This window comes from Corvus hawaiiensis, chromosome 9, assembly GCF_020740725.1.
Source record: "Corvus hawaiiensis isolate bCorHaw1 chromosome 9, bCorHaw1.pri.cur, whole genome shotgun sequence".
In the NCBI taxonomy this organism is placed as follows: Eukaryota; Metazoa; Chordata; class Aves; order Passeriformes; family Corvidae; genus Corvus; species Corvus hawaiiensis.
In genome coordinates, this window is record NC_063221.1 from 7,480,701 (window position 1) to 7,623,031 (window position 142,331).

Genomic DNA, 142,331 nt, shown 5'->3' on the forward strand with positions numbered 1-142,331 from the left:
TCCCCACAATGGGGGTACATAAATACAGCGCGGAAGCTACCCTACTCTCAAAATAAAATGAAAGATCCAGATTTATGCCCACCCAAAGATAAGTAAATTAGGAGTGCAGTTGCTCTATACCCTCTAGAGTTAAAGACAGACAAACGTTTATCTAATTTATATCCAGAATTATGCTAGTAAGACTTCATACCATTACATTCCCCATCCATCATCTTCATTCTGATTTTTTTTTAGGAGCTGCAATCCCAACACCATGACAAAGGAAGGACATTGTTTCCCTGCTGAGTGCCTCCAGCCCTAAATCCACCAATCAAAACCCCCTCATATCTCTACTCCATGAATGCAAATTTGTGAGCTCATCTTGAAGAAAAGCAGTTGAAAGGCCCTTCTATTCAGAATGTCACATATCCTGCATAAATGAACTCTGATCAATTAAACAGCTCATTCACACTGTTTGTCTCTGCAGACCACAACGGAACAGCTGGGCCTCGGGAATCATCACCTGCACACTGCTTCCATCATGCCCCCAACATATGGTGCAAGGCACGGACACCAAGAGCAAGGAAGGACAACCAAAGGACAGTAGAGCCCTGGTAACAAACCTGGAGAGCTGTTTCATTGAATAAGGGGAATCCGGGCATGTTCAGTGTTCTCTCACTTCAAACATTAACAATCCTGTGACAGGCAGGTGGTATTTATGGTCATTCAGAAGGAGAGCCAGGAGAATGACACCTCCTGGTAGGAAACTCTAGGCTTTTAAAAGGATAGATACATGCCATGAAGTCCCTTCTAAAGAAATACCTCTCCAGGAGCCTATTAGAAATTTGTGTTTAAACCTGGGGAAGAAGAAGCAGCTAGGAAGGCTCAGAAAAGTAAAGAAGGTGCTCAGAAAAGTAGGAAGGTACTCAGAAGTTTTCTGTATATAAACAGATACAGCTGGTACAAAAAACCCAGATGGATAAAAAAAACCACCTCTGAGTAAATGTAGACCAGAAATTAGAGGGTGTTTTTAGCCAGAAGAGCAATGGGGTTATAAAATTGCTTCCTATGTGGAGCAAAACAGAACTTGGTTTTCCTCAGATCTTGTTCAATTTCTGAAAGGGATCATAGGGGACCATTATTCATGAAAGCAAGGTACGAAGGGCCCAGAAGAGGCCCTTCACAATCCAGCATGCTGGAGGTTGGCCTGGATTCCTAAACTTTGGTGCACAAACCAAGCCTCTGGATCCTGGACTGACTATATACATACACAGATCCCAAAGATGTTGATCCCAAGAGAGATAATGTTATTACCCTGCATTTGTTCTGGCTTCTTTGCTAACCTGAGGAACTGCTAATCAACAGTTGAAGAAGAAGAATCTTTATTAAATCCTATTAAATTGGGTGGGCCAAGCAGCAAAGAAGAACCTGTGATCTTTGATGCCCATGACAGAATTTACAACAGTGCATTTCCTTTGCACAAGTGTATTAGGCATTCTCCTGCTCAACTCTGGGGTAACTCCCACTCTGGAATAAAAAAAAATTTGCAAGTACAGCTAAAAATTAGCCTTCATTTTACTTTCTCTGTTGTGTGAGGGTTACACACAATGGAAAGCACCTACTTCAAAATCCTTTCCTTAATATTTTCCTGTAATACAAGCACGGGCTAAATGTATCCTTACATCTTGTGCTCTCTGTCAGAGAGCTCAATAAAAGGAGAAATTTATACACCTGGACAGCAAAATGATTGCTTCCCTTTCCTGACTCTAGTAGCCTGGATTGATCCAATGGCTTGAGCGAATCTAATGTTGAGTTTCACTGCAGCACCATGTATAACTTAACATATTTGCATAATAATAACATGCCTTTTCTAGTCACTTGCCATTCAGAGGTTAAATAAGAAAATAAATGTAGATGTTTTGACATTAAGATACTCCTCACAGGATCTGATGATAGGAAGGACATAAACAAAACAATTTTTAGTCATTTGGGTGCAGTCCAAATCCTGCAAACCATAATGCAAAACAAGACCCAAATAATGTTTTTTAAGACTCCACTGCAAAGCGACAAGATGTCACTTGACCAAATAAATAAAAACCCCTTTAATTTTTCAGAAAATAGCGCCAAGCTTACTGCCTCAGTTAGCCATGAGTAAGCCCATGACAAAAGGAAAGTCCCTCCATGCAGTTTTGTTGGAGACAGGCTGTGCCTGGTTAAAGACCCCTGTCACCCCATGCCATTCTCTCTGTACCCCTGAGGCCCACAAAGTGACGCACGAACAATTCCCACCAACAGCGGGGAATTTTTGTCTGCAGCCTAACAGCCAACAGGAAGCTCCTATACCTGGGCATGGCATGGGAAACTACTCTTGGATAAGATGGATGCTGGGGAAGAGAAAAACATTAAAGAAAACAGGACAAAGCTCTGCTCTATTACTAAGTCACAAATTTATCTGCTCAAATTCATGTTGGGTGAAGCCTGATGCCTGCCCTCCTTGTTGAGTGCAAATTCCTTTCAAGTTTAGCTTCTAAGGTATACCACAAGTATTTCCTTTGCCATCCTTACAACTATTGTTTGTTGCTAGTTCCTTCCGCGCATCATAACTGAAAGGGGGCAATAAAGGTTTCCACAGGCACACAACAGGCTGTTGTGCTTAAGGAAATGAAGCAGCTCATTCCAGTGAAAAAGACGGAGTTCATGCAAACAAACAACTTCCATAACACTTTCTTAATACAGGATAAACAAAAACATGAGATATTAGGGTAGATTGGTAAACAAAGTAATCAAGGAATAAGCTAAATACACAACACCAACCAAAATAAAAAAAGACCTTGCTAGATTAGTAAAGGCAAACTTAAAGGACGAATCCTACCAGCCTTTACCACTAGATAAAGCAAGCTTACACAACCACCTCAACTCCACAAGACTCTCCAAACTATATTATCATAACTAGGCACAGATTTTATCACTTTCTCTGCCTGCCTTGAAAATCCTGAGCAGCTGAGGTAGGAAGCTTGGTTTCTACTTAAAGCCCTTCACACCTCTTTACCCCTTAAAATTTAGTTAGTAAGGATTCAGCTTCCTAGGTCTCTGGGTTTGTTTTTTTTTTTTCCCCCAGTATGACTGCTACTCTGTGTACAGACAAGGTAACTAACAAGAGTCTCTGAAATAACAAAATGCTTGCATTTGCTAATTAAGGTTTGTTAGAGTTAAAAACGTAGCTTAGGAAACAACTTTTGTTTTAAAGTAACAAGTCTCAAAATAGTCTAACCAAGCCCCAATTTACATCTATCTCTGTAGTATCTCTAAATACTGTATTTAGGTTATATGTACTCTTCCTCTGTTTTACTGACATTTTCCATTAATTTTATCTTAATTTTTATAGCATATTGTTTGTGTATTCAGGTGAAGTATTTAATGCTAGTTTTAGGTTATAAAACTATTACTGATGGAGAAATTCATGTCAACAACAGCTTAATATTTGTATGCATAAAAAGAATAAAATAGTTCAGTTAAAAGTGATCTACAAAATAACTTTAAAATGTAGTTATGTTGAAGTTTATTTATGCAAATGTTCTGAAGTTTTTTGAAATATTTTTAGTCTTTAATATATGAAAATTCCCTGATTTTGGAGTAAACATTTGAAACAAGACTATGCTCTTATTTCAGCACTGCATGAAAACAATTATTTTTCCTTTGGTAAATATTATAGATTTAGTCTTCAGTGAAGTGGTAACAAGGGGGGATGGCTTTAAACAGAAAGAAAATAGGTTTAGATTGGATATGGGGAAGAAGTTCTTCACTGTGAATGTGGTGAGGCTCTGGCACGTGTTGCCCAGAGAAGCTGTGGATGCCCCATCCCTGGAAGTGTTCAAGGCTGGGCTGGACGGGGCTTGCAGCAACCTGAGATAGTGGAAAGCGTCCCTGCCCATAGCAGGGGTTAGGAATAAATGGTCTTTAAAGTCCCTTCCAACCAAAACCATTCTGTGATTCTAAAAATTATTCATTCTAACATCTGTGACTGTATGATCAATTTCTGTGGGGCTTGCCTAAATCATCAAGTGCACCTATAAAATAAGGCAACCATGAGTTAAATTTGTATTTCTTATTCAGCATCAGTGAAATGTAACCTACAGAATACTGGCTATCAAAGCTACCAGGCTCTCCATGACTCTCTTCCCTGGCACAAACACCTTGTTTTGCAAGGTGCTCTCTACAAAGTCCCAGCTTGAGGACAAGTGGAGAGGAGGCCACAGTTGCAAAGGGAGGGATGCAGGATAAGAGCTCTCGAAAGGGCATTTTAGTGTTAGAGGCAGTGGTTAACTCCTGCTCTTGTAGTCTATGCAAAATACCTTGTTTCTCTGCTTTTGGTACCTTGACGCTCAGAGAGGAGCATCAAGTAAAAGCAGACCTTTATTGCCATGAGGGCTTCTGTCAGGCGGAGATCTCGAGGCTCAGATGACCTCAGTCCAAGTCAGAAGTTAATATATTAATTACATTGGTTTAATACTTCTCTTGACTTGGGGATTTGTTGTCAGACTCCTTAACAGTACTACCTTGGTGTTTTATTGAAACCAGAGAAATAGTCATTGACTTCTTTTCAAGTAGACGCTGCGCTGCTACTTTCAAAGCTGGATGTGGTTACCAAGGCAAGAGTGATCCGTAGATGTGTTGCTTTGCAACTGACATAGCGATATAAGTTGGCATGTTTTTATCGGCGGGCACCTTGAAGGAGCCGCGCAGCCGATCCCGCTCGTCCCCTCACGGTGAGCTGCCGCCCACAGCCCGTCCCGCCTCACGGCCGCTATGGCGCCCGCCCCGCCCCCACTGCCTTGCGGCTTCCGCGCCGGCAGAGCCATGGCGGCCGTGCGGGACGTGGCGATCGACCCCGAGGGCACCTTCAAGTACATCCTGGTGCGCCTGCAGCGCCCGGGCGGCGGCGAGCAGCGGGACATCGTCCGCGGCACCAAGGCGGCCGAGTTCCACAGTGCGTGACAGCGCGCGGGGGCGAGCGGACAGCGGTCGGAGCGGGGCCCCTCGGGTGCGGGACGCGGCCGCCGGGCCCCGGCGGGTCTGAGACGGAGCGGGAGCCCCGGCCTGAGTAGCTCAAAAGTCCCCTTTTCCCCACTTTCTACGTCCCCCGTGTGATATGAAAACTGGGCCAATATATTTCAGGTGCCATTTCTGAACCCAGTCAACCTCATTTTGGAGAACGGTATGTTCTAGCTAAGTAAAAAACCAAAGGACTTTAACTGCAGCTTTTCTATGCCTCTGAAGAGAAACCTCCCTCTCTTGTAGCTGAAAGAAGGGATCTGCGGGAAAATAGAAAGTAGTTAAAAGCGAGTTCTAGACTATGTAATGCCTAGTGCCTGTTCTAATGGCTCTCACCATTCTTCTTGTGCAGATCATATATTTGAAAAAGTAAATCCGGAGATGGAAAAGCTGGGATATGAGTGCAAGTGCCTTGGAGGAGGGAAAATTGAACATAATAGCAAAGACAAGAAAATTAGGGTATTTGGGCTCTCAACAGTAAGTGCATCTCTCAAGCAACCTTTCAAATGCTTCTGTCTCTGATGCTCTGGGATTTTTGGTTAATAGCATGGTGGCTTTTGGCAATTTGCATCATATTGTAAACATTAACTGGAAAACTCGCCTGGCTCTCTTGTGAGATAGATTAGAAAAACAATAGTTTTAGGGCAGGAGACCAATAAGATAACATTGGTGTTACTCAGCATTAGGTTAAGTTAGAATTAAGACTAAAAATGGAAGTTGGCATCTCTTGACTCAGAATCTTTTAGTCTTACTGCTAGAGCAGGAATAGCCCATTTGTAGCAACAGGGGCTTGATCCAGCTAGTGTGTGATCTTTATCTGCCAATAAAAATGTTGGTTGGTAGTGACCAGCTAAATTGTGAATGTCATTCTGTGTATGTGTTGGGTGAGAAGAGTAGATACAGTTTAGGTGTGGTAAATTTTTAGTGGGTGAAGATATAGTAATGCATTTTGTGGGAATAAAAGTAGCATTTTTGTTACCTCTTATTGTTCTGTTTAAATTCAGTTCCTTTAGGTAAGACTCAGTAAATGGTCAGAATTTCTCTCATTTAGGGAATGTGCTATAGTCTATTTCTGGTATTGCTTAGTGATGAAGCTTAGCTGTTTCTGTGGTAACAACTGAGTAAAGATTCTAAGCTTCTAAAGGAGACAAGAAGAAAATAGTTCAATTAAGTTAATGTAATTTTCTATAGAAAGTGATGGTTGCTTCAAATCTGCCTACTTTTGATGAGGAGTGAAGATTGGGCCTTGAATGTCTTAAGCAGTTTCAAATGTTAGTGCTGCTTTTCTTCCAGGATGACTTGTGCCACCTGGAATTGTAAGGAGGAAAAAAACCAAAGCCAAACCCCTTAACATCTGTGTGGGATGGGAAGGCAGTGTATAATGCTTATTATACTAAATTCTCCTGATGGTTGGTTTGCATTGTGATTGCATTTTTAGGTGAGACTTGATACCTGTATTATTAATCTAGCTGCCAAATTAAGTGTTAGAGGCAGTGGTCAACTCTTGCAGTCTGAGAAATACACTTTGTTTCTCTGCTTTTGGTGCCTTGATGCTCACAGAGGAGCAGCAGGTAAAAGCAGACTTTTATTGCCATGAGGGCTTCTCTCAGGAAGAGGTCCCAAGGCTCAGATGACCTCAGTCCCAGGTCAGAAGTTAAAATATTAATTGCATTGGTTTAATGCTTCTTTTGACTTGAAGGTTTGTTGACAGAGAACTACCTTGGGGTTTTATGGAAACCAGAGAAATAGTCATTGACTTCTTTTGAAGCTGTGCTGCTATTTACAAGGCTGGATGGGGTCTTCAAAGTGCTTGCCAAGGCAAGAGTGAGCTGTGGAAATGTTGCTTTCCAACTGATATAACTATATTATCTGTTATTTTTGAAAAGCTTGCATTTTATAATGCATCAACTTTAACCTTTTCAGTTTAAATGCTTGTTTATCTAAGCTCTTCTTCTTTGGGGCTGGGTTACTGATGAAGAGTATGTTTTGTTTGATAGTACAACCTTGGGCTCTTTTTTCAGTCTAAGTAAACTTTCATGTGAAATATTATGGGAAAAAAACAACTGGTAAATCACAGATTTCTATCAGTACACTGCACTGTTGTGCAGTAAAGGCTTTTTCAGGGAGAAAGTTGTGTAGTTCTGAAATAAGAAATCAAGATAACTCTGATCATGTAAGACAATAATGGAAAGGCCACTTCGACCACAACTGCCACAGTTTCAGTGGAAGAGTAACATTGTGATCAGTGATTTTTTTTAAAATGAGGGTTAAAAATCACATGGGTCATCTGACCTTCCCTTAGCTTGGAGTTGTAATGGCTGAAGAGCACAGATACTTAAAATTGTGCTATTATCAACTAAGGCAAGATTGAAAATAAATAAGACATGAAGACTGTGATTTCTTTAGTGGCCAGAATAGCGCTCAAATGATCACACTTGTTTGCTTATTCCCTTTTCCTTCAGCTGAGCCACATCAGCTGTTTGTATGCTCACACATTAAATAATGGTGGCTGAGGAGTTGGGAACATTGTAAAACAAGCTTTCTGCTGGAGAAATTATGTGGAAAATGCATTCTCTATTATTTGAGATTGCTTGACCCCATCTCATTTATTTTCTAGAACTTGAATTTGGGTAGCAGGGGGGAGTTGGAGAGGATAAAAGAAAAATAAAACATGATACTGCAAGAATAACTTTTTTAGAACTTTTATTTGATTTGCATGTGAACAACTTGTGTTGATAAGAACTGAATGGTTCTGAAGACTTACTGTCCATGTTCAGTAAGCTTTTTTTTTAATTATTTTTTTTGTCTTGCAGGGCTATGGAAAAGCAGATCACTCAGTGACTGTAGAGATACTAAAGAAAGAGTATACAGATTATGAAATTACATGGTCAGATGACAAGAAATAAACTTGTGAACACAACAAGCAGTTCAAACCTGGTAACTGTGAGCAGTACTTTGATAAATAAAATTTAATGTGTTCTATGTATGTAACCATAAATCTTGAGTAACTGGACTCTGCTGTAATTTATAATATGGTTGGTAATCCCACTCCTTCATGCAAGCCTTTTTACTCTCCTTTTGATGTGCCATTTAATTAAACACTTCCACACCGTCTTACCTCTAGTTTATTTCATCCAGTCCAATTGTACTGATCTATTGTAGGATACCTAAGGATTTACCATCAACTTCAAACATCATTGGACCAAACCTGTTCACTGGTCTTTTGACCACAGTGTTTCCAGGTTTTTTTTTTAATTGCTTTTTAGACTTTTCATCTTTCTTCTCCACATCTAAAAAAATTGGTGTGGAGGGTGGGGTTGACAGTTACAGTTCTTCACCAATGATCCAAATCTTTGATTTACTCCATGGTTTTGAAAATTTAGTATTTTACAGAAGTAACGATCAAAATATTTGATGTTCCTCTAAGATCCTTCCCTATGACTGATGGCAATGTCAAATTCTGCGAATGTTGCTTTCATTCTGATTCCCCTGCACTACTTTTATTTGTGTGAATTTAATAATGCTTTTTTTCTTTTTGTTTTCCTGGCAATAATTATATTATAGTAAAGTACCTCCTCAGTACACCTAGGCAGTGTCTGAATTAACTAACATCACCATCCTGTTGTGGCAGGATGTTGCTTTTTGTTTGTTGTGAAATTACTTGCTACAATTTTCACTTCTTTGGTTTCATGATAGTTTTCCTTTAATTCATTTGTGGATTTATTGACTTGCTGTCTTGAAGGCTTGCTGACTTCAAGAGGTATTTGTATACAAATTCTAGTTTTTCCCTTTCCTACTGGTTCCTACTGCACTTATCCACCAGTATCTGGTGGTATAGAGAAGCTTTTTCTTTTCAACGTGCAAGTGACTCTTAGAGTACAAACCAGGAAATCTGAGAGACTTTAGGCCAGTTTCTATCTGCTGTTACTGTCTTCTTACAGCTGCGATCCATCTTAAGCCACCTTTCTGTGACTTTGTTTTGGTTGGGTGGAGAGGAATTTTCTTTTCTCATCCTCAAACCTTTCAGTCCAGTCCTCATTAGAAGAGTTCCAGGGGTCTCCATCCCAATAATCTCCAGGGAGACGGATCTCCTGAACCTGGTGCAGCAGGTCTCTTGGTTGGCACCTGCTTCCCCCCGCTTGCAGCCTGGATTTTCCCCTCCAGCACCCTTGCCTGCTTTTGCATGTGCTCTTTGTGCTTCTGAGTTCTTGTGCAATGGTTGTCTGGCTGCACTGCTTCAACTACCATGGTAATGACTGCAGGCTTGATTTCAGAACACGATTTAATGCTTGTGTGCCTAATAACCCAGAATAGCATACAAGTCAGTAACCTGCAAATTTGGCACTTCCCAGTTCCATTATCATGGGCTTTTTTTCCCCTAAGCTTTAGTAAAATAACTGTAATTGCCAGTATACAAACCTGGATTTTAAATAGCCTCATTTCCCAAAACTGGCAAATAGTCTTCAAATGGAAGTCATCAGTTAGGGATAGCTCTGTTAAAACAAACAAGCCTTTGAATTTCGTTTCCTGGGGTATTTAATGAGTGATTTTAATCTTTGTCTCCACAATACTTACAGGAAAGACATAATTTAGACCGGATTTCTTATTGTAATGACTCATTCAAAATGTGAGGTGATGGCATGAGGGGAGAAAAAAAGTGATGATTTGGAGTGAGCTGATCAAAATTGAGTTACCAGCTTATCTCTACCTTATACTTCTTCATAGAAGGATTTTAATGTGTCATCAAAAAAATACTCTGAGGGACCTCCCAATTCAGTTACTTAGTGCAATGTCATTTGGGACAATTTAATTTCCCTGGTCATTAACTAATATGTACAAGTGTTAGAAAGGAGTGAAAAATTTATTCTCTTCCAGTTTGTGAAGAGAAGCAGGACACTGGTCACTAGGGTGGTGAGGATTTCTCAGTTCGAGAAAGTCTTAACATAGATTAGGGAAATTAGTATTATCTGAAGTTTTTGAAACACCAATAGCCTAAGTATTGAATTCTCTTTCCTCTCAGCATGTATCTGCTGAATTCTAAGAACAGAACTCATAGAATACAGAAATCCCAATGCTAATTTTGCTGATTTCACCTGAGAAAAAAGTATCCTTCATCTTCTCATCATATTCTGAAATGGGAGGCTAATTATACTGTGTGGGGTTACCTGTTTTGCAGGTGTGCAAACACTGAGATCGTGGCTCTGCCATTCTTCCCTTGAAGTCATAAATATTCTGATTTGGTATTTGCACAAATTCAGCTATGTTTGAGCAAAATACTGAGTGAAGACATAGTAATTAAACCAAAGACAGTGAGTTTAATAGTGGAATATTATCAAGAGGAAATATTATAGTTGAATATTGTAAGCACCTTCATTTATTCATCAAAAAGTAAATTAGATTCTTGTTCTTAACCATATTCTTTGTCATAGTGGCCAGTGTTTCTTATTACTTCAGGTATGGTTCTCTGAAACTGCACTAGACCTAGCAGGTGTAGAACAACCTATTCTGTGCAAACCATAATTTGTCTTATGACTGAGTTTGAAAAATGACAAATGGTAATCCATTTGTTTCCAGCTTTTCTGCTTTGACAAAAAAAAACCCCCAGCTGTTAACAGTACCTTCTTGATCTGCCAAAGCAAAAACTTTTTTTGTTCCTCAGGCTGTAGTCAGCAGTTATTGTCAATAAGTTTCAGAGTTGGTGCAGAAAAATTCCAAAGCACAGTGACGGTCATGGCAAAACTGACTTTTTTCCTCCCTCTCCTGCCCTATGAAAGGGCAAGTTCAGTAGTTTCCAAAGCATCCCTTTAAAATAGTCTGAAACAGTAGTTAAGGCTCTCCTGTAAAGTACAGGAAATCCTTTACAACTCTGTCTTAATAGCAGCAGGATTAAAATAGGAACCTTGGGGTTTCAGCATCTTCAGTGATGGAAACTTGATGCCATAATTAAAGTGATTTAGATCACTGCTGTAATAAGTTTCTTTCCATCCCATCAGATTGCTGTTCCTTCTGCTCTGCACTGAGTATCCTTGCATCCAATTTACTGCAGTGGCCGCTGTCTCCAAGTTTCTATTTCTGCAGGGGTACCTGATAAAGCAGTGCATGATGACATAAGCTGTGTAATAGCTTCTTGTCTGGTTTTGGCTAAGACAAAACATGCAGTGGATTTTCTTTCTTTCATTGAATTGCTGGTGACAGCACTCAAGACCAGGTTTTGTAGTTCTTCAGGTTTGTTTGCGTTTTTGGTAAGGCAATTTCTTCAGCAACATCACTATCTTCAGCTGATGAAAGTGCCTTGTATGCAGGCTTTTCTGAGTGCTTTCTGTCCTGCCAAACTGCTGTGAAAAGACTGAAGAGGTGTGGATGTTCAGTAGTACCCCCAGCAAGTTTTGAAAATGGGGCAGTTAATTTCTGGAAAAATCTTGTTAAAACAGTACAGCAATCTAATTAAAGTCCTATTTAATAGCACAGTTTATCTCCTTTTCCAGTTGTCTCCTAAAGCTCAGTTCTATCATCCTCCAGTATTTCATTTGTAGGCTTGTTGGTTAGTTGGCATAAGGAGCCTATTTTTGGGTAGAATATTCTTTGAAGTTAGCTTTTAAACCAGTGTGGCTTTTTCTAATTCCTTGGCAAAATTTTCTTAGCCTCTGTCAGAATCTGAATGTGAAAATTCACAGACCACAGTAGTAAGTATTGTGTTACACTTTTAAAAAGGCTTGAAAAAGTCATGTGTGCGTTACACATGGAAGTATTACATGGACTTCTGAGATCCCCAGCAGGGTAGAACACAAGTGATAACTACAATCACATCCCCCTCTGCTGGCAAAGCAGCAGAGCTCAGAGGTGTGTGCTCCCTGCCTGAATCCGGCTGCAGTTAAACCACCCAACCCTTGAGAAAAGCCTCTTGCACTAATTTTGGATGCTAACTGTATCTAATTCAGTTACAATACATCATGGTCACTGCTGTGTCATCCCCATGTGATGTATGTCATTCCTGTGCTGTACAGTTCTGGTCTTGACAAAGAATGTGAAAGTCTGGCTGGAGACAACTACTTGCTTAACCTTTAAACACAAATAAATTACAATTAGTTATCATCAAAAGGTGCTGCTTTAAGCAGATCTCTATGCAAAGTTGACATCAGAAAAGTCCCTCACTTCTAGTCAGACACCAGAATTTGTCAAACATTTCAACAACCAACATCCTTAACTTGTCAAACCAGAATAACAAGAGGAAAAAGCAAAGAGATATGAGGATTAAAACACTTTTGAGTTATTTTTGAAGGATTAGTTTAATTTTAACAGGAATCTCTAAAAGCAATTTCCATAATGCATCGCTGCAGACCCTGATTAATTGTTTTAACCATATTGGTTCTAAACACATTTTTCTTTTCAATGAATTTCTCAAAAAGATAGATACCACCACCAACTCCAAAATAATGCACTTTGCTTGCCAAATACACACAGCCATTTTTATCCAAGAGCTCAGCTAGTGTATCATGCAGAGCACTGTAGTAGTCAGGATTATAGATGGTCTCAGAGGTGAGAATGATGTCATACTTTGAAAAGGGTTTGTTGCTGCTTAACAGGAGCTGGCTGACTTGAGACCACTCTCCAGAAAAAAATCTGCATCTGTTGAGCACGTTAGGTGAGCCCTCTGCTTTTCTGGCTCTCTTTGAAGGAGTCTTGCTGGCTTTTCTGTCCTTCCCACTGCCCATCCTCCTGCCTTCATTAATACAGTTGGCCACCACATTAGGCAAGGTTATTTCATCAATCACTGTGCTGTTGTAGTCCTGAAAATGGACTCTGTCAGCTTTACCCCTTAAAGCAACAATTCCCAGCAATCCAGCCCCACAGCCAAGATCCAATACAGTCTTGTTGGTAAATTCTATTTCAGCCTCAGAAAAGTACTCCATGAGATCAAAGGTACATTCCCAGATTTTCAGTCCTCCTTCATAGACTCCTGGGATGAGATCAGAGTGAGAAGAAACACTTTTGGACACGATGCCTTCTCTGTCGGTGTCACCCGAACACATAATTTCCAATACAGACAACTTTACGTAAGACAGGTCCAATACTGTTTCCATGACTTTATTTTCCAATACTTTGTTGAGATCTTCGGGAATACTATGCTCCTTGGCAGCTTTCACACAGAGCTTTTTCTTTGAAGTTGTCTCATTCTGGTGCTTATCAGTACCCAGCTTAGGGCTGGAGTCTGCTGCAGGATCAGCCGTTTTCCTGCTCTTTTCTGTGGATTCCTGCTTGTGTTGTGGAGAGCACAGCACCAAGAAGTGAGCATCTGCCTCACTGTTCTCATGTTCATCAACAGCAAAATTAAATCGAAAATCCATTTTCAGGAATAACACTTTTAAAAAAGCTTAATTTATTACAGCCAGATTTTATGGTATCGTTACAAGAAAGAGTATTTTCCTGGTGCAGTATCAGATGTCTTGCAAAGAGCCAGGTGAATTACTGCTGGAAATAGAGTAAATAGTTTTATGTATCATTAATATCAGCACAAACCGTCTAATTATAGCATCCTGATTTTCATTACCAGGCTTCCCCAGGAAGTCGTGGAATCTCCCTCTCTAGAAACATTCCAAACGCACCTGAACACGTCCTTGTGTCACCAGCTCTGGGTGACCCTGCCTTGGCAAGGGGGGTTGGACCGGATGATCTCCAGCGCTCCCTTCCAACCCTAACGATTCTGGGATTTTAAAAACCCGCTCTCTAACCATTTAAATTTATGAAAACACAGCGTTACCGGTGCCCGCCCCCCTCTCACATACCATAGGTATGGGAAGGCAAGGGAATTAGGACAGCTGCTAACTCCGCTAAAACTCGCATTTCAGACTCAGCCTTTCAATGGGCGCAAACCCAATGCGCGGGGTGGCCCCGCTGCCCCTTCTCCGCTCCTACGCAGGCCGGGCGAGGCGCTCCGGGCGCGTTTCCCACCCCGTTTTCCCTGCCCCGTGCCCGTACCCACCCGCGGCTGCCGGCGGAGCCGTCCTCCCCTTCTCCCACGTGGAGCCGCTTCCGCTTCCTCGGCCGCGGAGCCTTGTGGGAGCGCAGGGCGCCTTTCCCGCCGCTGCCCCGGCCTGAGGGGAGCGCGGCCGCCGCCATGTCCCAGACAGATCCCGAGCTGCTCCTGCGGGAGCTCGGCGGCTGGGACTGGGAGCTCTGCCGCCGGGAGCTGCCCGCTGTCCTGCCCCGGCTCCTTATATCCTTCCCAGCAGGGCTCTTGGGGGGCTGCGGGAAGGCACGGGAGTGGTGGGGGGGTGTGTGGGGGTTGTGTGCATCCTTCAGTGCTCCACGGTTCAGTCAAATCTGTGTGAGGGAAAGTGATGGAACCTTTGTGAGGGGCCGACACAGGATAGAAATGCCGGGTACAGGGAATTTTGCTGGACACGAGTACAGCCCTTCCCTGAAATAAAAGAGTCATAGAATCTAGAAAATCGTGTGTGGTTCATTTAGCACTGTAGATAATTCCCCAACGCAACCCTCGTCTACCCTTCCCCCCGGCCCCCCAAAAACCCCAACCCCCTAAAAAACCCACACACCACCAAAAAAAAAAACAAAAAACCAAAAAAAACAAAAAAAAAAACCCAACAACAAAAAAAACAAACCAAAACCAACCCTCAAGATTTACTCTCTAATACATTGCAGAAATGCTTTTCTCGTCCTGTGGGTACTCTGGCCTATCAGGCTGCTTTGGTTATGGAGCATCCCTGCCAATTTCATACATATATGAGACAGAGTGAAAGAAGCCACTGTGGCTTCTGCAGGTCCTTTAAAGATAACCTTTATAGCAGAACAAGTTTGATTTTCTTTAACGTTTTTACTCAATGTATCAAGAGTCTGAAGACTGGACTGAGCATATTCGTAAGTAATGGCTAAGAAGTGCCTCTTCCTGTGAAGCCCTGTATTGCAACTGCATTATAATCACTGCAGTGCTTAAAATACTTCTGATACAACTAGGGATTTTCAGAGTCTTCAGCAATCCTGCTGGACCTTGCAAATTCCACGAACTGCATGTTGAATAAGCTTTATAAAAGTCCCTATCGAAGCTCTGCGTGTAAGGCTGTTTTTTCCTTTCTGCTACTTCTGATCTTTAAACACATGAAAGAAGGGTGCTTTTTATCTTGTGTTTGATTGTCTTTTGGGCTGTTATCTTCCAGGTGACAAAGCTGATAGTTAAAAGAAAATGAGGCTCATATGTAACTGTTTAGAAGTGTTGCTAAAACTCACTGTTACATTGCATATTATTTACATTATAAAATGTGCAACTATTTGCAGTTTGGAATATGGCAAATACTAGATCTTTAGGCTGGCAGTTGTGCTCAGCCTTCAGCTAAGTTTAGTCAGGCGTGCTGCTATTTTTAATGGGTTTGTGCATGTTGGAGCTGTTACAGTTACTTGATTTTTCAGATAATGCATGTGTGTTGTCATGCATTTCAGATAAGGCAACTGTTGCCTCTCTCAAAATCAAGTACCTGATCTGTTTTTGCTTTCTGCAGTTCTTTGTTTCCAAGGTTGCTGTATATTTCTGATAATCACAAATTGTAAATGTTTTTCTTTGCAGGTGTTTTGAGGATCCTGACTGAAATGTTTTTGCCACATATCAGCCTTGAAGATTTGGAAGGAACTTTCTTCTCTAAAGTATTACCTAAGGTAGGACAGCTCCAGTTAACTGTGGAATTGTCAGTCAGTCCAGTGCTAGAACCTGCTTGAATGCAGTGATTCTTTTTTTGAAGTTGCACAATGTAATTATTCTGTGAGATACAAAAATTGAAACTGAAATTTTACCCTTTAAGAGTTTTCACAGTGTTGTGTTGAATTGTTTCTGTGATTGTTCTCATCCTTTACAGTAGGGAGAGAATCAAATATACAATTCTGCTTTCTATATTCAGCAATAGACTTGGGTTTTATTTATTTTTGAGAAGATTGGGCTTTTTGTAAAATGACCAAGGTGGAGAATTTTTATGAGAGGTAGCTTTTCAGGACAAGTAAACTGAAGAACTCAACATTCCTATACCATGAATAAATGTTGTGAAATTTGTGAAATAATATAGTGAATAAAGTTTTAGACTGTACTGACCTCACACATGTTTTCTTTTCTGATTAAATGATGGAGACTTTTGTGCTATAGTTGTATTCAAATCAGTACTTGTGTTTTAAGTGAAGTAAAGTGGTGCCAAGTTACTGATTTAAGTTTTGGGCCTCAGCTTGTCCATTTTAAGAAGCCAGTAAAAAGGGCCACTGGATTTCTCTTACTTTATCTCAAGTAACAAATTTTGGAGATTACAAGAAAATTATCTCCCAATAGGCATATCCTGAAAAAGAATCACTTTACCACATGTTTATCCTGCATGTGCCCAGAAGCACCTCACTGTCTTTGCAGTCTCAACAGTAACACTCATCAGATATCCAAAAAACCTCAATTAAAGTAGAAATAGATGTTGTTTGGACGTCATGGACTTATTTTTTTAATGTATTCAAAATGTAAATAATCATTCTCAACAAATAAATAATTTTTCTGAGACAAAATGAAAATATTTTTTTAAATGATACAGTTTTAACTAAGTAAAAAATCTTTGGTAGCATGAGGTATATATTTTTCAAGCAAATTAGCTAAGAATTTTGTTTTACTAACAGATTTCAGAAGAAATAAAAGCTATAATATCTTCTGTCTATAATATATATATGTAGAAGATTTTAGCTTCTTGTTATATCATGCTTTGTGACTGAAATGCTGGAAAGTGTTTTCTCCTGTAAGTTCTGTCTGTGCCTCCATGCCATGGTGTTACTATTTGCATGGGTACCTTTGTAAATACAATGTTTCAGTTTTGTTGTGTTCTGACAGACTCTACAGTTCTTTGATAACTTGATGTGTGAATTATCCAGCGAGGCCAAAGGATTGACCGGCCAGAGCACAGAGTTACGCAGTACTGTACGGAATCTGTTACAGGCAAGTCCCATCACATAAGCTGTCAAAATAATGTTTACATCACTCTTTGCTTTTATCTAAACTATTAAAGTGTTTTTAGAATGTTTTTGCCAGCTACTGGTGTTTAAAATGTAATTTAATCTTCCTTTGTAGTTCACTTAACATTTTGTGAATGATTTGATTACATCTAGCATGTGATGCTAATAATAATTTAAAAAATCATCTCAAATTCTGCTTAAGTTCCTATTGCAGATGGAATGTGAATCGCCATATTTAAAGAGTGAATCTGGCGCCTGTTTATACAGTCACTTCATTCTAAGTTTTAAAATTTTTGTAAGTGGAGAACAATAGTCAAAGAAGTAAGAAGTTTTCACAGAGGATATGGTATCGGAGAAAAGCTCTGGACCTTTATTATCTTTAACAAGTTACTTATTTATGCAAATAGCAGTGAACTTTAAATGCCAAAAAAATCTCGGTGCATTTCAGCTAAGAAAAGATGCTTTTGGAGGTATTGCAGGAGTGAGCAGCATAGCCTGATGTTGTTCATCCTTGCTCTCAGACCATGGTGCAGCTGCTGGAGACTCTGACGGGCTGTGTGCGCTACGTGTGCTCGCTGCAGGAGTGCGTGTCCCTGCAGAGCATCCGCTCCCTCCCTTCCTCCGTCCTCTATGTGATAAAGAGCACCTTCACACACTGCAAGGTAAGGTTCTGCTGGAAGCACAAAAATCCTTACGCTCCTTGGCTTTTAGGAAACACTTTATAAGAAGATGCTATTCTGAAATTATATTGTTGTCGAATTATTATTCTTTAAATTTTAGTTGTTAAATCGTTTGCAGAATGCACTTAGTGCACAAGTACAAAGATGATTTTTCAGTTGTCTGCCCAGCAAATCTGACCTGCTGGTGAGAGGCTCAGACTGGGCTATTTCCATATTTTGCATCAGTGTTATCTGAACATTCTGCTCATGAGCAGAGTGCTCTGAGAGATCTGTGCAGCCTTGATGGCTGCAGTATTTTCAGAGCTACAAATGGCTACAAACATGGTGTGACCTACCTTATTTTTCTGAAGTTCCAGAACATATTGAAAGTTGAGATTAGCAGATTTAGGTTGGTTACTCTGAGTAGCGTGTATCAGTTTCAGATATGGACTGATCTGGATTTTCAGACGCAACAGTAATCCCCTCTAAGCATTGAAAATAAAATAAGATTATTGTAAGAACACACTAACTTTTGGATGTCTTTCATTTTCACTTTTGTCTTTCTTATGGGAATATTTACATCAGTTTTCCAAGTCAGGACTCAAACTCAGGTGCCATACCTTTATCTAGCAATTCTAATATGAAAGTATTGGGAAGTATTTGGAATGCTACTTCCTTTATTGCTAACATTGTCCTGTTTGGTTCAGAAATATGATCTTAGGTTCATACATAGAGGTCTAATCCAGAGCCCCCTAAAACTCACAAGAGCCAGTCAGACCTCATTAGTTGTCCACGAGCTGCAGGTGAATGCAGTTTATATTGAGTGGTCAGGGGCTGTGTTATTGAGTTAAATTGAGTTAAAGTAGGTATATCTGTGCCTTGTTTTTTTTCCAGAGAAATGTACGGTGAAGCTCTTGGTGTTTTCAGCATGTGAAAAATCAGGCTGTGAGTCCTGAACTCTTTCATAAACCTCTCCCTCCCCATTTCAGGACAGTGAATCAGTGTACTGTGGGCACCTGCATTTAATTTCTGACCTCCTACAAGCCATGTTTAAGGAAACTTACTCCCTTCAGAAACAGCTGATGGAACTGGTTGATCTGATTTCCATAGGGTCTGCTTCCACTGAAGATGACATCACATATATGGTGTCAGGTATATTTGGATTTAATACTTTCTTAGTCTTGCTCAGTATTTTTTTCTATGGAGAGTATGTTTGAAATTTTAAAACAAGTTTCTGAGTGTGCTCAGTTCCTGCTGTCCTGACCAGCCTTTCAGAAAGGAGCATTTTGAAGCTTGAAATATTTCCATTTTTCTCCTGAAGCTTCCTCTGTGGCATGGGGCATGTTGTGTAGGTTTGTAGGAAAGGGGCAACACCTAAATGCTGAGCCATTTTCCCAATTCATGTCAATGTGCTGCTATTCTCTTAGTATTCTCTTGGGATTGCTGTGAACTCATAAACTGATTTAACTCTGTTGCTGCTGTTATTATTTCCTTAGTAATCCACACTGTGCTAGAGATCTGCTCTGTAATTTCCAATATGGACCACGCTCTTCATGCCAATACATGGAAGTTCATAATCAAGTATGTCATGGAACTCTTCGGATTTTAGTGTGCTATCATTTTAAATAATGAACATCTCAATTGCTTTGTGTTCAGAGTTTCTAATAAAATTAAAATTAGAGAATTCAATGTAGCTATTTAGTAAGTAAATTTAGAAACAATTGAGAAATTTAGCTAGGAGGTAATATTAAAGCACTTTCAGTGAAAGTAGGTAGGAATTGGTATGAAAAGTAATAGAAACTTGACTTTCTGTATTGCAATGCAGAAGAAAATTTAAAACACCATTGTCTGAATAAATAATATTAAGAGGTCTGACCTGCAATTTTGTAGACGTTTTTGGGTTGAGTTGTCTGTCTTGCACTTCCATCCTGCCTCTCCCCTGTGTTTCAGCCATGGCCATGGGGAGAGTTGTTCTCTCTGAGTTTCTGCTTTCAGTGTACATGGATATTGCACCAATCACTGCTGAATAAAAGCCTAAATAGAAGAATTAGTTGCTTGGATTTGTAGGAACTCATTGCACGATCACTTCTGACAATTAAATACCTGATTATATTCCTGTCTTTCAGGCAAAGCCTGAAGCATCACTCCCTGCTGCAGTGCCACCTGAAACACAGTGACATCCTTGGTGGCCTGTGCAAGGACACTCTTCTTTCTTTTGACTCCTGTTTGCAGCTGGCTGAGCAAATGAAGGTGTCAGAGATACAGGTGAATTAAAAAGCTTCCAAAGCTGCCAGTGAACTTGAGGAGGATAAATTCTTTGTGCTGTATTATCACTTGGAGTAATTTGGTTTGGGTTTTTTGGGGTTTTATTTCATGTGGTAGGCAAAACACCTGTGAAACCACATGAATGTGAGGCCCATAACTTTGTGTAGATTGAGAATGTTTTACTGAGACACTTAAGTTTTCACTTATGTAAGAATTATGTAAGAATTTTTTTTATTTCCTAAACTGACAATATCCCAAGGTCAATCAAATTCTTAATATTGCTCTAAAAATGTTGAAGCATACATACTGAATATTTTTAAAGTTTTTCCCCCTTAGCTGCAGAGTCTGTAGAGAATCAAATGTGAAATAGGTTTTGAACACTGTTAGCAATCTAACTTCCTGTTTTGATGTATTACTCTATATTAAGTTTTAGAACTGCTTCTTTTGGACAGGAGGGCACTGACATCAGGCTGTTCCAGAAGACAGTCAAATTGTGCAGGTTCTTTGCTAACTCCCTTGTACACTACACCAAGGTATGTTTTAATACTTGAATTCTATGTTAGTATTAAATTTAAGCCTCTGGTCTGCAAATGGAATAATTTTGTACTGCATAATATCTTAACAATTTACGGCTATCCCATATGGGCAGTGTAACTAACATCCATACATCACCTGCTCGTAGTTCTTCCACCAGTAAATACTCACAAGCCTGTGCAGGGTTACTGCTTGGACTTCCCAGGAAAATAAACTAAACCAGGTTGTTTCATGCAGTGGCGCTGAGTAGTTGGTAGGAGATGTCCAGTAATTAATATAATTAATCATGTATTTTATTTTAAAAGTATCACTCAAAATTGATGGCTTTTGCAGGAATTTCTTGCTTGCTTCTCTGACTCCTGTTCTCAGTTACATCAGCTCTTTCTTCAGATATACAGGTATGTGAAGTACAAATAATCTATTATTGATAGTGTCTTAATAACATTTCCATATTGTATTCTTAAATTACAAATATTTTGAGATGTAAAAATGCAGTTCTCATTCCAGAGTTGTTGCTGTCTTTTTTCATGTACAGAAAGCTAAAATATTTTTTAATAAATTATGCGGTTTTGTGTTACATGGTTACCTAAACCCCCTTCCTGATCAGTACTGTGCATGTCCCCTAATGACAAACCTTTAACTTTGTTGCAACTATTTATGGCAACATTTATTAACAAATTATCTGTAGAATATGCAGGAAAAAAAATTCTAGGACTAAATGCAGTTCTCAGCAGTGCCTTTTGACAGATTGTTTCTACTTTAAGACAAAGTATGGAAAAATTTGTCCTGGAGAAAGAGGGGATCAGAAAGAGAGTATCCTAAAATTTTTCATAGCTTTATTGTTGTGTTAATAATCTTGTGAAGTCTCACAGAAGGACTTTGGTTCTTCTGGAAGCAGATGGTCTTATAATAAATTATAAATGTCTGCAAGTGGTTTATCACTTTCCTTTCAAAAAATTTTGTTCTATTTGCTGCAGTGATGGGGAGGCATAAGGAAACACAGACTTTGTACTGGTAATTCTTTATATTATGAAATCAGAGGCTGATTTTGGCCTTTTTTTTTGGAATTCAAACCAGGTTCTGTGGTGAGATGTGCACCTGAGTTTACTGCATGTTCCACTGCAAGATTGGGTGGATGGATATTTTTTTATGAGTTTCTTCTTCTAAGTTTACTTACCTTGTAGGTCTTTCTCAAGTGGAAGGTTGAGGTAAACTTTTATTCACTCAGGGAAACCGAGTAGGATTTTTGAGTAGGAAGGTAGCGTTTTTACAGTTGACTTTATAAGCTGCAAGAGTAGAAGGTTTTCATTTCATGATCTCTTGCTTTTTTCTCATATTGCTTCTTTTTTTGTTTTATTGCCCAAGGTTTTTTTCTGCTCTTCAGAGAAATTGTGATACCCTTTTAGGGTCATGTGTTAAATTAGTGCCGTCACATTTATGACTGTCAAATTGTTTATAAAGGCATTTTTCTTGGCTTTTCCTTTCGCTCAACTCTTTGTGATTTGGTGTGTTTCTTCTAATAGATGTTATGTATTTTACATACATTTTCTGTGAGCTTGTAAGGTTTTCTTTAAATGTTTAGTAAAATGTGGATTATGATGCTTATTTTAAAGACTGAATGCCGAGTTGTAACTCTTGGGCTATAACAGATATTTTCAAATGGGGAGCCTTTTCTGTCTTTTATTTCACAGGAACAAGGAAATAATGAATTTGCCTTTTTGTAGCTCTTTTGGAGAAAAGTAGTGTTGCTGAAAATGCTACTGAGAAAATTAAACTTCTTTTTTTTTTATTCCCCCTCAGCAAATTTCCTCACAGTCTTTATGCTCCAGAGATCTTGGAAGTTCATCAAGATGAAATATCCCGGGTTTTTCTTGTGGCTCTGGACCCTCTGATCAACCAGCTTCTTCCCTTTAGTCCTTTCATGGAGCAAGTGTTAAGTGAAAAGTTAGGTGGGTTGAAAGTACCACTCTCAGTGCTGTCCGAGGGATCAGGATTGACATTTTGGCTTTTTGGACCATAAGCAATATTCTGTACTTGTTTGCTTGTCTTTGGTTCTTTTGTAAGTACTGTGATAGAACTGATTGCATGCTAACTTGGATGGATTTTATCATGGATAGTTCATGTTGTTGCTGAATTCATCTTTTCCAAAGTACTCATAACAACTGCAATATTAATCTGGTTAACACCAATCCTATCAATTCTGCTCTTTTGCATAATTTCAATCCACATTTGCCACAAACTTTCGAAGTAAGATGAAATTTTTCTGCTGTTCTGTTGTTGGGGGAAGACAGCTATTTTTTCCTAAATTAAGTATTTTCTGTGAAAAGTAGAATGCCTTCAAACTGAAAAATTATCAGCTTTTTGTTTCAATAAGCCCTTCTCCCTGATTTCTGCCCTGACCAACATATCACAATTCTGAGATAGCTCATCGGTTTGCCTATACACTTGCTTAAAAGCCAGTTTACACACACACTAAATATATCCATCCAACTTACTTCACATTTGAAACCCAAACTTCTACAGGTCTCCCTCCTGAGCAGCAGCTGCCCCAGTGTCTCCTCCTCCTTACCATAATGGACAAGCTGTCCTCTCAGCCTGAAGAAGTGCAAACTCTCTGGAACACAGGAAAAAGGTACTAAAAAGGTTTTGGTTGTACTTCACCACAGCAGTTGTTCCATACAGGCAAACAAAGGGGCTCAGCTGCTTGAGTTTCCTTTGCAACTGAACAGTAAAATTGTCACTACGGATTTATATCCTTATGCCAAGACAAATAGGATCTGGTGTTCATTGCCTCAGGAGTGAAGGCTACAGAGCCAGAGATGTCTTTGTTTTTGCAGGAAAGGAATGGTATTTCGAGTACTTGCAGGGTAGGAAGAAGGATATGTGTGTAATTCATTGATACTTCACTAAGTTAAAATCTCACACTTTTATGCCTGAACCCTCTAATAATCTGGTGTAAAAGCACAGAAGTTATTGCCATCTTTTCTGGCCAAAGACAAAGATTTTTTAATATAGATGCTGCTTGCAGGATATGGGACTTACATATCTGTAACCAGGCTGTTCTCTTTTTTGTTTTTTTTTCTTTCCCCCTTGCAGCCTGTCTTTGTTTTCAGCTCTCTTCTTCAGTTTCCAGCAATGTTGTGGGGAGCTTTCTCTCCCTGTCCATTTGCCAGAGGTGGTCAGTACCGGACAGCCAGCAGTTCCCATCACCCTCTATCACTATGTCTGTGTCCACCTGTGCTCCTTCATTGCTTCCACACTCCCATCATACTTCCCTCAGCTGGTAAGATTGGGTTTTGCTTATCAGTTCTTCAGCTGTTGTGATGCATAGGTGCTCCTTAAAAAGAATGGGTTCTTTCTAATGATGTAACTCTGGAGAGATGCTTGGGTAAGAAGTGGTTCTGTAGAAATCAGCTGTGACACAGTTACATGACTGGAGTTCAGTTATACAGCAAATGTTACTTGTGGGAAAGGGGAAAATAAAGCTTCCTACAAGTTCTTGAGGACCTAGTGGTTTTGGCAATTTTTGTGCTCTTTCGCAGGAGGGAAGGTCAAGTCGTTATAAAAGTTCAGTGCTTTCTTTTATGCAGTATTCAAATTGTGTTAATTTTCCCATTTCTCCTCAGGAGTGTGCCCTGCTGGATGCTGTGCTGGGTTCCAGTATGATCACATCTCTGCTAGCAATGGACTCGTGGTGCTTCCTTGCCCGGTAAGATGCTCCTATTACAAGTCAAGCAGGTTTTCCACACATCCAGTTCATTTTGTTGTTGTACTTAATTCCTTGAGAGAGATTTTTGTAAGACAGAATTGTCCCAGAATTGGATTATTTTCAGATACAGAGCATACTTTGAAAATTAGGAGTAGAAATGGCTTAGCCATTTTTACATTCTTGCAAGCAAGATGAACATAGCTTCTCTGTTATTTAGTAATTGGTTTTTGAAATGGTTGTCTCACGTAGATTGTGTCTGCAAATCAAGTTTAAATATGTTAGAGGAAATGGCAATTTCTCAGACAAGATTTATAATATTTAGTCTGTAAAAGAATTGGAAGTACAGATTCACAAACTGCTCTCGCTCATGTTTCAGGTATGGAACAGCTGAGCTGTGTGCTCACCACGTTAATGTGATCGCCCACTTGGTAAGAACCACAGTGATGTTTGCAGTTTGGCATCAGTTTAAATCTGAGTGCTACCAGCAAAGATTCTAAATGATCAAAGACAGGAATTCTTTTTATAAATCCAAATGGAGATTGTTTCAGTTCTTCAGATTGGATTAGTAATTAGCAGAAGCAGTACAGTGAAAATATAAAACAATATGCCCTGCTTGTTTTATTGACAGTGTTACTGCTGTGACTGCACATAGCAATTCTGAGAACATCCTGTATAGAATTTATTTGCTAAGTGGTGCTTTTTCCCTTAGTGTAATGAGGTGCATTACTTTTTTACCCTAATGCAGGTAAAGGCTTGGCCCAGTGACTGCTCCCAGGTCTCTGCCCTGGGTGTGCTGCTGAAGCGAATGCTGTTCTTGATGGCTCCAGAGCATCAGGCAAGTACAGCACCAGCATCTGCTGTTGTCAGTAGAAGAGATTTGAATCAGTGACCTGTGTTAAAATATCCCCTTTCAGTTCTGGAGAAGTGACAAGACATTGAGTGCTCACTTGCTGCACTTGTTATTGTACTTGTTATTACTTAGTCAAAGTCATTAAGTCACTAAGTTATTACTTATTGTGGATCCTACTTTTTGCAGAAGTGCTCTTTAAAATAAGAAAAGCACATTGACCTTTCTAAGAGTGTTATTGGGCATCAGTGAAGTCCTTTTTTTGACAAAATATGAAAACAGCATAACTCCCCAGATTTGCTGAAACTGTGTCCTGTCATTGCATCTGTGACTGGTGTTTGTGAGCATTCCCATGACATCAGGTATCAGGAGTAGTGTCCTGTCCTGTCAGTGCCTCTCTGTGTACTCTGGAGAGCCCTTTGTTCTACTCACTGGTGCCATTGCTTCAAGCAGCTGAAAGAATCAGTTGCCTAATCATTCTGATGTCCTATATGTGACAAGGGAGGTGGCAGTTTTTAAATGTTTTTTATATAAAAGGTTGGATTTTATTTAAAAAATGAAATATTTTACTCAACTTTTTTCACATAATGTATCTGAAGCTAACCAGCAGTGCATTTTGGTTTCTCATTTTTCAGACTATCAAATTGTTTTGTGGTCTGTTTAGTTTCTATTATCTTTTGTTTCCAGGTAGAATTTGCTCATAAGTTTCTTCCTGAAGAGGTGGAGAACTTGGCTGTGTGGCAGCACGTGTCTCTCAGAGCCCTGAATCCTGACCTTAGGATACAAGTGGCATCTCAGCTGTGCATGGCAGGGCTCGCACGGTGCTGGTGGTGGCTGAACGGCAGCCGTGCCTTGGGAGAGCTCCCACCTGTGGTAAGGAGATCTGCTTGTCTTTGGAAAAATGTTTGAACTCTACATTCTAGTTTGAAAACTACAAGGATTCTGTTGCTGTCACCTCAATTTTACTTTTCAGTCTGTTGCGCAGCTTTTTTCTCCACCTGGCTGGCATATGCATGAGCAAGAACTCTCATGTTGTTTTCTTGTAGTATGCAGCACCTTAGGACCTCTACTGTGACAGTGGAAGTCTTGTGATTCATTAGTTACTCTAGTTGTTCTTTGCTCTCTGGGTGAGCAGATGTATTTTTCTTCAGCATTTCTGATTTATACTATACCTTAGCATACAATTACTCTTCAGTTTTAAAGTCCTGACTGGTTTTATGCAGCATCATATCTGAAAGATGCTCACTGGTCTCCTTGGTGAGGGAATGTGAGAAATCAGAGGCTTCCACATGAAGTGTCTGCTGCCAGACTTCTCCAGCCAGTGCAGCAAATGACCTGCAGCGTGTGTGAAACTCACAGGAGTAATGGATGGTTTCCCTGCTCTGGAAGCTTTATTGGCTGGTGTCCTGCTGGATTAACTGTTCTGTACAGTTGACACAGCACTTTGGGCTTCTTGCCACCTTGTATCATTTTAGATGTTTCGTATGAGCCTGGGGTTTTGGGTTGGTTTATGTGTAGTTTGTTTTGGTTGGTCTTACACATTTTTTTCTCCTAGAACACTGCCCTTTCTGTCCTGCTGGCTGCCTGCAGTTCTGCTGATGACACTCTGGAGGCAGAACTTAAGGCATCTGTCTTGGGAGTGCTCAGTCAGTTCTGGTCTTTTTTCCAGGCTAAGCAGGTAAGAGAATTTGCTGCTCCACTGGTAAAAACATGTCTTGGAGAGGCAGGTGCTGTTTCCTCAAGTTGTTGTTACTCATTTGTTTTATTTGGATTGGACTGCTTCAGTAAAGTACAGTGTACAAGTGCTGTCCATCTGCTCTCATCTGGTTTATCTGTTGGGCAGGCATGAGCTCTGGGAAGCTTGAGTTTGAATTTCCTGAGTATTACATATTTCGTTCCTTGTTACTCCATCTGTTAGTGTCAGATTCAGACTTGCTCAAGGAGAAGCCTGCAATACATGATTTTGATTCATAGCAGTTACAAACTTAGTGTATTTTAATATTCATTAGAATGTGAACAAAACTCAGGGTGATTTGATTAGAACACAGCCCAGCACATGGGGAGGCACAGGGCTAATCACCCTCCTCCCAAGGGGGTCAGGCAATGTGTTTGTGACCACGTACCTGTTCATGGCTGCAGCTGCATAAAGGAAAGAAGAAAGGATTGTCAGGATTTTCATGCTCCAGATTAAAAAAGAAAGTTTGAGAGTGGGAGTGAAGAGCCAACAATGTGCCCCCTCAGAGGTCTTTTCCAACGTCAGCCATTCTGTTAGGACATTTGGCAACTGAAAGTGAAAAGAAATAGTTCAGATAGCCTTTAGGTGCTCATTTTAGTGAGTGGTGGAAGGAGATGAGGGTTAAGAAATATTCTCCATAAAAATCAAAGAAAATGGTCTTATACAATATGACTACCTGGAAATATCAATACGATTATTTTAATATTCTGCTGCTTACAATGCAGTGCTTACAATACATGTGTGAAGTCAGGCTAAGAAGTTTGGAACACTACTATAACTTGACATTTCCTAAGTTGTTATTTCATGAGCTAAAATGCAATGTTACTGATATCTTGTGTTCTCTTCAAGGTCTCAGATGAGCCATGTCTCCAGAAGACACTGTGTTTATTACTTCACCTTTCGGAATTTTTCATCCAAGCATTAGATGCTCAACTGATTACCCAGGTAAAAAAAAAAAAAAAAAATCATAAATCCCCAACACTACCTTATGAATAATTCACTACATGAAAACCAAGTTCTTTGTGATTTGTTGAAACCTCAGATGAGTTATTTCATGGTCTGGCTTTCTCTTAACAAGAAAATAATCTTCCTTGATTATTTCCCTGGCCTTTAAACCAAGCACATGGCATTTTGGTTAACACTGCTTTTGAGAATCCCTTTCCTTTGTAAGATAATTGAGATATATAGATGTGCTATAGAGAGCATGGTCATTTCTTTCTAAAATGCACCCTGCAGCTTTATCCTGGCCAGTTTTATTGGAGGTGCAGCATACCTCCTTCAGGTTTCTAAACTCCCTGTGTTTGGATTTAGAGATGAGCCTTAACAGTTTTCACCTGCAGTCTGTCTGATGGAGCTTTGCTGGGGTTTTGTCTCCCGCAGGTGTTTGCACTGCAGTCATTCTTGCTCCAGCTGCATCCTCCGGATCATGTCCGTCTAGCAATGGTGGATTTTCTGTCTTCCATGGGAAAGGTGTTTATACCACAAGAAGCACAGGTAAATGTAATTGTGGCCTTAGTGAAATTATCTTGTCTTTTGATAAAAAGATATGCCTATTATTTAAATATATTAAAAACTACAGTTAAAGGATCAAGTTCGTTACATACTTACAGGAGTGCCAGGATAATTGTCTTGGATTAATAGTCTGCAGCAGATTTATTTTTCATCAAGAGGTGCTGAGTGCATGCAAGATGCTTGGAGGTTCAAATGCCAGTCCTTTCTCACTGGTGAGAAGCAACAAGAAGTGAGAATGGAACACATCACCTCCCTCACAGTGGTTCTTTAGCTAGACAGGGCAGTAGCACTCATGCATTTCCCAAACCTGTCCCTCAGTCTTACAGTGATTCTTTAATAATAAATCATGATGGTGAGATATGCACAACTAACTCTTGGGAACTGATGGATGTTTGTTCTTGTTGCAGAGGCAGGTTGTGCCCCAGCTGTCCTGTCTGTTTGCCTCTCTGCTGGCTGACCAGACCTGGCTGATTCACCAGCACGCACTGGAGGCGTTCACACATTTTGCAGAGGTGAGAAGAGCACAACTCTGGGTGCAGGTAATGCCTTTTCCTGGTTTGAAAATCAAGAGTCGAACACGGTTAGAAGGGAAAAAGAGATTTTACCTTGGTATTTATTTTAAGGAGCCTTAGGTGCACACGTCCAGGTCGAATGCACCTCCATGCACACCCACAAAAGATCTGGTCTAACAGTATAGGTCTTAGTAATTAGCATATCTATCAAAAATTCCCCAATGAGAGGCTCGAATGAGCCCCCCCCCCCCCCCCAAGGAACCTTCGCCTGGATGATTCTATCTTAGTTTACAAAGTGTGTTCTGGAGAGGACCTTGGGGTCTGGGGCACACTGATCCCTAACTACGAAGCTTCTAAAATGTTTAGTCTCCTACCTGAACAAACAACTCCAAGAATGTAGGCAAAAAGCACAAAGAATACAGAAGTTATAAAAAGTTATAAAAGGGGTATAAAAGAAAAGGCAAAAAATCATCATGGCATCACAGGCACTTGACTCTGTTAACTTCTATTGTACAGAAATTCTCCTGTCTTAAATGTTTGCTGCTCCTCACTGCACAATCCGGATCTTAGTTACAGATGCTACTGCACATTAAAAGTACTGAGGGCTAGTGCAGTTGGAATTGATTTCAGGAGCTGGAAGTGAAGAAAGATTAGGCACTGGTTGCTTAGATTGGTTGCAAGACTGTCACAGAAACATCTATTTTGTTCCCTTGTTAGCATGAATGTACTAAACAATCAATAACATTTTTGACAGGAAACAAGACATGAAGATGTTGTTCCTTGGTGCCTTAATTCTGAAGAAGCTAAGAACAAAGTTGTTAATTTTCTGGCTAAGGTACATATATTGTTTAACCATTTTACTGCTTTCTTAGTTGATGCTGTACATCTGCTATAAGCGATACACAGCATGGGTCTACACTTGCATTATCTGCATGACCATTAAATAACTTTAAAATAAACTATCTGGTTGAACTTTTCTACTTTTTTTAATCAGCAGAATTAACAACTGCCATTCCTATGCACACTGCTTCTCCAGTACTTCCAACTTTAAAAACAAAGCATTTATCCTCCTTAAACAAAAAATACTTATTAAATTACACTCTTATTTTTGAAAGAAGTTACATATTAAAAAGACAGGATTTGTTGATTTGGTTTGATTTCCTTCCCCATTTCTCTTGGATCAGTTTCTGAAATCTAAATTATCATGTGTGAAACATCTTATTACCTTTTGCAAAACAGCAGAAATCCTCTTAAGAGCAGGTGGCTTTTGCTGCAGGACAGACACTGGGAAAGAGAGGCAGGGCTCTCTGGCTGAGCAGCTTTTGGCAAGGAGGTCATTTACAGAACTGATAGCTGCCAGTGATGCTAACCCAAAGTTGTAGATAACTTCAATCTTCTGATCAGAAGTGTGTGAGACATAATATTCTTTGAACTGCACATTAAAATCTCTCCCTCCCTCCCTTTTGTTCTGGCATATAAATTGAGCCTATGAAGGTTGGTAATGCTGCCTGGGTTTAGTTACCTCTCTTGGGGCTTTCTCCCTAGACAAGGCAGGTGGAAGAGACGAGAGAAGCACGAACAGAACGCCTGAAGCAAGAAAGGATTACCTGGCATGCACAGGCTTTAAAAGTGGATGGAGAATTGGAGTCAACAGGAGAGGTATGTGTGCTTCTTTAAGCTATCTGGGTCCTCCTGTTAATTTCTGTCAGTTCTGGGGAGTCTCTGAAAAGGCTAAGATGGGTAAAAGGCTGCCCTCCATGGTCTGAGAAAAATGGTCACACGTGCACTCCCAGCCCTTAGTAAGATATCCTAATGGTCTGTAGTGCCTGCCAGGCAGCAAGAACTCTCACAAGGACAAGGGAGTCTTGCAGCTCTGTTTCACCTAAGGGTTTCTTATATTTGGATAAAGACTGATACCTTAAGTACAGTATTAAAATGATGTTCCATGTTTACTTAAATCTGCAGCCTGTGGCCAAAAAAGCCTGTCACCCCCCCTCTGAGGAGCAGTACAAGGCAGCAGTAGGCACGATGGAGGGGGCAGTGGAGGCTGTGAAGCTGCTGCTCCAGAAAGGGTCCCCCCCAGCCTGGCTTGCAGTGAAGCTGGAGGCTCTGCACACAGCCATAGCCACCCTCAGGGACAGCTTGTGGTAGGTGCTCTACAGGGCTTGGGGACAACAAACCAGCTCAGCTCCCTGGTGGAAGAGGTGCCTTTGTGCCAGGAGTGCTGCAGAAGAAACATCTGTGATACGGGGCAATGCTCTGCAGTACTGCTGGGTCTTGGTTCATGTGCCAGAATGGATTGAGGGGTGCAGTGCCGGCCTGTCCTCCATAGCCAGTGGCTGGAAGGACTGATGGATTTGAGTGGACACTACTGGACATCGTGCTGTGGGTTTGTATATTGCTTGTTCTTCTACTGTGTGGAGATACAATGTCATGAAATGTGTATTCTGAATACTGAGAGGTTTGAATCTGTTGTAAAAGTAGCAGTTACCTTGTTCCTGTCACATACAGGTGACCAGGCAGTAGGTGTTTTTATCTTTATTTTAAAATACACTCAAGAATAACAATTTAAGGCTCTCTACTGTTCTCTGACCATACCTCTGCTGCTGGTTCCACTCCACTCTAGGGTGATCCTTTAAAAATAATCGTTATTGGTCACAGTTAAGAGCAGAAAAACACGGTGCTTAAGCAGTTTGTGGTCGTTCACTGTATGATTTCTAGCACCTCCTGTGCCACTGAGAACTATACAAACAGAAATAAATAAGCTGAATAAACTGTACATTCATCTTAAAATAATCTCTTAGCTGAAAAGTTAAAAGGAGCCTTTCTAAGGGCTTTACTTTTCTGGGGAAAAAAAACTCAAAAAAAAAACCCCAAACAAAAAAAACCAAAGGAAAAAGGCACATTTAACCAAGAAACTCAGTGTGACTTTCATTTATTGTCAGCAGTTTTTCAGGGCAGGGATGAGTTCTGGAACAATCTCCTACACCACTCTTCGCCTCCAGTGGCACGTCAGCACCATCACACCATCACCCTGTCCTCTCTCCGGGAGCAGTGGCAGCACCACAGCTGGGCATATTGCTCAAGTGCAGGCTCACCCCTGCAGCTTTTGGCACAGACTGGGAAGGAGCATCCATGGCAAGAGCTCAGGCCTCATGGGATCTAATGGCTGTGCAGCAAGTGCCTGCTTTGTGGCAAAAGCAGCGCTGAGGTACTTTATCCATTGTACTGGGGAAGCAGCAACTCCTGGCACAGGATCCAACACACCATAAATCGCCTTGGTCTCCTTCAGAACTGTTACCAGTTTGTATCATCTTCCCAGTTCAACTCCTCTTCTTCACCCCAGCCTGTAGCTTCAGCCTAGAATCACATAAAATTATCAACATTAAGGCATGTGGAATGTACTTGTGTGCTTAGCACAGCCCCAGGAGTCAGGCAGGAGCCTATGTGGCTTGTGATGGCAGAGCATTCATCCGCAATGCCAAAAGCCCAAAATTTAAGTGTCAGTATTTGCAGCTTATGGTCTTAAAGAACTTTGAACTACAAGAGGAATCACGTTAAAGACAAAAGCAGACTTAGGGAGTCTTTTCTTTTTACTGCTTGTATCAAACCCACTTTGCATTAAAAAAGAATAAAAATAAATTAGACTATTTCTTTCCCCCTAGGAAAGAGCTGTTTTCCTGCTGTATTCTAACACTGTAAGTTTGATCTCCCCCTCCCACTGACACAGTAGTGACTGCATTCCCCCCAAAATGGGGTTGGGGTCATGACAGTGCTTCTGTCACAGGACACCATGCCGTTTTCAAATGTCATAAACAACTTCAGTTTACAGCCCAGGCTCCTCTCCCTATACTCCCTGCTATTCATGGGGTAGCTCTCCTGAGGCTGAATGAGCAAAACAACTTGAAGTCAACACCTATTCACTAAGTGAGTTACGTGCTCAAGTGCGAATGCTGCCTCCCCTCCTAGGAAACAGCAATGGTCTTTGGCGTCTCTGTGGTTGGGCTACAGGGATTTATCTACTTAGAAAAACCCCAGTTTTGTAACCCCCCCCCTGTATCTCTGAAATAGAGAAATGTTTCAGCTATTCTTTCATGAAAACAACACACCCAAAAAGCTTTACTCTGTAATCCAGAAGTTCTGGTTTCCTGGACCTTAATTTACAATGGTATTAGGTTTTCCTAGAAGAGCCAGGAAAAACACTTCAGTCCTGAGCATTCTCTGGACCTGAAAGCCCCTTCTGTTTGAGAATGGGACCATGTCTGTTCAGCAGCCAGGATCCAGCCTTGTTTTACCTGTCTGACAAACCAAGATTCCCCTTAACAAAGCACAGGATTGCTGCATCCAGGATACAGCAGCACAGAGTAAAAGCTGGAGCTAAAACTCCTTAGTACTTCTAGTAGTGTACAAGTTGAGTCCATTCCCTCACTGTTTCCTAACAGAGCTCTCTTTGCTGTATCAAGTGCCCACTGAATTACCTGGTGCCTGCTAAGATGCGTCACTCAGAGCTCAGCACCTTTTATTCACAGGTGAAAGATGCGTCTGTGCTGCTGCTCCCTCCTCAGGTACCCATGCTCTGACTGAGGGGCCAGCTGTGCTACAGTGCTGTGTGTGCTGCTGTGTGCTGTGGAGCCTCTCAGGGCTACAGTCACCTACACCTCCCTACCTCGAGTCTCTCACCTCAATCACATCAGCTGCTGCAAATTTGGATGAAAACAGCACATTCTGGGAGGCACCTTCTCTGCTGGACACCCCACCCGAGTGAGTGGGAACAACTGCTTCTGTCCTTGCCTCAGGTAAAATCAAAAGAGCAGAAGAAGGTTTAATGTCTGGGATCATGTCAGCAAACCAGTCCAGCTCAGGGTCTTGCACTGGTTTCCTCTTCACTTTGATTGTGAATTCTTCTCCCAAGCCAGACTCTGATGAAGACTTCAACCTTTCCTGAAAGGTTTTTGGCAACACAGTTTCTCCCAGTTGTTCCTCGTGGTCCCACTTGTCATTGCTCCAGCTGTTCCCATGGCAAGACTTCGTGGGGGGACTCAGGCTTTTGAATTCTGTGCTCAGTTGATGGGTACTTGGCAGAGGCCTTGGCCTTTCAACTGCATCAGCGTGTGTCACAGTGAGGCAGTTTCCTGAGGACAATTTAGGACTGGGGCTCCTGGGCTCAAAGTCATCCCAAGGCTTCTCATCTACATCATGATCAGCAAAATAAGGTCCCGTGCTGCCCCGCAGCTCCTGGGGCTGAATTTGAATGTTCACAGTTTTCTCAGTGTCTGCCTCCTCTGGCTCACTCCAGTCTGGCCACTCCTCTGCTGGCTTTTCCGAGGTAGTCATAGAGCTCCTGCTGTTCCTCAATGTATTAATGCTTCCAGGAATTCCGTTCAGGGGGGGCTGAGCGCCTTGCTCACCTGTGGAAGACAAAAAGGTGTTACATACCTGTTTAAAGAGAGCAAGTGCAGGCAGAGATGGAGTTCTGTCTAAAACTTCTTGACATCACAGGGAACAACTGGCATGGAAACCAGCCAGTAATTGATTGGAAAGAAAGCTCCTCTTGGATTAGAAAGCAGGGACACCTTCCTGCTTGCAAAAGAGGGAATTTACCTCAGAGCCCTGGGGCAATACCTGTTGCGGTGACTCAGCCCACTGCGGGGCTGGGGCAGTGTGATGCCAATCAATCCCAGCCCATCCCCTGGATCGAGTTTCCCGAAGAGGCAGACTCAGAGGGTGGGTCGAGGGGCGGCTCAGAAGCCTAAGCTGCACCCCCCTGGGCGGTGCCCGGGTACAAGCCACCTCCCCCGGTTCGGGAAAATTCCCCGTTACTCGGTTGTTCACTGGTTCTCTTATGACTCCCGCCTCTCGGTTTACCCCAGTGGCTCTTGTTAAATTGCATCCTCCCCCTGGCTTGTAACTCATTGGTTGTTTTCCCCTTTTACCGCGGTTTTCAAATTGCCTATGAAACTGAGGACAAGCCTCGGGGAAGGATCCCGTCGTATTCCATCCCTTCTGAGCTTGTTCGGGTTGTGAAACTTCTAACAATAAACCTGTTAGGAGGCAGACCAGAACAGCCTCTCTCTTCCTTCGTCTCCGAGCTAACGTGAGCCGATCCCATCGGCTCCTGCTGTGTTCCCTCTGCAAAGCAGCCAGCTACCTAGCTCAGCCGGCAGCACTTTTCCTATGGCCGAAGTCGCTTTAACGACGCACAGAAGAACACAGTTGGACTCTCTCTGACCTGGGGCACGCCAGAGCTCATGCCTCGAGCACAAGAACTGCGTTAAATACCAGCTGATTGCTGATAAGCAACAGGTGAGTGGGAAAAGGCCATGGAAGGAAACAGAATCAGCTTTGACTGTCAGAATGAGCTGACATGTAAATCCAGAGTATCTGCTGAGCTGTGGGAGAGGTGAAAGCACAGCACAGAATCTGCTATAAGGAAACAACTTCAAGTCCAGGGACCCAGTCTGTGTATGTCAGCTTCCCAAATAGCTATTCCCTAGGATGTTAAGGATCACACTCCCCTTCCTTCACTGTTGCCTTCCTTGGTTCACTGAATCTTTCAGATCGGCACATGGGGGAAAATGCACATCTTTTCAAGCAACACTTCACTGGTAAACACTTGATTTCTGAAAGGAAGCACTAGGGTAGTTTTTACCTGTCTTTGAAGCCAGGGGATTGTCTTGTTGCATAGGAAGCTTCTTGACAGGTGCATTTGCAGAGCTGGGGAACAAGCTGGGACTGCTCTTCAGGGGCTGAGAGGTTTGGCTTCTCTGATTGCTCATGCCATGACTGGGGGAATCTGCCAGGATAAAGGAAAAGAAAGGACACAAGTCCACGAGGTGTGTTGTCAGTCTGAGCTGAACTGCCTGCAGCACTGGAATGTTCTTATTTGAACAATGCTGAGGCTTGGCACAGCAATCCAACAGCTGCACCTCCTGATCCATACATAACACAATGCTCCTTTGTTCCTGCTGCCTGCAGCTCCTGCCAGTACAAAGTTATGGCAACTGTACATGGTGAGTTTTTGCTGAGATGTTCTTTCAAGAAATACAAAATGAATAAATTGATTATGATCAGAGCAGATGCTTTAAAAATGCTGTTTGCCACCTGGCTGGATCCAAAATCCCAATTGCATCACAAAATCCCCTGGTACCTGCCTTATACAGAAGTACTGCACTTGCTCACAACAATTCCAAGCATAAGCAAACTCATGACACTACACCAACCCCCTCCCATACCTGGGCATGGGCACAGCAGCTTCCTGGAATGGGAGTCTGCTCTGAAGGCTGACTGACAGCTACCCTTATATCCCAGCCTGAGGTGAGGTGGGTGGTGGGCAGTCAAGGCCGTGTGTTGGAGCTGCCTAAGGCAGGCGTATTTCCCTGGCCCAACCAGCTTGGCAAGCACCTGGTTGCAGTTCATTTTTGGGAGCTGCAGGGTGTGATCAGCACTGGTTATGGTCTGCCAGCACCAGCCTCAGCTGTGTGGTACCCAGTTGCTACCACTTCAAGATTAGCACAGTTTGGGTCAATGCTGCATCTGCTTCCACAGGGCTCATCTGTATTCCCAGCCAGCTGTGCCTGCTTAGTCTAGGGATCATCAGTGCCCTCAGACACATGGCCCACTGGAAAGGACTGCACAGAACACACAGAACCCACCCCCTCCCCCAGCACCCTTCATAAAGGGCACATCCTTTGAGGGGCTTGAGCAAACAGCTTGTTAAACCTCGTGCTCAGCCTCTTGTGTTGCTTTTTGCAGGTCATCACTCACTGTTGAGGACAAAGGTGGGGTTTTTGTTGTTCATCAATAGTTAAATCAGGCCTAATTTTAAGTGTATTCTGAAAAATAAACCTGGTTTCAGTCTGCAATCCAAAGTGGTTTACTTACTACAGTCTACTAAAATAAATAATGTAAAGAAACTAATGCAATGAGACATCCACTGATTTTAATGAAGTGTGGTAGCTGCTGGTACACACATAAACAGGAAGCAAACACTTAAACTGATCTCTGTCATGTATTTCATTTGGTATCTGTTTGTCTAATGTTGCACAAATGCTGACTTTTCCCTTGTTACAAATATTCTTAGTTTCAATATCCAGACAAGCTTTCCCTTAGTACACTTGGTTCCAAGTTATCTAGCAGGTGCAGGGGCTACTGTCTTCATTTGCATTAGCTGAAAAGCCTCCAGAGAGCTGATAAAATAGGGAAGTTTGTATTCCTTTTCCAATCTATGAATAGAAATTGGGGGAAGAAGGTGAGATTTACTATTTTTAAAAACAGGAAGGACAGAGGAAATATTAAATAATTGCCTATATAAGTCCTTTAGAAAGGTAATATAGTTTTTCCACCAAACACACACACTCTATCTCCTTTACTTATAGGGATTCTTAAAGGAAGAAGAGGTTTCACTTTTCCCCCATATATTTCCTATATTTAAAATACTTTTATATAGCTCTTCTTCTGATATAAATTCTGTATCTGCAAATAGCACCTAACTTAAAATCCAAGTTTGGCTGCAAATTAGCTTTTTTTTCCATTAACCTGTCACCGGCAACAGATTAAGAAATCCAAGAAATTCTGCCTACACTTCTTGGACAGAGCATGCAAGCATCCCAAGAATATTCTGACTGTATCTTTTACCTTCTGGGGAGAGATCAGCAGTTTTCATGAAACTTGGTGCAGAGCTTTTGAAAATCTTTGATCTTTCTCCACCTACAACCACTTCAGGCCCAAGCAGGGAGACGAGGACGGCCAAGCTGTGCAGCGTTATCGCCACAATGGAGTCACTGGTGTCCCGCAGGCCCAGCAACACCTGCACCAACAACACACTGATGTTACCACAACAGAAAACTCTGCCTTTGCACTGCTTTCCTCTTTAAGTGTTAGCTTTGCAGCCCATTTCACTTCTAATCCCCTATAGCTCTCAGTAGAGACTGGATGGGATTCCATAAAATCAGCCTTCTACATTGTGCTACAAGCTAAAGAGGGTGGATTCTGTTGGCTGGATGGGTCTAGTGGAAGGTGTCCCTGCCCATGGCAGGGGGTTAGATTAGATGGTCCCTTAAAGTCCCTTCAAACCCAAACCGTTCTGTGATTCTGTGAAATCCCGTATTCCAGGATACACCACCCATTGGTCTGCTGTCCTTAACCTGTGGCAATATGATGTTCTTCAGCTCCTCCTGAGAGAACAGCTCTGCGTAGGCATGGATGTGAGACAGCAGCACCATCCGCACATGCTCCTCATGCACCTCAAACAGCTTCAGCAGCACTGGGATCACGTGGGCCTGGAACAGGGCTGGCGACAGCAGGCAGCTGGTCTGGCTCTCCCCACTTTGCTCTAGGGAACAGAGGTGAGAATGGGAAAAGGCTGCTTCAGCCATGAGAGACAGCTCACCCAGAAGCTACTGAGTGATGACACCAGGATCATTCCTAATTCTCCTCCCAGCATCAGCAGAGCAGTGCCAAGTACTGCAAAGGAGGAAGCACAGATAACTGTCCTTCCCAGTTCTGTATGTTACAGTATTTGTTCTGCTTAGAGAAACACCACCATTCCCTTGATTCAATGAAACAACTGCTCTGAATTCATTCCAAACTTGTCTGTAATAATTGTGATGAGGAAGTATTTAAAGGTCACCTTTCTTTGGGCCCAGCAGATGAGGAAGAAAACTCTTGACAGCTACAGGTTCTGCAAACACGAGCTGATTGAGTAGGAGAGGTACCAGCCGTGATGCTATCAGCTCCTCTGACAAGCCAGCCACCCTGTCCAGCAGAAATCTGCATTCCAGGAGACAGCAGTTAGTATCAAGGCAGCCTTCCATGCATTTATGCCTGTTTCCCTCAATATCATTTCCCCTTTTTGTGTCTGACTCATCCAGAGACAGTGCTCCACTGCAGCCTCTCCCTCTGCACTCTGACCTACACAGAGAAGCCTCTGCTCCTGCCTGAGGCAAAGAGGAGGAGGCACAAACCAGGAGCCAGAGCCACATCCTGTAAAACCCCACACCTGGATCATGGGCTGTCACAAGCACATCCAGCTGGCACAGGAAGCTGCTGGGGCATCAAACTGCCTCAAAGCTGGCATCTCCCATGAAGAGCTATAGTCAAAACTGCAGCAGAGTTTTCCTCTCACTGCATACCCTGGAGCATTGCAAGAATTTTCCTGTTGCTTTGGAAAAGGCTGTTCTACCTGCCACACAAAGGAAGTTTCCCTTGCACAGAGGGAATCCCATTTTGAAACCACTTCCATCTAATTTGGCCAACAGAGTACTGACTGAGTTTATCAGAGTTCAATTTTGTGCAACTGCTCTTGTCTGTCAGATTTTCATTTTTAAAATATCAATTAACAGTTACTGCTTTTTCTCTAGGCTTGGAGGAGCCCAGGAGAATGGTGCACATGCTGTGAAGGCCCCTCTGCCTGATAAAAGGGCAACACTCCCCTGTCTTTAAGCGAAGTGTTCATTCCCTCCCTCAGTAAACACTGCTGATACAGAGATAGTGAGAACCACTCTGAATGTTCCTGCTAAGGATCCCCGTTCTCCTCTTACTTCCTCCACTTGAACCTCAAATTAATGAAAAATAACTGATGGTGACCACAGAAGTATAAAACAGGCAGGAAAACAGGTCTGTGAGAACACCAAGGCTCTTTTATATGGAAAAAGAAAAAAACTCTGCTTCTCCCCTTTTCAGGCCTATATAATGCCATGATTACACAGAAGATTCCCTGACAGAAAAATTACTGGGGTCCACAACAGTGAGATTTACTGCAAGATGTTCCACTACTGCAGCCAAGACATCCATTACAGGCAACAGCTTTACTCTTGGCACTGCATGATTAATTCACCCAACAAGTCTTACTGCAAACTCTCTCATTGGCAGCTGCATCACTCTGGAGGCTGGGGAGCATCAGGATGATGCAGAGCCCAGCAGGGACTGCTCCTCCCAAACACCAAACCATTCACAAGGAAGTGGGAAACAAGGAGATGGAGAGTTTCCTCTTTGATAGGATCGTTACTTCGGCTGGAGCACCCAAGGTATTACAGAGTAAATAATGTGCCAAAGCCATCAAAATCTGCCACCTCAGGAAGTACCTCTGGCCATGAGCCTTCCCAGGTCCCCCCACAATCCATTTGGAAGAAGTATGTCTGAAATAAGAAGCTTCCACATTACAGTTCCTTCACTTACTTGAAAAATTCAGTTTTCTCCTCCTCAGACTTTAGTGTTAAGGTCTTCAGAAAATTCACAACTTCCAGAAAATCATTCCTAAGCACAAAAACAAAAGCTGTCAAGTGTAATCCTTACTGATGCTTAAACCACCCACAGTGAAGAGACTGCAAACCCCCACCATTCCTTCAGCAGAGAGAATGAGACAGAGGGACCCAAGTCAAATGCTGGTGGATCAAGAGTGCCAGCAAGGAGGTGACACCTGAAAGCTGCTGCTCAGCACCTCATTGGGAAGGCTGGTAACACTTCCTTAATTTAAGGAGCCTCTTTGTCAAAGATCCCTGCAAAGGGTAGGGATTAAATCTGCATTCCCATCTCACCTTCACAAAACTAATGCTTTGCAAGACAGAAATAAGCAGTATCAAGACCAAGAGAGGCCTGATATTCCTGTCCTTACCTGAAGAACTCATGAGACAATAAGCTGGACAGTGGTGGACGACACTTTGGGTCTGGATTCAGCAGTGCACAGTGCAAGGTTTGCTGAAAGCTGGAGAGAATATCTGCTGAAACTGAAATCCAAAGCACCTACAGTTAGATTTCTCTCTCCACACTGAACAAGATATGTTCAGGAGTCCTCCACCCTCCCCAAAATTTATTTTTAGCTCTAATGGATAGCAAAAGTGCAAAAGGAAGGGAAAAATAGCATTTCCATTTCTCTTCCTAAGCTGCTTGGTTACTGAGCCTTCAAGGAATGCTACTGTCCTCCCAAGAATCTTCCTGCTGCCTTTGCTGCAAGTTGCAGCCCCAGCTCAGCTGTGGCACTCAAGACCCACGTGCCACATCCATAACCCTTGGTGAGGCAGGACCAAAGCAGTTTTGGGAGTGCTCGTGTCACACAGGCTGGTGACCTCCAGCCACATCTGACCACGTCCAAATGCAGGAAAAGGGGAATACAGGAGAAGCCAAGGTTTGCAAACAAAGACCAACACTAGCCACTGAACCCACAACAATCCTGCCAGCTGCAACAAAAGGTGAAATGTTCAACCACTGTGCCAGTTTGGCCAAATTTAGAAATATATCCTCTGAGAGAAGGCAGGTCACCACCCCTCCCCCACCAGGTTCGGGAAAAAATAAATTTTCCTCAAAGGAAAGTGAAAGAGATAAAAGCTATTTATTTAACAAACACATGGGAAAAGGAAAATAATGCTAAATAATAAATCTCTTGCTGTGGAGAAAAACCTGGGAAAGTGTTAGAGTCCTCCCTTTGGTCTCCTCGGAGCTGGGGCTTGGCCCAGGGCCAGGCCCTCTGTGCCCGGTGGAAAATCCTCCCGATGTGCTCTGATATTGAAGCAGTCCAGTAGAAAAGGGAGAAAATCCGAAATTCCAGGGAAGGGAAAAAAGTTCAACTCTCAGTCTCTCTCCAGAGAAAAAGAAACTGAACAACTGGCCAGAAACTGACCCGGGAGCAGCAAGCCAGTGCTTCCTTGCTCCCCTGCCGCAGCTGGGCAAAAGTTGCTATCTCTGTGTGACCTTGAACAAGCTGCAAACTGCTTTGAAAAAGTTTTGCTCAGTTTTTCCTTCCCCCTCTCAGGCTCAGTTTAGAGGCACAGAAAGGCACAAAAATTAATTTCTGTGCATAGGGCAGCGATATGGGATACACATCATAAAGTCACCCCAAGACAACCACACAAGGAATGAACCACAGGGCCTGTCACAGGCAAAATGTCATTCTTACCCTGATCATTGAGAACTGTCAGGAGATTCTCAACTGTTGTCCCAAATGCATAGGCATCCCTCGCGTGCCCGTAGCTGCTGGGCAGGATTTTGAAGTCTGCAGACTGAAAATAAAACATAAAAAAACCCCAGAAAAGCAGGAGCTTATGAAATATTTGGTGTTTTCCATGAGTCTTTATTCCCGCCCCCCACCATATACACTCTCCAGTTCTTTTTATAGCATCAAAGCTCCACTGTGTACCCTACAAGTAGAGTATTATGCTAAAAAAACCTCCACTGGGGAATTTATAACCCAAAGGAGCAACTCTATGATGATGGAACAACTCCCTGATGAATGCAAGCAGTCAACAGCTTTCACCATTTCTATGGAAACAGGTGATACAAGCAACCCTGAGGATTCTCAATACATAGGAAGGTACTAACAGGTAGGAAAAAGGCTGTGGTGAGAGTTACACAACCATGGGACCACAGTGATCTGGGCAATCTCAGCAACTACCCTGTGATTTTTGCAAAATTTTGGTGATTTAGAAGCAACACAGTGTTTGAAAAGTAATATTACCTGTGCCCAACACCATTCCCAAACCAGGGATGGGACAGAGGAGGGACAAAAGGAACAGAGGAAACCTCAGATATTATCCAAGAGCCACTTCCATGCCATTTAGGCATGAGGAAATATAACGTGAATAAAAAAGTATTTCCTGACCATCACGTTTTTCTTTGCTGCCAGCAGGAAGCTCCTTGAGCACATGCTGTCACTCACCATCTCCTCGCAGGGGATGCACGACTGGTCTCGCACTGACTTCATGTGACAGAGGAACTGGAAGGACAAGAGGGGCCATGAGCTGCCTCGACCTCCCCTCAGTGCCAAGCAGCAGAGCAGGCTGTCCCCATGAGCCAGGGCTGGGGGGATGGCAGCAGCTTTGCCCCTGCCCCTTCCACTGGCACCCAGGGCAGGCTGAGCCTGCCACTGCAATGATTCTGCAGAGCAGGCAGCAGAAATCAGACCAGGAATTCTTTTTTCTGCTACCAAACAGTGAAGATGCCACAAGCTAAGGAGGCATTTAAATTATTTTTCTTAATGACTTATTTCAACCTGAATCCTGATTTTTTAAAAAATTTTGTATCAGTCCAGAAGGGCAAAGATTTCTCACTCTCCAGCCAGCAGTGTCCCTTAGAAAAGCAGCTGCGTTTGGGCTAATGGAGAATTAATTTGTGTAAACATCATAGTTTATAGTTATGGTGTCCTTAGAGCAAAGATTCAGGACAGACCTGGAAGTAAGCCAACACATTTAATAGCAAATCCAGCTAAGTGGAAGGACTTGGGCCTTCACATCCATAGATGGCCTGGTTCCACAAGCCAGGAATCCTCCCCTGGGCATCCAGGGTGCACTTGGCTTGGCTCTTACCTCTGGGGTGGCTTCACTGAAGTTACAGACTGTTTCCATTCCTCCCAGCTTCCAGTGCCCATCCTCACTCACAAACAGGGATGATAAACAGACATTGTTATGTGTCAGGTTTCCCTAAAACACAAAAACCCAAAAAAGGGTAACGGACTTGGGGGATATATGAAGATGTAAAATCTTAATCAGCACTAATTAGGTGCTGCAGGGGGCTGAGGGAAAGATGCCAAAAAGCACACAGTTCCTCTGGGATTTTGTAGGTGACCAGCAGGTGCCAGGCAGGAGGGCCAGGGTTTTAGAGCAGACAAAGCCCTAACTGTCATAGCCCTTGCAATGCAACTGTAAATCCAGGGGAGTTCTCCAACTGTGAACACAAAACCCCAGAGCTACAGTCTGAGCTAGGATTTACCTGCAGTGCTGGGCAAACACACAGTGCCCAGACAGGGCAGCGGTGACACCAATCTCTGGCATGGGGCAACAGCTGTAAACAAATGCCAAGGCCAAGCAATCCCATTTCCCTAAAGCAAGAAATACTGCAAGCAGATCCATGAAGTGAGAACTGCTTGCTGCCTTGTTTCCACAACACTTTCAATTACCCTTCCTCCTCCAAAGCAGCCAATTTTAGCAGTTTCAGACTACAAGAATGGTGGGGCACATGTCTGTCTTTTTGGGAGGAATAAGGAATGAGTCACCCAGACAAATTCAGGTACAATGCTCTCCTGTCACATTTCATCCGTCTCCCACCAGAGCCTGATGATGCCGCCAGGGGTACCTACCCTGTCATGGAGGAAGATGAGTGCCAGCAACACATCGTAGATCCCTGCACAGATTTCTGCAGCAGAGAGCATCTCCAGGACCATCTCCAAGGGCCTCACCCTCTCCGTAACCAGGTGGATCCCATTTGCTTCCACAGTACAGGAGAGGAAGCGCAGAAGGCAAGGGTGGCGCAAGGTTTTCAGGTGCTTCCAGAAACAAAGACATCTGTTAGACCTCATCTAAGGTATCTCTTCTGGCTGCAGAGCTTAAGTCCTGTCCCCTTAGCCATGTTTTCTCATGGAATTCAGACAGCCCATCCCTGCTCCTCACCAAGCACCTGGAAAACTTCCTCACTCATGGCAGAACTTTTTATAATACATTGAAACAGAATCATAGAGTGGTCTGGGTTGGAAGGATCTTAAAGATCACCTCATTCCACCCCTCTGCCATGACAGGGACACCTTCCACTATCCCAGGTTGCTCCAAGCCCTGTCCAACCCTGGCCTTGACAGTTCCAGGGATGGGGCAGCCCCAGCTTCTCTGTGCATCCTGTGTCAGGGCCTCACCCCCCTCAGAGAAGACTTTCTTCCCAATATCCAATCTAAACCTACTCTCTCTCAGTTTGAAGCCATTTCCCTTCGTCCTGTCACTACATGCTCTTTCTCTCCATCTGTCTTGCAGGCTCCCTGCTGGCACTGGATGGAGAAAATCTTACACAGAATAAAATTCTTATTTATAATAAATATGGTATTTTGGGTGGGATTCACCCAAAAAAGACCCCGACTTGCATCTGCAGGAAGAGGCAGCACCCTGCAAAGGCAGGCAGGCACTGCTATCTGAACATTGCTGCCCTCATCATGCAGCACACAGTGAACTCGGCAGCTGCCAACCCCCTTCTGCCCCGTGGCCAGGGTTGGCTTCCACCTTTTCTCCTGCCCTCACTCCCAAGGGTTTGACCCCTGTTAACTGATTCCCACCCTTCCAATAAAAGGAGGGACACTTGTGGCAAGTGTGTCCCAGGCACACTGCAGTACCTTGGCAGCTTTATTGACCTTATCCTCGTTCTCCCGCCTGTACACGAACACGGAGGCGAGTTTGCCATCCTGGAGCACGGCTGGGTAAATGGTGTGGCCGGTGGGCAGTGTGAACGGCGGCTCTTCCAGGGTGTAGCTCTTCAAAGCACTGTTCTCTGAGCCCATCCCTCGCACAGGTCCCCTCCTCACCACAAACAGGCTTTGGGTGAAGGAGGGCTTTCTTTGGACAGATTCAGTTCTGGCGGGTGCTGGCCAGTTCACCTTCAGAGCATTTTCTGCAAAGCATGAAACAGCCATGAAGAACCTTCTCCTGCCGGTATCCTCTCCTTGAGTTTAAGGACAAGAATAAAATCCCCAAAGTTTAACTTTGTAAAGGAAACCCAATGTCCACAAAAGGGCTTGGATCAACATGGGAGCAGCTCTCAGCTCTGGCGCTTGGACTGCACTGGCACCTGTGTCAGCATCACCACCGGCTCTGGCACAGTGCAGCATCCACAGCCAATCCCTGACCCGGCTACCAAGATGAGATCCACCAAGAGCAGGAACCACCAACACCCTCAGCCACATAGACACCCACTCCAGGGGTTTAATTGACATTAAGTTAGGAAGTGTGACTGCCACTCCACAAGGAGCCTCTGGCCTTCTTAAAAACACCATTCCTCAATTCTCCAAGCCAGAGAAGATTTCAGTGAAGGAAGAAGGATTACAGTGGATTTCAGGAGGTTACCTATAGCCAGGTACCCTCCTCCAGCAGCATGTTTTCCCCCTTGATTACCTTCTCTCCATGTGACAAATATTCCTTCTGCCTGCCAACCCTTCTTTCCTCCCACAGCCTGTCAGGAAGAGGCTGACAGAGATTTTTGTGCCTTTCCCTCACACACAAAACCAGTAAAACAAACACACTGATTGCAGAGGCTCTTTTGGAAAACACTGACCCAGCATATGCTCTGTCATCAGGCTTGTGATCACAGGCCATGGGCAAGACCTGAACCTGTCTGCACATGGAAGTCAGCAAACCTTAATCAGGAATCTGAAGGAGAGCAAACCCTCAGTTTTCAGGAAAAGTGGGGGAAAATTGCCCACCCCCAAGCATTCTTTTTTGCAACTCAAGAATTGCTTTATTGTGGTTGTTTCCAGCCATGACCTGAGGTTTCAGGAAGGCAACAACACAGGAGTCTCCCAGCTCCCCAGCAGAGCTGTTCCACCAAAGCTGCTGCTCTGGCCCCTCACCTGTGTCTCCAGTTAGGTCTCCCAGGAGCCCTGAGGTCAGAAGTGCTCGGGAGAGAGAGAGAGAGCTGGTCTGATATGGTTTCCTAGCTCCTTTAACCCCTCAGAGGGTACCAAGTGAGGGCACAACAACCCCTGCAGTCCAAAATCCAAAATGGGGGGGGGGGGGGGGGGGGGGGAAGAGGGGCTTTTAACTGAGCTTCTGTGTCCTCATCCACCTAAAATCTAAACTGAATTAACTACAGAACTTGCAGGTGGGAGGTCTGGGCTTTTTCTCATACTCTCACCTCTGGTGTCAGGCACGGATCTGCACCTTTTCAGCACTGATTCCTTTAATGGGACCTCTAGGAAATAAAGGGAAAGTTATGGAAGTCTAAACTGCAACTTCCCAGCACAACACAGAGGGGCTGACAGCCCTCTCCAGCTTCCCTGTAGGCCCTTCAGATGCTGGAAGGCTGCTCTGAGGTCTCCCTGCAACCTTCTCCAGGCAGAACAACCCCAACCCCATCAGCCATAGGGAAGGTGTTCCAGTCCCCTTATCAACTTCACAGCCTCCTCTGGACTTGTTCCATGTCCTTCTCATGCCGAATATTGTAACAGTCATTCTCATGCCTGTGCTCCACCTGAGTTCTGCTGTACAACAGCCAGCTGCAAACACACCTCTCCTCTCCAGGGATGTCCTCTCAGGAAGCGCCCGGCAGCTCTCAGTATCAAACACTGAGCACCTCCAAACAGACAAGGGACAAGAGCAGCCTGTGGAACCCCGAGCTTTTCAGCTTTTTTTATGGCTATTGAAACTCCAGCTGGCAAAAGCATCTGCAAAGGTCTATGCCCAGGTGTGGCTACAACCCTTCGATGAACTCTCCAGAGCTAAAATAAACCATTACTCACGCAACTATGAGTTAAGAGCATTAACCCTTTTGTATCTTATTTTCAACAAATTGTAAACATGAACGTCAGATGTAACACACAGCACACCTTGGGACAGAGAGGAGCCCAGCAGGGAAAGCCAGAGGGATTGGTAAGGACAATGTGGATTTGCTACCAGAACGAGGTGGAATTTCAAATTAGCTTCCTTGTGGAGTGAATAACAGCTGCATATTCACCTGAATATTCACCTGAAACACACGCCGAGCCCTGGCATTCCACAGCTCAGAGAGAGGCAGTTCCCCCTTTCCAGGCGCCCTGCCCGCCACCTCCCATGCCAGCAGAGCCTCCTGGAAGTGCTCTCAGAGGTGCTGGGGGCTTTGCTCCCAAAGGCAGAGGTTTCCCAACGCGACACCTTCAAGTGCCCAGCCGGCACCCTGCAGAAGCAGTCCCTCGCAGGCAGGTGGGAGATCAGCAGGCTCCGCGGGAAGGAAGCCCGGTTCAATCGCGCTCCCCCAACACCGGTCCAACCCTGGGCACCGGGGAGAGCACAGTTTTAACACACACAGGCTCCCCAGGAACACCGGGTAACGCCGGCTGCGGGAAGAGCACAGCCAGAGCCGCCACTGCGGGAGCTGCTCTTTGCCCAGGAGCTGCAGCCCCGCGCACACGCTGCCCGCGGGTCACACCCGGCCCGGGGGCGGCAGCGGTACCGCGTTCCCAGCGCGGCTGGCAGGGCCAGGGCCGCCCGTGCTCGCCCCGTCCACCGCCCCCCGCCCGTCAGACCCCAAGGCGGCCCCCGACAACACCTCCGGCCCTCCGCTCCGCCTGTCCCAGTCCCCCGCCCACCTGTCCCCGCCGGGCCGGGGGTGCCGGTGCCACTGAACCCCGCCGGCCGCTCCGTCTGTCTGTCTGTGTGTCTGTCTGTCCGTCCTTCCGCCCGCCCTCCCGGCCCGGCAGCGCCGCCCGCCTCGCGCGCCCCCTGCCGCCCGGCGGCCGCAGCGCCCTCACCCGCGCGGGGGCGCGGCCCGCGAAGCGGCGGCCGCCATTTTGGATGAGGGCGAGTCTGCCTCCAGGCACCCTTAGAAACAGGGAATCATGGAATCGTCAGGGTGGGAAGAGACCTTTAAGATCATCCAGTCCAACCATGCACCCAGCAATGCCACTGAAACCACTAAACCACATCACCCAGCGCCAGATCCAGACGCCTCTTGAGCACCTCCGGGGATGGTGACTCCAACACCTCCCTGGGCAACCCTGGCATTTCAATGCCTGACCACCCTGATGGTGAATTTTTTTTTTCTAATATCTAATCTGAATCTCCCCTGTCTCCGCTGGGCCATTGCCTCTCGTCCTCCCACTGCAGGCCCGGCAGAAGAGACCGACCCCACCTGGTTACAGCCTGCTGTCAGGTGGTTGCAGATAGCGATGAGGTCCCCCCCTAAGCCTCCTCCAGGCTGAACACCCCCAGCTACCTCAGCCACTCCTCACCAGACGTTTTCTAGACCCTTCACGAGCGTTGTTGTCCTTTGCTGAATACGCTCTTGCCCCTCAATGTCCTTTTTAAATGACATTTTCATGTGTCCTAGCCCTCCCCTGCTCAGGTCCGCCTGCACCCCGAGTGCCCCGGGCCGCGTCCGGGGCTGGTTCCCCGCCGAAGGGAGTCCGGTGCCAGCTCCCCGCCAGCTCGGGAGCGGGGCAGCAGGGTGCGAGCGAGGCAGGTGGTCCGACAATCCTGCGTGAGGGGATCCATTTAATGCCATTAAAACTAATTGCTCTCCGTGCTGCGGCGTAAAGTGACTCCGGGGAGAGATTTCACGTGAGTGTTTTGGACGGCGGAGCGAAGGTTGAAAGCAATGACTCCAGAGCGGTGGGAGGTCTGGGCTTTTCACACGCTATTTTCATATCGCCGGTGTTATTCCAGTTTCCTGCAGCGCCAGGACGTGAAGATGTGGTTTGCTCAGTCACTCTGAACAGCAGCACAGCCTAGCCCCATGGCCTCGTCTAGACGCAGATTTAATGGCCAGGGCAGAGTGTTTAACACAGGTGGTCTGAGCTGTGCAAGCGCCTTGGCTCTCTTTAGTAACTCAATTCCACGAGTTTAACCTGCACTGTTTTGTGCTGTCAAATCCAGCATGAACTGTGTAGAGTGTGCTCTTTTGCAATATGCTTTCCCCCCTCCATTTCTAGTGAAGCTTTCCAGTGCTTGGACAGCACAGATGATCCCAGACACAGGTCTGCTGGACAGTGGCTCATCAGCCAGAGTCCCGTCAGCACAGCTAAACCACAGCTTCCTGGATAGCAAAAGGGATTCCCTCAGATCCACACCCAAACTCCAATCAGTTGAGCCTCACCATCTGTTCAGGGGAGCAAGGAGAGAGGATTTCTCCTATGACTGTGCATGAGGAGGGCTGTAAGGTGGCACATCAGGGTTAACAGGGGGACGCAGTGCTAGGAGGAATCTGCTCGTCTGGCAGGATATGCTGGTAGATGGATGATCTGGGGCATCTTTAAAAAAGCAGAAATATTATGGGAGGAGCAGGGTGCAGGAAAGTAAAATGGGTCATAGGTAATATGACATGTAGTATGTCACACATCACAGGGTAATATAATGCACACAGGAACAGAATCTAAATAAAGTTCAGGTACACCACCTCTATCTGTCAACGGCAGGAAAGATCCAGAGTCTTTGGCTCAAATGTGACAGACACAAAAAAAGATCCTGGCCCCAAAGTGCAAACTAAGGGGAACTGTGAACATTACTCATGTTTATTCAAGGAGCCAAGCATGGGTTTGTATGTCCTCCGTGTGTGTGTTTGTGGCAGGGCAAAGGCAGAAGGTCAGAAGACATGAGCAACTGGAGGTAAAGATAAAAACTTCCTAATAAGCAACAACTGATTTCTACTCAGAGCACTTGGCTCCACCTTCAGGCTATGGTGTGATTCATGTGGCTGTCAGGAAGAAAAAGCAAACTTTGGCTGTTCTGCATCATTTATGGCTTACTTCCTTTGCTGGGCTGCCTCTGTGGAGAAGCGTTCCTTCCCTTTACCTGGTTTTCCCTTGTGATTCCATTGTTCCACACAGACTGAAGTGGCACCGAGGGGTGTGCCCTGCTCAGGGCCCTGTCACCAGGTGCTGCACAAAAACCCCAGCTGGGCTTCTACCCCCAAGCATCACCCTTTGCCTTCCCTAAGCACAGCCAACGTGGGCTCCTCCAGAGAACAACCCAGGATCTGATGAGGGATGTGTGAACCCCCCTCCTTCTCTTTCAAGGGCAGAGGGAAGAGTCGGGGAACTAGCAGGATTACAGAGCTCCTAGAAAATGCCTCATTAGGGTTGGAAATGGTTATTTAAGTCAGTTGGGCAAGAAAAGATTGGCACAGTGGAGAGACAGACAGCTGGTGACTGCAGGAGGGGACAGAGCAAAAATCACTTCAGTGGAGTAGAGCATGTAAGGTCTAGACGGACAGCTAGGGAGCATTGTTTTAGAATCCCAGAATGGTTTGGGTTGGAAGGGACCTTAAAGCTCATCTCATTTCAACCCCCTGCCCTGGCCAGGGACAGCTTCCACTAGACCAGGCTGCTCCAAGCCCCATCCAGCCTGGCCTTGAACACCCCCAGGGATGGGGCAGCCACAGCTCCATTCTGTCCAGCACAGTGGTGCAGGCGCCCTCAGTACTGCAGAGATGTTCCCCAGCTCGTTCTCTTCCAGACCAGGGGGCCTTTGGGAAAGGCAGGGGGAAAAAACAAAGCTGCAGTGGTACTCCCAGCTGATGCTTTTTCCAGTGATGTCCTAGTCCTGCATGGCCATGTTAATTACAACTACAGTACAGTCGCTTTTTGCTGCTAATGATATTTCTCAATTTCTTAATGAACAGAAGTGGGTTTCTTTTTTTAGGGGGCAGGGACCCCAACATATTATTTCCAGCTCTGGAAAAGTCCATGTTTTTTTTCAAGTGGGTGTCCAGACCAACTGGCTGCAAATGTCACCTTGTGCCAATCAAATGCAGGCAGGGGAGTGCACTCTCCCACTGTCTGTGCAGCTCCAACAGCCCTCCTGGCACCTCAGAGCTCTTTCAGAAGAAAGAAAACCCCAAAACCTTAACCTGAAGGAAAGAATGAGCTGATCACCAGAGCTTCAAGGGTGACATGAATTGCACCAGCTTTGTGTATTTCATGGTTTTTGAGGATGGTCACAGAAGGAATAGAGGTTGTCGCTATTCTCAGCCTCCTGCCATCATGAGTGGACAGCTGAGCTTACCAGTGCTGTGCTACAGGAATTCCATTAAAGACCCTGCCAGAGGGGCCCAAAATCTCTTGTAACTGAACAGAGCTTGTCCTGCTTATTCCAGAGGAAGATACATCTTGTTTCTGTTTCATTTAATCCAGAGTGGATTAAATTAAGCACAATCACGGCAGTCTGATTTCAGAATGAAATGCACATGTTGAACTCTTAGCAGACAGCTCCACAACCTCCTGGATATTTGAAAGACCTTGAATCAGGTCCTCCATGAACTCTCGGGAATGAGAATATTTGTTTACATTTGCTTTCCCCCACCCTGTTGCCCTGGAAAGCTCCTAAATACTGGTGTAGTACAAATAATAATTTAACACAGTATCTTAGGTGGCTACACGGAGCAGATTGCTCTCAGAAATGAGCCCGTACATCTGTACAAAGCTTCTCTAATAGCTACCAGACGTAGGAGCTTCTCAGCCATTGCTTATTTCATTGTGCTATTAACTTTACAGCCTAATTATATCTAAAACACTTGCCTAACCAAACTCATTAATTAATTAGCAGCAGGCTGGGAAACAGGATACTCCTGGGATGGTCAGGATTGCTGCTGAAGGGAAAGAAAAGAGGAGCTCTACAAAGCCAGGGAGAGAAACCAGGAAAAAGAGGACAAAAGTTGCAGATGTTGCTAGAAGAAAGCAGATCCCTCCTCACCCTGTTTTATGCAGGATACAGTACCCAGGGACTGAATCCATAAATACAGGTAATTAAACAGGTCAGACTCTCCCCTCTTCCTCTGACACCCACAGGAAATGTGATATACATTGAAAAGTCTACATACTCCTATCTTTTTTTCCCCTTTCTGGCTCAGGAACTGTAATTAAAAGGAAAATCAGCCTCTCTCCTGCCTTGAGAGTGCAGTGGCACAGCTGGTTTTCATCTTGGCTAGCAGGCTCTGTCCTCAGGCTACTAAGTGCTGAGTAATTTTTACCAAGCTCTGTTTGCAGATAAATGATGTTCTTCTCTTAGCTGCTGCCAGGCAAAGCTACAAATACTGATCTTTTATTCTTTTCCCATAAACTCCTAACACTGAATACTAAAAATGCAGCCAGAGATTTTTCCACTGCCATTTATTCTCAGCATGGTCACAACTGTATTACAATTACAGACACCCACCCCTTCGCTGGAGCTCCACTGCAGCTCATTAACCTGAAGCTTCCAGTTAAAGGCTCCTTCAGTTTCACTGATAGTTTGCATATACTCCAAGGACCCACTTCATTTTGTTTTTCCCCCAAAACACATTCCATGAGAAGGACAACTGCTTTAAATAACTTCACAGTAATTTCTGGAAAAGCCTGATGAGCGAGTGCCAGTCTCAGAAGAAAAGCCTGAGTGTGCAGTTTGGGGAATTTCTCTCACAGCTATAACTATAAAAATATCTGAAAGCTTTTGACTAAACGTGGCACAACCTCTGGGCAAATCCAGTGTGAGCTCAGAACAAAGGAAAGAATCGAGAAAGGTACAACACTGGAAACCCACTACCATAGTTCAAGTTTTCTGCCATGTTTCTTAGATAGATCTTACGTGTTCCAAGAAACGGTGTCGGAATTAGTTAAAAGTGGTAGAGAAAATAATTTAAAAAATACTACTTAATCTTGGCAACGCTGTTCTTCTACCTACCTCCAGTGAGTGAAGCCCTGAACAAGAAGCCAGCGCAGGGACAAGGCTGAAAACTGGTAAGAAATACCATGGCTAATTTTAGACTTGTTTCCAGTCATGCAGCTTGAAACATAGGGAGTAATGGTGCTTATAAAAGTACTTGCACACTTTGTAAAGTAACAAAGGGCTTCAAAACAATTTAAATTTCAAAGGCATTTTTGAAGTATAAGACTGAGAATTTGTCAGCTTCCTAAACAATCTCATGCCTTTGAAGATCACCTTCCCAGCACAGACCCCAGTCTTATGGAATTACTGGTTTAGTAGGATCAGCCCCTGATGCAAGTCAGCTTTCTGTTTCAGCCATAAATGAGGGAGGAAGAAGGAGAAGAACAAATCTGCAAATCAATAGGCATTAACGAAAGAAAAAGAATGAAGTAGAAGTAACTTTTCCTTTAAAAAGTGAAAATTTGAACTGCTGCCTTGGTAGCTGTGGCAGAGAGGGCATTTTCATCCCTTTCTTCTGTCTCTTACAGTGGGCATGCACAGCTGAAGAACAGCTTTAGCCTGAATTCCGTTTGCAGGTTGTGTTTCAAAACATGGCATAAAACAATCACTACACTGGGACTCCAGCATGAAGGGGTCCTGGCTTGTCTCTGCTGCTCAGTGATCCGTGCTTAGATCCAGCTTAAACCCCAGAAATGAGCAGGACAGGATGGATTTGCATTTCCAGATATGGAGGCTGGGGTAAAGGCTCTGCCTCTGGATTCTGAACCAAGGTACAGTGTTTCTTTCTCTTGCTGGCCCTCAGGATGGATGTGGCTGTCTTCTCTCAGCCCACAGAACTCTGTTTAAATACTAGGGTAAAGATAATCTGTTTTGTAGTTTCTAATTTTAAGTGTTTTCAAGCATTTAAAATAGACTGTAAATGTCTGAAGCTCCAGGGGAGTGAATCTGTGCCATCTTTCCATTATTAAAGTGTTCAGACCCAGGACTGGACTTTGGTCCAAACTATGTGTCAGGGCAGTGCCAAGGAGATGCTGGGGCTTAATGGTGTTCCTGTGACTGAAGTGTGAGAGGGAAACAGTCCATGTTAAACAAACTGCACATGGAACACTCTTCTTAAGTGCCTTGTAAAACACATGAAACATTGGTTAGAAACACATTCACCACTGCTGACCACACAGGTTTTTATTTTTAATAGAAATTAAATTAGTAGCTTAATATACATAATGTGACACTTTCCAGTCCAGTAGTTTCCAATTCCTGCTTTCAAGTCACAGTTACTGTACAAAAATAATAACAAAGAGCAACCAAAGAGTAAACACTGTCACTAACACACTGGACCCAGAAAGGTTAAGTTTATGTGGAGCTACACATGCCAAAGGATACACAGTGCTAGAGCCATCGTGGTACAGTCATGCATTACCAGGGGACAGGTGCTGCTGGCCAGGCTCACCGCGCTCCATAGCTGTAGTAGTATGGCTCATCTGGCCGGTAGCCGTACGCAGTTGCCGGGCGCCCAGGAACCCCTGGGGTCTGACCAAATCCATCCACTCCAATGCTACAAAAAAACAAGGAGAAACTGAAGGGGTTTGTATGGTAGGGAAGGCACACCAGTGCTGGTGTCTCCAGCTCCTGCCACAGAGACGGTTTTGTGAGGCAACTTTGCAAGCCGTGTTCCCCTTCTGGACACCGCTTCCCTGGTGGGAAAAGAAACACTGCAGAGAAATCAGTGCAACTTCTATCAGGGAAAGGCTCTCAGTCCCAAGAAGAACCCCAGAAGAGACAAAAGTCTTCTCTTTCCTCCTTTCATGGATTTACTGCCCAAGCACTTTTGTGACTCAGTGTCTCCCTCTGTACATTAAAGTTACCATGTCCTTCAGGCTTCTGCCTAAGTCTGTTGTAATCCTGCTCTACACAGCACATCTGAACAGTCTCATTCCCTGCCTTCAGTTCATTTCTGAGGTGCATGGAGAACACCAGCTAAAAGTGAGAATATCTAGCACAGCAACACAGTTCAGTAAAAGATGGTATTTCTGGTGGGATACAAGACTGGCAGCCAAATGGCAGAAGGAATTAATCACATACTGAAAGGCTATGTACTAATGAGAAAGGATAATTAATTTTTCATGTAAAACAGCATCTTTTACACCTAAAAAGTCCCACAACAATGAGTTAGATACTAAAACACAAGAACTGCATAGGGAAGAGTGGCAGATACTTCATGCTCAACAATAACTCATGCAGGAGGTAGAGGAAAAATGAGCATTGCCTAAGACACTGGATTACTGCCTTTTCATGGCTATGTCACTTCTTAGCTTCCGCTTCAGTAGAGGGACAAATGGAAAAGGATCCTGATTTATTGTCTGACTAAAGATGCATTGAAAGGAGCTGAATTTCCTCTCTGAAGACTGTCAAAACACAAAGAACCAAAGTGCTTTTGGAGTGGGGAAAAGCTGAACCTCATTACTGCCAATTATCCATATGGAACATGGGTTATGCAACAGTCAAGGCAGGGAAAGAACGACCCCTCCAGAAGATGTACAATGGGTGGGCCCTGGGCCCTGGCTCAGCAAGAAGCTGGCACTGCTCAATTGGTTGGACTGAATGGGCTTAGCTGCATAGGGGGGGACATGTCCATCACTCTGTCCTCACAAAGGCATTTTCCCTGGATTGTATCTCAGTGAGGTCCTAGAAAAGGATCCCTAGTGCCCGGTTTCTCAGAAAACTAGTTCACTCATGAGATATCCTGATAGTCAGGTGAAGGTGGAAGGTCTGAGGCTGAGATTTGTCCTCTGAGAGGGAAGGGACACAATTAATAGCCAAGCTGCAGAGAAAAAAATCACTGTTTTACCTGGCTGTATCTTGAGAAATGCTGTTTCCTGAAAGTGCTTTGCATTTCCACATCTGCCTGTGTGTATCTGAATTGGCAACACCCATCTCCTGACTCCTGCACAGAGCCATCAGACCTTACAGGCTGATTCGCCCTTCAGCACAGCAGAGAGAAGCAGAGTGGCCCTGGTGTATGCTGCAGTGGTGCAAAGCTCTGTGAACACATTCCTCTGGCTCCACACCTGCCTCTGGCCGCCCATTCCTTCCTGTATCCACTCTGAAGTCCTATTACCCTTTTTCAAGCCCATTAGGAAATGAGCTGATGACCTCTGAGGCACCTTCTCCAGATGCCTCTTTTGTACCTGGCAAACAACAGCTTTCTCATTATCAGGCCTGAAGCCTTGAAAGACTCCTGAAAGAAGGGATTAAGAGAAATCCTGTTACTTTGTGTTTATCTCTCATCTCCAGAAACCCCAAACCAAGCACTCACCTTAGCCAGTCCCTGCCTCTCTTCTGTCACTGATTTGCAGCGTGCAAAAGGATTGACAGACAGATCTCACCCAAGCTGCCTTTGGCTGCAGTGTCTCAGTATCAGGCCCAAAGCTCTTGTGAACAAGCCAACAAGGACAAGCATGAAGCTGACCAGTCTGTTTGGCAGTTCAGAAAACAAACCAATTAACAAACTACTATAAACCAATGCCAATTCCTTCAGGGTTCTTCCAGTACTGCCAGTGCCAGGAGCCAATAATGTTCTAAAAGAAGGCATAGTGGGAATTGGAAGTGCAGAGTCTGGTTCTGTTGTGCTTCTACAAATTCCCAGTGATACCACACACGTTATACTGGGGAGAAGCAGGACCCTTTAAGGCTACCTTTAAACTCAGGAATTTTATTGCTTTCTTCCAAAGATCCTTAAATATCCACAGCTGATTTAAAATGAAGAGCTATTTTAACAGAAAACGCTTTTCTGGGTTTATCTTTCCATTATGTTTTCTGTGACTATAACAATGTTAGTTGTGGATAAGTTGTTTTTAATACAAGTGTGGTAGAACAGAAGATTTCTGCATTTCTGCAAGCCACTGAAAAGCTCATTCTGGAATGATATTTAGGTGAGTGAGGAGGCTGAGGGGGCCCGGGGCTGCTGACTGCAAGTCAAGCTCATAGCAGCCATGCCTTGGCTCACAGTAGTGCCATCCTCAGGTTTACTGTGGCAAAGAGGGACGCAACAAAAACAGGAGCCTGAAACCTCTCCTGAACTCCTTTATACACCCCAAGCTACATCGCCACTGGCTTTTTGGGGTGAGGTGTAGTAACACCCTGAGCCACGCGGTGGCAATGAGCCTCTATCCGTGCAGGCTGAGCTCTTCCAGCCACTTCCAACTCAGTAATCCTTATTCAAAGAACTTCTAAATGTATTTAAATTGATAACGAGAGCAGGGAAAATATGGTTTCAATCACATTCTCAACAAATCAGCTTTTAAAAATTTTTTTTAATAAATGTGTAAGTAATTAGGTAAAGATCCCTAGAGTTTAAACTTTGAGAAGTATCAGTTATTTCCAAATGGTTCAGACATATGTTAGTGTCCTGAAGAAAACTGGAAGAGATGGATCAGCTGGTAACTGCTTTGGACAGTCAAAAAAAAAAAAAAACAAAAAAAAAAACCAAACCAACAAAAAACCAAAAAAACCCAGAAAATCACATTAAAACACCTTGATCAAATCACTGCTCTCTCCTATCTAAATATTTCCCTGAAGTAAATAAAATCTTGACCATGTTTGAAAAAAATTGGCTTCATTTTTACACATTAGTGCTCTTGAAGCATACCAGCTTTGCCTGTTGGATTGTTTGCACTGGCAGCCTGCAGTACGGAGCCTGTCGGAGTTGAAGGGAAGGGTCTTGAGCCCAGGAGGTGACGGAGGGGTAGGACAACCACACAGCCAACACGCGCCTGGAGACCGGAGTCTGGCTTGCTCCAGAGGCTGCCAGGCCAAGGGCATAACCCACCGAGGTGAAGACGGGTTTAAAAACAAGTCCTGATGAATCCTTGCCCCTTCTGCCAAGAACAGCAGAAGGGGAGAGCCAGCAGAGATGGTAGTTCTGCGGCTGTAAACACTTGTTGGATAACAACTGGCCTAAGATCATGATTTGTGCCATGTGTGCTCAGATTTATACCAGGAATTAACTTCAAGGCTTGCTCCTAGGAAAAATGTGTTGTTGGCCTTAAGCTACAGCATCTACCAGGAAACTCAGTGCTCAGCAGAGCAAGCACCAGTTTGTCTTCCCCTAAAGTTAGTGACACATAATTATGCCATTGGGGCAACAATACTCATCCCTGACTTGGTATTTTTTCCTCCCAGTGCTGACTCCTATATAACTGGGTACACCCAGCAAAGTGCATACAACCCTACAGCTGTAGAGTGGATAGGGATCACACAGTACCACAACACCCCCTCAGATAAATGGCTCAGGCTGCTGCCTTAATCTGCAAGTCACTGCAGGCAGTTCTGTCTCACAAATCGCACGTGCGCACAGAGCGGCACTCTCCACCACCCTGGCACAGCACAACTGTGCTCTTGTGCAAAGCTCAGCCCCACGCCTGGGGCTCATGGAGTTAAACAGTGAACAGCCCAGCTAATTACTATGTACTGCTAACCTCAGTTGCTGGTTCATTTTGAGACCCTTTAAAATATGAACTGTGTATTTTACCCCTATGCACTCTCTTAATGATTTGTTTTTTTTAGACTGAAATCACTTCCAGCCATCAGTTATACTCGAGGTCTCTACACATGCACTTCTCCAAGCACAAATATTTCTTTTTCCTATTGGTCTGCCAGCCCCTGTCAGAGCAAATTTCACTTTAAACTAAATGCTGTGATACTTAAAACCTCTTGGATTACTCAGGCAGCTAGTGTGATCTATGACCTTCCCCAAATGACAGCTGAACTTTCCAGTTTGCTTGTACTGCTAGGGAACTGAGGAACACATGCCGAAGAGGAAAATGTTCCTGATGTGCATGAGTGAGGAGAGATTTCTTAACAGCCCTGCTTATTGATGCTTGCTCTGATTCAGAGCATCCAAATTAATATGCCCATGTAGGATCTTAGGTGCCCTGACAAAATTTAAGATGTGAAGACCAATTGTGTCCTTTCTCCCAACAGGAAATGGCAGCCAGCATCCCGCTGCATCCAAAAAATACTTTCCTCCTGAATTCCTTCCTGCCCCCAGAGCCTCCAGGACTAGATAGGCTTTGTGGTACATCTGGAAGGCTTGGCAGGCTCCAACAAGAAGCACTCCATCAGGAATCCTCCGCTGGGGTTCCCCCCCAGGTGTCTGTGCTGCTCCCCAGTGCAGGGTACCAGGAGAGGCTCGCGAGCATGGTCTGGGCTGGGTAATTAACACCTGGGTGTAGAGTGACCACGGAGCTCTGGGAGCTCCCCTGACGCTGCACACCCTGAGCCTGTCCGCACCAGTGTTCACACTGGTACCAGTGCTGCTGCTGACAGGGCCTCTCAAACCACAGCCTAATTCCTAGGTACCAATTCCTCCAGCATAAGCAGGGCCTCAGAAAGGCAAGTCCAGCATCACTGGTGAGATTCTTGGTCAAAAGTAAACACTTGAAATCCAACTGAAAGGCCCCCCAGCAGGATCCATGGATCTTGGAGTGATCCCAGCAAGAAGCACTGCCTGGGAAACAGGTCTGTCACAGGCATGAAGCAGTATGGCAAACATTGTACCAGTGTGTGCTGTGAAAGACTGTGACTGCCCGTGTAGGTCAAAGTGGCCCAGGAAAACCTTTGAGGGTGAAATACCAGTTTAGGAGCTCACACTTTAGCGCCAAAGTTTCACTCATTTCTGCCCAAAATTAAAGCACCGTGGAATTACTGCCCCCTGAAAATGAACTGCAAGCTTCACACAAAGTGCTTCCACCAGAACCAAGATTTCGTCTCCAATTCTTTTTATTCTAAACTTTTTCTAAAACCCCATCAATCTTCCCTCTTTACTCTGCATCAACAAGTCCTCATGTCTCAGAGGCTCTCAGCTACTCCGTGGGGATACAAGTTTTATAATCTTATTAAAAATAAAATCTATTTTATTTTTTAAAAATCTACAGATTCTTAATTCTGTAGATTCTCTGACCTTGGTAAGACCAACCAAACACTACTTGAAGTTGTCAACTCATCAGCAACCCTACCAAGTCCTAATGAAGGAATCACATCAAAGTTCTCCACATGCCCCAGGGCTGCTTAGGAGGGTTTACATGCAGGTGTAAACAGGCAGCCTCTGTCGACACCCATGGCACCTCTGATCACACCTGCAGCTTTACAAAACTCCTGAGGATCAGAGAAAGGGGTTAGAACCAGAGGAGTTCTGAGCATCTTTCAGAAGCCTGGTATCAGTACAGTTCATAGCAGTCCCACTGTTTCCTCTGTACCTTCTCCCTCTATATACTGGCTATTATGGTTTCTAAAAATCATTGTCTTCACTCCCAAGCCATCCCCATCTCAGCCCAGGCAGCCATTGAGAATTTCAGCCACACATCACTGAAGTCCTAAATTTTCTCTTCCATGAATCTACTCATGTGTGACAGTACAGTTCCTATCCTGTATTCCCTTAGAAACTCTCATGCCATAAACTGCTATATTCCACAATGCTGTATCAAGTTCCTGTGTATAACAGATAAAACACATTACGTTCAGATGAATACTGAACGCCGTACTTTTCCCTCAGGAGGTGCCAGGGCCATAGGAGTGGCACACCAGTCTCTAATCTCAAGACAAGCACAGCGTTATAACCTATTCAAATGAGGTGCAGTTTACTGATTATAACACTTGCCAACAAGACACACAGAAGTTTGCCAGCAGCAAAGTCCATCTTTTTTCTCTCATCTCAGTGGGTGTTTTTATTTGTGTCTGAAGTGTTGATGAGTGCCGGTCTGAGACAAGGGCTGCTGTGCAGGGCAGTATAATCACATAAGGGATGCTCAATCCTGCCAGCCCAATTAACAGACTGGTTGGTGAATGCTGCAGCTCCCTCCCTTCCTCCCTCCACAGGTTTCCTCTGCACAGAGACCAGGCACAGAAAGGCAGGGGGAGCTGGGGGCATCCAGGCCTTGACCCACTGCACAAGCAGGGATTAAGGCACAGTGTGCATCCAAGCACGGCAGGTGGGAAATGATTCTGAATTCCACAGAACACATACAGACCTCCAGCTTCAAAAGTTATCTGCAGGTAAGACACATTTAGTTAATCCTTTGCAGGTTCCAAGGAACCATCACACTTGAACCAAGGCTCAGAGCCTCTGAAGCCATGGACTCTGCGGCCTTTCCCCTGATAGTCCCTGTCAGCTAAGCACTGGATGGGACCTCATTCTCGTAACGCCACCATGACAGGGTAAAAGGGCATCAGAAAGGGGCACACAAGGCCTGCTGCTTTTTTCCTTGCCTCAAGTCCAGTAATGTAGAAGATGATCCCATTTCCTCCTACAAGCCAGTTACCTCTGGTTTTTCTTCACTGGCCATAAATTTTCTGTCCTTCAGAGTAAGAGCGCAAACCATGGGTTATGGAGAAACTCCATAACTGAGAAGCCTTAGGAAAAAACAATGTTTCTTTATATAATGTCTTGTAACTAGATTCTCCCACTACTGGTAATGACGTTAAACTATAAACCACAAGTCTCTTAAATTCTGCCTCTCATGACCCCAAGTTTTTCTCCCCTATCTGTGACGCGCTTTTTTTTCCCATGATTTCTATTCCTCAAGCTCAAGTGGGAGGGGAGTTTCGTGGCAGGAACTCTGACTATGCCCACTGCATCAAGCAACAAGTCCATCTCTACATTAGCATTAAACATTAATGTCTCTTAAACAGGAATACTGTATCTGTTCACAAGACAGAAAATATCTAAATGAACCTGTGCATTAATACTTTAGCTCCCTTGTGCATCATAATACAGCTTTTATGGATATGATCATGTCTCTCTTTCCATGTGATCCAGCTTTCTTCAGGGTACTTAATGACTTAAAGTTTCCAATTGCTTCTGGACTTGTTGCCCAGTTGTATCTCAGCACAATACTGCTGTTTCTCCCATTTAATTACAAACAAATGCAAAGCTGACAATGGTGGAGAAATGAGCACTGTGTCTTCTGTGTCAGGCTCCAGCTATGCACCAAGCAATAACCACGCCAAAATTCACTGAGGGAAGGCAGCATTAAAAAAAAAATATTTCCCAACTGAATAGTAGAAAAGCACTGAACCAAAACCAAATGACCTTGCTTAGCCAAATTCAGTGCAAGCCTTGCTTGAAAGCTGTAGCTCCTGCCATCCCTGCTCTACAAACACAGCCTGGGATTTGGCCTCAGTTTCTCGCTCTGTCAGTTACCTGCTGTGTGATCCTGGACAAGTTGCTCCTTTTCTCCATGACCTCAGTTTCCCATCAGAGTATTGGAAGAGAAAACACTCCAGACATTAAAGACAGCCAAATTACAAACTACAGTAATGAGAAGACTCAAAGTAGACTCATATAGACAGAAAAGACTTTTGCTTATTCTCTAAAACCCTTTAGGAAAAAAAAGATTATTTCTGCTCTGCTAGAAAAGCAACTAATCTCCAACAGACCAGGGGTCAAAACAGCAGCTCAAAGGCTGCAGTTGTTTCGTGCAGCCACGTTGCCTCTTTGAAGGGCATTGGGAGAGCTCCTGTAGCATTCCGGCAGTCAGGCTCACAGCTCTGCCACACGGACAGAGAGTTTCTCTGTGATTCTCTACAGGATTTCTTAAAAGGTCAAGTGCACAGACAGAGCTGGAACAGAAACCAGGAGCTCTGGCTTTCCATTATGAGCCTGACAGGAATGTCTCCTGTGCTCTTGGCTCAACAACTGTCCAAACCCACTGATTAGATACATCCATTTCTTAAGAATTAATAAGGAACTAAAACAAATTAAAAAAGCCCCGAGGAACAGGCAATAAAAAGCAAGATGTCCTTTCCTCCCCCTCCCTCCTTGCACAGTCCCAAGTGTATGTGTCAACTCCATAAACTGAAGAGTATGTTGCCTTAATCTAAACTAGTAATAGGGCTGGCTTGGGACGCTTTCACGCCTCTCTTTTAATTGTCTCCAGCAAGCTCAGTGTTAGGCTGGGTACAGAAGCTTCAGGCGACTGTCTGAGCAAAATAAGATCCTGAAGTTTTACAGAGATGACTGGCGTCACTGACAAGATCAGGATCAGCTCCATGTCTTCCACTAGCCTTCCCATTTCTACAGAGGAAGTATTCCTTGCTTCCTGTGCTAGAGTACAGGGCAGGCCACTGAAAATGTACTCAAAGATAAGCAGTAGAAACAAAAATGGAACTTTTTGGTGCCTTGCACTGAAGTGCTCTTAGCTGAAGAATTTTCCCTTTAAATGTTTATACAAACTCCTCAAGCCCAAGCGCAGCCACTCAGTTCTGTGCTTCAACACAAATGGGGACAAAAGTTCCCTGTTGTGCACCAATGCCTGGAGGAGCCAAAGCTACAGGCCACTGGTGACAGTCGTGCTGTCTGCAGGGCAGTTCGGTGTGGATGAAAATCCAGATGCTGGAGGGAAGGAGGGAGGGAAAGGCAAGAAATCTGTTCTGCTCTGACTTCCAGCTGCAGCCAATAAAAGCTTTCAAAGCTTTTCAGTTTTTTTCTGAAAGTTAACATTGCTGGGGGATTTGCAGTGCTCACTCGAGCACACACAGCAAATGCAGTTGGAGCATTATTACTGATGAAGAAACTTTAAATATTTTTTACCACCACAGATGATTGTCCTGATTTCAAACACTTTTATATATAAGCACAGGGTCCTAGTGAAATCTTGTCAAGATCTAACCCAAATCAGCAACGTTTTTAGTGTAAATCAAGAAGAAAGTAAATCTCAGTGTCTCTTACCAATTTTTTTTTCTTAGGAATAACACTATATATATCGGGAAACAAGGCAGATACAAATACAGACAAGGAATGTGTTCTTGGAGATCTGTATCTTGGAGTAGCAGTATTATATTAAAAATTCAACTTAAATTAAGCAAATGAAAAATCAAATGTTTCCAGACCAAAAAAGCTCCTACGGGAGTATTGGAAAAAAAAAAATTTAAAAGCTCAAAACCCTGAAGGCAAATAAACTCCATAAGCTTATTTATTATTTTTTAAATCTCAGAGTTCAAAAAACATCGTCTTAGTTTTCCAGAGGGAAAAGGGTGGGTCAGTCTTTGGAGTTGGATGGCTGACACTGATAAACACAGAATCAGAATAAAATCTTAGAATCAAAACAATTTTAAGTATTTGGCAAAGAAATTAATTTGATATATTAGTTTTTATGCTAGAGACTTTTTCAGAGCACATGTTCAGTTCAGATAATAAGCACAAGAAATACCCCACTGATATATGGGCCTTTTTAAAACTCCTCATTTTAAGTTTAATTTTGAATCCTGTGAGCATGCTTAAACCCAGCATACAAAACACCCCTCACTTTATTACAGTTTTATATCTTTCTTCCAGATCTGGCCTTGCAACCACTTGTCTTGATAAAATAGGTCACTTGAAAAAGGAAAGCTCAATAAAATGAATTACAAAACCAACAAGATTAAACTGATTGTGCTGTTTTTGTACAGTGCAGCCGAATTCTGCAAATACGCTGCTGGCTGTGGTTTGGCATTTAACAGCATGTGATCAGTGAGAAGGAGGAAATTTTATTCTCATTAACTGTTGCAGATTTACTGCAGTGAAAAAGGGCTATGTAACCTGAGAAGTGACAGAATGGAAAGATCAAAGCAGCAGTCTGGAAACTAAATAAACCTTCTGGCTACTTCCTGCAAGGAAAATTCACTCTGGCAATGTAAAACAGAGTCCAGTTAAAAACTACTCTCAGTTTTATGAGCTGTCACAGCAGCTTGAGTGGTTTGGACCAGTCAAGTTTAGAACATTATATTTCCTTGTTTTTGTCTCAGATACTTCTGTAAGCAGTTTTATAGTTTCTTTTTCTTTTTTTTATTTTTAAAGAGAAAAATAAAATTCTTTTCTTTTGGTTGAAATCGAGAAGGTCACAGCTAAACTCATTAAAAACAAGCAGGTCTTCATTTGTGCATTCCATTCCCCTTTACTACATTTTAATGTTTTACTTTGAGATTTATAAGCAATGTACATTTACTTTAATAACTCTTCCGCATTCTGTTCACTTATTGTTTAATATAAGTGCAAATCAGTTTACAGAGCCCAGATGGCTTGTAACCAGGCAGCCAGTCTATTCCTAGTAGCACATCTGGAGGGACTGAGCAGCGGACAGAACGTGGGAATTAATTAATGCTACATTTCAGAAGAGACAGACCCAAGTTTGGGGGATTTTTTGGTAAGACATTCCAAAGGACTTGAGCTCACTGCTACAGCGTTCTGGTATTCTTTTAAAATTCTTAATAGCCACCTAAACCATAATGGTTAAATGAGGCCAACTGCAGGTGGAATATAATAAAATAAAAAGCAACTAAAAAATGTAAAAGAAGTGACTGCAAGTGAAAGAGGCCCAAGTATCCAGGATTCCAAAAGAGCTGAAGTGCATTAAAACCTCAATACTTACTCTTCCCAAACGGCATCTGCAGCTTGCTGAAAAAACTGTGCCTTTAAAATATTCCCCAGCAAGCCATTTCATCTCTCACACACTGGTGCAATTGTTGGGAGCAATTAAACCTCTCTTACAGTAAATGAAAAAAGGGCAACCTGATCCTTCCCGGCTCCAGACCACACACCTTGGCGAGGTGGTGTGGTCTGGTCACTGGGGCACTGCGGGAGTGCTCAGGAGAGCCCTGCCCTGCTCCAGCTCTGGCACCTGACTTTGGATGAGTAACTTCCCTTCTCCTCACCTCTGGTTCCCTGCCCACCTTGGCTATCAGCTCTCAGGGACTGTGGGCTGCACTGTGGGCATCGTCTGTGAGTGGGGGATCCATGGAGAGTTGCTTGGGAGCTTCTCCTGATACTGCCTAAGAACACAGTGACAACAAATAAACAGCCAAGCACATTCAAGAGTTGCTGTATATCAAACATTGGATATGAATAATATTGTCCTTTTATGGATATTCCTCAACTACAGCCCTAATCCTTCAGCGGTGCAGAAGTTCTCCAAACTCTGGGAAAATCTCACTGATGAATATGGGCCACAGGGCAGAATCTTCATCCTCTGGAATAATCAGACCCCTGGTCTCCAAAAATGCTCCAGTAACTGTCCACAGCATAACAGCAGAATTTGGTCAGATACATATTAGTGGTAATTAGTGATTATATGTCAGGTTGCAGCATTTCTATAAACAAGGCTTTGAGAAGACAGTATGAAAACAATAATAAAGTAACAGCTAGCAGGAATATGACCACTACCAAAAAAAAAAAAAAAAACAAGGACAGGACAGAGACAGCACTAGTTTAGTACTGGTACAGAAACAAATTACTGTAAGACACAAAGAAATTCTGGCTGACATTCAAAAGCTCTTAGCAATGAAGCCTTCCTGTGCTGGAAGCACCACTGCCACATTTCAGTACTGAAGGAGAACAACTACACATTGAATTTTGATTTAGGCCATGATCCAGGCAGGACCTGAAGCAATCAAGTGAAGTCTTCCAACAAGCTTGTCCCAGACTGTGACCAAAAGCCTCGAAAAGGCAGCAGTTCCCACTTCCTCATCACTTCCTTATCCTTATTCTTTTAGATGCAAGATCTCAGTTCCAGGGGTATGCAGCACCTGTATAGGCACTGAGGAACAAAACAACTTCTCTGCCTGTTCCCCAGGAATAGTCAGTGTAGGCTGTACACAAAAATGAGAAGTGTGCTTTATCTCAAGCCATACAGAGCCTTATTACACATTTAGTGAAATCCTCCTGACCATATTGACTTTAACTTCTATAAAACTAAACATGTAGGAAGCTAGGACAAAAGAGTATGATAAAAAAGGTGACTCTGCTGCCACTAACAACATTTTTTTGGGATTAAAAAAAAAATACATAAACCAACCAAAATAAACTCCCTTATTTGTGTCCAGAAACTTCACTGGTTCTGGACTTTTCTTTAAGGCCTTTTCAAATTCGTTTCAGCGGGATTTACAATTTGCTAATACTGATGTGTGATAAACTAATAAAACCTGCCTGCAAGGTTATAGGCCCAATTTACTAATAAAACCTAATTCAATTCTCCAGGGAAATGCAAATTAAATAGTGGCAGAAGCTGAGTACAACTCTGCTGAACACACTCCAAAAGCAACTAAGTTGGGTTTTGTTTTTAATATGACGTTTAATTAGAGAAAAGAAGAAATACTGTACAGAGCTGTAAGAAACATCACTATGGTAAAATGGTTCAAAGTAGAATCATATTGTAATAATAATTTATACTCTTTTAGGTTTTCTTTCCATTAATTAAAGGATTTTATACTCACTCTCCACCTCTAAGACAGGGAAGTATTACTGCCGCTGTTCAAATGAGGAGGAAAGAGATGTGGGTACTCTCAGCACAGACCCCACATGAGAATGATTTTGTCTAAGGAGCATAAAACAGTTTGTTCTGCCACTGATCCCTGCTACTGTCTGCTAACAAGAGTGGTTTTTCACCTTCAGAGACAGCCTGCAAGATGTCACTTACCTCCTGAGAGGCTGGGAAGGGAATGTTCGAACTTCTAAATAAACTGTGCTGAACTTTACTGAAAATAGTAGATGGATGAGATGGATGCCCCTGGCAGGGTCATCAAGATCACCAATTCCTTCAGTCCTTTCCTTTAGCAAATCTAATTGAAGATGAGGATCTATATGGAATAGCGCTATAAATGTCAATGTAGGATGTAAGTTACAGGTACAACCATTTAAAAGCATTTTGATAATCATTCACAAAGTGCACATTTGCAAGCACCTGCTGCAGTTCCTGTACCTGACCCAGATAGGAGCTGTTCAGCTGTGACTCATGACTGGGAATTCACACCACAATGCAGCGATCAACGGGAATGAAAGGCTACAGCTCTAGGTTGTTCCACCATGAAAACTCCCATCTGATTTTCATCAGGGTTTCCAAGTGAAAAAAGGCTATGGATATGCCCATTCTTGCCATTCAGTGTGGACTTTTAGCACATGCAGACATTACACGTGGTTAGCCCAGCTAGAGATAAGCTAGGTCACACTGAGAGTGTTCCCTGTGCTCCCACCAGGACCTATGGCCAGGCATTGTTTCCATGAACCCCAGACACAAGAGCCTGGCTGTGCACACTGGTATTTGCCAACACTAGCCACAACTTCCCTGGGGCCAGCACAGAGCAGCCTGCAAGGACCTGGCTCCAGACACTGAGCTCACAAAATATCCCAATGACCTGCCATGGCAAAAACAAGAAATGCAGCTACAGTTTTAGGCTGTAAATCCAGGCAAGAGGAAAGATGTTCACCAAGGACAGAGACACACAGTCACCCCATAAAACTGGCTGTGTTTGACACGCCAAACCTTACTGCTTCCTGGGAAGAAGCCTCAGTCGGATCTCTTGTTGGGAAGAGCTGTTAGTGCACATGCTGGGAACAGCACACACAGAAAGGCCTTGTCTCAGAGAAAATGAGGATTATGCAATGGCAGCTCTGCTACATTTTATAACAAGGTTAACGGATCCTGCACTGGAGAAAACTCCCTCAGGGAAAAAAAGTAAGTTCTGGCCAGCTTCTAGCATTCCTAACTATTAATCTTTTCAAAGCTACAGACTGCGAAGGTTTGAGAACTCTGTTGAAGATACGAACCAAAAACTGGCTTTTGTACTCAGAGTTTGTATCATTACCTAGCTGTAGCTAGGAAAGGTTAACAAGCGGCCTGTTCCCCAAAGGGCAAGAAAAATACTGTGGCTATCTCTATTATAAGGTATTTAGCCATCATTATTATGTTTGCATCTTAAGAAAGTAATTAGTCTCCAGAAGGTGATTAAAAGTTGATAAATGACCAGAGATTGTGGAAGATGTCTTTCAGCTGGTCTTTATCCCTTGCAGCTCAGACACTAAGCTGTCATCACATCAGCCAAAAGTGAGGGATTTTTGTTTGCCACAATCATAAAACTTTCACTCAATATTAAGACTTATCAGAACCAGAAACCTTGAATTCAGATTTTAATAACAGATGAAAATTTCAAATCTATGCCTAATGCCCATCTGGCTTCTGAAAGACAGTAAGATGATTCAAAGCTGGTAATCTAATCACAAGAGTCTTTTCCTAGCCAATGAAAAAAACCTGGATACAAGCTGTCAAAACAACCTCCTCAGCTACATATTTTCTGCTGAATCGAAAACATACCTTACAATCTGTCTGCATTCTGCTCCAAACCTTTGAAGAAAACAAGAGATGCTGTTTATGGACTTTATCACTGCTCCTGTGTATGTTACATTCTGAAATAATTCTATTTATAGGCCTCATACGTAACAGTACAACTCCACTAAGAATATAGTTCAGGGATAAGAGCTGTAAACTGAAGCTGCAAAACACACAAGCTAGATCACCAGAAACAAAGCATTTCTCAGGGTGGCACTGTGAGAAAAATGGCAGTTTCTCAGGTCTTCACTTTTGTGTTGCTTCTCCTTCACGATGACAAGTAACGAAAACAACAATTATCAGGATGTGGACATGTCCAGAACAGCAAGCATGCAAGCAAATCTACAAAATGAATTCAGGGCTAGATACTTTAACAATTCCCTTCAAAGTTTTTCTGTACTTCACAATGCAGGAACTGATCATGTGAGGTGGCATTCTCAGCTCCTGAGAGTAACAATACTCTAGGTTTCAAAGAAGAAGTCCAAGAAACCCCGTGAAGAGAAGGCAGTGTCTTTGAAAAAAACTCTCCAAGCCACTCCACCTAATTCCCCCAGATCAACAAATGTTTTTACTGCCAATGCTGTCACTTCATGTTTCCCTCTTAAAAATGACAGGGGAAAACAGCCCCAGTGCGGGTAACCCAGTGCGTGCCTATCCGTAATTCAATTTTTTTAAATTCCTATTCTGCTTGACTTCAAAAAAGCACTTCCCTACCCGCCTAAGACTGTGCAGCAGCTCTAGGTACGTAGATCCAGTGTCTCCTGGGACAAGGACTCCACAACATATGGCTGTGGTATCCCTGCTGGATTACAGGAGTCAAACACTTCAGCAATTGCACCTTCGGATACAGTCACTGCTCCAACTCCCCTGAATTTTCCCAAATGAAACAGTGTGGAATTGCAATGGCAGAGGGTGCCCTGGACCTCTGCTAGAAAACCATATTCCTGACAAGGAAGTCCATGGTTCTAAGCTCAGTTGGGCACCAACACCAGTTCAACACAAACTCAGCTTCTCAGTGATGTGCAGGAGCTATAAAAACCTGGGACTTTCTGGCTGACTTGTTCAGCCCTCCTGGAGGCAAGGGTAAGTCCTGATCCACTTTAAGCACATTGCAAGGACAGGAAATAGCTTCAGAGAAATTAAAGGGTAACATATCCTCATTCTTTGTCATAGGAATGCAGAAAGGAGAAGAAAGGATTAAATTATTCAAGGTTGAGTAGCAAGAAGTCAGCTCATGGTTGTTACCTACCCCAAAATTGACAGGGTGGTCTTAAATGGCAAAAGGACTTGAGAACTCACCCCACTCCTCAGCAAAAACTGCTTCAATTACAGAATTGAAAAGCCTAATATAAAAGGCAAAGACCAGAAGACACCGGCACAACAAATAAACATGCAACAAATAAAAAAGTGTAACAAATGAACAGACCAAAAATATGTATCTACTCATTATTAGACATCTCTCTTTGAACTTCCAAAATGTGTTACTATTAACTGACTGGCTAATTGTCTATAAAAATCATACACAGCTTTCCTGCTAAAAAAGTTTCTGAAAACATATTCAAATATTAATAATAGAAAAATGAACTATTTTTATAACAAAAATCTTGATTTATTAAAAGCTGGAACTGGTTAAAAATAAATCCTTGACATAAGGTTCTTGTTAGCTTTAAACTGTAAGCATAAAAATACCCCTGAATTATGTTTTGGTATGGCTGAAATGTACACTATATAACACATAAAAAGCGCCTTGACTTGCTGCTATTATTTTTAATTAGGCTCTCTAACACGTATGGTTTTACCTTCCAACACCAGTTCAAATTGGGAGAAGGGAGGGTCTGACGCTCCAGACTTGTGGGACTGGCAATTCCATGGCTCATGCCTCGGAGCACTAATGCATTTTACATTAGGTCTGAGCATCAGGAAATCCTGGCTGCTGGCGCCAAGCAGTTCAAACCCATGACACACATCTGAAAAGTCGGATTCGCCGCTCAGCTGCCAGTATCTATTCTATCAAACAATTCACTCCTGCTCTGCTACAAATAAGACAGAACATTTGCAGCACTCCACACTGTTTCCAATTAGACTGTGTGTCTGGACTGCAGATAAGTCCATGGAGCAATCATATTGAAAGAAGTCTTCCTAGAAAACAGAATTCTAGTAAGAAATCTGAGTATTTCCAGAGGCCATCATCAATGGGCCAACCTGCAGTTTTTCTGTTTTCTTTGTTTTCTTTCTTGAGGTGAGCCTTCAGAATACCTTGAAACATGCAAAAAAATTCTACAAATACTTAATTTAACTAGATACACACCAGGTGTATTTTGCTACTCATGTTAGTCAGAATACAATCTGATTAAAAAGCAGCTTACTATTGGAGCTCCCTGATGCGGGACTGCAATTTGAGGCTGAGTGATGAGCCTTCACTTTTAACCAAGGACACTGAAGATGGTTTTGTTTCCCAGCTGAAAGCCTTCTGGCAAAACAAGAGTATCTTGACTGGGGCTTTAGCTAAGTTTACTGGAAACAAAGGAGTCTACTAGCTCTACCCTACATACCTTTCTCCACACCTCCAGGTGGGTTTGAAGACTGTTGGGAGCATGTACCCTCCAATGTTCTGGTTAACAAAGAAATCTGTCACCGCGTGGGTTGTGTGTCTATTCTGAAGTTAAAAATGGTGAGTCACATACTAAGACTCCAAGAGCAGCACAGAGCCCACACTTACCTCAGTTTCTCTCCCACCTGCAAGCTCCGCAACAAAGGTTGCACATTTGTAAATGATCAACACAGGCACCTGCATCCCCTTCCCAAACACAGATTCACACTACTCTGAACTCAATAGTTACTTTTTCTAGAGGATCCATCTCAAATCCTGCCTATTTTTTCCCCAGAGCACATTAGTTATTTTAATTTGTCCTTGAAAATGTTACCACCATTCCAACCCTTACTCAATGTTCAGCTTTCTGGTGCATCCCAGGTAGAATAAACCAACAAAAGTAACGGTCCACTACCCTTGAACAATTACAGGAAGCCAAAGTAAGGGAGGAAAATCTTTTTTTGCTTCAGCTGTACATATTGTGAATAATTTACATTTTACAAATGGTGACTAAAGGTGTCAGTGATGAAAAGAACCCTTTGGAAAGAAACAGCTTCAGCCCCAGGGCTGGGCATATCCAGATAGCTGGATCCTGTTAAAGTGAATGCTGTACCTTGACTATCAAGTGTTTGAACTATTTCCTGCTAATGAGCGCACAGAACTCATGCTTTATAAAAGGCACTTCCTAAACACTACAGCATCAGGATCTATGAAGATTTCATTCTTGGAAATGAGTCTTTTCTATTTTGAACTCATGGGAGATGTTTACTCAGAAATTCAAACTGGAACAGCTTGCCAGCATTGAGAAGGAGTGGTCTTTGACCAGTGGGGAAATTCAGAGAAACATCTCCCAGAAGCCAAGCTGATGCCTTTTGCTCATATAGCCCATTTTCAAAATGCCCTCAGGAATCTAACTGAGGATACCTTGGGAAGACTTAGGTTAATGGAAAAAAACCAAAAAACTCCAAAACCACAGAAACAGCTTTGGCAGCTGAAAGACTTCTTTTAAATTTAAGAATATTGGAAACAAACATCATCTGGGTAATCAGCATCTCAAGCCTCTCTTTAGATGTTTTTCCCAATGTCTGAAAAATATTTGAGTAGTTGTCATAACAGGTAGTTAGTGGTGTGTTCTGTGTTATTGTTCTACTCTACAGCTTTTGGAAAGCTGTGATGTATTACAACATGTTAGGATGTTAAAATAGACCTGTGATTCAGACCACAGACTAGAACTGCTTTTGCAGTGTAAATCATTCCTACTGCTATGGGGCAAAAATTATTGAGGTCTACAAATGAAGCGCTATAAAGAAACTAGAAGAGCCGTTGTTGGATGGTAAGAATTCTTTACTAAGAGCAACTTACTTGCCAGAGAAGGGGTGCTGCCCAACCAGGTCTCCATTCTGAAGCTGGTAATCCCCGAAGATATCTGGACTCACTGCTCCATCGGGGGCTATCAGCCCATCTAGAAAAACAAGATACAGTGACTTGTAAAGGAGCAGGACTTGAAGGCAAGTGGGCAAAACAACCTGTCCTGGTTTCTTTTAGCAATTCATTAGGAATTTAACTTACAATATTTCTGTGAGGAACAAAAATCAACAGTAATACTGAAATCCAGCAACATCAAGTACCAAAAATCCTTACTGGGACTCCAACTTCAGCCCACGGCCCTGAAAAATGCTATACCTAAGAAATAGTCTCTTAGCCCTTCTTCCTTAAACCTATAGAAGTTATTTCAAGACAAATCTTGTCTTTCCCATCATCAAAGTAAGCCCAGAGAACAAGCAAAGAAAAAGGTAAAACATTAATCTGGGCCAGCACCATAAAAATAAAAAAGCAGAAAAGGTCTTAATTGTTCAGACTCTACCCTGCACCTCTCTCTTCAAACTTGTTAAGAAAAACAAGAAAGTGACTTCAAACCTATTTCTTTTATCTTGCCCATCTTTTAATGTCTCAGAGCTCTTTCCTACAAGGGCAGGCTTTTTACATTATATCCTCTCAAGAACACAGGTTACAGGTTTTTTGTGCTTCCTTTACATTACAACACTGGCATGTGAAGATGCAGACATTTGTAAAGCCAGAAGTATTCCTTAAAGGCTTCACATTCTCTGCTTGCTGTATGAGGAAAAAAAATCGGGAGTGAACATCTTCCTTCTGTTACATCAATGTAAATCCAGAGAGCGTCTTTGAAGTAAAGTCACTGAACTGACCCCAGCTGAAGGAGAACCCATCTTAACTCTTTGCTGTTCCCATCACAAAACACATTTCTTTTTAATATTAAGAGCACAGTTCTTACTTGGTAGTTAGTATTAGGCTATAATAAGATAAAACGAGCTATTTCATTAAAACAGACCCTACATCAGTTTGTCTCCATTACTGTATGAAAACGATTCCAGACTTGAAGTGCAGAAAGCACCCCCATAAAACCAGGGCAGAAACAGGTACATTCAGACTGATACATTAAGAGTTTAAGAGAGGGAAGAAAGAGATTCCTAATGACTAGGAAGTTACAAATGCCACTCCACTTTAAAGAAAGAGAGATAAGATCCAGGGAGTCACAGGCCACTTAGCTTAACCTCTGTGGTTTCAAAACTACTAAAACTGCCTGCGCAGGAAGCGGTGGAAAGTTACTTACAGACACAAGGGCTTAGAGATGACGACTCTGGCATTCAAACAAATCTCCCTGTGCTTTATGAATTTACCTGATGTTTTTTGAAGATAATATAGTGACAAGTGATAAAAGGAATAGAATTGACACATCTAGATTTCTAACAGACATTTGATGAGGTGCTACAGAGATTCATTTAGAAGATAATACCTCATGGGAAAGTGACTGAATCCAAGGCAGCAGATTGCAAATGAAAAATGCTAGCCATGATCAGACCACATTTTAGCAGCATCAGATTGCTGTACATGGCTGTGTTCTAATTGTAGACATGTGCGTACAGTATGTGAGGGAGTATGACTTGACAAGCAAGTGATCTGGCAGGGATGAATATTCCTCTCTCAGCATGTTCAGTGGGACACAAGTGCCCTGTGACATCATACAAATAGAAAATGTCCAAAGAAGTGAAAGGAAAGTCGAAATGGCCTTTTATTAACACTTGTGCCAAATTTTCCTATCTCACCACCTAGTCTGTACGCTGCACTGAACTGAAATGAGGAGGACCATTATCACTTTTATACCTGCAGCACTTTGGATCAAAACCAATCCATTTAAGAGATTATGCATTCTAAAGAGTTGGGCTTGGTTAAAACTTCTTTGAGAGCACAGAAACTTAAAAATAACATCTGTCTTTATATTAATAAAGCAAGCACTACATTTTAACTCTGAGGCTACTGCTACCACTACTTAAAGTGTCTTCAATCAAGAGTGTTAACAGTTAAACCATAACACTCAGAGTTATGACTCACATGAATTTATAGGAAAATGAAAGCACATGGATAGCATCAGCTGCATAAAATGTGATTACACAGTTAAAGGACATCTGTTGTTATGTACATTTCAACATAAATTAGGTTATGTACTTTCAGAGCAAGAGAGACACTGAGCTCAGGACGGCAACTTCAGAGATTCTACCACATTTTTCATGTAGATTTAAGTTGCTGTGCAAGAGAGAGATTGGTCTGTCATGAAATAAGGAACTCATCTTGCTATCAGTGAGTTCAAGAACTATTACGGTCAAGGTGGGACTTGTACTGAGTGTCAGCCATCAGTGTAGGTCACTTCTAAAATTATCAAACGGAAATACAAGTATTTAATTTCTGACTGCACAAAGATTTGTATTTCTGGTGGGTTTGGGTTTTTTTCACTCAGTAATGATCTGTCCTTCAGAAACCCAAATCCCTGCTCCAACTGGTACATTAACCTGTAGCCTTTTCAAAGGAATATTATGTCCCTTTTGAGATGCCACATTTCAAAAGCTGAATTCTAGGAAATTGCAGAAGCACACAATTACCGACACTTGTTGCAATGAACCTGAGAAGTGAATCTGCATTTTGAATATTATCACTCTTTAAAAAAAGGGCTACCTTTAAAAACAAAAGCACATTTCAAACATCTGCAGAACATATCACTGGAATTCTACCTCTCCTTCCTGGTTAAATATCAATTCCAACACAAAAAATCCCTTTGTTCAAATAACATTAAGCCTGTAACATAAATGATTGAAAGCCAGGAAATTCAGTGTTATTGGTGTCACTCCATCTCTAGCTCCCACTATTGGGAACAGAACTGTCCCTATGAAATAAGCAATCAAGACCTGTAAAGGGAGACTACAGTAGGCATACCTTTACCTCAGGAAGCCCCAAGGAGATGATGTAAGAAAAGGCCCTTACAGGGCACAACACTTGGCTCCCACTGCCAACCCTGTGGGTTTAGTAGAGCAAGATAAAGCTACAGGAGCCAAAAGAAAAAAAAAAATATGACACTAAAGAGACAAGTTGCTATGGCTGACATATGCAATCAAAAATAGAAGAAAAAGCAGCCTTATGTTCTGATATCCTTTGAGAACAGTATCTGAAATGCCTCTGAGATCTTGCAGAATTATCTTCTTGCAGCAACTATGAGTGAAGATTATGGGATTTAGTGGTTTTGTTTTTCTAATTACTCTTCCTGCCAATTAATCCAGAGTCACAGAGTTCTGTGACTCATGCTTCATGGCAGAGGACTGGACACTTATGTGGAAAATGTAAAACACAGAAAAAGAAAAACCCAGCAATTAAAAAAACCCCAAAAATCCATGTACTCAGTTATCCAGGAGTTTGAAAAGGATCTAAATCCACAAGTTTGAGAGTGCAAGCCAACTCCTAGTTACAAAAAGTTATTTATCCACTGGGGAAATTATTTCATGATTGTCTCCTGCAAAGTTTTTTTGAACCTCCCTCTGAAACAGCTGGTAACACTGCATTAGATAAATCAGTGTTTACAGAAGAGATTCACACGCTTCCCTAAAACCTAGATAGACTAAATCATAGAGATAGATTAGTTTAAAGTCACAGAATGATGGCCTCTGCTAAGGAATCCACAAGTTTGATGTGACTCTACTAAAGTCTTTTATCAATATCTGCAGTAAAAATCCCATTACACAACTAACACAATAGGCAGAACAAAATTCAGCATAAATCCCACAGCTGTGAATTTAACAGGGATGAGAGAAGGTTTTTGTTTACAGAGCAAACAAGCAATGTACACAAGAAATAGGTGGGAAGAACAGGGCTGGGCCACCTTTACTTGAATCCATTGTCATGGTCCATCAGCTGTCTGAGACAGGCCTACTCATATTTCTGCAGACCTGTAACATTTCCTAAAATCATGGATATACAGTACTTAATCCATCATTAACATCCCAGCACGGACAAGCCCGTCCCTGGTTGGCATCAGTGCTGCTCCCAATGACACAAAAGGGGAACTGTCCTGCTGGCTTGAGTCAGGCCCAGCTCAAGCTCCCACTCCAAATGCAGAAGTGGCAATCCCAGTGCTAAATACTGACATGTGCTGCATTACCTGCGTTATAGTAGAGGTCAGGTCTTTCCAGAATATCCCCTTCATGGATGTAGGGCTCAATGGGATCATCACCATACAGGTACTGCTCACTGTCATCCATCTGCCGACTCTCCACCATCTCCAGCCACTGCGAGTTGTGCCATCGAAACTTCTCTGTCTGAATTTTTTTAGCCCATTCCTCATCATATTCCTGTTAAAAATCACCACACAGTGTTTTAGAATGAGCTCTAGACAAAGCTGGTGTAACAGGAAATGGCAGGGGAATCCAACATCAGCAAAAGATGCAAGTTCAGGGCCCAATGACTTAAATGCTCTACTCAGTTGCACATTCTTTGAACAAAGAAGGGATTTTGCAAGCACTGGGCATTATTCTGGTTTGTGATGCAGTAGTCCTTCATGGTTTGGAAGTCCAAACCTTCATGGTTTGGAACCTTACACCGTCCAGAAAAAACTCCTGCTTTGAACAGAACAGTTCCATCATCAGTCTCCTCATTTGGTTTAATTAAGAAGACCCAATTACTGCCAATCTTCAGGGGACTTTTCATAATTAATTATTAACACTGGCCAAATACCCTGCACATCTTCATTAGATGAGCATTTACTAGGACAACTAGTTGCTAAAAAAATAAATTAAAGAGAAAGGCTGTGATAAAACCAATACATTTATTTTATTTCATGAGCTCCAGCAAGAATTTAATTTTCAACTTCATGTCAAATTTTATGTATAATGTTGAACAGCCACAAAAATGGTACACAACTAAACTCTGAGAGGAACTTCTCCAGAAAGCTGAGTAAAACAGGATACAGGTTCCAGTCACTATGGAAAAACATGTAGGCATCAAATTTCAATCTGGATTACAGCCTAATTGCACTCAAGTGGTGTGATATTCCATATAGAGGAACATCAGCATGAAGTGACATAGCTATGGTCACTGCAATCAGCTGTTCAGAGAAGGATCTTCTAAACGGAGCAGACTTTGTGGGCTGGTGATTACCACTGAGGGAACACTGACCCATGGATAACACTCAGTTCCTCGATCCTACTGGGAAGATAGGGCACAGTTATCTCTAGGAAATTCATCAGCATATGAAATCTGATGGTATCAATTTGGGAATAGTCACAAATCATGCACCATGATTAGTGCTTTTTTAAACCAAAGTACTGTGAACAAGGATAACATCCCTAAGCAGAATGTTTCTTCTTGTGGGAAGAAATACCCTTATGAAACACATCCCACTCCACTGTATTCTAACCTAACTACAAAGGAGAGAAAACTTGAAAATAATTTCTTAACTCTCATGGTGGTTAACACATGATCTAGACAGACTTTCCTGAGAGATCTAAGCTGGAGTAGTTTAAGGCTTTAAAAATCTGTTTTACTTAGCTCTGAACAGGAAAACGACACACAATTAGTGACAACGCCTTGGTTGTGGAAGTGGTAACTTCTTAAATTGCTCCTGCTAGACATGCCAAAGTAGATCTGTCTACAACAAGAGGCCATAAAATGGCAGAGAAGGCAGAATAAGCTGGCTTCGTGGCTCATGTTAAACTTCTGAAAGCGCTATAGTCTGAACTTGAGGTCTTAAACTGACTTAATATTCAACCAGCCGTGTCTTCACTGCTATAATATGTGTTGCACAGGTAACACTCTCTACCCTGTGCCTTTTCCACCTTTTGACTGGTGGCTAACACAAAAGCCAGCTGGCCCTGCCAGAGGCTTCTCTGAAATTGCCAACAAGTATCTAGAACATCCAAGATTTCATTATTCTCAATTTCTCCAATTCCACCTCTGACCAACGCTAATTCCTAGACCTTGCTAATTCCACTCCTCACCATCCTGACACTCCTGTTCAGTGATCCTGTCCAAAACCTGGTGTCTTGCACAACTTCCATACCCAGAGCAGGTCCCACCTGTGGGATCTATAGATATTCTCAGTGCCTAGGGGCCTCAAGCAAAATTCCATTTTCTGTCTATCAGTATTACAGCAGCCTTAGGGAGGGAGAAAAGACAAGACAAAAAAAAACCCCCAAACTACCAAAACCCAACAAACACCTCACACTGTTTGCATAAGAACACCTCAGGCTATTTCTTGATTTTTTTTCCTCCCCATCTCCACTCTTGATTAAAAAGAAAAGTTAGAAGTAACAGTAAAAACAAGAATGTCCCTGGAAAAAGCAAGCTCATCACTGAGATTTATAAATAACCCATTAAAAAAAAAAAAAAAAAAAAAAAAGAAGACGACAAGGAGTGACTTTCAATGATGACACCTAACCAGCATCTTGGAAACAGCTCCTTTGCTGCATCTGCCAGAGCTAAACCCTGGACCAGCTATTATGTCAGCCTCCAGCAGTTGTGAATTACTTACAAGCTTTAGAGAAACATCTTGTAACTGCCAGAAATCATACTGCAGTCTTAAGAACACTTCCCAGAAATCATGATTGCAAAGAAGTGGGGGAAAAGAAACAAATTTAACAAACAGCAAATTAGACTAACCTCTGTGGAAGCTGAATCCCTTTGACATTATCCTGTTTACCTTTAGAAGTTCTCAAAAGCCAAAAGGCCATCAGCTAAATCACCTAATTCCCATTTACCATCAATGCACTTTGAAAACACTTGAATATTCCCAAAGTTACAACCCTAAACGTATCCCACTTCCTGACATCAGAGTTCCTTTCCACACCACTGTCTGAACATGCTGAATTTCTGCCAGAAATAGACATCAACTTCTTATATCCTTCTGCAAAAATCAGTTAACATTTCTCAGATTCTGATTTTTCCTTTCGATGATGACAGCAGGGCAGAATATTCCTATATATTCTACATTTCCCACCCTATATTAAGAGGCTTAAGACTCCCAGGTATTTTTCCTCAATCACTCATCTAAATTTTGGAAAATGGGATTAGCAATTGAATAGCACATTACTTAAAAACCACAATTTATCCATTCAAGTAGTTTGGCAATTTTGTTCTTGTTGCTCATTCCCAGTGAAAAAAGCAAGGTACAAAATATTACAAAGAAGTGACTGCACCAGAATTAGATCAATGATCAGTTTTGTCAGGAGTTTCATTCTGGCAGCAATCACAGAAAAGGAAGATTTGCAATAATCTAGAAAAATTTACATAACCTCAGCACAAAAAAAAAAAGTTCATTTAAGTACTGCTAGATCAGGAATGTGTCTGTAGGTTTTCCACAGAAATATGCAGAACCACCACTGGGTAAATGATTAATGGAACAACATCAGAATGGAAGAAAACCTGTAAATGCAGGACCACAGCCAAAAGGCACAAAGAAACCAGATTAAAGACATGTAGAGCAAAACAATTTCCTAAAACACTGCAAGTCTTCCAGTAATTATATTTTGAGTTATTAAAACCTTTTTTATTATTATTTTGAGAGTTTTTTTAACTTACAAACTTACTTACAAGTTTTGGTTGGGCTTTGGGTTTTAAACACATGAAGCACCCTTTCTTTACAAAGGAATTCCTGCAACAGTGAAACCAGAAAACTAAAAATCATGGAGATACAGCCATAGCTTTGAGCCCTCCAGTCCTTTTAAATGTTAGGCTACTGGAAAAGCACTGCAAGGGAGAACAAGAAGGTGAACAGAATGTGCCTAGTCTCCAACACCACCCCCTTCAAACACTGCAGTCATGGTCAGAAACTTAAAAGGAGGAATTCTGAAAGCTGATTTTATTCTCTTTGGAGCTCCCTGACATCACTGTTTTTAACATTCGGTTTCCATAAATCCACAAGTGTCATAGAAGATGTATGGCTCGACTCTGGGAGGAATGTGCCATCCTTTTTGAAGTTCTACTTCCAACTTTGTTTACTACTGAACCATTGAAATATTATGAAGCGTTAACTGGCCTATTATCAGAGAGTGTCTGTTCCCTATCAGGGTCCCCTTTGCCACTGGCTTCCGTCACACCTTGTATCTGATTAACACACTATAGGATAACATAGAGCTACACAGATCTGCTTTGTGTTCTCTCACAGCTGATGAAAAACAGATTTTCCTTTTCACTTTAATGTGGTTGCCCTTTAATTGGGTCTGTAATAGGGTTCATTTGATGTGATTCCTCATACTGAACTGAAACTGCTATACAATAAGTAGAATGCTCATTATGTTCAAGGCTGTACTTGGTGATATGTTACACTCTTCATTATTTAACCACCCCAAAAATACCACTGTTCACATAAAAGATTAAATTAACTATTTATTAAGAAAGAAGATATTTATCTTGTCTAGCTATCCAGAAGTTAGGCATGTGATTTTAACTACGTGCCTCTATAAACCAAGGAGAGAAACAGATGTTAGGGATCACCTTCTGCAGGTGTCTACCACACCTACCTTAGGGAAAGTACCACTGTTGGGCAATTCCTTCAGAGGCCGGGAAAAAAAAAAACTCCTTCCACCACTTACACCTGTGAAACCCAGAGTCACTGCTTCACAATCAGCTTCCTCACTTAATATATTCTGACAGGAAGCTCAGAGAAATCTGAGAGCTGAAACTAACAGCAAGACAAAGAAAAAGAGTAACCATTAATGCCCTCTAAATTTAAGTGACTACATAAAATGTAGGGCACTCCGAAAGCTGTCAGTAGCAGACTAGAGAAACTTTTTTTTCCTCCCTTTTGGAGGAATGTAAGGTATCTCATTGGCAACCTGTTATTTAAGTAACAGATCAGTGTTTCGGCTCATGTTCCTAGTCCTACAAGTCCAGAGAGCAAGCACCAATGCTGAAAGGGAATCTGTCCAAGATAGGTATTATGTGAAGACAAAAACAATCAGGACACTCTTGCCCTATCTAAAGCTGCCTGTGGTTACTCTGTTGCAGGCAGAGCCACAAGAGGCTACCAGCACCAAAGCAGACTAATGGCATACTTAACAATGAACAGAGAAAACATGTCAGCAGTTCAGCTGCAGCCCCAGTGCCTCGCTGCCCTTCAAACCACCCCTCTGTTTTCACATTTGCTACAGGATAACAGGGGAACAAGATGCACCACAGAAAGGGCATCTTGTCAAGTGACGGGAGAACCTTTTTTCCTGGAGTGGCTACAGCACCCTTCATGGAAAGAGGACACCAAGCTAGAGTCAGAGGTTATCTCTTCCCCGAGTATGCTGCCTATTCAAATAAAGCCCACACCAAATCCCTGTGGTCTGCTCTTTCTTGACTCTAAGAGAGCTGGCCAACATCTCACACAGCTGGCCCCAAATCCCAGAGCACAGAGGGTTCACAGCACATTCCTGCTTCTTATGTGAAATTCCAGCATTCCCATCATGGAGGATTTCTATCAGAGAGTTTAGCTAACAGGGAAAGATGCAAGCTGTTCATTAACAATGATTTCCATAAAAGGCAAACATTATTTGCCATTCATTACAAATACCCAGGGCAAAGAACAAGAGCTGAAAAAACACCTTAGCCAAGAGGCTCTTCCTAAATCCCATAGCTACAATGCTATCTAAAAGATGTTTTACTCCTGCAGGAAGTATTGTGATCCATTCTTGATCACCAGAGAAACAAGATGGTGCAGCAGGTCTGGATTTGAAGCTGCAAAGACAGTGAACAAGATCAGGGGAATGGGGGAGGGTCAGACTTCAGAGTCCAAGGACCTGATGATGATTAATATCCTTTAAATAAATGAGGAAAATAATTGGACTGCAATAAAACTGAGCTAGGAGCAGAGAAAGAATAAGAAACCTGAAGATTAGTGGCCCCCTTGGCTCTTGATAATGTTGCCCAAGGTGAACAGAATAAAACCATCTCAAGTAAGCTGACATCTCTTTCCACAAGCGTGAAGTTGCAGTTGTCTAGGCTTCTGAAGCAAGGGAAAAGGGAAATTAATTTGCTTGAGACTCCTATACCAGCTGCTGATTTCAGGCTTTCAGCTAAGCTGTGAGAGCTGCCCCACTTTAGGGGTACAAGTACACTGAACTAGCTGCTTGCTGCCAAAACTCAGCACATGACTGAGACTGAAGCATCCCTAAATCATCCACTCAGACTTTTTTTAACAAAAGGGGTACCTTGCTTCCCCCAGTGCAAAGCTGACACTGCCCAGTACATACTGTGCTAAAGCAGCACATCTGTTTCAGTTCATCAATGGCAGAGTCCAGCCAAGCTATATTAAACAAATCATCACTAGTGTAACATTTCCATAATTTCTATGACAATTACTTTACTACAGAAAGCATTTCTCCCCTAAGGCTTATAAGCCATGTGATTTTCTCCAGCGCTATTTCAATCACAGTATATACAGCTCATTGATGAGTGAAAGAAGCATTTGTCTCCCTGAGTAGAAATTATTTTCACATCTATTCCCCAACATTTATTTTCTGATTTCCATCAGAGGACCTACTCCTGTCAGCATGTATGCAACAAGAAGACTGAAAAGTGAAGGTTTGCTTGTTGTGAATTTATCACAGATAAGAAGTTCCACCATTCTTGGAGACTACATCTGTCCAGACACCTCAGCAGGCACTGCTTGTGTGAAACTGCCACACAACCAAATACCTCTATGTTTACAGCCTGCTTTAACATTCCTCTGAGCTGAGTGGCAAAACACCTATCAAGATCTGAGCTTCTGATAACTTCCTCTCTTATATTTTCTCCCATCACCATCTAGAATATGTTGCGTTTTTTGCCTGGGATTTTTTGTACTGAGAGACACAAGTGCAACCAGATTACAACATAATTGAGAAAGCAATCAAAGTTCCCTTTGTCTTCCAGAAAAGACAGCACAATATGCTTCCTGTTCCCCTCAGGGCCATGATGTTTATGCAACTTATAACCCCAACATTCAGATAATAAAGCCAGAAAGACCTTTTTGGAAAAGGAACTCTCCTAACTCACCAGCTAACACCATTCTAAGTGTGGCACTGCTCCACAAATAAAGAAAAATACAATTTACCACCATGCAAGCTGCCCTCAGTATGTGTTTGGTGTCTTCTCTTCACCCCCCAATAACCACAGTATCATATAATTTCTTCCCTTTATTCTTCCTCAAGGCCCTGAAAGTCCTGTCCAGTGCTTTTTGCAAGTTGAAAAGCTTTTCCCATCCATTATCTTAGCACTCCTCATTGACCCATGCCTACCATAAATATTTGATGATCTTAGGAAGGGAAAAAAAACCCAAGTACATTTTACTCAGATGGTAATACTGAATACGAAGCTGTATTTTTGTATGTTTATTTTTCTAGATTCTATAAATTTTGCTTAATAATATTACTAGCAATTTTTCACTAACTAGATATTACTGTGCACCTCACTGTAAAGCTTCTCTGTATGAACAAGTAATGTCATAAACACACAAAGTGTGAGTCACTTGGAAATTGCACTGGCCCCAAGGTAAAACAAGTGTTGGATGCACTTGGATTGTCCAGCCTCACCCAGAAGATATAAAAATCCTTCTGCTACTTCCACTGGAGATGTCTCTGGAAATAGCTGATCATGGTAAGCTGAACATGATGCCCATCATAAAAAAGCACTAAGTGCAAATTCATCTGAATTCGTTTAAATTGAGTTTAAATCTCACCCTTAATGAATATCAACAGCAACTCTGCTACTGGAGCACAATTTTCATTTCATACCTCCACGAAGCAAAACCAGATCCAAATAAGAAGAATTCCAGTACAGAAAATATTATGTCATTTTACTGGTTTAAGGGGAATATTAAATTGGAAGACATTATTGATGAGTGTAACAGAAAAAGGGAAGCTAGACTGTAATATTTTGCAGTGCAAGTTAGGCCTTAGACTACATTAAGCTTTTCAGAGAACAAGCTGCAATACACAATTCAACTGAAAAAGAAACTATGTAGATGACTGAAAAGGCAATAAGGTAGAAAAAGGCACTGCTGCTCTTGACTCAGTAAAGTTCTCTTTAGCTATAAGATTTAATTTCATGACAGTTACTCTATATCCAAAAGTATGTACAGTCAGTACGATCCTCAAGAGCACTTTGTAATTTAATATTCTTTCTTTTTTCCAATTTAGCGGTTTAATACAACTGTCCCAAAAGTTTACTGTGATCCATGGATAGTTGGATAAACTAAGTTATGTAGCTAAAGGAAACGTATCCAAGAGGTGAAGACAATATTATAGTGACTGTTCCCCCAGCAGGGAACAGCCAGCATCAGGATCACTGCAACATTTTCTTTTTGAAACAAATTGGCATCAGGCAATGTAGAGAAGCTGAATAAAAGCTGCTTCAATAAAAGCTGCTAAAAGGGTAACAATCCATTTGTTTGGAGAACTAGGAAATAATGAAAGCTTGGCACACTTATGTAATGTGATTAATTTATTTAAGTCTAAAAGCACTCTTTAAAAGTGTAAAGTTAACTAGTATGAATTTTCGAAGTACATACACACTTTCTGGAAGTTTGATGCACAGCCTAATGATCGGTTAATGATCATTATTATCAATGAAATGATTTGAAAGTTGCACATGAAAAATACTCTTAATTTGCAATATATTTAATTATTTTAGAATTCTCTTGTGTAAAGAGGCTCTGGAAGGATCAAGAAAATCAGACCTACCGCTATGATATCCAGAGTGTTGTCACAAACCTTGCGGATCTCAGCATTTTTATCGTGCATCAGGTCTATAAGATACGCTGGGGCTTCTGCAAAGAAACTGTTAAGGAGAAAAACATGTTTCTTTCTGCTCCCCGTCCCCCCCCCCGACCCCAGGTTATTCAAACTGCAAATTTCACTAAGAAGCAGAGGCAGGAATTTTTCATGTCATGTAGCAAGAAAGCATTTTTCAAATGTTGGTGCTTTATAGTTACAGAATTAGCAAGAGATCCAACTTTATATTTTTAATTTTTTTTAAGCTAGCAACCTAGGAATCCAAACAGGAGACAAAGAACAACCACCCAGCTGCCTTCTCAGATATTCCACAGAGCTTAAAGGCAAAAAGAACATTAAGAAATATTCTTTGTATTGTTAGCAATGTAATCACTAACTTGCTATCCCTACCAGGGCTCATTCAACCCATTCTGAATGCTTCAATAAAATTTAACATTCAGTTAAGGCCCACAGAATTTCAGGCCATGCAACACATATGTATAATGGTGCTGTGCAAGAAGTTTGCCTATGCTCTGCATACATTCTTCTACGAACAATGAATTTCATTATGATTTACAAAACAAATCCATACAGTAAATCAGATTGGACAGCAACTAATGAGTCATCTGGTCCAGTGATCCCCCTATCTGCTTCAAAGCAAACTAACTTCTAATCTTTACTATTACTCTATTACTCTTACAGTCCCTTTACATGCTTAGGCTGCTTGGGTTTTTTCTTCAGCTGAAATAAGTATTTACAAAGAAACCTCTGAGATCATGCGGTTACTGCATGAGAAATATAAGTCAAACACCAGCAATGGCAGATTAAGTGCTGCAAATCTAGATATTTAATCTTTAAAAAGATACGTGTTTCCTTGATGATGACATCTCTGGTGGCTTGGTGGAACACCATCTGATAAAACACATAGATGATCTGGCAGACAAACTCATCATCCTCCTGCTGAGCTGCAAAGAGGAAAAAATCCACCACAATTTCAAATCTCACAAATAGAAGCTTTTGATGCTTAAAGTTGTGAAGGTGTGGGAAACCCCAAATCTATTAGACTAGTACTCAGAATCAGTCACTAAGGAAGTGACTGCTCCTCCTTCCACATACAAACACCTCCCCCTGCCTTGCAAGGAAACAGCAGTGTCAATTACAGCTCTTGCTTTTCACAAGTCAAACATGGCAGTGTACCGTTTAGAAGCTCAATGAGCGCAGGGATGATTCCAGATTTAGCCAGCAGAGCAGCACAGGAGTCATCCATGGAAACGGTCCCAATCATTATCACCACTTCCAAAACGAGGTCATCCTCAGCAGAACCTGCTAAGTCAGAAGGCAGAAAGTATTACCTCTCTCAGGAATCTTTAATCTACTGGCAGTTGTATTTTTATCTGCAGACATGATTCTATTTTTCAGTGTTAGGTTTTCCTAAACAATCACAAATGATAAAGGTAAACAGACTCTACTCCAAGCACTCTAAATATTTTTTCAGAGACTCTGCTTTGAAAGCCCAACCAAACTTTGTACAGACCTGGTTTTAGCTTATCCTTGAGATATGGAACCAGCTTGTACTCCTTCAGCACAAGTTCCCAGTCCAGCTCCGGTAAGGTCAAATTTGCAAGTGTTCCCAGGCATTCAATCACAAATTCTTCTTCTTCATCATTTGATACTTGAGCTGCTAAATCACCAACATATTCCTGAAGAAAATACAGGAACAACCATTACAAATGAATAATCTGAGTTTCTGAAGAACTCACAAGTCAGCAAAACTAAAGCTAGCACTCAAAGGAAAACTAAAGAGACTTTATTCCTGAAATGAGGATTAATAAGGCAGTTTCAATTCCAGTTGCTGAATAATCCAATAAAACATTTCAGCACTCTTCCTCTCCATCCTTTCACCTTCAAGGGATGTTTGTTCAAATTGTTTATTTAAATGTTCCAAAAGTAGTTACTACAATACAGAGTTTGAAAAAGCTCTTAGAAAAAAAGGAAACGAAGATAGAGAATACCATCCTGCATTAGCGGCAGTAATGGAGCTCTTTACCTAAAGATTTTAATAAATAACTACAAGTTTTCTGAGCACATGAACAGGGGAATAATGACTTCTACTTACGCATTTCCTACTGCTTTAAGACAATTTGATAGTCAATCCACATTTTAAGAGTATGTTTAAAATATCCATGATTAGAATGTTGTGTTTTCCTCCTTTCTTTTTAAAGGGTGGCTTTATAGGATTAATATTTAAATATTAAGTATTTAAAATACCCACAAATACAACACACTTGGCACAGTGGGGGAAAAAAAAAGCACCAGATTTTGCTGTCTAGGTTCAAAAGCAGAAATTTAGGATAACTTAATTGTTATGATGTTCACCCCAGCAGCTCAGGCTTTTTTGTTTGTTTGCTTGGTTTTGTGTGTTTGTTTTGAAACCCACTGGATAAGGCTTAAGATCTGTTTTCCCCATAGCAGGGGATCCAAACTCTGATCTACTAGCTGAGATAGCCTTAAAAAACAAAACATAAATCACCCCAGGACAGACAAGAAAACTTAAATTGGACACCCTTCAAAACAAACCACAGCAGCTCTCCAGAGCCAGTCTTTTCCAGGAGCATAAAAAACAGAGATCACATTAGGTAAGACCTAATACTTACAATAAACTGGCTTTTAGTTGGCCCATCATGTTGTGAAATATTTCTGATCATCTTCATTAACAACGGGTCCTTAAACTTCAAAGCCCGCTTCATAAGCATTTTCAAACCATTTCCTGAAAAAAAACCAAACACTTAGAAAATCCTCCAAATAAAAAAAAAAATTAGGAAAGTACTGGCTGATCAAAAATTACACACACCCAAAAAAATGCTTTAAGCTTTAGAAGTTTAGAAGGAAAAAAGAAAGAATCTAGATAGGAACTATTGCTTCTTCCATGTTTAAATTGAAAAGAAAAACCTGCTCTGTATAAATTCTCCAGCTTCTCTGAAATGACTACTGCGACCATACATCCTGGTGGGACACTAAGTTAATTAAATAATTAAATGCCTCCGGTGTGCTTAGTTATTTATTCAGACTAAGAAAGTTCTAGATCCAAGCCATGATCCCAGCATCGAATGCAGTTAGTGGAGATGCTGCACAGCTGCTGGTCCTAGCGCAGACACTTCTCTCCCCATTCCATGGAATAAACACATTGTTATGGTTTTAAAAGTTTATTTACCAAAGATCAATATATGGGAACATACACAGATCTGAAGTACTTGACTACATGGAGCAAATCCCAGTGTTACCATCATGCTTCCAAAAGATCACCCTGCCTACCTAAAAGCTGCTGCTAGCTTGAGTTTCACTTGTACCTTTAATATAAAATTGGATCTCCCTGCTTCCCCTTCTACAGAGCTATGCACAGAATTTTCAAGTGGAATTTCAGGTCACATAATCTCTTGATTGCAATTGTCCCTTTTGAAGGCTAGTAATTGATTGCAGTAGTTCATAGGGAGACTGTTGAGCATAAGTGAAAGTTGGAGCTACTGAGGAATATTGTTTCACTTAAAATTGCTAGTATGAAAATAATGAAACTTTAAAAGCAATCCAGAGCTACTGAAAGAAATGCAGAACCATCTAGACCATGAATCAAAATATTAGAACCCGAAAGAAGCTCAATTAAAAAAAAAAATTAATGGAAAGATGCAACTGAAAGACATTACTGCTATTCATTTGATACTGGCAGGTAAAACACCGATTAGCCAAAGCTGGATTTTAGGCATGAGGCAGAATAAAATCCTGATGTCTCCATACAGCCATAGTTTCCCACAGCAGTGTGATCAGCCTATTTTCAGGACTGTGTGGAAGTACAAGGGGTGTGGTCATCTCCCTCAAGTATCATTCCTGCCGCCAAGAGCAAATGTGAGGATATGTGGCCATTTGCTTGCAATCATTATCCAAACACATGCATTTCATTTTTTAAAAACACATATATACTTTTATAAATAACTCAAATATACATAATTTACATATGTAAGTATAAACTGTTGTCATCTCAAAACCCCCACTAAAACCTCAGTCCAGTTACCTTCACAGATAAGCTGCACATTTCTTTTGTTGGCAGCAAGGTTAATACAGAAAGAAATAAGTTCCAGGTCAACTCGCTCATCAGGACATTCAAAAAGCATCTTCATTAACTGCAAAGACACACAAGCACACTTGGGTCATTAATTTTTCCAAAGCATTAGAAAAGCAGTGTTATAATATCAACTACAGTACCTTTTAAAAAAATTAATATTCAGCATTTCTACAGGAACAGTAAAAGTTACAAAGGTCAGGGCATGAGATGTATAGTTCCATTATTTAGGGATAACCATCCTTATAAAGTGCCAAAAATGGCAATCACTCATCATCTTAAATTAACTTGGCATAGTTACATTTTATTGCTACCACTGAAATTTTTGTTTTAGTGGTTTTTAGTACTTGTGAATTGATAAATTTGTTTTGAAAGCCTGGGTGAATTTAACACAGGAAAAAACCCCCACAACTTAGTTCCACAGAAAGTCAGATTAATATCCAGTAGTTTAATAGAATTATGACTCTAAACATGTGCAAACAAGTGCAAAATAATTCTATTCTGCTGTGAGGTTACTCCACTGATTAGTAGTTTAGCTTTTATCTGCAGCACTGCTCTTTATCTTTGCAGCTTCCAGCTAGAGCTGAACACTGCCACATCCCAAAGAATCCTCAGTAGTAACCCTATTCTTCTGGTAACATTAATGTAAGTAGACAATCACCTATAATCCTGTTCAAACTGTTCAGCAAACGTCAGTGAATTCCCAGGTGATTCCTAAGGCTCATAACCTATGGATTGCCACTGTTTTACACACCTGGCCCTGTACTATCCATTACATCACAGGCTGGTTATATGGGCTCATTTGGTTCAATAGGAACAGTTTTTGAAATGGCATTTTGAATAGATGAACATGACTAAAATAAACCCATTTCTTTTCCCTCTGGTTCCAATCCTGGCAGACAAGCTGCACAACTTCAGGGCTGTGGGACATCACCCTGCTTGCTTCTAAAACCCACTCAGTTCATAAGACATGTTTAGATTATAATGCAAAACAGTGTGGCGACAAAGCTGAGATTACTGGAAGAGGAAACAACTAAACCTAAAGTTAAGGAGGACATAAGGTACAAAAACTGCTGCTCAGCTTGTGTCAGAAAGGGAGGGAGGAGAAGAAAGCAACAAAAAATCATTAATTTCAATGATTAACTAATCATTAAATATTTGTGTGCTTGCCCCCTGGTGGAAAGACAAGTTTGTAATGCATCAAAAGCTAGAGAAAATAGGTTAAGAGTTCATTTAAAGAGGAGAAAATAAAAAGAAACAATGGGATTGCAGGAATTCCCTCCAAAGTATTTTACTCCAGACATTCTGTATGTTTACCTATTATCAGATAGAAGGCTGTCATTCCAAATGGACCCAAAAAAAACCCCAAATAAAAAACTACATTACAACATAGCTATTTATGTCTTTCCTGAGACTTACATGTACTCATTTAAAAGCTATCATTGATTTCTTCCTCCCTTTCTTAAAAAGGTAAAATCAGAGTTCTCTAGCTTGTTTTAAGAACTTATAAAATCTCTACTTTATTAAATCCTTAAGCCTGACAGTCACATAGGAGGAGGGAATTAACAGAGAAGAAAATTGCCACTTAACAAGTTGAACACGAGCATTCAAAAGTCACCCCCTGCGACTCTTCTGTTACAAAACCTTTAAAAACAGATTTTTAAAACCCTTCAAATAATTTGAAGGGAAACATTCTCATTACTTACACAATACAAAATCTGTGGAAATTAAATGTTTAACAAGATCGGATTACACTGTTAATTACTGAACTACTTCTCTATAAAAAGAAAAAATATATCCAGTTTCAATTAAAGCCATTCAAATTTTAAAATAATAGTTTCATATGAGTTCCATGTTTCCCATTATGTCTTCATTTAATTTGATTGCTTCTTGTGCCACTTCAAAAGGAAGAGTAATTGCTGCCAAATAGGAAATATTAAAATTAAATTTGTTCTGCTTTTACTATGTCCATTGTCATCTTTTACTGATTTAACAGGAAGGCAGTAAAAAGACTGCAGCATGTGCAATGAAGAGGCAGTAGTGTTCAATCAGACAAGTCCCATATTGAGTATCAGATACCACAGACCAGGACTGAAATCACTGTGTCTAGACTCTCTGGCACCTGCCTTCACTTATTTACCAGTGACCAGAGGCCAACCCCCACAGCTCTCTGTTCACATACACCTCTGTCCAACCCCCTCCCCAAGCCTAGCTCCAACATCTTTGAATGATTATGCCAGAACTGCATGCCTCAGGAATCTCTCCTGAGTGGCTACTCCCCAACTCTGCTGTTTGAAGTGATGCTCTGGTTTCTGAACTTCAGCAGATAATGGCGGACAGGAGCAAAGGGGGCTGTCAAGAGAGGACGTTTACCAGCATTAAGCTGAAAAGAAGCTTAGAGATCAAAGAGGGGCCAAACAGGACAACCGTGGTGGAAAACATGTGGGCAGCTTTGGAGAACCTTGCACACCGCTCTGCGGTATAATATTAAATATCACCATGACATCACTGCCTAACCATGCCCTTTGATTGGCCAGGTTATTACCAATAAAGGCTTTTATAAGCATCTGGATGGCATTTGCACCTATTTAAACAAAACACGCATTGCTGAGGTCTAAACAAGAATGAACTGTTAATACTCGCTTTTAACTGTTACTAGAGTAGCACCCACTAACTCCTGCAATCCACAAGGATGTTTACCCGGGACAGCACGCGCGAGCCCTCGGCAAGCGCTTCACGCAGTCAGAATTACTACCGGGGGCTGATTTTTCCAAGCGCTTTCTACAACAGCTAAACATTCATTATTGAGTATTTGACAGTCTAGATGAACACCTTTCCTCAAAAAGAGACAAATGCAGACAAAGTTTATACCACTACTGAAAAGAGATTTGGGGTTTGCTGGGTAAAATTATATAGCAGTGAGTCCTTTTAAAACAGTAATTTTCTTTTCCTGATGCCTTATCCACTTCCCAATGCTTTCTATCTGTCTTCTTGATAACCATCCCAATTTTGAACATTCATTAGTAAAATTTAAGCTCTAGCTGCTCAACTTCTTTTTGAACTGTTGGTGGACATGACCTGTGAAGCATCAACAGCCATAGTAGCCAAGGCTACTTTCCAATTTTGTTGTTTACTTCACTAAAGCCCAGTGAAGGCAGCAGACTTGTTTCCTGCTCCACTAGTCTTGGGACACAGCTCTGTAAGCACTGGGGGTCCAAGCGTCATACCAAGATTCCCTGAAAGCACATCACAAGCAAGTCCTGAGACACTGCTGCAGGAATTCGAGTTTGGCCAGTAACTGCTCAGAACAAATCAGGTCCCTTATATTATGCAAATGCCTTAACAAATAATTGCTTCTTGTGGTAGAAAAGACAGTCAGCAGGATGCTTACAAGACCACTCTGTGACATATATGAGTTATTCCCACCAGTTCTCCCCTTTCTATTATCCAAAACTATCTTGTATGTGGAAAAACTTCACCGATTTTGTCATGACATAATGACCAGAAACATTCTGATAACTTTCCATGACTACTTTCCACTCTGGAAGAATTTGATGTTAAAAACACATTTGGCAGGAAAGAAGATACCATGGTGCAATTCTGAAAAAGCTACCAGAGAGCTTTTACATTTAGGCAACACAGGCTTTCTCAACTCCAGCCTCACCAGGGCTGAGAAAAAGACCAGTAAGAGAAGACTTAGTACTTTAGAATAAAACAAAAAACCTCAAACCAACAAGAAACAACGAAACACATGCACATAAAAAACCTAACATACAAACAAAACCCCAAACCCCATGATATTGTCTGTGCTTGATTCAATGAGTTAAGTAACAAAATGCAGCCTGAAAGATCGGTGAAGAGCCTTCCACAGTCATCAAGACACCCTTGTTGTACATGCCTGCAGTTGGAAAAGGAATTGTCATGTAGCAATGTTACCCTCCTTGGCTGGTTTCCAGTTCATATCCTGCAATATTGGAGACACTGCAATTTTGATGCCCAGTGGGATCAGGAAAGAATGCCTTCTAAAACTGCAAAGGAAATACTTTCCACTACATTCCCTAAGGACCTGCTCTGCACAAGCTTTAATCTCTCTCAAGCATTCCTGATCTTCTGTAGGAATCCACCAGGTCACCTGTAATTTCAGCAGTTCATTGGTGCAGCTCAAGTGTCAGCAGCAGTGATAGAGACCATGTCACCTCTGCTTTTGCTGGGGACCATGAAAACCCAGAAGAACAATCCCTGCCTGAGGACGAGGTGCTTCACTGTGAGCAGCACCGCGGCTGTTCCCCTTGTCACCTGCGGGTGTCAGCGCAAGCTCTGCCATGAGCGAGGAACTGAGTGCACAAGGGAAGATGGATTTTATCAGCTCATCACATACCTGTGGGATACAGTCTGTGTATGCAAACATCGATTTAAAGCAGTCGTCCATGCTTATGTGATACAGAATGCAAATCGCTACTTTTTTGTTATTTTCGTTTCCTACAAGGAGAAAAAAAATATATTAATAGAAGTATTTTTAGCTGTTGTTAAACACTCAAAAGAGAAAAATGAAAAGCAGAACAATCCTAGCTAATAGAAGGAAAATTTAAATCAGAAATGGCACATTAGTGAAAGGGTCTTGGCCTGGCCTAGCCAAATGAACGATGTATTAGTGCAAAGAGGGAACCAGGGCAATGGTAAATATTCCTTCCTCTTCCCAGCACCACAAAACACTTTCTTAATCCCACTTTGCAAGGAATATACTTTGTGAAAGGAATGCTCGATAATGACTGGCCATCCTGAGAAAGGCTTAATCAGTTTCCAGCTAGAAAATTAAGATTTAGCTGTGGATATACCTATTGAAATAACAAGCTTGTCTCAAAGTGAAATAACAAAGAATGTACCAACACCAGAAAGAAAAATAAGAACTACTACTAAGAGGTGTTGTAGAAGGAATCCACTGCCTTTCGAGCAAATCACATACTGTTGTTTTACTATCCTAAATGACAGTATTATCCCATCAGTGCCTTTGTGTTTCATACACATCAAAAACTACATGAGTGTATTTTCATATTAATATTTACCAAAGAGAAAGACTCTCAAGAAAAATTGGAGCAGTTAATGTGAGTGGGGTGTGAAGTATTTAACCGAAAGGTTCTATAAAATCATCTTACACAAACATACAACTGCTTAAGAACAACACAGATGAATTTGTTTCTGACTTACTGCTCAAACCCAGACTGAGCATTCTCAAGTTCTCCTCTAGCCCTATATGAGCAGGATACTGGCTATATATGGGATAAAACCACCATTTGAATGTTTACGTTAGTTAAACCAGGATGTTAAGGAGGTCACCAACTCAAAATTCATTCACGGTTCTTACACAATGCATCAGCAATACCCCACCCCCCACTTCTACTCAAGCTAAGTCAGAAAATTCCTGTCTAATAATTTGGCAAACACAAAGACGTCAAACAGCAACCAACACAGTGAAACCTTCCTTCTGCATACATCACTGGGAGCTGGAATTTCCATTAAGCAGCAAGGATATGATGCCTTTATCCTAAGAATGAGCCTTTTTCAAAACTGAACTATCAAAAGAGACCCGTGAAACCCCTCCGGCAGTCGCCATACAAGTGAGTGAAGTATTCTTAGCCATGTCTAACCTAAAATCATAGCTGACCTTTCAAACCCTTCTAGAGTCTTAGCTGCTCAAAAAAAACATAACTGGTATTATAATCTTCCATACATTTAACAGCTGGAGGAAGGATAATGCCCAAATGTGAAAGCTATTCTGATGATTACAAAAATAAAAGCACACAATGTACCAGCAAACAAAATGAAGTGTGTGTTATCTTTAGTGCTTCTCCTGTTACTGGTCATCTTACCTACCTATTCACTTGCAGTAGCACTGTGAAAACAATAATTACATGAAAAAAACTTCCCACACATACAAGTAAAGGCTACTTCTATACAAATTTAGAAGTTTACAGAATAAATTATTCCTCCAAATTTCATGGGTCTAAGGAAAAAAAATAATCTGTTTATACCGCTCTTAACACTTCACTCCATGCCTGTATTCAGGACTTAAACACAAGACTCAAATTACAATTACACTTACCTGGATAATGCAGGAACAGTGTGTGAAGTAAAAGGTAGGGCAGTATAAAAGAGAGAAAAGATGCCCAAAACACTAACAAGAAAAACTGGAATGAAGTTAGACCAGAGCTTCAGCACATATGAACTGGCAGACCATTAACAAGAACGATGCTAAATTTTACTGTTTAACCTCTGTCCTTCATGGGTTTTTTTCCCCTTCATTTTTGCAAGTTTCATTTGCGCTAACATAAAGCATCAGCTAAGGTACGGTTTTACATTTGGTAAGCTTACCAGCTTCCAGATATTTGGAAATATTAGTGGCTTATTTTCAATTATAATAGGCTGATATAATAGTAAAGGCCTTCTGTTTTCTTTTTTAGAAGAAACTCTGCACGATTTTCTAACCCCTTTTTTTCAAAGGTCCAGCTGGTCACAATAACCTTTCTGATGCCTGAACATCACCTTTGCTATCAGTGCTAAATGACAGCACTACCTTGGTTTCAAAACTACCAAAAATAATCAAAAATCCCCAGATACTCAACCTGAAGTGTGAAGACTATCTGGAATTCAAATAAACTTATTTTATCTCAATGAACTCCTAAGAGCTGGTTTTTAACGAGTGGCACTTAAATCATTCTCCAAAAGTATGTTCCGTAAAGTAGATCTCGTGACATACAAAAGGCAAAGACAGCTACAGTTTCAAAGAGAAGAACTGAATTTAAATTCCTCCTTGCTGTGCAGTTATCTGACCAATTTTCCCTGAATTCCCCCATCCTATTGTCAATAGGGGGAACAGAGAAGGGTTTAAAGCATTTAAATCAGAGACACATCTTGCACAGCCTCAGCAAGGAAGTACTTTTCAATTGTGAGTAAAACAAGTGAATTCTATTAACTTGATGAGAAAAGTAAACTACAGAACAAACTAAAAGAAAACAGCTTGCAACTAACCCACCTTTTAAGATTTTAATGGTGTATGCATTTTAATTTGATTTTAATTTCCCAGAAAGGAAGAAATTTCAGTCTGATGTCTGCAAGTTTCACTGTTTTGCTTTCCCTATGGAGGCACTTTGGTGAAGGAAAAGCAGAACCTCCTGACTTTTTCAGTTCTCACGCAAAACAGCAGCAACTCCTGATCCAAAGAGTCAAAACATTCCAGGAAAATCAAGAGAAGGTGGCTGTTTCTAAGCACATGATTTAACACAAACTGTTCATCTTGTGCTCAGCTGGGAAGGATACACCCTGTTGGAAAGTTGACTGGAGACCAGGCAGAACCAGTTTGTTGAAGATTAGGAAGAGAACAGATAAAACAGTTAAAGAACTTTGAACACCAAGCATCACCTCCAGGCTGAAGGTTACACAAAGTGTAAGAAGTGACAGAAGACTGACAAACCTACCAAGCCAATTCTCATCTTTTTACATTGGTACTTCCCTTCCAAAAATATAAACTGGCATCTGTTAACTATTACTTCAATATGTCAGTACCAAGCTTCCTTTTTCTAATTATTTTCTACTCATCTGAATGCTAATGAATTAACCCTGAGTCAAGCATTGCATAAAGACTTGGCTGTAAAAATTTCAAACCCTGCCCAGCACCTGGCTGGAAAACAGCTTTCCAATGCATGCAAGTGATACCTTTTTGCTATTTTTGACCACTGCTGAAGGCCACACGTGAAAAAGCAGACATTGCAAGGAAGACTTCCTTATGACTGCATACAGTAGGCATCAATTATTGCCCTAACTAGAAAAAGCAAGACAAGAAAGAAAAACCAGATCTCTGCCAAACATGTTCATAAAAATCACCAAAGTTCTGGTGGGGTGCCAGAAAATTGTGGCCTACAAATGCTGATAGTTTTGAGCATCAAGGTTTTTATGACTGAAGGTGGAATAGCCAAACGGCCTAAAGCAGTAAGGGCAGCCCTGGAAAATAATGGCCTAGTCATTATGGATTCTTCTGGTATTTATGGCAATAAAACATGAATCATAATGAACTCATTGGATATTAAATGTGGGGGTCATGAGCACTTTGATAGGATTTCCACAAGAATCTACCATTAATTAAGCAAATAATTATTTGAAAGTGTAACTGAATTAGCCTTAGTTCTTATACTGCCATTCCTGAGAAATTGGTCATTCCCAGCTGAGTGCAGTTAATGCCTTAACAAACCAGTCATTAACTGCAGTTACTGATTTTGTGGGAATTATTGTGTTATAAAATACACTCAACAGTTTATAGAAACAATACTTAGATTTTTTTTTTTTTTTTTTGCAGCTGTAATTCAGCTGGAGCAGATGGGATGGAAAAATATCAGGTCCCTGGGGCTGTTTTCACAACTAGTTTTCTGCAAATTAGAGAGGGAAATAAATACATGATGGGTTCTGAGTTCAAAATGGCTTCAGATTTTTAGCCTTTGAACATTAGTAAGAAGCCATGTGCCAGTTCTGGGGACCAATGCCTGAATTCCATGTTTAGTTCTTACTATGGTTAAAGATTTAAATGGTATTAGTAGCAGAAGCTAAAGAAAAAAAAAGGGTTTCTTGATCACAAGATCAGGCCTACATTTTGGTTCATTTTGTGAGCTTAAAATAAAAAATCATCCATTAGCTCCATGACAAAAAGAGAAACCCTAGAGCTGTAAAACTGAATTGCCAGTCTCAGTTGCAGCAACAGCATTCAGTTTTCAAATGCTAAAGTAAAAATGAGAATATAAATTATGGACTAAATTATTCAATATAACACTATCAGTAAATCAAATAGCTACCATTTCTAGTGGAACCATCAATGTCTCCACAATAGGTATGAAATATGCCCTATCCCACTCATGTGCAAAACATTAACACCACTAAATCAAAACCAGAACACAAATGAAGATAAATACCTGTTAAAATGGCAGAGTGAATCTTTATTTCACTTTCAAACTCTAACACCCTAACATGATCTGCTGCAGAATTAGGCAAGTAAGAAATCTACATTAATAGGAATGCCACAAACTGAGTATCAGATCTATGTACTGCCTCACCCTAATGTCAGAAAACAGCTTAACCAAGAGTTTATTCAAACGTATCCTAATTAGCAGCGATTTTAGGAAAAAAATTATAGAAAGGTATCTCCATTTACCTCTATCCCATATCATTCCTCACAACCAGCTCTGAAACAGCTGGACAAAGTTAGTCCATGTGTGCTTTAGACACATATTGGTTTGATTTACATATGTAAATATAAATCGTATTGGATATATCAGTTTATTTTATCAGGAGAACCTGAAAGAATTTTCAAATCTGCTCAGACTCAAGGAGACTAGACATTGTAAATAAAACATTATGATAGTAATTACATACTAATGACCCCTCTTGTGCCACCTTTATGTTATTTGAAACTGGCTTCGTACCATAAGCCTAATTTAAAATCTCAGTGTTGCCATGGTTGGGTTTGGGGTTTAGTTTTCTGAAGCTTTTTCCCCCTTCACCCAAAGAACTCAGTATATGCCACATCTGAAACCTGGCTACAATTTTTTTTCTAGGAAACAAAGAAAGAACTATAGTGATGAATCCTAAAGGACTAAAAACTGACTAATTTGAGTTATTTAATGTTGCAACACAGGACAAAATGAAGCTGCATGTCTGGAGTCTCAGGCTCCACTTCTTTGCCTAAATTCCATGCAATACAGACTGAAAAACATTCAGTAACCACCCCACTGCAGCACTGCCACTCAGAAAGACAACACAGCACAGCCACTGGGTAATTAACACACTGCCATATTTAGGTGTGTCCTTTTTTGAGGCTTGTCTTCCTACAGCAAAACATACCTCATTTTTGTTCCTTAGGATGGGCTATAACCAATCATACTTGAACTCACGTGACTTCACACAGAAACTGGAAGCTGATTAATTGCAATATCCAATATACTTCACAAAGCAGAGAGAAATCAACTGAAAGTTCAGATTAGAGAGAAATCAAGAGGCGATAGGATTATCCCTGAAAGTAGAAGGTAAAGCTACTTCTCTCCACAAAAATATTGCTTTGGGTTAGGCTATGACCAGGAAAGAAAGCAAGAGATAGAAAAAAGAGTTAACTAGTGTTCTTATTACTAGAAAGTAGGAATCAGAAAAGGTTCTTAGTCTGATTCAAACCAAGAAAACAGACACTTCCAAAGTAGGTGGAAAAAATTCCAAGCAAAGCTCTTCTTCTAGAAGTCTCCACCAAGCTACATAGATTAAATGGAAATGTACAGGACATGCAGAATTTTTGCCATTTCTGCATTATATTTCATTAAAGTACATCAATTGTGCCAATTAAAATTCCTAGAAAATATTGAGACTGTTCTGATTGAAACACACCCTTCTAATCTGCTTGGAATTCAGTGGGAAAGGAAATAGGTGGAGGTTTTCTGTGTTCCTGGCTCCACAGCAGAGCAGCTCAGCTCTGAATGGATGGTGCAGCTGTATTCCAACATGCTCCTGCTTGAAGAAGGAATAAACCCAATGCAGGATGCTGCCTCTTGCCTTGAGAAAGGGATGATTCACCACTTTGAAATGGAAACTGGTTTTACCAGCGTTTTGAAGATGCTGAAGTACAAAGCTGACGTTCAAATCTACTAAGCCCAAAAAGTGGGGTTAAATAATGGTTGAGCTTTTGAGTCTTCTAGATAGTAAGAATTGAGCTCCATATTATTCAAGCACCAATTTAAAACGGTTTGAAGAGAATATTATCAACTGACAAAGCATTTCTCACCTCAGCAACTGCAGACATGGAAATCTACAGTTGGTCTCCTAGACTTCAACAATAATTTGAGAAACTCTTAAGTAAAGAACAAACTTGTGAGTTAAGATGTTTCCACAAGTCTTGAGGGAAAGCAGAGTGTAACCTTCTCCCTTACATCCAAACTTGCAAAATCCTCGGGATCTCTAGGACTACTCCAGCAGCAAAATTGTTCCACACGGTCCTTTGAGGCCACTGCTCTGTGAGCAGCTTTCACAACAGCTCTAGAAAAGGTGCTCCTCTCTTCCACCCCGACCCTCATAGAGGCTTTATGATGATGTTACCATAGATCAGGAAGATTACAGAAGTGCCCCACCCCTTCTTTATGAAGATTTTTCCAAGAAACTGGAACTAGTTGTTTGTGTTCTGTCATGCTTCAGGCATCTAAGTTAAGCTCTGTAAAGCTTTCAGATGTCAACAGTTCAGCAGAAGATTAGATTTACTTTTCACTGTTAAGTATTGCTCTTGCAATAAGCTAAGAAACCATTGCAAGCATTGAATTATCAGTCACATATTGTAAGCTCCACAACAGAAATACTGGCTCAGGGGATCCTTTCCCTGCATCAGTTCAGTGACTTTCCACCAGCTCAGTTCCCCCATCTCTCCACTCCTGTCCTTGCTGCTGCCATGAACATTTCTATTTTCAGTCAACACACACGAAGTTAGTTTGTCACAACAAAGTTACCCTCTTTACAAAAAAAGCGAGTAACACAGCTAAATACACACATGCCCTTGTGACCAGCACACCACAGCAATGAGCTGTCACTCACCTGACACTGACGAGTCTCTACATTGAGTTCTACATTTCTCAAAACGAGAAGTCAATTTTTCTTTAAAGTTTGGTGTCTGATCCACATTCAAGGTATCTAAATTTAAGTGCTGGGTTCTAAGACACACTGTGCACCCAACACTCTCCTTAAGTCACTCAGATATGCTTAGGTCTATCTGCACTTCTAATAAGGATTTTGAACATGAATGTTAAAGAGATGTTTTTGGTTTGCGGGTTTTTTTGTGTCGTGGTTCTTTTTGTTTGTTGTTGAGGGTTTTTCTTTTTTTTTTTAAGCCTTGGCCATACTCACCACAAATGATAAAAACACTACCATTAAAATAAATCCCTTAATAATTACTGCTTTCCAACAGACTGGTCCCTGTAGTTGAACTGTTACTTAATGTGCTTCAGCCAGCCTTTACTATAAAGGAATGGAGACACCCCAGGCAATATTCACACAAGTAGTATTGGAACCAGCTGCTGCAGAGCCACCTTAGGAAAAAAAAAGGTTTCTCAATTTAATTGGGAAAACAGGAGGAAGCATAAATTTTACTGCCATTAATAACTTCAAGCAATCCCAATATGACTTCACCTCACCCTGATGGCTGGACATGTGCTTTTTGTTAGGTCTTTGCCACATCTGACCCTTATTGTTTGCTCACTTGATCAGGTAAGAAAATGTATGTTTCTTTATAGGATAAACGAGGCCTATTAAAGTCAGAAAAAACACTGCAGTAGCCTATAAGAAGCTCCATTTTTCAACAGATGTGTGAAGCTCCATAATAAATTCATTACAAAAAGGCTAAGTGAACTCATAAAGAGAGCACATCTACTTTAAGCCTTCTTAAAAGAAACTTTCATAAAAGGAATAGAGCATTAAAAACCCACAGCACTCTGTTAATTAGAGAGCAAAGTACTACTTGGCTTTTTAAACAGCAGTCACCATGTAATCCAGCTTGGCTGCATACCATATCAAGACTTGATTGTTAAGAAGCCCAACATACAACTGTTTGGCAATTCTTTGATTGCTCATTAAACCCAACTTGTAAAGAATGGAAAAATATCAGAGGAATTTCAGCAGTTCCCAGAAAAAAATTTATCAATGAATCCAGTAAAGACAGGCTCTTCACTGAGGACTAAATCAGACTGTCAGTGCTACTTTCTGCTCTGGCTTCTCCAGCTTAAATGAACAAGTCAGAGAAGTCTAAATTACTTTGAAGTTTGCAAACCATTGCACAGCCCTTGAATTTTTATTCAAGATTAGGTGGCTACTGCTTCTCAATGTGCTGATATTAAGCCTTAGAACACCAAGAAATTAAGAGCATCGTGCCAGGATGCTCACATCAATAAGGCAGAGAGGCTAGGCACAATCTGTGACTGGCAAAACCACAGCATTGCTGCCTGGGGCTGCCCACACTGTATTTCAGAGTGCTGTGTAACAAATGCTCGTCTGCTTGGCTGAACACAAATCCACAAAGCCAAAATGCTTTCAGCCACTGTAATATGTGCTGGAAAACATAACCCAGGATGTTCCTCACCACCTAAAATCATTTTGAGATTGACCATCTTGGCACTGTGTGGCACTTTCGCAGTTGTATGCACAACCCTTCTGCACTCCATGTTCCATTTGGGCCTGATTTGCAACTGGTCCTGTTTTGTGACCCACCCATTTTTTAGCTCACCAGTATCTGTATTCAATCAGCCTTCAATTTCTAAAAGCGGACAGTAATTGCAGGCAACCAAAGAGATACTTAAGCCTGACTTCCAAGCATAATGGAGTTTTATTCTTTCAGCATGGCTTGCACTGGGGAAAAGAAAATGGCATTTCAAGACAATATGTACTTAGTACACCTAAGAACTGTCCAGCAGCTCTGGGAGATGAGCACACACATCATAAAAAAAATGTTCCCTGCATGGAGCCAGACCTACTCCTTTTACCCTTTAAGCAGCAACAGTTCCCACTGTAACAGCTTTTGCAACATTCCCTGTAATTTGCATACTTAGAGAGGGATAACTAACTGATGGGAGGACCCAGAAACGTCAGTACTGCCCACCACACGGGGATGCTGCCATGAGCTGCTTCTGAACAGGGGTTCACCATGAGGTTTGCAGGCTGCCATAACCCCCGCAGCAGCACTCAGCTGGCTCTGCTGTACAAACTGCCTGCTGTTCTCATGGCAAATGGGGAACTATTTGTTTCACTTCACAAAGGCTAAGAAACAACTCAGACACAGCATAAAATAGCACCCTTATTAGAAGAATATGAATCACAAGCTGTGCCTGTATTTAAGAGAGCTACACTAAAAATTTTGTATTTGGTTTGGCCACTTAACTGAAAAACAAAATGGATCTGGTCCAAACAAAAAGTGAGGGGTTTTTATTCTTCCTTGTAGACAATGTTTTCTTCTGTTTGCTGCCAGGGCATTTACTTTATAAGCCAATCACACAGCCAGGGGAAGAATTATGAAAAAGGGTAACATTTCCCTTATGTCCAACAGTGGAAGAGCATTTCCAGGGATTAAGAAAACAGATTTATATCCTGTTTTTAAGTTCAGTTCTATCTTTCTCCCTTTCTAAACTCTACCATATTGGAAGCAAGTCACTCCTCTACTCCACTTCCCTTGAATTGTGCCATGCACAATGAGAGAACCCTAAGAGTGAAGCAAACCTCCACAGAGTAGTGTGTAGCAGGCTGCTTTGGTCTCTCCTTCCAAGGAGATGACTGGAAGACACTGAACCTGTGTTTTCCACATTTCAGGCAAACATCTAGTTTAAACCACTTGGTGAAGTCACATGAATTCTCACCTTAGGCAACTAAAGTCCTACTTCACACATATTGGCACAGAAAGGAAAGATCACTCTAAACAAAATTTCTATGTATTAAAACAAAGCCACACTGCAAAAGACATTCTTTGCAGGGCCTGGGTGATTCAACATTTAAAAGGTTTTCTTAAAGGACGGAAGTCACACAAAGCAACAAAATCTCTTTTCATAGCTCCTCAACCATCTTATATATAGAAAAACCTGAATACAGCAGACTGTATCTTACAGGCCTCCACAGCTCTGCTTCAGCTTCAGATCCCAAGTCTGAAGCCAAACTTCCCTCAGCAGCACACAGCTCTTCGAGAGTTGCAGTATAACAAAGATCAGCTGTAGTTGATTAATTTGGGTGCCTGCAGGGAGCAAGAGGAGTCTTGTCATATACAATACTTGAGACTTGTGAAGAGAGGCCACGAAAATGAGCAAGTGGTGCTGACTGGCACAGCTACATGGGGAAGCAGGCACTGGCACCATTAAAAAGGAAAAGCTAATTAAAATGGAAACAGAGACTTCAGCAGAATTTCTCATGTCCATGCTTTCAACAGCAGCTTCAACACTCTGGAGTGCAATGGAAAGAAAGAAGATGGTCGTCCTCCATTACACCCATGGCATACTTATTCCATTCCTGAGAGCTCAGCTGAAGCCAGACCATCCCCACTGCTTCATTTAGACCATCCCCACTGCTTCATCCCCACTACCTACATTTAGAGCCTTCCTGCTCCCAGTTAAGTGTCCCTTGGGAAAGCAGCACATCTTCCAGAACTGAAGACTGCATCCACCTCCATGCTCAGCCCTAAACCACTGCCTAACAAATCCTTTAATTCTTTGCAATCTCAACTCTCTCCTTAAACACCTACTACACTTAATTTATACTCATCTCAAACCCCATGCTAAAGACCCAGAGGCCCAGCATGCACAAATGCTTAATTTCAGGAGGCTGAGTCAGCACACTTGACCTCTTGACATTAGGAGTTGTACTGGGACTTGTCAACAGCTCTTGTGCTGTGTTAGCACTTGGAGATGACCTGCAAATGTAAACTGAAGGGTACTGACTTGAATAATGTGTGTTTAATACCCAAATAACCTGTATAAATGGGGCATCCGGCACATTGCTGTTTTATTATTCAGGTTGCAGACTTCTCTCAGACAGGATACGCCAAGTGATGCATTTGAGAATTGCTTGAATCACCATACCAAGAAGAGTCTCACAAATCACAGCAATGGCTTAAAGAAACAAGTAATAGACAATATTTCTACCTAGATTTTCTCGTTAGCACACCAAGCATAAGTATCAACCAATTCTAGGGGGAGAAGCAAGGGCAAACAGCACATGCCTCTATGAAAAAAAAAATTCAGAAAAAAGAGAATAAAATGGTTGAATACTTCCAAGATGAGAAAAGAAACACACAGTAAATATTCTGGAAGTACCAGCAGGACTTGCAGTAGATTACCCTAACAGCCACTTCAGGAACAGACTCCAATTTTAGCAACCAGTTCTTCTGAGCTAAACAGCCTCCACACAGGCCTAGTTACAACTCTAAGAGAATGGCATTTGAAAAGCAATTTTCCTCTCCACGTTAGAAACAGACACTAGAAAGCAGTATTTAACTGGTGAGTTCAGTCTGACTCTAATTAAATGGGGAATTTCTGGGAGCACGGACTTCAGTGATATTTGTTGTGCCATTGTCTGGGGTGACAATCCCCCAGAAGCCTCCCTTAGATCATAGCATTATCTGCAGTATGAGCAAAAGGGAAGAGCTCCTGCTCCAGAAAGCTTACAACCAAAGCTGAATCAAACTAACTAACCAGATCTTCTCTCAAACAAGAGAAAAGATATTTCCTCATCAGCTTCCACTTCTCAGTTCACTTTACTACCAAATAACATTGTCTTGAGGATAAAAAGATAAAGAAGAGGGATTTCAAATGCCAATTTTCATCGTCCTAGCTCAGACCAGTGCAAATGTGGTTGTGGGATAGAAAGCATAAAAAGAGGTGATGTCATTTCAGGATACATCAGGTAGCTGTTATATAATAATCACCAACAGGATTAAGGCTTCCAAAGCACTGTAAGTTTTTATGGTATTAACTAAACAGCAATAAGGCCATGTTGAGGTTGAAGAAGAATTAAGGAGACAAACAATCCTAAGAGACTACAAAGCTAGAGGAGAAAGCTCAGATTCACCACTGCACTGCCCTTGCTCCAGCCATTATCTGGACGCACCATCTGCACTGGATTTAGCACATCCCAAAGTCAACGTATTTCAGAAGACTCTAGCAATGTCTTACATCAGTGATTCACACAAGACAAGATCCTCTATTCCCACTCAGCAATCCTTAGAGCCAAAACCTGCTAAACCTTTAGTGTATCTAGCAGAGCAGCCTCCAGGTAGTATCAGCCAAAGAACACACAAAAAGCAATAAAAATCCCTCCTCAGAACTCCAGCATACAACAATGATCAAATAGAACAATTCTCTGCTTTTTACAAACTCCTTATTGTTTCCATGGCTTTCCCCTAGAGACAACAAAAAGTTTCACTTGTAACTGATGTATTTGCATGATCTTAACACAAGATTGCCAAACTGTAAGTACAGAAATCAGTACTGCCTAGACTTAAAACTAACAAAATTGGGAGATTTCTGATCTGGCTAGACAAGTTACAAGAGCCAGCAGGTATATCAAACTTCATTAAAAATAAATATATATATATACATATAGTTTGTACCTCCATCAGCTAGGCTCTGTGAAGTTGCTGGCTATTTTTCCTAGGTGCTCCCCCAGAACTACAAACATCATTCATGTGTCAACTCACATGGTTTTCAGGTAGATATTGAAGTAATTTTAAAGACTGGAAGATTCATTCTACAGTTTAGGATAACCTAGAAATAAATCTACTGGAAACCTTCTAAACTTCTGTTTAAACCTGTGTGTGACAAGATGATGTAAATGCTGAGAAGCTGGGAGTAGTGAGGAAGTGGCAAAGACAAAAGAATACAGCAACTTTAGGCACATCATATCATGATGCAAACAGCTCCACTGTCCCTGCTGAAATGTCTGTGTAAGACCAAAAGAAAACATACCCAGGAGTGCAGTGAGTTTGGGAAGCAAACCAACATGGACCATTTTACTTCTCAGGCCTGTATCAAAGGAGAGATTTAGTAAGAGTCGAAGAGTGATATTCAGCAGGTCTTCATGTTCACATGGTACCATTTTCACAAGTTTTTCAATAATATCCATTTCAACCTGTATTTCAAGAAAAAAAAAATCCATAATCCACCCAAACTTACTTTGGCTTCAATATCCAATTTGTAGCCATAATAGTGACTGTTAATGCATTTTCATCTGAAGTAGTTCTGCTTATGCCTTTGTGGTTGAAGTCTTCTAGACTAGGTTACTGGGAAACATTGATTAAAAAAGTTTTTGAACCAAAAAGTTCAGATGTCTCGGAAACATTCCTCACAGTTGGAATACTGCAGGAATGTGGTGAAGACATCACTTGCAAAACTAGATTGGGGTGAGCAAACTCATTTAAACTTAAACACAAGCAATCCTGCAGCAACTGCCAGTAGAGTCAAAGACAGATCCAACCAAGAAAGACAGAAAACTGGCATCCAAAAAGACTTTGAGACCTTTCATTATGAATTTCAAATGAACCCCCAGACAGAAGTGTGCATGTGCTCTAAGAAGAGGCATGCCATCCGGCATGTTCATTTAATAAAAGCATGAAAGTCATCTTGAAACATGTATCACTTTCAAATTAAAAAGCGGAATCCAGGAACTGAGAAGTGGTATCAGTTCCTGAGATCATGTTCACTTTACCAGCCAGAAAACACGTCTGAACATTGACTGGCAAGACTTCAGAACATTTTTACCATGTTTTAAACAACATTTCTGTGCTTTTATTTGACATAATCTTTTAAATGCATTCATTTTTTTTGTTTCCCAGATCCTTCTTTGGCCAGAAGGAGGCACATAGAATTACTTGGCATTCTTGAGACTTCTCCATGTATATTACTAGTTTGGTTATAAATAGACACTGAATGAATACTAAGAAAAGAAACTACAGCTCTCCCCACACAGCACAGTGCAAAAATCAAACAACTGACTGGACAGCTTTGATCAGAAACAATCATGATAGAAAGAACTCCCATCTCACTGCCTTGAATTTAATATGGTCCTTGAATAGCCAAGGGAAGAATTTGCTATAAATACATATGGATTGTTCAGTTTTACCTAGAATCAGGTGCTGCACAACTAATCTTTGTTCATTTTGCCTTTGACACTTCTGTATTATTGCCCAATATAAATATCAGAACACCTTCTTAATCACTGGTAGCTTTCCTTAATAATACCATGGAAAAAAAAGTATCATCTTTATTATCAGTAAGGAATGCTCAGACAGCTGACCTGAAGCAGACCAACACTTTCAGTGTTAGAACACTCTGAAATAAAATCAATTTAACAACATTGTTTCATTTGTCTTTCCACTACATCAGATGGAATGGGGAAAGTGTGCCAGCAAATCAGTGGGCTGTAGACCTAATTCTTATTTTCCTAACCAAGTACCATATATAAATAAGGGAGATACTTCTTGTCTGCAGTGTTCAGTGTACACGCATGCAAAGGTCCAATTAATTCACTACTGCTTTTACACAGATCTTTTCATCTCACAATCTATGTGTACCATGGATCTCAGATTACCTCTTGGATAAGGAAAATGTATCATTTTCATCTAATAAATTGTAATAAAGGCACAAAGGTGAAGTCAAGCATCTATTAAAAGATCCGTAAAGGAGATACTTGACTAGAGCTTGAAGTCATAAAAAAAAATACGCTACAATTTCAAAAGTGTAAGACTTCAACAAAAAAAAAAGCTTATGAAGAATAACTGCCTCCAGTTCTTAGGAGCTAACAGCAGCAGGATCGTACTCTCTGTTGGGGATGACAGCTCCTCAGAAATGTTTGCAGTAGGTTACAACTGGATCTTGTGCTTCTTTTCTTCAACTCATTTTACTTGTAACAAAACAGGATAATTACACCTAGAGATACTTAGTGTCTCCCTCTTCCCTCCAACCACACAAAGTTTTCAGAACTCCAACCTTTCCAGCAATGCAGTAGAGTGCTGCTACAAGCCTCACCATATCATTTTTGTTCTCCATGAAAATGCTGAGTTTCTTCAGGAAGGTTACAACAAGGATAAGCAGCTCAAAATTATCCCGGTCCAGTGCTTTCACCAACATGTGGACAATGTTCTTGTTTCTCATCTTCAGCTCAATGCGAGTATCCTCAGCAAGGTTCAGGAGCAGGTAAATCGCAACTAACAAATCATACCAACAGATCAAAACCAACACAACTAAACAAGTCTCTATATACACTCTAAGTGCTGAAGACAAGACTTTCAGAAGCATTATGCTCCCTTTTCAATGCATTTTGAAGGCAACTGCCTGTGAACGTTTTTTATTCCTCTTTAAAAAGCATTAAGAAGATTAATTCTAATCATGGCTTTGAAAAAAAACCTAAAATTATGATCACTAGAAGCTTTTTATGTTGTGTGGTATGTATTTTTTCAAATTTCAATTCCAACAGGAACCATTAAAAAGCCCCTCTCAGGAAAGGTTTGCCACTCAGATAATTTCAGTCTAAAATTAAGTGTATTTTAGTACAGAAACTGAGATAGAATGAAATCTAATCAATGAGTCAGATAGAAGCTAAGTTAGGCAAAGTCAAAAAACCCAAATACCCAAATCCTCCCAAACCCACATCATGAGCAAAGCAAAGTGGATCACTTTTGCTCTTCTTCTTCTGACAAACGGCTTTTAAAATTATTAATAGTGTCAAACAATCTGATTGAGTACTTGTCTTCTCCCTATTCTTTGGCAACACTCTTCCATATTCATCCACACATTCAGTATGTTTAAGACATCCTGGTTATAACAAGAATAAAATGGAATCCCTCAGCCACGTTTACCAACAACAAAGTAATTTGCTACTTGGATTTGGTACCTCTCAGCAGCTGTTCCTGCTTGACAACCAGCCCTTTGTATTTTTTGTAAGTTTTCTCATAGTCCTTTTTCAGAGTTTGATTTTCAGGATCTTCATCAAGTGAATTGCAGAAGTTAAGGAGTTCAGAGAAAAGTTATACAGGCTAGATGACAATTGTCCTCAAAATTGTTACTCAATCACTAGTTAAAAGCAAGAGATCTATGGAATACCCAGTGTCAAGACTCTACTTCAGCAACAGCTTGGTACACCTGTAATCCAGGCTATGATTCTTCTCTCCTTCTAGGCCAGGATATAATACACCCTAATAAGCAGCACATCTGTTCTAAGACATACTACTGATAAAATACATTTTTTTCTTGTGTTGCTTTAGTAGCTTCAGCATCCCAAACTCATCATTCTTGGGCTTTTTCATATCTGCAGTTGTATTTTGCACTTTCTAGTAAATTCTACTGCTTTTACAGAAGGTGCTGTATACTCATCTTGTATAACCCAACAACACTTGTCAAGACAAGTCAGAAGCCATCAAGCTATGCCAGAACATCAAAAGGATATCAGCTTTCTTCTTTTTAGCAAGTTCTTCCTGCCAAAGCTCATGTCTCTTCAGCTCATGGTCTATGATATTCATACACAGGGCTCCAATTTTGTAATGTGTGATGATTCCATGAAATTGAGAGAAACTACATTGAAGAAATAATACTCGTGAGGAATAAATGCCAAGAACTCCGTATCTATTTTGATATCTATGCTGGCAATGACCTGATACTGCACCACATGAAATATTAAAAAAGGTATTTACTGTGTGCCCCATTATAGCACTTCCCTATTGAAAAAATAGTTCAAAACAGGAACAATCCCTGAAAACACGAATATTTTCTCAACTTGTAGAAAGACAAGGAACAGTTTGTTGTTCCAGGTCAAAATAAAAACACATTCCAATTTTCCATGCATAAAGGCAAAGGTTTTCCCCTCAGCCCTGCCTTCCATACTGCAAGTGCTTCACAGCACTCTCTCCTCACCAGAAATACAATAGACACCTAAAAACAAGGTAAATGCAAATTCTGCTTGAATTTTTTCTAGGCAGGGTATGCTGAAACACTGGCATAGCTAAATAAGAGCAAGCACTCACTTCAGTTTTGAACATTGTTTCTTCCCTACAGAGTGCTGATGGAAATTACAGGTGGCAGCTCAGCCACCTTTTATTTCTGACACAAAGCTATGAGTCAGAATCTTTACTAGTTTCTTCCCAGCTCTCTTAGACACTGCCTCACCATGAGGGTTCTTTTTGTTATAAGCAATAAAATTGAGGCAGAAGTGTGTTTCTGTCTGTTTTTCCTGTTTCAGTGAAGTTCCGTAGCACAGTGCAGAAAACAAATGGAAAGCCACTAAGCAGAGCTACATTCCTTATGTCCCTAAACCCAGGGACTCTGCACTCACCTTGAAAAGCAGAAGAAAATGTAAATTATATTGGTAGCGAGTTCAATGCTTTGTTTCCAGTCTTCCCTCAGCACTCTAGCCAATGCACCCAGGGCAGTTTCTGAAGTGAAACAAGATTTAGAGAAGCATCAGCATTTTGTGTCCCTCCTTTTTATCTTGTGAGCCTCAGAATTTGAATACACCTTATTCTACATCTATCAGTTTTCTAGCGGCAGACTTCCCCAGGTATCTCACTTTAACAGGCAACACTGCTCACAAGTTCCATTTGGAGACTGTACTGAACTAGAGAGTACCCTGGGTGGTCATCCTGTCACAAACCCTATGAGGAGACAGTATGGAAGGAAACTGCAACCACACACCAAAGTCATCTTAGAACTACCACTAACCTTCAGACCTTGTGGCCTCTGCCAGCTCTGTGTTCCAAACTACATTGTGTCCCCAGCCTAAAACATGACAATTTTCACTTTCAACCCTCCTTTAAATTCTACCTTGACAGACAGTATTTCTTATCCACCTTTCTATTTATTTTCCCCCCAATGAACTTCATATTATTTAATAATTTATTTCTCCTTGTCTTACTTCATCTCACTTTTCCATTCACCTTCCCCTATCTCTTCATGTGCTCTCTTCATGTACACCAAGTTACTTGATCAGAATGAGAAAAGCAGCAACTGGGAACACAAAGCACTAAAATATTTTCAACAACTCATAGGGACAAGCCATTATTTCATGGCTCACCATTCCCATCCCATTCCATCTTCCTTGGTGACACTTCAAGATAGGTATGTACTGAAGTCATCATTTACTCAAGGAATGTAAAGGTATAAGGGCTTAGCAAAAGAGGCAAGGAAAGAAAATTACAAAATCAACTTATGTCAGCTTTCAAATCTGCTTTTCAAGGCAAGTTTCCTCATCTACAGAATACAACAATACATTCTCATCTCCAGCAGTAATGCCAGCCGAAGTTAATTCAGCATCAAAATAACTAGGATCAGAAAAAAAAAGCTGAAGCCTGCAGAGGCCAGGAAGATTTCAGTATTAGGCCCACCTAAGACCAGTCTGAGCAGCTTCCATTTGTAGAGAGATCCAACTGGGCTTTGATGGCCACCTTATTATATACAGAGAAATAGAGTCTAGCAAACTAAAGAAAATCCCAAATTAAAGGTGAACTACTTTTCCCTGGACACAAATTAACAGCACATCAAGAGAAATTACCATTGGGTTTTAAAATTACCATTTATAAGCAGCTCTTCCAAATTATCAGGATTCCTGGCCAGCTGCAGAACGAGGGCAGAGCCACGCACCTTGTCAGGAATGTCCTCATACAGTAACTCAATGTACTCATCCATATCGTTGATATTGGCAACTTCATCAATCTGAAAGCAGTCAGAAGTAAGGGTTTCACAGAGAGATGGCAATTCAACACCAGCAATCACGTTATTCAGTCGTGAGACAAAAGCTTCTGAGTACACATCTTAAGCAAAGATAAAATACAAGTTAAAAAACCCCAACACACGCAGAATCACTGCCAATGAACACCAGGAAATCTGAGGAGATATAATTCCTAAAACCAAAGGATGCTCAGACACAACTCTGTGTCCTGTCCAATGTTCCAGACCTCACTGGCTGTCCTGCTGCATGCTATACTTGGAGGGGCAAGTATGCAAGTCACTTTATGTATGCAATTCTCTTTGTGGAGATAATTTTTTTTCCATTGTGCAATATTTCCAAACCAAGTTCTTAGTTTAAAAAACAAGAAGCAGAAAAACACAAAAGTTCAGCATTTCCTCTCCCCTCCTCCCTTTTATAACTGCTTACTGAAGTAGTAAACGGGGGTTTGCATTTCTCTTTTAACACCAATATTTACCTCTGTTCCTTCAAATGGGGGTGGATCTTTTGGCTTGCTGGTTTTCTCTTTCTTTTCTATAAAGAAAAAGACATGGGTGCAGTTAAGTTACACACGCTCTAGTTAAATCAAGGTCAAAGTCCTTTTCACCAGCTGATCTGCCAGACTAATTCAGGTTTCTGAAGCTGAACAGTCCCTAAGCAGTAAGGCAAACCCTCAGCTGCCTTTTGTCAACTCAGTCAAAACGATCAGTTATAGCCCCATCAGCTGGGGAGGCAGAGGGTAATAAACCTTAGAGCAAGCCCAGAGTGACAACATGCACTTCCACAGTGAGATACCTCAGCAGTTTTGATTGTGCTTGTGCCCTGTGACACACCAAGAGACAGAAATGCAGAGAGAAAGAAGGTAAAACATGCAAAGTGTGTACAGTCAAACCACATATATAATATAAATCTTTGTTTTAAACTTGTCTCACTAGGAATCCAGCTCAAGAACAAAGCTTACCATTTCATGGTTGCAAGAAACCTTACTAACCACAAGGTAATGTAGGATCTAATGTTTAATATTAAACTGTCCCCTGAGCAAAAAGTTTAAGGTAAACTTAAGAATAAATAGGACCACCAAAAGGCCAGGAACTTAAGATGACAAGATGAGAGAGAAATACCCCAAACTGTCTGCTACACCATCAGGCTCTGAAACTCTCCAGCTTTACACACAGCCCAAATTCAGCCTAGGCACACTATCCACCCTTGCAAGAGGTGATGCCAGAGCTCTTTCTGGGAAGATCCTCACAGAGACTTTTGATGTCACTGCAAGTGCAGATTCAAAATGAAGAGGCTGAACCAAATAGCAGAATCTGTACCTCTCAAGTCCTGCTAAAGCACAAGGCAGCCAGTAAGAAGCATCAATGCTAAGTTTAATCAAAATAATAAAATAAATTTCATTGTTAGAAAGGTAATTTCCTCCAATCTCACTCCAACACCATAATTTTTTCCAAGGATGATTAAACCATGCCTCTCCCCTACTGTCACTATCCCCAAAGAACTCATCAGGCACATTGGGATCCCAGCTAGAAACACCTCACACAGTAGCTGTTCAACGCAGAGGGACCCCCATCCCAAGCTACTTTGTGCCTGTATTTTTTACCTTTTCCTGCCGAGGCATCTCTGCGGTTCTGCAGGTAGTACAGCAGCTGTTCTACTTCTCCAAGCTTGGAAGGGTGAATGAGCTTGCATTCTTCAACAACCTTTCGAGCCAGGGAACCAATGTCTGTATTTGCATTAAGACTCTTCAGACGAATTCTGCAATACAGACAAGTCTCTTTTCAGTTCTTAAATTTTTTTCATCTTCAGTCCTTTGATTATGTTTACACAGTCATGAATTTCTTGAAGCAGAATGATCCTGATACACCCAGTGCCTGTGCCTTTCATGTCAAAGTCGTGTCTCTGAACTCCAAAAGGCAAGCAACTGTCAAACAGATTTGATGAAGCGTAACTATCCATGAGCTGACAAGCAGCAACATTAAATGCAGCTGTAGGAACAGATCCCTTACAACCATCTTTGATACAAAAGACAGTAACTGATTTGCAATATACCCCATAAAAAGTGCACAGGACCACAAAGGAGTACTGCACACAAAAAAGTCCCAAATAAAAAACAGTTCTGGGTGTTGTCTGCACAGTAAGGTTCTTCTGGAGTGCCAGGAGCCTCCCACAGCTCTGGCAGATCTGCAGCCAGGTCCACAAGCAGTGAGCAGTAAGAAATCTCTGTAGGTATTAACAACAGGGTGGAAAAAGGATTTCCACCACCCTGCAGATGCAAGTTATGCTTGCATCTGATGACAGAAGAACACTTCTGATATCTTCAGAAATTTGAGACAATTTAAGGATTCTCTTCTTTTCCCCCCCAATTATTCTTCTTATATGCACTCACACAGGTAGCCACTTCAGCTAAAATTTTCAAAAAGAAATCATTTTAGAGATAAAACCCTCTAGAATAGGTCCAACCTTGCAGCTTGAAAACTGAAGTTTTGATAGTTCTCTGGGCTTTTCCAGTGGGGAATATTTTAATGGTCTTGAAAGAAATTATCAGGCAAAAGTAAAATGCAGATACTGTAGTGAATTCACTGACTGGGCAGGGGCAGATCAAAACAACAGGAGAGCCAACAGCTGGAGCATAAGGCTGTCAAGGAGGTTCTTGTAATGATATTTCTTGCTCCAACACGAACTACCATTTGCACAGGAAACAATCACTTTACTTTTCTCTGCTTCAAGTACCCATCATGTAAAACAGGAGTAATCACTTTTCTTTACAAAACACCTTAAAGGACATGGCTGAAAAGCAATTTACAGCACGTGTTTCACATGTTAACCTTCCTAGGTACGTGCTATTTCCTGGCTTTGAAACCCTCTGCTAGCCCAGCACTAAGCTGCATGAAGATTATAACCTACAATTTCTTAGAGGCAAGGTGATATGTTGAGTTATTGAATCTACGACTATGAAGATCGAAATAAACTATCAGATCTTGCTATGACCTTACATTTTCTGACATTCCTTGCGTTCCCCCAGCATGGGGTCTCCCAGCTCTCCCAGAATTGTTGCTTCCACTTCATAATGGACAATGAGGGCTTTCTCAGATGGATGCACATCTATGTTACCTCCTTTCACCTTCCTGTCATAAAGAGAAAAAAAAAAAAAAAAAGATTAAATGAAAAGCTCAGAAAACATACCAGAGCAGAACCTGCCTCCTGTTCTATTCAGACCCTAAACCCAAGTACTGCTCTCCTTTCATACCATATTCCATCCCACACAACTGTACCGAAGCCTGGTGCCAGTGGCATATTCTTGACTACTATGCATTGTACAGAAACATCCAAGCCACTGGTCAAGCCTGAGTCACAAAAATCAGGTAAGGAAAGAAATCAAAGTTATCCTGTTCCAAATTGCCACAATGAGCAAAAAGATGCATTTCACCAAGGAGGTGAATTTCCCATTTGATTCCCCATAACCTTGTCAGTATTGACAAATCTTTGTTTAATGGCCTTAATTAGTGGAGTCATTTAAAAACAGATTTTTTTGTCACTCTCTTGGCTAGTTCTTAGTAGTTAAAATTCTACGAGACTGAATTACAAATAATTTGTATTTCAATTTAACTATTCTCTTGAAGCACAAGCCTCTTTGCTACTGTTCTTCACCTCACTGTGCCTGCTGCCAGGCTTGAGGGATTACAAAAATCAACAGCTGCCATCAAAAGATATAAATCACGTCTACCTTCTTTTCTACAGCTACAGATACTTGGGAAAAGTATTCTCCAGGGAAGTACTCTGGGGCATGTCAGTGCCATAAGGGCCTGTCCTGCTCTCCCCGCCTTTGTGCCAAGAATTCTGTGTCCACAAGGCTCCTGAGGAAAGGCTCAGATGCATGAAGATACACCTCATTTCTGTTTTCAAGCAGTGGCAGAACCACATCCAGAGAATACAGTGACACATTTTTTATTTATTGGTGAAGATGACTTTTGTCCCTTTTCCACTTGGTACTGCCAATCAAATAGGTACAGTCATGCCATAAACCAGGCTGCTAAAGCACTGCAGATTAAAAACACCTCCAAAATGTGGATTTAGCTTTTGGGATGTGGGTTGTGTTTTTTTGTTGGACGTTCAGTTTTTTTAGACAGATCATGTCCATAAGGAGAATTACAAGTGGCTTCACCAGTAGTCATATCAGCAGGTAGCCTTGGCATTGGGTCAATTGGGTCAGAGAAAACAACTTCAACCTCATAGAGCTGAAAATGTCAGCAAATCCAGATGCAGCCTGTGGTGTAACCACTCTCAGCAGAAAATGTTTGAGATTTGTCTCCATCTACCCAGCTACTCTGGTGTCCACTTTCCCTTCTGCAGAATACAACTGCAAAAAATACCTTTGTCTTGAGATACAGCCAAAAAACTCCACAAACCACAGAGAAGTCTGCTGCGGGAAATGAAGAGTCCAGTTCCAGCTACCAGCCTTGCAAGGACATAAAGCTACAAAGCAAACAAATATATCTCCCTGCTAGAGAGCAACATTTTCCATGAGAGTATAGCAAAACTCCATTTATGACTTAAGAGTTTTTTGAAGATATTTGGGTTTGCTCCCCTTTAACAGTACCTTGATGCAGATGTTTCATTACAGTATGTTCTCTGTTCTCACAAGGTCCAGTCTTGCAGGAGAGAAAGCTTATGGCAAATCTATTTCAAAAGAATCCAGCTCTCACTCCCCACCTCCAAATATATTTCTCCCATATTAAGATCTACCAGGAGATGCCAACTGCTCCTGACTCAGGCTCCTGACAGTCAAAGCTCTGGTTAGTGATAGCTTAGTAATATTTACAGATATAAAGAAAAGGATGGGTAGACAACAGGGGTTTGGTAAAGTTTTACAAGAATAAAGATGAACTAACAGCTCATCATTGCCAAAAGGACTAGATCTTCCCATGTTTCCCTGCTCCTGGCAGTCACCTTGGAGTTCAACATGAGGGCTCATCAATCCCTGTCACAGTCAATTGCAGCAATCCAACAGAAAACTCTCCATATTTTGGAGAGAGGAAGCTTTTCAATGTGTCACAGAACTGAAGTCATCTATAGGAAAGGAACAACACCTCCCATTTATTATCAGGAAGAAGAAGGAGTGAAACCTCCTCCTTTTGGCAACAGCAAACCACAGATGAGCTTAGCAACCAGGAGAGTCTTAGCTTAAGACTGCTTAAACTGTTTTAGGACTTCCCACATTTAATTTTTCCTTAAGAGGGACAGATGTGTAAACTGACCAACTTGCAGCTGCAGAGATTTTCTACCCTCTCACACTGACAAACACCCTCTCTGCCTGAGCTATTTCTGAGCTAATGAAGTCACAAATCAATACACAGCCAAGTTCCCTCTCTGAAAATCCTAACTTGTGAAATACTTGAAGACCTACACTAAAATGTACTCCCCAGCCACTGAAGTTGTTTTTCATTTGGAAAACACTGCATTCAGATTGTCAGCATCACAAGGTACATCTTTATTTACAGAAAAAAACCGTCCTCTCCCCCAAATCTACAAACATCTTTTTTACCAATTTTCTACACATCTTGAGTCTGTAAATCACTTCATAAAACATTTCAAACTACAAACATTATAACAAGTAGAAGCAGCAATGCACTGGGGAGCTCTCATGCACATCAGCCTGTCCTTTCACTTCACTGCTTGCTTTGTCAACAAGAACGCAGTTCACTTCAAGGTTTAAAAGAGGAAGGCCTTTTCTACAGACAAAAGCTGGACAAGCTGAGCTCACATAACCAAGGCTGGAGTGTTAATATTCTTTATTAACTAATTCCTTTAGAGGGAAAAAGCAAAAGCAAACTATCCTAATGAAAAGTGGGACAAATGGCGCACGTGGGTAAAGCTGAAAATCCAATAACAAATCCCAGCAAGTCAGATTTGGTGGGAGGGGGAGTGCCCATGGAGGATGACAAGAGGGAAACAGGGAGCAGAGGAGTACCAGACTTGCACACCAGCCTGGTCACATTAAACAGCACAGCAGGTAGTTTTGGGTTTGTGCTCCCAAAAAAAGAAAGAAAACTACACTTGTTGCAGGGATGACTACAAAGGAAAGATTCCTCCAAAATCATGTAAGATGGAACAAACTGAACATGCAAGGCTAAAAACCAGACACTACTCCAAAGATACAGCTATTGATTTAACTAAGGGTGGCCATTTACTTTTTACCCATCATAGCACTGTCATGACAGAACTAATGTTCAAAGATTATCAGGAGGGGTTTTTTCCCCTGCGCTGTTTCCAACTATGGGTCTTAATATGTGGCATATAAGGGGAGAAAAAGCAAAACCTAGACAATTTAAACATGAAATTCTGCAAATGCTAGTAACTGGAAAGGAAGTAAAAAACAAGAGAAGACCAGGAACTCCGTACGATTCAAGACATGATGGATAAAATCACCTGCATGATAGGAGCAAGTGACACTGCTCACACATCACATCTGAACAGAGGCCTAGATGACCTGGCATCTTTTGGAATTGAGTCACTTTTCCTCTGAAACAACTGACAGAGATCCTATAGTTGCCAACTCAGACCCTATTCTTTACGCTGACTGGTCTCACTGCCAAATAGATAAAAGGCACTATTCATTCATCACATCTGCAACATCAAACCCAGACCATACACTTTATATACCACACCTACCTCTTCCATTCATGTCACTTGTCCCACCCAATCTGCCATGACATACTCTCAAGCTCTCCTCCGAATCAGTCCATGTCTCCCAGCTGCTCTCTGAACCTGGCCTTACTGTCTCTTATCCCATCCCTGACCCCCAAATCAGCCACCTGCCCCATCCCAACACCTAACACACAATGACCCTCCTCACTCATCTCCTAAGAGCATCTGTTCTCTCAACTTGCTGTCACTTCAGTGCCTCATCCCTAGCACACCAAAAAATGCCACCACAGCCATCCCCAGACCAGAGCACTCCTCCAAACTACCACCTTTCCCCCAGCAGTACCTACCCCATCTCTCTGCCTACCCTGCCTTTGTAACCTACACTGATCCTTCACCCTCCCTGTCCTCATTCAAGCCTTCTACCCAACAGACTGGAGCAGGCGGAGGGGGGACCGCCTAAACAAATCTGTCTCCCATTCCCAAACCCCTCACCCATCTTACCCACCACACCACAATCTCCAGAAAGCTTCCAAAACAGCCATTCTTCACTCCCGATACCTCCACCCACTTCATCATCTCCCCTCTCAAAATACTCTCCATTGTCACCTCCCCACCTAATATCTCCCATCCATCCCCAAGCCAGTCCCCACTACAACCAGCGACACGTCAGCCCCTCCCTCCACCCCCTCTCCACAGCCCCTTCTTGTCCCCCAACCCACCACTACCCACTCACCGCCCACCACACCTTCAGCTCCCCTATATTCCCCGAACCACAACCGTCCATCCACCCCTCTGCAACACCCCGCAACACCTGTGTCTCCCGCCCCACAACCTGACACATTCCATCCCTCAGGACAAGCTGCCGCGCCTCAACCGCCACGGTCTCCCCCCACCCCGTTCATCCCCAGCACGAACTGCCGCGCCTCGTGCCCATCCTCTCCGGTTACCTCTTGAGGTACCGGGCGTCCTCGCTCTGCATGGCGGCGGTGAGGGGATGTGAGGGGATGGGGGGGGCGGCCCAGGCAGGGCGCGGCCCCGCGCGCGGTGCTCGTTACCAGGGAGAGCGCGAGCCCCGCCCCGCCCCGCACGCGCGCTCTGAGCACGCGCCGCCAGCCCCCGCGCACGCGCGCCGCTCTCGCTGCCCGCCCCGCCTTTCCCTCCCCGTTAGCGCCCCCTGCAGGCGCGGGGGAGGCGCTGCCCCGCCGGGTCCTGGCTCCTCACGGGCTGTTTGCTTACAAAGGATCAGGAGATGAACGGAAGAAGCTGGGTTTTCCCTCTAAATGTGCACATAAGAGTTAAGTTTCTAAACTTGAGACGTTGCGTTTCTGGGCGTCAATATGACCAGCTATGGTTCAAGCTGGTAGAGACTTGACCGAGAGTAAGAATTGACCCGAACTCAAGCTATAGTAGAGGTCGGTGGGTTGGTACCCTTTACTTAGTATTCTGTATTTATTTAATGCTTATTGTTTTGAAATTTATATACATCACTGCCATCTCCTGACAAATCATGAAATGGGCTTTCAATTAATCAGGAAGTTGTTTTAGGCGAGAGGTACTTCAGGACCTGTGAGCAGCAAGAGTGAGGGCACTTCGTGTTCACAGGATCACAGCATAGCTGGAGTTGGAAGGGACCTCTGGAGATGATCCTGGCCAACCCCTCTGCCAAGGCAGGGTCACCTGGAGAGGTGATACAGGCATGCATGCAGGTGGGTTTGGAATGTCTCCAGAGAGAGAGAGACTCCACCACCTTCCTGGACAGATTCCGCCATCACCCTTTGCAAAAGAAGTGCAAAGAACTTCTTCCTCATGCTGAGGTGGAACTTCTTGTGTTTCTGTTCATGGCCATTGTTCCTCATTCTGTTACTGGACACCACTGAAAACAGTCTGGCATCATCCTCTTGGCACCTGCCTTTGAGACATTTATACAAATTGATGAGATCTCCTCTCTTCTCCAGACGAAACTGCCCCAGCTCCCACAGTCTCTCCTCATAAGAGATGCTCAAGACTCTGTGTGCAGTATTTAGAGGAGGACTGAAGAAGGGCTATTGTGGTGTCCTGCCCCATTATGGCCATCTGAACTGGTCACTGGTCCTCAGCAGCAGCTCTTGGCTAAGCCCAGCCTTAAGGCAGCCTTGGTGTTTTGAAACATAATCTTCCTTCTGGGTCAGCAGCACTGCTGCCCAGACACTGACGCACAGAGAGCACAGAGATGATACTGCTGTAGCTCCAGACTCAGGCAAAATAGCTGCAAGTCCAAAAGCATATTGGAAAAGTTACACTGTACAGCCAGCACCTGAATCCTCTGTCCCTTTATCTTGTTTCCAAGCCTCTCTAAAGAACAAGCAAACAGCATCATATCCAGGAGGTATCAGAAAGGATCTTAATGGGCTATAGTTTTCTGGAGTGCTCTTTGCTGCCCCATAACATACAACCAAAAATTCTCTCTACCCAGAGTCATAGGGGTAATACAGAAATAAATAATAGACAACAATTGTGGCAGAATGCTAAGCATAAATACTTAATGTCTACTGATCCTATTAAAGACTAAGAATTTTTATACTTTCATAATCTGTAACCAAGCAGAATAAAATATTTTGTGGTATCCACACAGTGCCCTGCCTTTGTTTTAACAGAAAATACAAAAAGAAAGTACCCTGAGAAATATGAAGTGCTACCTTAGTGCAATGAATTTACAAAACATTGCTAGAACACAACGCCTTTGTTACTATGTTTATTCTATTTTTATCACAGTAATACTGTCATAAAGAAAAAAATATAGCTACCTAATCAGAATGATAATTCTCCAGTGATATCAGCAGCTCTCCAGATAAGCATAAGCCAAACATTAAACTCTGAATCCATATAATAGTCTGATATTTACTGAGCACTTAGTACCTGACAATCTCCATTTATTTCACTATGAATTTATCTCGTTTATCTGGTAACATATGCCTATGAATGGAGAATAGTTTTAGACACCTATGCAAAGTAGGTCAAAGATTACAAGATGAGAATGATACTAAAGAATGTGAGACCTGAAAAATACAAGTGAAGAAACATTTATTCTAGTTAAATGTGCCATCATGTTTCGGCTAAAATTGGCTGTTTGACAGGACCTGAAGGGACAGCAGAGGCTGTCTCAGCCTGACAGAGTCCAAATGAAATACTTCAGCTTTGTAGGGAATGAGCCACCAGAACTGCCAAGATCAGATAATTCTGCTGGTCAGTGACAACTAGTTGATGCTGGGTTTAGAAAACCACATGGCATAAATACCAAAACCCATGTATTGTGTGGAAGAATCCTTTAAAATTAAATTGTAGAGCACATGCTGCCTGAGGTTTTGTTCTACAGCCTGGCCCTGAACTTCTGATGTTGTAGTGCACCATTTCCTTACATCCCTTTCCTTATAGTGTGATGAGGTTTATGGGACGAGACTCTGGAGATCCCCTCACCTGCATGGTAGAAGTGCATGTGAGGAGGAGAAAAGAGAGTATGGTATTTGGGGCAGAAGGGTGATGAAGTTGCAAGCAGAAGCTGGAATGTACAAGATCTTTGGTTTCTACTTTTTTCTTTTGTTTGGGGGATTTTGGAGTAGTTTGGTTTTTTTCTTAGAACAGTTGTAAGAAATATTGTTCTGGAGTCAGGTTGAAGAAGAGATTTTTTGCAGTGAGGGAGGAAGGGTGTGAAAGAGCATGGGAGTTGCAGAGAAAATCAGAACAGGAGGAGAATGGTGGAGGAAGCTGCATGAAGAGAAGTTGGGGAGGAGGAGCGAAGCAGGTGGGTAAAAAACGAGGAAAAACAGAACTGTGGAGTGTTCTCATATGGTAGATGTAGGTACGTGTACATATATATATATATAAGTATATGGTAGAATAAGCACAGATGAAGTAATTAACAACATTTTTATGCAAAAAACCCCCAAATTTTTTTTTTTTTTTGGTCAAGGTGCAAACAGATGTTATTAACCAGATGGACAGAATACACTCAGTGACATTGTAGCAGCACCCACCACATTGCCTCATGGTAAACCTGATTTTATTTCTTCCTGTTTGTTCTCTTATGACTGAAAAGTACTGATACTAGCAGTGATTTTTAAGTCAAAAAAGATGTTTCCCTTGTCTTCAATGAGCCCTTAGTATATGACATGGCTGCATGTTGAAAATGCATTGGGACTGGTTTCTTTCACATCACCGTGAAAAAAAAATCAAACAAAATAACCAATACTGTTTTTCTGTAGCAATGGAATTGTTAAAATGTAATGGACTAATCTCATGTTTTGTGGAGTTGAGAAACCAAAGCAACCCTGAGATTTGTAATCTATCCATTGAATATTGCATTTTGCTCTCTGGAAAAAAAATAATTCAGTGGTTTTGTAGGGAAAAATCATGAATACGGGATATTTTCCTAGACCTTGTAAAATGAACTGTGCATAAAACTACTTAAGATTCTTTATTAGTTAAAATAAAGTAGAGCACTCTGAAAGGATGACTTCCAGGGAAACAGGTGATTAGACTGTGCAGCTCAGTGGGAGATGGAGATGCTGTTGTTCTGATGTGCTGTCACACAGTAAGTGATTGAGGAATGGAGGTAATAAACCCCGGGCTTAAAAATTTTTGCTGGGAGGAGGAAGTGAGACAAGGCAAAGCAAAATCTGATATGCAGAGGGAAGGTCTGGCTTAGCTCTTCTGGATGGAATTAATCTTGGAGCACAGATCAAGGTGATTCTTGAATGCCTTTTTGATCAGCAGTGATAGGGACATCTGTGCAAGAGAAGGGCATTTTCAGTGGCACATGATCATGCTGGCAAATTCTGGTTGCTTTTGTTATTCTTGAACATGAGACTTTACGAAAATGAAAACAAGATTCTCCATTAAGAGCTGATTTTTATTTTATAATATATTTAATCCAACACTGAGTAAATGCATCAATTTGCAACTCATTCAAACCAGGGAAGAAAATAACCTGTAGGTTTTCCTTGTTTCAGATGTAAAAAGAAACATCCAAAGATGTGAAAAGAAACAGACCTCTTCAAAGAGTTTTCTTTTGACTATTCACTGTAGAGCAGAGTGTGCTGTTTTCTCCTTTGGCCTATTGAAATCATAATTGCTGCCTTCCATGGAATTGCTCTTCTTTGATGGCCTTGTAGCTCCTTCTGGAGCTGGAGTTGTAGTAAAGTAACCATCTACATGGACTTCTAGTGCCTGCCTTGAGACCAGTCCTTTAAGAAGGAATTTTGCTGAGAGAAAGAGCATGTTGTATATTTTCACAGCATCTTAGAATCATGGAGGTTGGAAAGACTTTTAAGACTGAGTCCTAGAATAAACCTAACACTGCCAAAGCCATGACTAAAGCACATTGCCAAGTGCCACACCTACCTGTCAGTATGTTCTGGATGTGTATGTTCAGTATTTGTTTCTCTAGGGTTTGCATATTCCATTTCTCCTAATTTTCTGACAAACAGCCCAAAAAGATTAAATATGGAAGTGTCCATAAAAGAATGAACAGATGGCCTTTCTCTGTTCATGTCATCTCGTGACCCCTAATGACAATGACGGGGATTTCTTGTGCAAAATTCTGGTTCTGCTGAAATCAATGAGAGTTTACCACTGACCCCAGTGGGGACAGAATTTCACCTCTTAATGTTTATTAGATGCAGCAGGCAGAAAGCAGACTCACAGCTATAAAGGCTGTGACATTTTATGGTTCTGACTCTGCAACCACTCAGGCACATGCTTAATTTTGCCACAGTAATAAAGTTAAGCACTAGCTAAAGTGTTTTCAAGGAGGAGTCTCTTTTACACTTGAACAAGTCTATATTTCATCAGAAATCAGGAATTCCTCCCCTTCAAAAGAAAAAGATTCTGCATGTGGTCATCAAATTGTTTCTACTTTGCACAACAATAATTGCCTTTTTTTCAGTTTTTGTCAAAAAAAAAAGCAAAGGGAGAACAAGGAATGAGTACCTCAGCTGAAGTGATGTTGCTCTGGTGACATTTGACTTAACTCATTTCAAATGGATTCAATAGGGAAATATCAATTTTTCAATATTTATTCTAAATACCTCAGACCATGGCTATTTCCTTTAAGAAGTGAAGATTTTGCACAACACTTCACAGCCAAAATCTTTTTGTTAAGTTTTTTAGCTATCATGGACAACACCAGCATTGTTCTTCATATCAGGGAAAATCCTTCTACTTTTACAGATAGTATTTTTGTATTTGTTTCCACCTAATTTTAGCCTAAGCACATAAGGAGTGTAGCAGAGTGGAAGTACAAGGAGAGGCATTCAAGCTAGATGAATTCAGACCTGAAATAAAGCATAAAATTTTAGTGGGATAGCACTTAACAAATGGAATGACTTACCATAGGATTTATGAGTTGATGCTTCCTCATTCTTACCAGTCTTTGTATCAGGAGTTTAAGAAAAAGAATGTGGGTGAGTGTACAGTAAATCCTTTCACAGGGTCTGCCCTGATGCTAATTTGTTTTATTTACATCATAAAGGAACCAAGCAGAGGCTGAACTTGTGTTTGATTTAGTGCACTTGCCCCTTTGCCCTGCTTGGTGAAGGAAAATCAGGAGAGCATTTGGGGCACCTGGAAGAGACTGTCAGAGGAGGATGGTGATGGTGTTCAAAACAAGGTGTATGGGGTGACAACAGAGAGGTGGAAGAGAACATGGGGTGAAGAATATTCCTTCACTCTCCCAGCTGTGCTTTCCAGGAGCCTGGAAAGCACTGGAGGAAGGAAGAAACAGGTACTGGTCTGGCTGGCCATGGGTAAGAAAATATGAGAGACCAGGAGTTCAGCTCTTGAAATTACTGGTTCTCAGGAGCTTCTGGGTTACAATAATGGAAGTTTTACAGTGCTGTTGAGCTGTGTGTTGAGAAAACAATCCTTCAGCTTTCAACTAATTTAGTTACCATCTGTAAGCTGTTTAAGCAATTCCCCTTATTTGCTCTGTATGCTTTTTCTTCATTCCACCTCCTACATGTACATCTGTGCACATAGGTATGCAACTGAGGATTTTCTATAGAACTGGAAAACACAGTTGTCACTGATGTTCTTTGTGGGCAGAACAGGGTAATGCTACATTACTGTAACCCATCCACAGACTGGCGGCATTTTGCTGTGGGGACCCGTGGTCTGTTCCTCACACCAGTGTATTTTATATAGACACAGAAAGAGTGAAGTACATAAATAAAAAGTTCTTTGTGCTACAAAACTCCAACATTGGCATTTCTGTGGATTTCTGAGTTTTATTTTGTACAAAACTCAATTTGCTACTGGATTTCAGATTTCAAAGTTAGCATATTAAAGTTGTCCTTACTTCACCCAGCCAACCATCTCATATGTTTCCTAATATTCCCCTGGAACCCAGGGGTATATCAGTTATCGTGGCAAGGCATAGTGAGGTGAGTTAATTAGTAACATTCCAAAATATCCTGGGCTTTATTGGCTAGTAGTGAAGAATCCCAGAAGAAGGAAAGCACTGTAATTGTGCCAGATCCATCCTGTGTTTCCTGTAGTTTTGCTCTTGATTTTTTTTTATATATATTGTCTCGGTGCCAGTGTTCGTGGTCTCTGAAATTAAAAGCATTTGTCATAAAGGGGATTATGAGATTAAAAATATTGCTCATAAGGAACACATTGATCCTCACTGGGAGGATGACAGACGTAAAAACATCAAATTACTGATGTCACCAAATAAAACTAATTTAGGAGATAACAGTACATATTTAAACAAATAGTGGGGCTGCGTTAGATTTACAAACTGCAAGAACTTTCTTTCCCAGTGTGCTTATTCTTCATTTATCATTTTATAAGAAAACCCCTTAAACTAAAAGTTAGTCTCATACAAATGTCACTTGCTAGCTTTCTTGCTAATCCAGAGGAAATATTATCCTAGTGGTCCCTGAGGTCCAATGTCTAGGTGTTGGATACATGATAAACTTACTTGAAGCTTTCTCAGTGAGATATAGTCCTCTGGAGACAGCTGTGGATTTAATTTTTCAAGCTTTAGTACAACCTAACCTCTTAAAAATAAGATTTAAGTTTCCCTTGTCAGGTCACTTAAGAGTTCCTTCTTTTATTTTACTTCTTTTTTTTTATTTCTCTCCTCTGCTACTTGCCCAGACTGTTAATCCCCAGCCTCTGGAGGAAACATTTAACCATCTTAAACCTTTCATGTCTTGATCATTTTTTGGTTCCAAAGGACAACACACATACATTTGGCTTTTGAATTGTTCTAGTCTGAAAGTTAATCTAGAAAGTATCAGTGCAAAGCAAACAATTTCCAGTCTTGATCATGTAGGTTTCCACTTCAGTTCTGAACAGAGGTGATTTCTGCAAATTTTGAGCCACTCCTCTGTGTAAGAGCAGTATTTCATACGAAGAGGTGTATTTATAGTCTCTGCAGTCCATCTTCCTGTGTGTTTATGCTGTCCAAGAGCTGATTTTAATCTAGTTTTCTTGCCCCTTGATGTTTATCACTTTGTGTTTCAGAAATGGAAAAATTAATGTTCCTAGGCATGCACAGGATTTAACTGGCGAGTTCCTGATATTGAGAAACTGCACACAACTCAGAGACAGGTTAAGGATGAAGGCTGATCAAGCCAGCAGTGTCACAGATCCTGAAATGTATCAGAAATGCAAGGGGTATTATACTCCTGATACTTTTACTGATCCACAAAAAATGCTGCTTACAGCTCCTGACCCCCTCTCATCTCCCTGGTATGCACACACACATACACACACACACACACACACAGTCTCACACACACACTCACAGGCTTCTGCCAGACAGTTCCTTCTCAGGAGCTAAAGGTGCCAGAGGTTTTTCAAGGTCACTTGTCATATTTGTTCCCTGCAGTCAACTTTTCTTTATCTTTTCAGCTCGTTTTGCTTTGACTTCCTGAGGAAATTAGTTTTGTCTTGCCTTACCTATGCCTGCATTCATCTATCTAAGGTCTATTCTCCCTCCCTCTTAATAACTTCATGACATGTTGGCCAAGTGCAATCACCACTGAAAGATGTGCACAGAGTCTGGAAGTTAATTAAATTTCTAGAGGTTTGTGTGCTCTGGCTGCCAGGTAGATGAGGGAGAGACCCATCATAGGGACTGTGCTGAGGGAGAGTTAAGCAGAGTTCAGCTCTTTGGCAGCAGTGAGGGGTCAGTCCCTCTGTGCACACTCGCCAGACAGACAGACAGCACAGAGGAACTGCTGGCCAGAGCAGCTCCAGACTGGCTGCAGTACAGGCAATTTCTTGTCCAGGGTGGATCTTTCCTAATAGATGGCAAGTGAGAGGAGCTATGGGGCTTATTTCAGATAGAAGCAGAAAGACAGATCTGAAGGAAACTCATATTGCTCTGTGGCTCACAGAACAATATATTTTCCAGTTTAGTTCTAACTGTTCTAACTGTTCTAACTGAAAGGATGTTCACCACCACTGCTGTGAAATGTGCTGCTGTATCAGATCAGGGAAATGCCAGTCTGATGTTTGCCATCCGAGCCAACAGCAGGGAGGGATCCACAGAGCTCCAGATCTGAAAGTCTGGATCTTTACATCTCTGCCTCTGCAAAAAGAGATGCAGATTGAGAAGGTTAAATGCTCTCTGTCGTCCATGGTGTGCCCACAGCACTTCTTTCTATAGTTCTGTTCTTACCCATTGCGCTCTCTTCTTTCTCAGGGTGGAGTTTCTCTTTTGTCAGGATGTTCACACTCCACAGGAAGGCTGTACCCTCCTCGCATCACCACTCTCATGTCACATCACCAGCATGTGCCCTGGTTTTCCCACACTGGGGGACTTCATGCCTGGGCCTTCTAAGAGTTCAGGAAAATACCTGGTTGTGGATGCAAATATGCTGCTAGCAAGAATTTCTCTTGCTTCTTTCCAGTCCCGTGAGATATTTTTCTCTCTCACGGAAGAGATTAGTAGAGTTCTATAAACTATGAACACCTGCAACCTTGCAAAGCCTTGCTTATGGTACAGCAGGAAAATATTTGACAATGGATGTTTTAGGATTTTAGCCAATCACCCCAAGGGGTGGCTGATCCTTTGACCAATTAGACTATGAAGAAAAAAGTCTATAAAAGAGCTGTAAAATAATTAAATAAAGGAATCTTGCTGCACAATTCCTCTCTGTTGGATCTCTCTTCTCCTCCCTACCACTGCGGGATACTGTGATACCTGGTCTGGCTCTGTGCAGGGGTAGCATGTAAGTGCTAAGAACCAGCCAAAGCATATTTCCTACCTAATGGATTTAGGCTGTTCCCTAGGCTCTGCTGCCAGTGGCTGTCAGACACAGGATAACTGGGCAGTAGCTCTTTGGTCTGAGCAGATGGGTCAGTCTCATGCCTTAGGTAGGAAGGATCCAGCTGAGAGGAAGTGGAAAGGCATGTTTTTTCTGGCAGTGTTGTGTGCAGAAGGTGCTTTGATGGTGTGGGTTGCCATCTTCCTTTTGCTTTGGAATTGAAAATAAATCCTTGAGAGACTTTTTACCAAAGCGTTTCTGGCAGTTGTATGCCAGAGCTGAAAGACATGAGGGCTAACTTATGTCCCACTTGCCCAGTTCTCCCTGAGGGGTTTCTGTATTGCTTTTTGTGCTGTTTCCTGCATGTGCAACGTCCTCTTTATCCCTGCTCTCCGAACCACTATCCCCTCTGGTCATTCCTTATAACATTCTTCTTATGTGCAGTCCTCAATGGCCAAGACAGGCAGTTTCCAGAGCCCTTCCTCCCTGGTAAGAGCTGTGCCTGCATTCTTAGACAGAGCTACAGGAGCATAGGAATTATGCACATTCACACACACAAGGCTACAGCAGACTTGATCCTGCATTTCCCAAAACCCACAAGCCTCACCACTCAGCCAGGAGGAGATTTTTGTTAGCTTTCACCTCAAAAAGGAGCTTTACCCTGCACTTGAGCCAACAGAGGGCAATAGACTCAAAATTCAATATTGAAAATAAATGTTTTTAAAAGATGACTCTGAGCAGCCCAGCCCTTACTGTATCTGGAGTCACATATCACAGTGAAAGGCGGCATTCCACGCTGGACCTAAAACCTTCTCAGGCTCCATCAATTAAACCACCACATATGGGGTGGAAGAGACTCAGCAAGGAACTCTCACTAGGGTTCAATGAAAACCAGATGTTGTGGGCACAGCTGTCATGCTTCTTATCAAGAAAAACAGAGCAGCCCCTGCTGCAGTTTCATCAGGAACCCTGCCCTTCCTTCCCTTCATCCTCAGCACTACTGAGCGTCCCTAGCCAGAACCAAATAAAATCTTCACGGCCAAAGCATGCAGAAGTCTTCCCAAATATTGCTATTTATGTTAGCATACTGTTTGTGGATCTCCAAATCAGGGTCCTGCTGGGACTGTCACTGTGCTTGGGACATGATCTTCAGGCTCCTTCTCCTACCTAAGAGTGGCTTCTCTCACTCCCTTTATAATGTAATTTAGCGTTGGCACCAGAGCTAGAAGGATTAGAGGGAAAGAAGTGTGTATTCCCTCCATAGGGATAGAGCTCTGGCCAATTTCCGTTACATTAATTATAATGTATTTACCCATAGGGCTCAGATGTGTTTTGTTGCTTTAGATGGAATTCCAGATTGCTAAATTCCAATTGTATAAATGATAACAGATTGCTGCTGTGTCTGCACCCATGAAAGCTCATGGGAATTGTGCAGGATATGCCCTGAAGGGTGTGAGTCATCCTGACCTACAAGCAGTGAACTCTGCTTTGGAAATGTGGTTCAAAGCAAGGGTTTCTCCTGAGACATCAGAAGTCCTATCCTCCCAAGGTTGGGTCTTTGCCCAAGGACTTGCTTTGCTCTGCATTTCCTTGCCACAGAGTGATTTTGCAAGACTGACCAGTCTGCTGGTGACAACATTATTCTTGTTTGCATTTGTAAATGATAGCTGAAACCAAATCTACCTGAAACTGATTGCAAATAGACAAATAAAAAATAAGAAGGGAAATAGCCCTGCAAACAAACCAAAACATTTTGTTTGGCCTGACATAGAAATTTTTTTGTGTGTGAGAAAAGGGCAGTATTTGAGTTTCTCATCAACCCAAAGTACTTTTTTTTTTGTCAATTCCACAGTAAGCTCAAAACGAAAGTATTTTCACAGTAATAATTTTGAAAACTGCTAAGTCTAATTGGACCCATGAGTGGTGTTTAGGATTGTGACTAAGAGTTCTAGACCTCAGCAAGTCAGACAATTTGTGCATCCACTCTCATATTGCTGTTTTCCAGCCTGACACCCAGACAGGGGCATTCACTGCTGCTCTGAATAAGCCACCAAAGCTGCAGCCAGAACAACCCAGGCAGCAGTCAGTTGTAAAGCTTACCAGCTGCCATCCAACCTGCAGCTGTCCTTCACTGCCTTCAGAACTGCACATGTGCCCTCTGCCTGTGCCTCTTCTGTTGACATCATCCCGTGGTTCTCAGGAACTCTTAAAAACCTGTTGTCAAAGATAAAACAAAAATTACTTGCTTTAACCGCATCTATTCCTAACAGCATATGCCAAGCATTAGTGTGAGGGAGAAGAATGACTAGAGAGGCTTTTCTAAGATAAAGAGAAATCTTACAGCAGTCCTGATGTCTTGTCTGTGTGGAAATTAGATTGCATACCAGGTGTTTTGTAAGCAGAACACAGTAATTTAAAGGCAAAATTGACCCTTTGTGACCTATATGATATGTGGAGCTAGTGCACATGTTTTTATTTTTCTCTTCTGTGCAGCGGATGTGTTTCAGAAGTAGTGTGTACAGCTCAAATCTGCAGAGACAGGTGGTTACCTACTAATATAAAAGCAAGTCCAACTCTTTAAATACCCTGATGCTCCAACAAACAGATCCGCCTTGGATCTTGCAGCAACTCATCATAAGCCATCTGATACCTTATTTTAAACCTGCTACTTAGGCAGAGATCAGCTGCAGGTATTTTAACAAGAAGCCACTCTAGCTGATCCCTCATTTTAATTTCTGCTAAACCTCTTGTCGCAGAACTGCCTGATCTCGTGGGAAGGAAGAGGAAGTCACACAGAGGAACTATTTGCTTACCCACATAAATACAAGCGCATTCTTATTTTAGACCAGAAGCTGTTCAAGCCAATGACTGTCATGCATTATGGATGTGTAGACTGTTACTTTAGTTTACTCCAATTTATCCAGAGGTCTGGATTCTCCAGGGTCCCTACCACCAAGAAAAAGAATGGCTAGCTGGCTCCAACTTCAGAAAGAGTCAAATGGCCATTTGGAAAAGGAAACTAAGGTTGAGATGTGGGTTTGCTCACATTTCAGCAGTCATACCATGGGTAGTATGGGTGTCATCGTGCCCATACGCAAGCCCCAGACTTCTTGTTAATGCCAATGTGGGGTGTGTAATAGTGCTTGAATTGTTCACAGCTTCTGGGTAAATTGATACTATTCCTGTTCAGAATATGGGTTTAGAAGCAGCATGAACCACTTGTGTTCTTAGAAGTGTGAGTTGTTCTTAGAAGAAAGCATTAATATGCTGCTGTTGACAAATAAAAAATATAGCATCCACTTTGGGAAAAAAAACCCAAAACAAACAAACCCAACCCTGCTATTTATGCAACCTTTATCACACAGTTCTGGGCACAAATCTGTTTCCTCTAAGCTTTGACAGCAATAGGAAGTGCTTTGAAAGTGCTTTAAAAGGCTCAGTGCCGTTGAGATTCACCTGCTTAGCTGCACTAGGATCTGAGGACCAAGGGTGTGTTCACAGCAACTCATAGATTACAGAGCTGCAACAGGGATTTGATCACATGCAGGTAAAATAATAGGAGTAGTGTTTATGCAGCCTTCTGGAGATCTTCACTCTTTTTGTGTGGGACAGGACTACTCTGAGTCAAACCCACCATTAATTTATCTAAAAGACTTATAATCAACATTCACCCTGAAAAACTAACCCTGTTTTTTTCAGAACTGCTATTTCTGGCACGTTTGTGTTGGGTGGTTGAGAAGGGTACTGTGGAAAGACAAGTGTGTATGTCACTGTGCCCAACAATTCTTATGGGTTTTATGGTGTCTTGTAAGAAGAAATCTCACTTTGGCAAGTGAAACCAGGATTACCTTTGGCTGTTGTGGCACCCTGTCGAGCACACCTCTCTGACAGGATGAAGCAGGGAGATCTGCATTATGGATAAGGCTACTTATGTATTGTGGCTGTATGGCTCCCTCCTCCACACCGCCATCCCAGGTGGCTGTTCCAGCCCCTAGACTGTGACAAATTCTCACATGTCAGCTGTGAGCTGGACTAGGGAACCAATCCCACTTAAAAGAAAAGTAAGTATATTTTTCCAAATAAGAATTATTTTCCTTAGTGAAGGTTGAGTCACCTTTGTGCTATTCTTAAAACTTGGTCAGATATTTTTCAGGAGGTTCCAGTACTTCTGGGAATGTAGGGCAGCCCATTTGTATTTGGAACATTCTGTTTCCTGACTGTGTTTCAGCATTGCAGTGTACTTATACTGCAGACACCTGGAACAAACAGCTTGGAAAGAGGAAGCCTATGAACACACCGTGTGGAGGTCAGGGCAGTCAATAGGAAGTCACCATCCCCTTGCCAGGTCCCTTTGCAACTCAGGAGGCTTGAGGCTGTCCCACACTGAAAGCCTGAGCTACCAAAGGAGAGACTAAGGTTTTGAAGCAATGCCTGTCTCTCCTTGTCCCTTGAGGGACCCCTTGTCCCACCTCCTCTGGGATGGGACAAACATATACAGCCCCCTTCATGCAGTGGCCTGAACCTGCTCTTTTCCAACCAATAAATTTTCCTTGTAAATAGGCAGTTTATCTCTTTTTGCTCTTCTGTATTTTGTTAACTAAAGCAAAAAGCTCCTATCCTTCCCTGACTTTACCATTCCTGTGTTACCAGACAGCAATTCCTTCCATTTAGTCCCTGATGATGAGGTAATCTGTACCCTTTAAACAGGTTAAATGAACCCAGACATAGATTGTGACTTGCCCTGTCACACACAGAGACAAAACATGATGCTTGAATCAGTTGCTTTCTCTCTTTGCTTGCTATGATCACAGTTTAGTAGGATTCACAGTTTGTGTAGAAGCACATCCATGCTCTGTCTTCTGGCCTTCCTTTTGAGTGCCCTGGACTGTAGAACTAATAGTGGGGGAGAGACACAGAAACAAAATCACCCTGCAAGATATAAGACAGACATTCTGGATAATATCTGAGTTCCTTCGAAGTGAAAGCTGAAAAGATCAGGAAAAGTGGAATTGAATTTAAGCCACTCCTTTTTGGAGTAGATATACTTTTACCCTGGCTAAGCAATTTCCTGGTGGATTTTTTTTTTCACTTTCCAGCACCTGCTTGTTTCAGAAGGCAACACTCCAGGGATAACTGTGAGCCAGTGCCAAGATCCAGCATTTCTCACTCCCCTCTCACCCGCCTCCACCCCTTGCCACACACCCCAATATAGAATGACAGCACATTGCCACAATTTAAATGACACTGCCTCTGCCTCCTCGGAAGGACAGGTCCTCCAGAGAACACCAGCCACAAGAGCTGTCCACTTTCACCAAAAAAAATCTTCATCATGGCCTATAAAGCAGCACATTTGGCCTTTAAGTCACGCTGGCACAAGACAGACGAAGAACTCTGTCGGCACAGCATGTCCTTTGTCTTGCACAAGGCGATCCAAAACGACTTCTTTAAGTGTTACCTTTATCTGCTGGAAAAGCTTCCTCTGGGTGAGTAGCTGGGGCAGGAGTGTCCGTGTGTGTGTGTGACTGTGCTCTGGAAAGATGGATGGTGTCAGATGGCGGAGGGCAGACACGTTCCTGACAGTGAGGAGAGTAGTGGTTTTGAGAAGCCCAGCTCGAGAGACTACAATGCTCCATGAAGAGTTTGGAACTATGTCTCTCAACTCCCTCTAGTTCAGTACCCTGTTGTTTCACCTAAATACTCCACAGATTCTTAGAGGAAGGAAAGGGTAAGACTGCAAGAGTGAATGAGTAGTTTGTTTTCTGGGTGACTTTTCCTTTTTTTGCCATCATTTGAGTAAAACATGCTTTGACCTGTTTGGAACTTGGAAGGACAAATGCAAAACTAGCAGAGCTGGCAGGCCATTCTTTCTTTGGCCTGATACCTGTTTTGTTGTCATTCTGGGTGTCCTTAGCTCTGGTGTTTGTATTGTTTTGGACAAGTGAAGGTAGTGATTTGAAAGGTAGTGATTGAAATTTTTTTTTCGAGAGTCTTTGTTACGCAGATCCCTGCAGCAGACTGTCTAACCTACTGTTTGTTCTCTGGGAGGAAAACACTTCCAAAAAAATTTTTATAGACAAATTTCAATAACAGCCTCTGGTACAAAATGGCAAGAGGGTTTGGGGTTTTTGGAGGTTTTTGTTTGTTTTTTCTCTAAGATGTAGAAAATGTTCATTTCTTATGAAAATTTGACCCTGAATAAGAAACAAAATTTCCCAGTGGTAATAAAGCCAAAAAGTAGATTTGACTTGAGTCTGTATGTCATGTTTTAAGCAGAATTATTCAGCCTACATTCCATGTCAGAACTGTAGGAATTTTAAGATGGGAAGGATTAGTCTGTGCAATCTGTTTAAGTGAATTCTTGGGGGTTCCTTTCTAATTAAATGATCCATTTAGGCAAAAGGATTATCTTACCTGTTTGTGTGAACTGTACAGATGCCAGTGATTACTCTGCTCAAAGGGTAGAATTCATGAATCCTGTAAAGAGAAAAAACATTTCCATGACATCTTAGTATTTTTAATGTGGCTTTTTAAATGCAGCAGTATCTGCAGCTATTTAAAATGAAACATGGAAGATAAATACTCCTATCTCTAGTGGTAGGTACCTGTGAACAATGGAAAGAAAGGAAAGATGGAAAGGAAGGGAAGTCAATTACAGGTTGATGGAATCTCATGAAGTCCATGAAAATGTTATTCTTTCATTTGTTTTGAAAATAAACACAACTTACTAGAAACTGAGCAGGATTTCCTACAGTGTTAACTGTTGATGTAAGTACCACTACATCATTTTAAGGTTAGAAGGTACCATTATGACCATCTAATTTAGAATTTCATGTAAAAATTCCAGCATTGTGCTTGTAACTTTTCTGGGTCCCAGTATGTTTTTATGAACACAGAAATACATTAGTTTAAGTGTTTCAAATGGCTGAGAATCCATCAGTCACCATTCAGCTGTTTCCAGGCCTAATTGCTTCACTCATAAAACTATATTTTATTTCTTGTCTGAATTTTATTTGAATTTCCATTCCTAGCCAACAGGCTTTGTAAAATATTTCTATCAGACCAAAGGTCCCCTCTGCCAGGCTTTCCATGACCTGACTCATAAAACTTAACTAAGGAGCTTACAAGCTTATTGCCAGCTTATCCAAATTACTTTGACTCCATGGAAGATGGACTGTGAGCCCAGCCTTCATGTGAACGTGCATCATGTCTCTTACTCCATGGTTATTGTCATGAAGTAAAAGTGGGCACGAGGACAGGTGGAGTAGTTCATATGCTGTGAATACACATCCAGGGAACTTCGCATCCTGCTATGATGTCAGGGTCTGGATAGGGGGACAGTCAGGTGGGTAAAAAATGTTTGGGTGATTGGCTCAGAAAGTTGTGGTCAAATCTTGAACTCAGTGGAATCCTATGAGGATCTGTCCTGGGACCTGTCCTGTTTAGAACCATAGAATGGTTTGGGCTGGAAGGGACCTTAAAGTTCATCTGGTTTCAACTCCCCTGCCATCTTTATCAATAACCAGGAGGAGCTGAAGGACTGTTTTATCATCACATTCAGAGATTGCAGCCAACTGGCAGGATTTGCCCACAAGCTTCAAGTCAGGACTGCCATCCAGAGGCACCTAAATAGACTGGAGGAAAGGGACAGTAGGAACCTAGTGCCATTCAAGTCCACTGAAATTCAAACCCAAATGCCAGGTTGTGTACCTGGATAGGAAAAACCCTTGGCAACAACACCACAGACTGATCAGTGTCTGGCCAGGGAGTGGCCCAGCTGGCGGGGTTTTGGTAGGAAGCAGCTGAATGTCCTGGAAGCAAAGGCAGCCAACAGTATCCCAGAATGGATTAACAAAAGCATAGCTAATTGACTGAGGGAAGTGATGATCCCCTTTTCTACAGCAGTCATTAGATCATATGTGTAGAGTCTTGACTCCCGCTGCAGGAAATGACATGGAATGAGTTGGAAGCCCTCCAGTGTGGTGCGGGAAATGGAGCACATGCCCTGTGAAGACAGACAAAGGGAATGGGGCATGTTCAGCCAGAAGAGAGACCAAATATCATCCTGCTAGTACCTCCAAGAAGGTAATGAATAAGATGGAGCTAAGATCTGCACAGTTGTATGAGGCATGAGGACAAGGGCCGGTGGCCATAAATCAAAACAAAAGTAGCCCAGACTGGCTATAAGGAAAAAATCTTTTTATGTGCAGTCAGGCATTGGAACAGGTTGCTCAGGGAAGTTGTACAATTCTCCATCACTGGAGGCTTTCTAAACCCAGCTGTCTAAACCCTGATGAACCTCTCTGACATCATGTCTGTCCTTGTTTTGAGCAGCAGTTTGGACCAGAGACTTTCTTAGGTGCCTTTCAACTTTCCTGTGATCCAGTGCTCTCTGTGATGGAGAGGACAGAATGTGGCAGGTCTGAACACCTCTGCATAATGACAGTTTCCAGCTCAGTTCAGAGTGGAACAGAGCAGAAATGAGCTGAACTTCTCAGGCTTCAAGACTAGAGCCAGGTATCTCTGTGTAAACAGTGTTAAAGGACTAGAGCAACACTGTGACCTAGCAGGGAAGTTGAGCATGTGCTTATCCCTACTTATGAGTAATAACACTGAAACCAAGACTCACATCGAATCTTGCAGTGCTGCCCAGGGTCAGCAAGGTCCAAAGCTTCCTTCGAACTCTGCTAACTCCACACTACCCCCACTCCACTGCTGGGTTCAGTGGTGGAGCACTTCTAGGAATGTTTACTTAGGAGCTGAGCGTATCTGGTATCACAGCCTGTTAAGAGAAACATGTCACTTTTACAGACCAGGGTAACATTTATAAATAAAAGACATGAGTAACTTTAGGCCCTGATCCAAAAATGTACTTAAATGTGTGTGAGAGCCCTTAAGCCCAGTAGACTTTAATGGAGCTACTCTGGTGCTGGAAATTATGCACGTGTTTACATGGGCTGTGGGACTCGGTGCCACTGGGCTGAGATCTGCAGTGGAAAACTGAGATGATCCATCCCTGGAGACAAATACTCTTGTGTGTGAGGCACGTGGCTGTAAGTAAAATCTGCTTTGGGGGTGGGATGATGTTCATCCTCTATAAAACAGAATTTACATGGTGCTCAGACCACAGTAGAGAGGTAGATTCTACCATCCACGCAGATAACTATTTTCCAGCTGATGCACAAAGCAGATGTTGCATCTAAAAGGGAGCACTCAGCCAAACTGGAATTAGTTCAGGATCTTGCAGAAAGCAACTGGAGCCACAAAATAATGTTCACAAATAAAAACTTATAAAAATTACTTGCAACATTTATTTCTGCCAGGGAAATTTAGCTGAGGAAACCCTGCAGTCAAGAACTGTAAGTCAGTGTACATCAGGTTGGGATTGCACTAGGTCTTATGTATTAAGTGGTCCATTTCTTTAGAAATTTAGATGAGATGCACTGGAAAACAACATTTTTAACTGATCCATAAGAAAATATGAGAGAGAATGTTTTGAAGTTTGCAGGGCAAAAGGCTCAGGTGGATAGTTTGTCTAGTCCACATTGGTTGGCATTCAGCCATAGATCACCACTCTGCATTGAGACTGTGTTTGCAGTGACTGAAAATTATTAATGTCCCATGACTGGAGTGACTTTTAGGGTGTCCGTTTGTGCCCTCAGCCTGCTTGAGCAGTGGGTTTGCTTCAACCATCTCTGCTTGGGGTCTTGCCAGCAGATTCAGCTGAGGGACAAGTGTGCCATGAAAAAGTTTCTTCTTTACTGGAAGCACATTTCTGACCTTTAATCTTGCAAGTTACCTGCCCTAACACTGAAAACCTCATGTGTTAGACAGCTGCCTGCCCTGTGATATCTGAGGAACTTGCAGCCTGCGTCGTCCTATCCTGCTTATGCCCTGCTTCACGAAGTTCATTGTAGGCAGGCTGTGTACCCATAGCAGGCCCCACAAGTATTTCATTTCCTGATGCATGAGATAGTCCCACATGGGTCATGGAAAGGGAGATGCCTCTGGCTAGGCAGGTCCTGGATGAAGGGGAGGCACGGCTGCAACACTGACGGCCACCAAGGACATGTGGCGCTTCTCTTTTGGGGTACGTTCTTGCAAGCTGGCAAACAAAAAAAGGAACAGAAACGAGCCTGCACCTTTTTCTAATTCAGATTTAGTTTGTTAAAGCCTGTCCTCTCTTGAGATGCAGAACCCTGTGGTTCTGCTGCTGGAGCCTGCATGCCAGGTACAGCTGCGAGGCAGATCAGAGGTAAGGTTGATTGACTGTGTCTAGAAAACTGGGTTGTACATTGGGAGAGTTGGCAGTGCTGCAAATTCCTGAGAGGGAGGAGCAACACTGAGGGAGCAAGAGATGGAAATCTTCCCTCTAGATCTGACACTTGTACGAGTGAGGCTATGGGTCCACAGGAGAAAGCTTTGGGTACGGTGCCATTCTTTGCATTGGCCCGTGTCTTTGCATGCCCTGGGGTGGGAGACATGCATAAAAACATCTTTGCACAGTTTAATGCATAGAGAAGTCCCTGTGGATGCTCACCCAGAGCTGGTTTCGGATATCAGCATGTAGGGCAGAGCTCTGGGGCCCCGGATGGCCCAGGAGGAGCTGCAATCAGCTGATGTGTGCATGCAAGTCCTGGCAGGAATTCTGCAAGCCTGATACTGGTTCTGAGCAAGAAATGTGAGAGCACACACACCAGATCTGATATTCTGAACAGCATATCGTCCCCATGTGTTGCCTCAGGTCAGGGTTATGTTTTGAGTAGAAGGACTCTGAATATTTGTTTTTCATGCTGTCCTGGTGTGCAGACAGCCTGTAAATGCCTTTCCTTTCAATCTAGCAAAATGGGATAAATCACTGTCCCTTGAGAGGTCTGTTAAACAACCCCTGGAATCATCACTGGATTCTTATATAGAGGATCTCGCAAAGCCAACATGCAGGGATTCAGTTCTGTTCAGCAGACAGGCTGACCTCTGAAATGGAGCTAAAGGAGATGCAGAGAAGACAAGATGGTGCCACTTCTGGAGAAGGATAGGGATCCCTTACTGGAAAAATCACAGCCACTGATGGAGTCTTTTTCCCAGGCTCCGAGAGCCACCCTGACCAAACTGTGCTGCGGATTGGTTGCTGCCCCCTTCATATTAATTTCTTCAGCTAAATGGTTTCTTCTGAGTATGTGAATATAATCAGTGGAGTGTGTAAAACTCCCAGGTTTGACCCTTGCTGGGCTCAGTGCTTCTTGTGATATAAATTTCTCAGGCATAACATAAATGTGTAATGGATTAAAGCTTTAATAGTATCCGTTCAGCAGTTGACTTAAGCAGGTGATGACAAGAAGGGCTGGTAATGCTGCTTTTGTTGGATGAGGGATATGCTGGGCATGCTGCTTATATGTAACCCAATAGCACTATTCTGTTCCGAGTGGTCCTTGGTGGTAGTTATTCCCCGTCCTATTTCCTTTGTCCCCCCCCCCCTCATTAGCCTCCAAAATGTCACTCTCCTGCTGAGGATGGGCTGGCACACACTTATCATTCCCTGCTGAGCTTGCTTGCCCTCAATTAAGTACATTCCAGGCTTATATTCAGGGCCTTTGGTCTTACTGTCATCCTCTGTGTGGAGGGCATAATTCCTGCTCCCCAGCCTGCATAAGCAAGGCACGGCCTATTCAGCCCCTTCCCAGCAGCAGCTGGCAGTGCTTCCGTTGAAGTTTAAAGATGCCGTGACAAAGCACTGCCCCCTGGTCTTTCTGTGCATGCAGCTGCCAGGGAGCTCTCCCTCACTTCTGTTATGAACTCAAAAGGTGTTTGCTGCTGGATCATTTCCAGTGCCTTGAGCGTGCTGGGAACCTGCAGCAGAGAGCTGGTCTCACACTGCAAGGCAGTGCTTGCAAAGGCTTGCTCCTAGTGTGACTCTGTCCTTCCTCTTTGCTTGGCTTTCACTGTCAGGCTTGGAGTTGTGTTTTTGGTGGAGGGTCTGTCATACACACAGGAGAATGCCTGGACACTTGTATGCACACATGAGGCACTCAGGGGTGATGATTTCCAAGCAAAATTTACAGCCTGCCTGAATCCAAACTTTTGAGCTGCAAAACAACTACTTTTGATATGCTGATGCACATCATGTACAGAAAAACCCAGGATGTGGAGGATAGATGTCAGTTTTTAAAGAACAGGGCAAAATAGCCCTTTATTCAGCAGAACTCACAGGTTTTAATAAAACAGCTTCAAACTACTGACTGCTGTATGTTACCAGCAATGTAGCCAAGAAATGAAAATGAAACATCCAAGCCTCTGGCACACAGGAACCTTTCAGTATATCACCCACTGATTACCTTGCCCCTTGACCTGTGACAGTTTAGGACTGTCTCTTCTAAATTGTGTCCCCTCTGCGTACTCATTTAGGCCTGAGACTACCATCTGCTC

General features: G+C 42.0%; 6 protein-coding genes across 13 annotated transcripts in view; 3 read left to right on the plus strand and 3 right to left on the minus strand.

Annotated features, from left to right (window-relative positions):
• The first annotated feature begins 4,770 nt into the window (after positions 1-4,770).
• LOC125329895 (14 kDa phosphohistidine phosphatase-like) lies at positions 4,771-8,145 on the plus strand. The gene is made up of 3 exons (XM_048312365.1): positions 4,771-4,966; positions 5,384-5,508; positions 7,845-8,145. The coding sequence occupies exons 1-3, from the start codon at positions 4,786-4,788 to the stop codon at positions 7,935-7,937; spliced, it is 399 nt and encodes a 132-aa protein (XP_048168322.1). The 5' UTR covers positions 4,771-4,785; the 3' UTR covers positions 7,938-8,145.
• Positions 8,146-9,549: 1,404 nt separating this feature from the next.
• Positions 9,550-14,093, minus strand: METTL18 (methyltransferase like 18). 4 transcript variants are annotated; one of them, XM_048312360.1, is made up of 2 exons: positions 14,012-14,093; positions 9,550-13,500 (listed from the first exon to the last, which is right to left on the minus strand). In XM_048312360.1, exon 2 carries the CDS (start codon positions 13,374-13,376, stop codon positions 12,324-12,326), a length of 1,053 nt encoding a protein of 350 aa, XP_048168317.1. In that variant the 5' UTR covers positions 13,377-13,500; positions 14,012-14,093; the 3' UTR covers positions 9,550-12,323. The 4 variants fall into 4 exon arrangements, with proteins under 4 accessions (XP_048168317.1, XP_048168318.1, XP_048168319.1 ...); XM_048312361.1 differs by having other exon boundaries at positions 9,550-13,497; positions 14,012-14,087; XM_048312362.1 differs by lacking the exon at positions 14,012-14,093 and adding an exon at positions 13,815-13,986.
• On the plus strand, positions 14,064-31,355 carry C9H1orf112 (chromosome 9 C1orf112 homolog). Its single transcript, XM_048312354.1, has 24 exons — positions 14,064-14,245; positions 14,868-14,907; positions 15,608-15,696; positions 16,889-16,993; positions 17,532-17,672; positions 18,659-18,821; positions 19,166-19,250; positions 19,796-19,934; positions 20,387-20,467; positions 20,802-20,866; positions 22,269-22,417; positions 22,992-23,100; positions 23,565-23,751; positions 24,095-24,177; positions 24,554-24,605; positions 24,923-25,012; positions 25,712-25,897; positions 26,580-26,702; positions 27,609-27,704; positions 28,140-28,253; positions 28,679-28,783; positions 29,538-29,618; positions 30,329-30,442; positions 30,749-31,355. Exons 1-24 carry the CDS (start codon positions 14,147-14,149, stop codon positions 30,932-30,934), a joined length of 2,682 nt encoding a protein of 893 aa, XP_048168311.1. The 5' UTR covers positions 14,064-14,146; the 3' UTR covers positions 30,935-31,355.
• A 347-nt stretch (positions 31,356-31,702) lies between these two features.
• On the minus strand, positions 31,703-47,903 carry SCYL3 (SCY1 like pseudokinase 3). Of its 4 annotated transcripts, none has more exons than XM_048312357.1 (15): positions 47,805-47,903; positions 47,207-47,487; positions 44,862-45,136; positions 43,848-44,033; positions 43,078-43,191; positions 42,375-42,488; positions 41,673-41,775; positions 40,395-40,506; positions 39,959-40,036; positions 38,412-38,551; positions 37,927-38,114; positions 37,418-37,589; positions 35,433-35,576; positions 33,464-34,191; positions 31,703-32,143 (listed from the first exon to the last, which is right to left on the minus strand). In XM_048312357.1, exons 3-15 carry the CDS (start codon positions 45,024-45,026, stop codon positions 32,081-32,083), a joined length of 2,307 nt encoding a protein of 768 aa, XP_048168314.1. In that variant the 5' UTR covers positions 45,027-45,136; positions 47,207-47,487; positions 47,805-47,903; the 3' UTR covers positions 31,703-32,080. The 4 variants fall into 4 exon arrangements, with proteins under 4 accessions (XP_048168314.1, XP_048168315.1, XP_048168316.1 ...); XM_048312358.1 differs by having other exon boundaries at positions 47,195-47,487; XM_048312359.1 differs by lacking the exon at positions 47,207-47,487 and having other exon boundaries at positions 42,432-42,488.
• A 6,107-nt stretch (positions 47,904-54,010) lies between these two features.
• On the minus strand, positions 54,011-120,754 carry KIFAP3 (kinesin associated protein 3). 2 transcript variants are annotated; one of them, XM_048312938.1, is made up of 20 exons: positions 120,603-120,754; positions 116,004-116,135; positions 114,611-114,765; positions 113,486-113,541; positions 112,853-112,994; positions 111,619-111,718; positions 110,737-110,861; positions 110,185-110,283; positions 109,320-109,498; positions 107,262-107,424; positions 94,139-94,239; positions 89,713-89,821; positions 88,304-88,416; positions 87,184-87,349; positions 86,847-86,972; positions 86,516-86,614; positions 85,620-85,705; positions 77,081-77,270; positions 72,940-73,039; positions 54,011-54,409 (listed from the first exon to the last, which is right to left on the minus strand). In XM_048312938.1, exons 1-20 carry the CDS (start codon positions 120,632-120,634, stop codon positions 54,301-54,303), a joined length of 2,382 nt encoding a protein of 793 aa, XP_048168895.1. In that variant the 5' UTR covers positions 120,635-120,754; the 3' UTR covers positions 54,011-54,300. The 2 variants fall into 2 exon arrangements, with proteins under 2 accessions (XP_048168895.1, XP_048168893.1); XM_048312936.1 differs by having other exon boundaries at positions 86,847-86,975.
• A 14,430-nt stretch (positions 120,755-135,184) lies between these two features.
• Positions 135,185-142,331, plus strand: part of NTMT2 (N-terminal Xaa-Pro-Lys N-methyltransferase 2) — a 16,773-nt gene continuing 9,626 nt past the window's right edge. The window contains exon 1 of the mRNA XM_048313278.1: positions 135,185-135,394. Within this exon, the coding sequence (XP_048169235.1) occupies positions 135,241-135,394 (154 nt within the window). The 5' untranslated portion in view covers positions 135,185-135,240. The remainder of the gene's footprint in view (positions 135,395-142,331) is intronic.

What these genes read in the sequence shown, in the direction of transcription:
- METTL18 (XM_048312360.1), bottom strand. Translation starts at nt 13,376, where the DNA reads ATGGATTTTCGATTTAATTTTGCTGTTGATGAACATGAGAACAGTGAG.
- SCYL3 (XM_048312356.1), bottom strand. Translation starts at nt 45,026, where the DNA reads ATGGGCTCAGAGAACAGTGCTTTGAAGAGCTACACCCTGGAAGAGCCG. An exon ending in TCAGTGAAGCCACCCCAGAG is followed by an intron (nt 42,489 to 43,077) that starts GTAAGAGCCAAG and finishes TTGTCCTTCCAG; the next exon opens with TTCCTCTGTCACATGAAGTC. An exon ending in TCCCCTGGCTTCAAAGACAG is followed by an intron (nt 34,192 to 35,432) that starts GTAAAAACTACC and finishes TGTCTTCCACAG; the next exon opens with GTGAGCAAGGCGCTCAGCCC.
- C9H1orf112 (XM_048312354.1), top strand. Translation starts at nt 14,147, where the DNA reads ATGTCCCAGACAGATCCCGAGCTGCTCCTGCGGGAGCTCGGCGGCTGG. An exon ending in CCCTTGTACACTACACCAAG is followed by an intron (nt 20,468 to 20,801) that starts GTATGTTTTAAT and finishes TGGCTTTTGCAG; the next exon opens with GAATTTCTTGCTTGCTTCTC. An exon ending in TCGTGGTGCTTCCTTGCCCG is followed by an intron (nt 24,178 to 24,553) that starts GTAAGATGCTCC and finishes CTCATGTTTCAG; the next exon opens with GTATGGAACAGCTGAGCTGT.
- LOC125329895 (XM_048312365.1), top strand. Translation starts at nt 4,786, where the DNA reads ATGGCGCCCGCCCCGCCCCCACTGCCTTGCGGCTTCCGCGCCGGCAGA. An exon ending in CAAGGCGGCCGAGTTCCACA is followed by an intron (nt 4,967 to 5,383) that starts GTGCGTGACAGC and finishes CTTCTTGTGCAG; the next exon opens with ATCATATATTTGAAAAAGTA. An exon ending in GGGTATTTGGGCTCTCAACA is followed by an intron (nt 5,509 to 7,844) that starts GTAAGTGCATCT and finishes TTTGTCTTGCAG; the next exon opens with GGCTATGGAAAAGCAGATCA.
- KIFAP3 (XM_048312936.1), bottom strand. Translation starts at nt 120,634, where the DNA reads ATGCAGAGCGAGGACGCCCGGTACCTCAAGAG. An exon ending in GGAAGAGCTGCTTATAAATG is followed by an intron (nt 111,719 to 112,852) that starts GTAATTTTAAAA and finishes GTTTCACTTCAG; the next exon opens with AAACTGCCCTGGGTGCATTG. An exon ending in TGACCTCTACTATAACGCAG is followed by an intron (nt 73,040 to 77,080) that starts GTAATGCAGCAC and finishes TTGTTTTTCTAG; the next exon opens with ATGGGCTGATAGCCCCCGAT.